General features: G+C 41.2%; 1 protein-coding gene across 3 annotated transcripts; it reads right to left on the bottom strand.

The window, feature by feature from the left end:
- Positions 1 to 20701: 20701 nt before the first annotated feature.
- sema6a (sema domain, transmembrane domain (TM), and cytoplasmic domain, (semaphorin) 6A) lies at positions 20702 to 125801 on the bottom strand. Of its 3 annotated transcripts, none has more exons than XM_080893896.1 (19): positions 125781 to 125801; positions 79405 to 79555; positions 78429 to 78546; positions 67114 to 67174; positions 65756 to 65818; positions 65062 to 65163; positions 58725 to 58815; positions 57432 to 57551; positions 56846 to 56934; positions 54942 to 55159; positions 53144 to 53275; positions 50891 to 51046; positions 48231 to 48404; positions 46073 to 46213; positions 45872 to 45949; positions 40510 to 40568; positions 39570 to 39590; positions 35906 to 36085; positions 20703 to 25044 (listed from the first exon to the last, which is right to left on the bottom strand). In XM_080893896.1, the coding sequence occupies exons 2-19, from the start codon at positions 79502 to 79504 to the stop codon at positions 23882 to 23884; spliced, it is 3066 nt and encodes a 1021-aa protein (XP_080750022.1). In that variant the 5' UTR covers positions 79505 to 79555; positions 125781 to 125801; the 3' UTR covers positions 20703 to 23881. The 3 variants fall into 3 exon arrangements, with proteins under 3 accessions (XP_080750023.1, XP_080750022.1, XP_080750021.1); XM_080893895.1 differs by lacking the exon at positions 125781 to 125801 and adding an exon at positions 123496 to 123884; XM_080893897.1 differs by lacking the exons at positions 35906 to 36085; positions 125781 to 125801 and adding an exon at positions 123496 to 123884 and having other exon boundaries at positions 20702 to 25044.
- Between the last annotated feature and the right edge of the window lie 14636 nt (positions 125802 to 140437).

Genomic DNA, 140437 nt, shown 5'->3' with positions numbered 1-140437 from the left:
ACAGACCGATCCTTCACCTTTTAACCGCCAACTTTGAAATGATTCATCAGTTTGAGGATGATTAGTCTGCATGTGTGTTTATGTGCGCGTCTGTGTGTGAGAGAGAGCAAGAAAGAGAGGTTGAGGTGGGGCTGTGGAGTCCAATCTGGCATACAGTACGAATTTCCATCTGGAGTGACAGGAAATCAATGTGGAAGTTCAGACATTTGTGCTCCAGACCTGGATGTAGCTGAAGCATAATCACCTCACCGCTGACCTTCAGGGATCAGGAGAACTTACACAGGCACTGACATGTGTGCATTCATGCACGTATAATATGGATAGGCAGACAAACACACAGTAGCTTGCACATATACACACACACACACACACGATTAATGAATTTCTTCAAAAGCTGCCTCTCAGATATGCATCCTGTTTTAAATCTCCTTCTATGAGAACTACACTGACACGTTGACCTAACTACTCCATAAAATGCATAATAATAATGCAGGAATGGAATAAAAAAGGTCACTTTCTTCCCCAGAATATGAAACATTCATTGGATGAGTGGCCTTTTTGAAAAAAATCATTATTATTAGTTGTTAATAATCATGGTTGACAAAACTTTGCAGTTCAGTATTTCAGCATCTTTCAACTTATTGTTTTGTTTTGTTTTTCACTGTAAGCATTTACTGCTTGTGTTTAAATTGTGATTCATATTTTACTCGTTTGTTTTTAACTTTGAATTACAGGATTTCTGATCACATGTGAATGGAAATCTTCATATATAACCAGCTCAGTGAACAGCAGAAAACCTCCCCCACAAAATAATCATCAATCAGGCTGAGTTTGGCTGATGGAGTTATGAGATATGGTGAATTTATTAAGTGCCACAGAGTTTCATGAGTCAGCAGGTCAGTCTGATGTGGAGCCAAACAAACATCACTGCACATTGTTTTAAAAGGTTTTCAGAATGAAATGCTCAGATAATCCAAATTGTTTTAGTTAATATTGAATGCAGCTGCAGTAAAAAGTATTTGGGGACACCAGTTTTTCGCTAATTAGACAGGGCAATTAATTTAAACCCTAAATTTGTCCTCAAGTGTTTGAAAATTGTAGTACATACACAAACACACATATACTGTCATTCCCCAGGAGGGGAAACTGATCTCTGCAGTCCTCAGAGAAGAGATGGTCATACCTGCAGCTGAGACACCACTGATTACAGCCCAGAGTGGCAGAAGGGGACAATCACATGCGTGTGCATGTGTATTGAGGTTACAAATACCCAGCAGCTGTGTCCTATTGCTCTGAGGAATAAGTGGCAGGTTGGTGACTGAGCTGATAAGAGGGAGGAGGAACAGGAGTGAGTTGTAGGGATGTGATAATAGGGTGGAGCAAGAAAGATGATGCAATAGTGGTGAGGGGAGGTGAGGAGATAGGTAGAAACAATAGATAGAAATACAGCTGAGTGTGGAGGGCTTAAAAAGTGATGCAAGGACAGATACAGTCTGCGGATGCATATGAATAATACAAATATGTTACTGCATGCCTGTGATTTTCTAATATAATTGCTTGTTTTGGTATATTTGAGAGTTTTGACTTCTGATAGTTGTAGGCTAAAGTCTCTGATAATCAACATACAGTATGCAACATACATAAAGGTACATTTTGTCACATATCAAGCTCTCTTAATGGAAAATAAAATCTCTTTAAGAGTTGCTTCCTTGCTGTGGTACAATAATTGAAGAGACAAGTACAAAAATGGAGAAAAAAAATTAAAACAATCAATTTAAATGTATGCTGATGAAACATGCTTTGTTGAGATAGCGTAAAATTGACCTACTTTTTATATGCTATAGTAAAGTCGATTCTTGGATACATTTTGTTGAAAAAATGAAGAAGGAAAGAAGAATACATACTTTCTTCATATGTTTGGACATATATTGAGTTCAAACCTTGGTATAATTCATTACTGGAATAACTGGAGATTTTCCTACATGCATTGCCTCCACATACACACAGTATGTGTGTGTGTGTGTGTGTGTGTGTGTGTGTGTGTGTGTGTGTGTGTGTGTGTGTGTGTGTGTGTGTGTGTGTGCTTTATCTCAGCCACACCCAGGCAGACCAGATGGCCTGAATTTTACCTTCCCATCGTCACGCATCATGTGATTATGGCTTCAGGTAATCCATGCAATTATCACCAACATTGAATTGAATTAAACATAGACATGCACCCCCTTCGCCCCACCCCCATCGTCAAGGACCATACAGCATCAACATAGGTGGTGACAAAGGTAAACCCGGACACGGTGGAACATCTCATATTACTCGTGTCTGGGCTTTGCTGGAAACAAAATGAGCTAATATTGTTATTACCAGCTTCTGTAAAACTGAAAATTATAACAATTTGGAATTATCAAACTCAATTAAATCACTTGTACCTTGTAAAGATGATGACAATTAACTCTGCACTTCTAACATTTAAATGTTTTAAATTGAAATGTCCAGACCTCACTTTCACACAGGCTAAATTGGTGCTTGTAGCTTCAATAAAGAGATGGTGGTTCGTCTATACCGTGTACCTGTTGGGTTTTATTTTGTGTTTCACTAACTGCGTCACTGCTTGAACAGACTGTGCAGATGGCCCGTTCTTCTCTGGTTCTGTGTTTGTGATGACTTTGACTGAGGTGGCAGCAATTAGCCAAGATCTGCACAAAGCCTCAGCTGCAAAAGGTAAATTAATTGGACAGACATTATGACAAGGACAAATTTGTTCAGACTGTGGTAATCTTCAGACTGAGCTCAGCCATTTTAAGAGGCGGGGCTGTGGGCTCTGATTGGCTGATGGACAGTCACAGTTTAATTACATACTGAGGAAACATTCAGAAAAAGACATTAAATTAAACATGCTCCAAACCTCAAAAAGAAAATGCTTTATAAACATAAGGTAGAGAAAAAAAACACATAGAATTTTAAAAGCTCAAAGTATGTTTCCCAAAGTTTGGACTCACTGAGGTGCAGTTATAACACAGATATGATCTATATATATATATATATCATGAACATCAATATGCAAGGACAGTCTGTGTATGTGTGTTTGTAGCAGAGACGCGACCTTGACCAACCAACAGGCAGTCACAGCTGTGAGCTGATGGATTGTACGGAGCGTTGACAGTGGCAGACATGACACACACTCACCGCACACAGCCACTCAGCAGCTAGCCAAAAATACAAGACACCATGATGCTACCTTAATCCTTCAGTGGCACATAAGTACCATCTTTCAAAAGTGTTTTATCAGCAGGGGACATTTGGTGTTTTTATCATTAATTTAAATACCACAGAAATGGCTATGTTGTGTCAACTGTCCCCACTTTCAAGTGTGCAAAAGTTAATTAAGTACTGACTTATTTGCTATTAACCACATCTCTTTTCCTTCACACATAAAAGGCCAGTTGGTGTCCAGACTTTACTTTAGTCATCTCTTCATTTGTTGTGATTGAAGGCAAAAAAACCAAAAAAAACAACACACACATTAAAATGGAGACTGTAGATCTGAAAGAAAAACAGTTCATTGAGAAAAAGAGGAAGCAGAAAAGAACCTTAGTGCAGAAAATCTATATCAAGGAGCGCGACGTGGAAGGTTTGAAGGAAAAAAGACACAGCTGGCTGAGTTCAGAATAAACACAGGGCAGATCGCCCACATAAAGCAACTGCAGCTGATGACAGAAAAAATTTCTTTGAGCTGTGAAGAAGAAACCCCAAACCAACAAACAATACTCAGTGACATCACCACCAGAGAGTGCAGATGTGAAAGCATCACAATCAAATAACAGCTATCAAATACTGGGTGTGCCAGCTGGTTCCTTAGCATCATGCTTACCATTAAAGGATTAATCCCTGAAGTGCTTTCGAAATAAGATTTAAAGGACACACATACAAACCACCATAAGTCAGATGTTCATATGAGGTTTTATCTGTAAAACAAAATGTATTTCATCTGCAGTTCCACTCTTTTTGAAGACATTTCTCACTGTTCGTCATGCCGGGTCGTGTAGTTGAGGAAAGGAAGCACTCAGCTGCTACCCTTAAAGGCTTCAGATCTTTCCATGTATGTTTACACACAAGGGCTGTGGGTCTCATCCTTCATGTGTTAGATTCAAACTGATTTGGGATCATGTCTGAAAATCTGAATTAGAAACGGACCTTTGATGGCCAGCATGGCAAGAAGGAAAGAACTCAGCAAGCCAGACTTATTGCAGTATTCAAGAGCATTCGTGCAACTAGGGCATCAGCTGGGACTCTGATATCTGTGGTCTCTCTGTTCCGATGATGGTTTTCAAATGAACCAATAGCTGGAACATAAAATAGAAATCTGTTCTATATCACTTGAAATGTAAAATGTTGTTGCCCCTTTGCATGCGAGGCTATATCTGAAACACTTGGGACTGCATCTCTAGAAGAAGAGTAAGATTAAAAATGTTATTTATCGTGTGATGGAAAGTTTGTTTTGAAATGTTTTGCCCACACCTGCTTTAAATTGCTTCGCCTACTTCTTCTCACATTTCTTAGAGCTGCAGTACTTATGTTGGATTTTGCTTATTGAAAAAGCCTCCCTCTTGGGAGCAGAGCGACTGCTTTAAGTGGCCACATCTGTGGTTAGTAAAATATCCCTTTTCTGATATCAGAACTGCAGTTTGGGATGACTGCCACCACTACACACGGCTGCATCTGCATTCGCACATGCTGAGCTGATATCACGGCAAGGCTGTAATGTGTGAAGATATGGGAGGTGGATCATCTGGAAGAGGGGATCTGCTTACGCAGGTCTGTATTTTAAGAAAACTGTTTTTTTGTATATTTCTCCCAGGAACACATTTTGGAAAATGGGGAGCCTCCTTATGATGGAAAAAAACATCTGATTTGCACACATATGCTTAAAAAGATATGTAATGATATAATTATGTGTATAATCGTTTAAAACCAACCATAAATCTTTATGTGGAAACAATCATTTTGCTTTCAAACACGTGATTCTCTCCTTCATTTGCACGATAAATCTGAGCCATAAATGTTCCTTTTATTTGCACATCTACAGCTATCCCTGCAATATCTTTCTGCATTACCTGCTTCTGTACTTGAATTCATCTCCTTTTTACATCATATCTTGGAGAAAATAACTTCCGATGACCTTTCCACTCCTCTCTGTACACTAAAGTAATTGCAGTCTTGTGGGCGTGTTTCAGCATAACCCATTCCTCAGTCCGAGGCTGACTCCTCTCGACTGTGTCAGAGCCAAAGATGTTACACAAGCACACAAGCATCCTTCCCACGTACTGTAATATTTTTCTCACTCATGCTGCTGTTTCAATACTCAGAGCCGTTGAACTCCTCGTCTCTTCCTAACACAGTTTCAGTGCAGTTCACAAAATGGTCACGAAGGCTCCTCTGCCTCTAATTCCATCCAAATATGATCTACTGAGGACATATTTGCACTAATATCAACTTAAAAGAATTTAGCCTTCAACATAATAATGATCAATTCTTCATCCAAGCCAAAGATGGTATTGCTGGCATGTCACATATTTTATTTTGACTCTATTACAAACAAGCTCAATTATATCCAAAATAACCTTTCTGTGCCAAAGATATTTAGATAGTTTGTGCCTGTCCGTCTCAACATCAAGACTGTTCTTTTCAAGTTGTAACTCTCAGCGAGACAGAGACCGAGTGAAATGATTATCATGACAAGCCTTTCACTTTTTCAGTTTTATAAAGCTTAATGTGGATGTCTGAGTCAGACAAACCAGACAATCTCCTTAGACAACAGTTGCCAGGTGTCACGAGTTCAGACAGTTTTCTTTTCAAACATGTAAGGCGGCTGAAATGCTATTAAGGCACTCTTGATCTTTGCTGAAGCCATAGAATAACTTGAATCATGAAACTACTTTTTTCTTAACAAGATGTTCTGACCCAGTGGGGATGACTGGTGGCTCAAAGCCTGCTTACAAATCCCTTTGTGATCTCAGCAGGATGTTCTTGTTTTTTAGGGTATGGCTGCTAAAAGAGAAGAGTAATCACACTCGCGAAACAACATGTTTCTTTTTACTCTTGTGACTGACAAGCCCAAGCAATCTCATCCAACAGCAGCTATCAACAGCCATATATTTCCTGGATGAATGACCACTGTGTAAGATGAATGAATGACTGCAGTCTTCGACAGGAGGTCTTTCCAAATGTGCATCATGGCTGTACAATGGCATGAGCTGATCTGTAAGTCCACCAGAGATTTGCAACAACAGCATCTCCAGAATATATATGTTTGTTTTTTCTGTCTAACAGCACCTGGAGCCAATTTCCCACCTATCCAGCATTACTAAGTTTGACTCATATGTTTATGGTGTCAGTATGATGAAATATTTTGACTTTGGTGACTTCCTTTCCATCTTTCATTGCCACTGATCTATAAAAATCACTTGCCAATGTTTCCCACAGGAGTTATTATCACTTCAGTCCTCATGTGTAGAGCAATAGTCCTTTTTAACGTAGCCAACAGTTTGATGTTTGATTGAGTACTTGAACTAATGGCATACACATCAGTCTCAGTTAGGGCTATTTGTCATCACTGGCAGACTGCTGATATTGTGACGACACGGCATACTGACGCTGCAGTGACCTCGCCCGTGCACGAAGCCCAGGTACAGCGGTGGAAATAATTATTTGATCCCCTGCTGAATGTTGACGTTTTCTCACTTACAAAGAAATGAGCACAAATTCATGGTAGTGAACTAACGATTTGATTCCCAAGCAAAACATGACATAGTGCTTGGTGGATATGGAGGACAAGCTCACCCATGTGGTGTGTACTCTGTCTCCAAAGTCGCTGAAATGGTCTATTGGAAAGATGAAATCCAATACACTTTCCAGCAACATTGCAGGAGTTACCAGATCATTGAAGTGTGGGGCCTGAAGCAGCGTTTGGGACTCCTACTCTAGATTTTTTTCTGTTGTGATGGACTCTTGAGGCCTTTCCCACATATGATTATTGCCACAATGTATCAGAGGTTTGAAAGTAGCATTTTCCTTCATTTTTAGATGAGCTAACCACCAAGGTTAACAAGCCTTGTCTACCCAATCCCAGTTGGCTGGGCTGCCGCCAGATGGGATGCTGACAGGCTGACTATTTCAACCATAGGTGAAGCCCTCATTCTGGGCCAGAGCAAAACTGGGAACAGTGGCAATTAAGGGACTACTCGATTTTCTCCAGAGCTCTGAACTTACCAAACCAGAGCCGAAGCCTCTGGCTACAGTTTAATATTGTGCCCAGGACAATTTGTCCTGGTAGGTTGAGTTCGGAGTCCTTTATTCTTTGTTATTCTAATAGTGAATCTGATTCCTAGAGATATTTTTATTTCTTTGATTTCAGTCTTTACTACATAATTGTTAGCATGCTGTCTAGCCTTATTGCACTGTTGATTTGCAGCTGCTGTGGAGTTATGTATTTTTGGAGATCTGTTTATGATTTGCTGTGCTGGTATTTTTGAATACCTGCGTTCATCTGTCTCTGTGTTCATATTAATGTGAGTCTCTTGTCTGATAATTTGTCTTTTTACTTATTTCTTCCACTTCCTGTCTGTTGTCTCATGATTTTCCTGATTATCATCACTTGTGTATGATTGCTTGCACCCATGTCTCACCACAATCTTGTTTGCCCTTCTGTGTATAAAAAGCCCCAGCTTCCCCTTAGTCTTTGTCATGGCATCTGTTATATTTCTCCATGTCTCTTTTCTGTAAATAGTCTTGTGTTTTCCTTATATAATACTGGGTTGAAGTTTTTTTGTTTTTTCCTTGGACTTTATTCATTCATACTCCTGTTTCCAGCCTTATTACAGTAAAAAAGGCCAATCTTTGGTTATTTAGACAAATATTTCACTCCTATACTTAACAGGTCACATTATCACTGGAATGTGGTGCTATCATCCTGATATTAGCCTAGATCAGAACTGCACTGTGGAACCTCACAGACCCATATATACTGAAATTCATGAATCAAATTTCAAGCTGGGTGCAGATTTGCTATATATTTTATCTGCACATAACTATTTGTATCGTTATCTGAAGAAAGCTTTTCTCCATTTAAAAAGGAATCTGTCTCTAAATGTTCACCAACCGCTTTTTTCATCTTTTTTTCACACTCCTTCTCTCCTCAGTTGAATGACTGGCGCTTGAAGAGGGGAGTAAAAAGTAAACAGCCATGAATCCCTTTGATACTTAATCATTGATGACAGCTTCATCAATTTTCTATGTTGATGTTATCCTGGAAATTTGGTCAAGCAACAGCGAGAGCAACGCCGGGGCAAGGCCTCTGCAAAATAAATACACAGTGAAAGATGATATAAAATAAACCCAGACAAAGGATTAAAAAAGATAGAACTTAACTAAAGAAAGATGTTATTGTACGTTTTCACAGGGACGGGAAAGACCGGATCACAACCCCTTCAGTGTAGATGGATGAAAAACCTGTCAGCAAATTAACAAATACGTGACAGCTTTCACACATGCGTGTTTTCACTTCTGTCCCCTGTGGCAGATGCCTGAGAGGGAGGGAGGAAGGAGAGACTTTCAGCAAACTACTCTTATGACCTCTTCCTCTCACATTTTTGTTGACTGCAAAGACATAAAACAGGTTTTGGGGAGAGGACTACAATGACAGTTCAAACAAAAAGAAACCAAGTCCCTCTATTTAAGCTGCTCTTGTTTTATTGCTTCTCGGTCTGAAGGATCAAACAGCTTCTCTGCCTGCATTGACTTGTTTGGCATAGACTGTGTGATGGCAATTTTACACACGTTGACAAAATGATAGACATTTTTTAAAGTGTTCATGTTGATGTGAAACTGTGGCACTATAAGGCAACCACAGGTGTCACTAATCACAATAATTAAGGCTCACTTCCTAAACAGAACAGAAGCTCCATTGATGTCAGCAGTAAATAGTGGTTACAAGGTCTAATTTTCTATTTAAGCAGTGATTAGGGAGGAAATTGTTTTGTGACAATGAAATGAAAATATTTTAAAAATTCATTAGATGATATATAAGAATAAGTAGTGTATTACTCACATCTGATAACTGCATTCCAGGGGGTTATGAGGTTAGCAAAAGAAAAATAAACTCTACTGTAATAGGAAATAGCATTAATGATGATAATCAATCAAATAGTAAACACATCTGACCAATGTTTGATTGTAGGAATATACAGAGCTGCATGAGATAACTGTGAAAAAGTAGAGAAACCTTGGTTGTTTTCTAACCTCTGCACGCCCGGCTAATTACTTCATGAAGTGAACGTTGGATTGGTTTCAGAAACGAATGATTGCTGGATTCATTTCCCCCAGTTCTGATACCAAAAGGCACAGAGGAAGGAGGTTTCAGATGCCGTTCCAACATCTGATGAGCAGTCAGACGAGTCGAAGCATAATGATGTTATGAATATTTGCAATACTGAAGGTTTTGTCACCCCAGTTGCGGCTCTTGGTTCCTCCTGTGATGACGCCATTAAGAGGAGCTCTTTTCCCATAAATTATGAATTTTACCCTTGAAATGATCACGATTTCTTTCTGCTGCTGATTGTACCAACAGTGCTGAAGTCAAGCCATATAACAGAAAGTCAGAGCTAAAGCTTTAAACTTTTCTAGACATTACCCAGTGGAGGTGAATATTAGATTAATCCAATACAGTCGACTTGGACATTTGCGGCCTTGCCTCTGCCAGCTCCCGAACAAAGTCTGTCTGATGTCTGATAGAGTGCTTGTGAGGACTGCAGCCAGCTAGTGTCTCGCCTCCTCCGTCCTGTGTCCATCCCAGCATTATCCTCGCTTAAAACAAATGAAATATTTCCACTGGCAAGAACTTGTGGTGGTGTTTGTGTGTAAAGAAGATCAGTTTCAGACAATGTCCTGATCTGGAGTTTATGTGTGAAATCAGCTTTACGTCTGAACACAAATACAAACCGTCTTCTGTGTTATCTCACTGAGACTTGCAAAACAGATCCTCAGACGTCAAGCTGATAGTTTTGTTAATTTTGTTAAAACTGTCATTCCCGCAAAGATCTGTTTCACATTCCCTCAACAGTCCCTCTACGCCAGTTTACAGCTTTGGGAGTGAGTTGTTTATGTGCAAACGCAGTGATGAGTCTGTCCTGTGCAAAATTAACAACATATGTGAATTCATAAATCAAATGGCATTTCCCATTTCTATCTTTGTCACCTCAGTTGTGGTTCTTGCAGGGTGACACAATTTATAGAGGTTGCACTCCCATAAATTCTGTCTTTTTGGTTCTCTGTACATTTTTGGCCACATTTCCCTGCTGCAGAGTGCATCTACTCTGGTGGCAGTCTTTATTGCACTAAGGGCTTGTGCAAATACAACTCACACTATTTGTTCCACGCTATATATACATATGGTGTTCAGATCAGGCCAATCGTAGCTCTGAGCTGTGACTATGAAAACACCAGACATGTTTGTAGAAAATGTTGAAATGCCATGGAACAAAAATAATTGGATGGAGCTGTTTTGCTGTTATTTTTCACCCCTCAAAGAGGCCGACAACACTGAGAAACCAGGTCACAGATTATGACTGTGGTATGAAGTTGATTGGCATCTTCACTCAACATTTGGAGGGTGTTTTCTCCTGGCCACTGAAAGCAAGTTTCTCCCCACAAACACAGTTTCACAGGATTATCCTTGGAACTCCTGGCAATATCAGCCAGTTAAAGCCTTGTGCTGGTGGTGCATGTGGGTTTCAGCTTTCTCTCCTGCTGGTGTGCCTTTTTGGGTTATCTCCCTTTTTCTTATGGTCATTATGCTCTTAGTGAATATATGTGTGAGTGTGTGCACATGCCACTGTGGATAAGACCAGAAGATGAGGAGCAGACTTCCATCCCAATTCTCAGAGCTCCCCTCCAACATCACCCATGGGCTTTGTTTTGATCTCCTCACCAGCCATTCTCCACAGCCACCTCTTAAGCCCCATGCATACTGTACTGAATGTGTGTGTGCAGGGCCACAGGGATGAATGCACAGTGTCCCCTTAAGCCTTTTGTGCTCCAAATTTACACTGTGTTGCCCTTATTCCCACTCCCAATTTCTCCCCTGCTTGTACGTCAGCGCATGCAGTTCAGGGCTTATAACAGCAGAGCAAGGCTTGGCTCTTTCCCCTGTTCACTTTGCCATCAGAACTCTCAGAGGTATACTTCTCTTGCTGCTTCTTTACAGCCTAAGGCTTTTTTCAAAAGCGTGAGAGACAGTTGCTCTCGCCCTGGTTCCTGCAAATCCTTGCTGAGACTCTTCGGCTGGATACTTTTTGGGTTCAGAGAAGTTTGAGCTGAATGATGCATGATTCAGTGCACTGGAAATCATACAAGAATAGGCTGTTATCGCCATGACAGTGTTCGGCATGCTATGCTGCATCTTTCTGCTTTCTCACTGAACCATCATATCATAACACCCTTTAAAGGAAATTTTAATGGATTCCTGGTTAAAGTAAATGGACCGGGTGCAGGCCGGGAATTCTAGAACTTAACATTGTATAAATATGGACAAAAAATGAGAGTGGCTACTGGTCATACAATGATTCACTGTATTGTAGTTTAATACAGTGACTCTCATTTTCACAGTTTTGTGTCTGGATAAGGTCATAATCTATTTTCTTCCATCTATTTTTATGTTTTTGTATTTCCACATTCGACTCTGTTTTCTGTGGCTGCCAGACTTCATGATTCAATTGCACGAGCTGCTTGGAGGCCTATTTCATTGTTTAAACCTTTCCAGGTTTCTCCCACTTCACAACAAGGCCACCTAAATGCCTTAAAGGTACATTTAGTGATGTTTAAGTGCTTGAGATGTGTTAATGTGCTTCCTACAAGGGTAAAATGTCTCTAGTGTACTTTTATGTATTCTACAAGGCAATAATGTCTGCTCTGCACTGAATTTTGGCCAGCATCCAGATTATTGCAAGACTTATTTCAGCTTAATATGAATTACTGTAGACAGTGTTTAGTGCACAAGGCACCAGGTGCCATGTGAAATATTGCTGCTGCAAGAGATCCTCCACTTAGTATGGATTACTGCTGTGGTCCTTACAGCCACTCTTTTTTTATAATAATTATTCCATTTGCTTTCGAATTGATAACATATGTATTGTTTGGCATTATATGTCATCAAGAACTTAATGAAGGTACAGAAAAAGTAACACCATCAAAAATTAATCCAGTATTTGATTAATATTTTTGTTTAATTGTAGGGGTATCTTGTGGGGCTGTTTACAGCACAACAGCAAAAACAGGGCAAGGTCACAGGAAAATAATTTTTGTTTTCAAGGAGTCCCAGATTCTAGAATTCATAAAGACAGAATTACTGGGCACATGCAGCCATATGCACAGACAGCGTAATAAACAGAAAGGAAAAATGTTCTTTGAGATAAATATGGAGACGCAAGGTTAGGCTCTAATTTACTTCATACATCTACATTTATTTGACAGAGTGGTGAAATTATGTTAAGCAGGTAAACAAAAGCCCCCTTGCATTCTGACTTTTTTGTTCTGGCTAACTGGTTCTGGCAGGTTTTAACAGCTCTGGCTAGCTAGCTAATTAAGCTGACACTGCTGCTTTGAAGTGTTTGCCTCCAGACTACTTTTTGGTGTTTCAGGCTGGCTTTTTAACAGAAAGTGTTGATGCTGCAGTGTAGAGTGTCTCTGTTATTTAACTTTCACATAATCTTTTTTAGCTTCCGCCTCCCTTTTTTATCCAAATGTGTTTGATATATCTGGTCGTCACATTGAACAAGATAAGGCGTTATAATGAGGATTAAGAAATATGCATATAATATAATGCTATCTAAAGGGTAAAACTGGGTAAAGCAAACTTCCCCAAATGCAGAAAAAGAAAGAGATCCAGGAGCATATTTCCCAACCTAACCTGGGATTTACTTATTTTAAACATGAGCCTTCATGTTTTTTTGCATCATCCCAGAAATTTGAAGTAGCCTGTACATGCATCAACATGCATCTAAAGCACACCTAAGTCAGCTGGGAGCATGGTGATTTCATCCATCCTTTATGTACAGTCTATCCCTGCAGTATTTATTCCATAATATTATATCCATGTAACTTTATCACTCCTTGTATTTACTGCTTGGAAACATGGTAGCTTATGATCTGTTTCCTTGTCATTTATTTTTCACAATTTTTCAGCAATACAGGAAATACGTAAATAAAAATAACCCCAAAATTAAACAGATCTACTACTCCCGCTGCCACCTGTCATTAAATGACATCTTCTCTCTCATAGTGAGAGAGAAGGCTCTCCTTTTTCTTTTCATTTTCCCCTAATCGCCATACTGGTTGCAAGATTTTAAGATTTTTTTGTGTTAAAAGGGAGTTTTTACTTCCCACCATCACCGAATGCTTGCTCATGGTTAGTCTTATTGTTGGGGTTTTTCTCTATAAGACTAGAAGGTCTTTACCTTGGAGTATAAAGTGCCTTAAGGTGACTGTTGTGATCTGGCTATTCAAATATGCCTAATAAATAAGCTTGGATTGAAATGGGAATTATCTCTCGTTTTTTTAATACACTTTGATTACTATTAACAAACCAGTGAAATCAGTTAAAGTCATGTACTTTCATTTGAGATCATTTGACATAATGTGCATATAATGTGCAAATATTCTCTTTCCTATGCTCTCAAGAATAAACTGACACATTCGAATACTTCTTTATTGTTTTTCTCCCCTCTAGATTTAAACTGGGTTCTTTTCTTTTTGTTTATTTTAAATTAAGCAATTTTTTTTTTTAACTTTGGAATGTAAACTGTGTTTCTCAAAGCCTCAAATTGCCAGAATAATTACAGATGACATGACCTGAGCGTCCTCATCAGTATGATCCCAGACTATAACACGAGCACACACACACGATTGTAAAGCAGACTCCATTATGACACTGACCGTGATACATTAATGACAAACCAGCCAACATGGGAATGGGCATTTAGGGACCTACTGACCCCCATTAATGACTCATAGAGAGCAATATAAATTCACAAGGGACACATAATTTATCGTGTTAATGCGTGTGTGAGAGCGGAAATCTGTTTGTCTGTCTGCTTTGCTGTCTATTTTGACTCTATTTGACTATTTTGACTGGTCCTTTTGGCAGGTAATTATTCCCTCCGCTTGTTTATTTGTCTGTTTTCTTTTGTGTGTGTGTGTGTGTGTGTGTGCGCGCGCGTGCGTGCGTGCGTGCGTGCACGTGTGTCTTTGTGTCTACTCTTTTTTCTTTTTTTCTCTGAGTCATTGTAGGAGAAACCATATTTTGGCAGAAAGATGCATGAAAAAAACATTAGGATGTATGCCATTAAGAGCAGTAACAGGTGTAGACAGTATCAGTGAGAGGATAATGATTTGCTGGATGGAACAAGGCGGATTAGCACGCAGCTAAGCTTGTTGTGACCACAGATTGTGGGGCACTCGAAATGAGCACTTCTAGGCCACGGCTAAGCAAGGTGGATTAGAGCTGTGAGGGTCTGGAGGGGGTGGGGGGCCTGCTGGCTCCATGAATGACTAGGTTAACTTAAAAGCAACTTGTCTGAAGGGTTTTAACGGCTGGTTTGTTGGTTGGTTTACTGGTCTGCTGGTAGGAGGTTGGATTGTTGGCTCATTGAAAGCCCATCAGGCTGCCATCTGTTGGGGAAAATAGCCACCAAGCTCTGGATCAACAAGTCATAATGTCAGGTTATGAGGCAGCTTTGATTGATTCATTTAGATTTAAACCAGAAAGATTTACAGCATGTGGTATTTCCCAAGCAGCTAATCATTGAGCGATTTAAATAGAATCTCTCTGGCATCCACAGTCAAAGTTAAATTAATTAGAAACATGCAGTTTAAACTAAATACAGTCAAATAATTAAGTAAATTGAGTTATGTAGCACATTTTAAACCAAAGTGTTTCCCAATAAGAAAAAGAGAAGGTTTTCCAGATGACTCTCTCAAGCCCCATTCATACTACTTGCACAAATAACACAACAACAAACCATCTCGATCAACCTCGATCAGCAGAGATCAGCAGCATGTCTCAGACCACTTCAGAGATCATTCCAGGGTCTTGGCGCAATGACAGCAAAAACTCGTCCCATTTTTTTGTGTTATACGCTTCAGTTGTGGGATGGTCAAAAGTCATTGGCATGCAAACCTTAATGGTCTAGAGGGTATATACGGATGCACCATGTCAACCACACTATTGGTCAAAAATTTTAGAACACCCCAATTTTTACAGTTTTTTATTGAAAGTTATGCAGTCTAATGCCTCTTTGCACCCTCAAATTAAAACATAGTACAAAAAAGCAATTTGAGAAATCATAAAATCACTTTATAGACCAGATTGTATTCTAAACTTTCGACTCATAAAAGTAGCCACCTTTGGCAGATATAACGGCTGAACACACCTGTAGCATTCTTTCTACAATATAAACCAAATATTTCTTAAAAAGTTCTCCCCATATCTGTCACACACGCTTCCATAAACGTGTGGCACTTGTAGGTTGCTTTGCTTTCACTCTTCTGCCCAGTTCATCCCAAACCAACTCGATGGGGTTTAAGTCTGGAGACTGTGGAAGACTCCATGTTTTCAAGCTTGACTTCTTGTTCTTTTTTCTTGAGGTAGTTCTGGCATAGTTTGGACTAATGTTTTGGGCCATTATCTTGCTGTAGGATGAATCCCTGACCAACTAGCTGCATACCAGAGGGTGTATGGCACTGCAGAATGCTGCAGTAGCTGTTTTGGTTCATGGTGCCTCTCGCTCTGTACAAGTCACCGACCCTGGATCTAGCAAAACAGCCCCAGACCATCACACTTCCTCCTCTGTGTTTGACAGTTCATGCCACACACTGGGGAGGCATCCTTTCACCTACTGGATCCTGATCCTGAGTGATGAACCATAGTTTTCATTTTTTTCATCAGTCCATAATACCTTCTTCCAGTCTTCAGTAGTCCAGTGATGGTGTTTCATGGCCCAGGCAAGCCTCTCTGTCTTATTCTGACGTCTTAACGATGGCTTTCTTGCTCCAACTCAAAGTCTTCGCTTCACAGTTAAAACTAAGACTTGCGTGTTGTCCTGTGAGCCACCTATCACGCAAGCTGTTTACTCTCAGAAACTTGTCCTCTGATTCAGTTGTATCTTTGGGTCTGCCAGACCTCTTCCTCCCAGAGTTTGCCCCAGTTCCTGAGTGCCTTTTGATGGTGAAAGAAACTGTACTCACTGACACCTTGACTTTCTTTGCAATTTCTCTGCAGGAAAGACCTACATTTGTAAGTGTTATGATGGTCTGTCTCTCTACCATTGTTAACTCATTCACTGCCATTGACGTCTATAGCCGTCAATTGCAGTGAATGAGTCAATGGGTTTAACTCATTCACTGCCAATGGCTGGCAGTGAATGAGTTAATAGCTTTTTCTCACCATTTTTGTAGCAACACACTACGAGGGTATGGTATCACAGTGTGCTCCAACACTGTTTTTATGCAGACAGGCGGGTTGTAAGTAGTCCAAAGAAACTGGAACACCTGTAGAAATTAGTAGCACCAGCTTTCAAGGCTTGATCAACCTCCACTGCTGCAGAACAGCTTTAAATTGTTAACCCAGTTTCCGTTCCCTGAAAAGGCCTTTTTGTATAATTCTGAAATGTACATTATTTTTCAGTTTTGAGTAACCTTACAGTTTTTTTTTTTAACTCCGGCAGTTCACCGCTTACCCTTTTACCATTTCAAGCTGTTCATTGGACTTCAAAGTGAATTGCAATAAATAACTGGAAAAAATAGAGTTTTCTAAAACTTTTGACTGGTATATGGAGATGAAAGAGCATTTAAGTAAAAAATAAATTTTGTCACTTTTTTCTGGATTCTATAAGACACAGAGTACAGAGCAAAGCTGCTAACACAGGAGTATTCTGGTCTGCTTTTGTTTTCCCAGTCAGTAACGTGCCTGCAGCATTTGGACTAATTGTAAACAAAGCAAAAGACGATTCATCAGTTCCAGTTTACAGTCGTTTAAAGTAGCACAGTTTAGGTGTAACAAAGCCTTGAAGAACTTTTTCTAGATGTCATGGATTTAGAAAAAAAAATTAGTCTGAAAATTGTTCTGAGGTGGAAGAAATAACTAAATTACGAGAGACCTCCCGATAAGCTGCAGGCTTAAAAAGATGGATGAAGCTGCAGGGTCTTAAACGTAAAGCCAGTACAGAGGTGCCCTACACCATGACTCCTTTAGTAAAAAAATAATAATAATAAGAAGTATAGTAACATAAACGTATAACCAACACGCTCTTTGGTAATATTCATGCTAATTTTCTATTCATGACTTGAATTGCTATTTTCAAAACTTATTATAAAATAAGTTCTATTAAAGAATCTGTTGTCAATAATCACAGATAATAGGCACTTTATTGTCTATTCATCTTGCATCTACAACGGAGATCTACAGGAGTGACAGATAAAACTAGCTGTTGTCTCATCCATGTTGCAGGCTCCATAGAAAAAACTCTGAATGCATTAAAATGATTCTTAATTATTTGAAAGGAAACAACATTTTCTTTCTTTCCTCTGTCCATCCGTCCATTTTCTCCTGCTTATCCAATTAAGGGTTGGGAGGGAGCTGCTGTAGGGTGACAAGACGGGGTAGACCCTGGACAGGTAACCAATATATCGCAGAGCTCCATATTTTTCCATGATTCTATAATATATAAAATATACTGCTTGTATGTCCTGCTGATCACAGTGTTAGAATTCCATTATTATGTATTGCTTGCTGTCTTTATCTCTCACCATCAATCTGCCCCTCAACCATACCCCAGTTTTGACTCCTTGAAAGTTAACCTTTGAAGTACACTCTGACTAGCTCTGTGAAAATACCAGCTCACACTAGTCATCATTAGATACAATTGTGTGCTTGTCATGTTAGAGAAGACTTAGTGGTGAATATCTGAATCTTGATCTCTGAGTAGTGCAACAACACAGGGGTGCCTGAAAGGAAACTTCACAATGCAGCATTGTGAAGGCAGCGACAGGCCTCATTAGCTACACCGCATCCTGGTTATCTGATCTCCATGCAAAGGCTGACTTATACCAATGATTGAGACTCGTGACTCACCTCAAGATCAAAGGCAGAGTGTCAAACTACATGCCAAAGCCACATTTCATGACAAAGCAGTAAGAAAAAAGTGCTAGAGTGCGAAACTGGAGACCCTTATTTGAAATGGGAGCTTTTCTGGTCAGTGTTAGTCAGCAGTGATCATCTGCAGGTAATGAGATTTGTTTTCATGATTTGTGAGTGAGGAATCTAATGAAAGTTATACTGCAGGTATTATAAGGTCAGACTGACTGTCAGTAGGGGAATTTGAGGTGAAGTTTTGAACTGTGGTTTTCTCCTTTGTCTCCTTTTATGTGAAACCTAAGAAGGCTCATCTAATACCTTGATTCATTCTCATGCACCGAAAAACAATAATCTCTTACACAAATCACCCACCTGATACTACTGAGTGATGGCTTGAATTAAGCATGCCCTTAAACATTATTTAACTCAATAAAGAGAACCTTCAGGGAACCAGAGAGACAGTGTGAAAAATCATGACAGCATAAAACATAACACGTGTTAGAATCTTGGGAATCATGTTTGAGTCTTATTCAAAATTGCAAGACAATATAGTTCACAGTGTTCATGTACACTTGATAAATGCAAGTCCATTATTTGACCTCTTTTTATATTGGTTTGAAAAAAAAAAACAGAGTTCTGGGCTAAGAAAATGGAGTTTTTAGTGCTGTTGATAAAACAAGATATGTGCCTGAAAAAAACATAAATTAAAGTCAGTGCATTCAAAAGTACAGCATTACTGAAATCACATTATATTTTTCAGTTACGTGGTAATGTAACTGTACTGAATACTGTAATTACACTGGAGATAGAATTATGTTCTTACTTCAATTATAAAGGTTCTTCAATTATTTGAATGATAGTATGATAGGGAAAAAACCCCAATAAAAACATCAAACATGACTGTTTTTTCCTGCACTACAAACAGCTGATGTTAGTTCATGGTGAAGAAAATGATGATGTCGTCCACAACCTCTGAGGTCTGGAGATGTGGAAATCAAATTTATCGTTATTGTACAAAAGGACAAGAGTGTGATGTAAAATGCAATCGGTGTCCAAAACGGAAACATTCTGCTGACTCGAACTCGACTCTTTGTAAAGATAAACTTTTCCTTGTGTTGTTGACTTTTGTGTTCAACCTTAAGCACTAGAAGCAAAAAATAAAACACTAGAACAAAAATCTTGAATGTTCTTTGTTATGATGAAGATTTGTGTCATTATTTATGTCGTAACTTACGAAGTAGCTAGAAACCCCTGTTAAGCCTGCAACCCTCTTCTACGCCAGTCAGAGTCGTTGCTGCGTTGACCTCACGTTCAGTTACATTTCTCGAGAAGTGCACGTCAGGTTGTGCTGAGGGTTACAGCGTAGGGTTAAGAAGGATTTCTGCATATGTTGTAAGTTACAGATAGACTTCCCACTGAAGCATTAGGCATTAGCTTGATATTATTAACTAATAATTATGTAACAATGCATTATAGGTCATGTTACAGAGCAATATATGAAATTAATGTAACAAGTAGTGTAACAAATTATTTTCTTCATTGAGTCATTAGGTTATATACCACATTGTTTTAAAGAGATGTAATAAGTAATGTGTAATATATTACTTTTATTTTAGTAGTAACTCCAAGACATTGTAGTACTCTGTGGGCTGATGGGATACTGTGAATGGATTTGGGGGATCACTCTCTGTGGGTTAATCTCTAGTGTCCACCTGCCTCCCATAGTCATTTGATAACAATATTGATTACTGTCATTTTGAGAAGTTAACAGGTAATGCTTTTATCTGCGTTTCCAAAGTCGAGCCATCTGACTCTGCCCTCGAGAAGGGATTGAATTGATTTCACTTAAAAGTCCATGTACACAAAACTTGCAAGGTTTTTGAATGGAAGTGAAAGAAATCTCTCTATTTCATTTGCCTTCAGAACATCTGTGAAGAATTCTGTTGATTGCCTGTATGGCATCAAATGGATTACACCAAAAGTATAATGGGCCGAGCTCCTTCTAGGTTAAAAGGTCATTTGGAGTGCTCAGAGTACCAACCTGCATACAGAAATCTGCTTTCAGTCCATTAAGCTGCCTGCTTCATTTAACCAACACGATCAACCATAGAAATGGAGTACAGGCTTCTTCCCTCTGCTCATAACCTTTCTCTTTTTTCACTTATCTATAATGAAGTTGAGAACTACTTAAATTTAAGTTTCCTTTTATCAGCTCACGCTTGCTTTGTAGGAAATGTTTGTCAGATCTCAAGGGGTTGGTGGTGGTATTACAAGCAAAAGTAGAATAGTGTACTTCAGGTCATAAAAGTACAATATTTTCTTAAAAGGGATCTTCTATCAAAAGAACGTTTAAATCCTGGGCAAAACCAAGGCTTGGTTTTGCCCAGACAGTGTTGCACAAAATCCAGCAACTAAAGATGTTCCCAGAATAAAGATAACCTCAGGCTAGGAAACAAGTGGAAAGAGTCAAGGACATATCACAGTCTTCATGACAAGAATTTTATTTTCTTTTTTTTTTTTTTTATTACATTTTGCATTAAATTAAAGAGTTCTTTTTTTTCTTTACAACATACATTAAGCTGTGAATCAGATGTTAAGGAAGTGGAGAGAGTAGGGCAAAAAACTTTGTGACGTCACGATATCTTACAAGCTTACAAAGTTCAAAAGTTTGAGAAGTTGAGAAGAGAGTAGATTTGCATCTAACAGCAGTGTATTATAACAAGGGTGAAAGACAAAAAGGCACACACCAAAGAACCTCACTGTCCACAGCAGCCTTCAGCCTTTAAAACGCTCAACTTTTCTCTAATATCAAAACACTTGATGTTGCTGAATCATAAATGCACCCACAGCCAAAAGCACTTGTCTACACAGGATGTGGACATTTAACCTTCAAACCTAGACAGGTTCTCTTGTTCACATTCAGTGTGGACATGACAATTCATCCAGGTGGGAGACAACGCAACTGAGCATTTCAAAACCAGAAATACTCAGCTGAGGATAAGCCTTACTCCAGGCGTGGGAATGTTGCTGGTTCATGCACTCAGTGCACCGGAGGGTGTAAGTAAGGTGTTCAGACACTAATTTAAAGCAAAGTAGTTTTATGAAAGTCTGGAGTGAACACACGTCTATGCTTATCTGAACTTTGAAGGTCCTCGCTTCAAGTTAATCGATGCTATAACTGTTGCAGCTTTATCCCGGACCATGTTTTAGATGGGACGCGTTCCTCTCGGTTCATATTTTGAACTAATCCATTGCCCATGACCTCGTCATGTGCAACCATTCCCTTCGAGCATCTATGTACACATTAGTCAGGTCCCAGATCCTGCATGTCAGTCTTATTCGAGCTGTGGACTGAGACACTCTTGGCTTTCCTCCAGAAAGAATATTGATATCGAGAAAACTTTAACCTATCTACACATACAACACTAAGGGAGTGCTCCAATGACTTAAGTGTTTCAGTGTGGGGTGATCCATAAAAACCCTCAAGTAAAAAGGAAGTGAAATCATCTGATTAGTTAAACTCTCAGCCATTCATAAGGCTTTGATAATGAGAGTTAGTGAGGCAAAATAAAATAAAAAAATCTCTAAACTTCCCAAACTGTGTTCGCTTACAAAAAGGGGGTTAAATAATGTACAGTTTTTAATAGTGTTGTTTCAAAATGTCATCTTTTTTTTTCTTTTCCACAGGAACCAGCCTGTTTATGCAACCGTCTAACAAGTGAACGTTTCAATGCGCGCAAGAAGCCTCGACTCGTGTTAGTACGCTGGGTGTTCACGTGTATCTCGTACTGTACGCTTGCTATGGTGCTATCGCAGTGCACCAAGGGAAGATACACCTACGTTGGCCTCCTTAAGCAACAAATGTTAATTGTTCCGTTAACCAATTAACCATCACTCCAAACGAACACCAAAAACAAGTAAAAACAAATACCAGGACTTTGTATAAAACAGGAAATGAAAAACACTCACAAAGTCTTTATCGACACTGCCAGCACAACATAAAGGGTCGTTTTAAGCGCATTAATGGCACAATCAGAAATGAATCACAAAGATGAGTGTGTGTATGTGTGCATGTGTTTATGTGTGTGTGCCAGAGAGAGAGAGAGAGCGAGAGTGTGTGAATGAAGAAAGGAATTGCTCCTTCCTCTCTTCCCTCTGGTCTGTAAGTGTGTTTTGTCTAGGGACCAGAATTACAACAATAACACCTACATTCTTTAATTGCATTTTTATCAAACAAGGGAAATATCATGACATAAGAAAAAAAAAGAAAATAAAAAAATACAACAAGGAGACAGAGTTAACAGCTATTAAAGAAAACATTGTCACTACTTCAGGGTGTAAGGCACAAATTTACATGTGGAAAAAGAAGCAGGCAAGACAGATGTTCCTATAATTTCCTTTTTTTCGCCCGCTCTTCCGCGTGACGCCGCTAGAAAAGACGATACGTTCCAAGATGGAGGCACCGCTCGTTTGCTTGCAGCCTCACTTACAGCTTCCTTTTGTATGCAGATCCCCCCGTGCGGTTGCTGCAGCTGCTTCTCTTATATTTGCAACATGCAACAGTGAGCTGTGATGGCACCAGTAAGCCAGCAACCAATCAGGACAAATGTTTGGGACTCACACAAAACCACAGTGCTGATTGCAGGAGTGAAAGGGTGAGGTTCAGGATTTCTTTTCTTTTTTTAAATGATTGGTCTAAAACAAAGGAGATTCTGGTCCGTAAAAGTAAAAGTCCTGGTCTGGCACAGTTTAAATAAATATCTCCTCGTCGTCACAGAGGTCACGTATATTCTCAAGCTGCAGGTCCCACTGAGCACACAGTAAGACCTAGTTGAACTTTAGTCATTAAGAAAGTTCTACTGGCTCCAGTTTAATGACTTTAAATATTTTCTTCCTCACTCTTGATTAATTAATATTAAAAGATCTCTTCTTTGTCCTCTTTCTCTCCAAGCCTAGAAAGTCAGTCTGTTTGTTTTTCAAAAGCACTTAATAAAAATAAATACAACAAGCTATTAGTATTAACAGTCATGTGTTATTCAGTCACCAGTACAGTAGAAGATTCTTCTGGCCCAGGCTTTCAGTCATGCCCAGGCAGGACTTGATTGCTGTAACACTGAGAGGCTTTTCACAGTTTCCGCCAGAACTCAGGCAGCTGTCTGTCCTTTCAGTCCGAACTCGTTCTCTCTGAGTGCTTGTTTGCTCAGATCCTCCTGTCCTCAAGGTATTGTACAACAATTATTCTCCAACCCCCTTGTGACGTCTTCGTATGTGCTTTTACCAGCATGACGAAGTATCGAATCAAGTCTCAGTAAACAAAGACACCACAAACAAGAGAGCCACTGTCTTGAATGCTACAGGGTGCCAATGGATGAAATATTCAGGACAAGCATCATCTTCTTTTTCAGTAGCACATGTTCCCATGTGTGTTTACAGAGGAGCTGTGTGCCAGCCAGAGCATGAGCTCGATGACTGCCACAACCGACAACAACCATGGTATAATATTTACATATTTATATAAAAAGAAAGTGTTTTCTTTAAGAAAAAAAACTGTGTTGCATTTCCACTGTACTGTACACCAAAAAACAAACAAAAACACAAAAAGGAGATGCAAGTTGTACAGTATTCCCTGTTTTTTCTCTCTGCCAGAAAACGCCTTTCACTACTGTCTGTTCACATTGGACCGACAGGCTAACAACCCAACTATGTGCCAGAGTCACTGGACTTGACTTTTGTGGAGAGCGAGACTACAGAGGGTTTGGGGGGGACATCAGGCTTGAGATATTTGACGCCCGTTCGAGGCAGTGATCCGTAGGAGCTCATTCCAGGCTGCCTTGACAGAGATATGCCCTGTGCTGTCATTTGTATGGAGTCCACCCTCTGAGGTGCAGGTGGTGGAGTCTCAACACGGTTGAAGCTGTGATGTCTCGCCAAATGGGAGGAGTTAGAGGAGTTGGTGTTGTGTTTCTTGAGGGCGGAGGATCCACAAGCACCAGATGCCGATCCTTTCCGAAGCCCGTAGACTGACGAGTGGACCTCCAGGCGTTTGCCCATCTGTGGGACAGCAGGTGGGATGGTGAGAGAGGCCTCCCGCTGGGGCACACGAGGTGGCAGCACCACATCTGGATCAGCCATGTTGAGGTTGTGGCACGGGCTCTTGCTTGTCTTGTACTCCAGGGTGGCCCCCTGGTCATCCAGTACACCGTGGCCCATGCTCATATCACTGTGATGGGGCTGCTCCACATACTCATGTTGGTAGGACTGCTGGTGCTGTTGCAGATGAGGCTGAAGCTGGTGCTGATGCTGCTGCAAAGGTAGGACTACAACGCTAGGGATGTGCCCCGGTGAGGCCCTCAGCGGCAGGTCGGTAGAGATAACAGGCGACCCCATTGGTGGCATGTCCTTGGTGCACGCGTTGATGAGGTTCTGGTTTCTCTCCCACTCACGGCTTCCCCGGCTGGGCTTACGACGCGGCTGCATGGGGGTGGATTCAGGCGTTGGCAGAGCCGCAAGGTCCAGGTGGTGTTGGTCTGCTTTTATGAGCATCTTCCCATTTGGCGTCAGTCTTCCATTGTGCATCAAAGGTGTGAGAATTGCCTCGGGGCGACCTTCTTTGGCCTGCGTCTCAAACAGACCCGTCAGCTTGGTTACGCTGTTCATGGATCCCCGGCGGGAGTGGAGGTGGTGGGTGTCCTTTTCTTTACGGCCCGTCAGGTCCATGTCTCGACGACGATGGTCACAGACGCAGTAGACAATGATGCCAGAAAAGATGGCGCCCATGGCAAATGCTAGGATAACGGCGATGGCCAAGAGGGTTACAGGAACCAGCTGGTCACGACCCTTCTGGTAGCTCTCACGGATCACGCCTGCAGAGAGACACAGAGATGACATTCAGACAGGCAGACTAAAAAGAGATGCTTTGAAGCCAATTGTTTCAAAGAAAATAAAAGAGATGCTGGAAAAGATTCTTCTTAAAAGATGAAGCAAAACATAAAAAACAGTTACAATAATTAAGATATCTTCTGGGCAAAAAGATTAACGGTTTAAATAATTTCACGAAAAACATGCAAATGCAGAAGGATTTATTCCATCATAGGAAACATCTATTCAAAATTGTAGCTTCAAGTATCAAGATTCAGTGTTTCCCCCAAAATCCAATCTCAGAGTGAAAATGTGTTTTGGAGGGGTGATTATGATTCACATTTTAAATCCCAGATAAAACCTTCTGCTGAAATGAAAAAAGATATGAGCTCCGATAAAGGAACCTGAAATACCCGAGCCCTTTCTTCTCATAGATGCAAATGGAAGACTTTTCATAAAGCTTGGATCCAATCTCATGAATCACAGCGAATACATTAAAAAGCCTCTGATTAGGCGCTAAATCCAATGAGCTGTGTCATCAGTGTCTTATGAAAGCGCCACTTTCAAAGACTGGCAAAGACACACTGTGATAACGCCAAATAAAAGATAATTCAATAAAGGATGCTATGGAGCATTTTAGCGGTGGGTGAGTGGGAGCGGCAGGTTGTATTTAATAAAACAGGGTCAACAACAGACTGCACGCACGCACACACGAGTGTGGACACATGCACCTCCCACACATGCATGCTCAAAGATGATAGCCTGCAGCCTGTGGATGAACGCAGACATCTAATGCAGCACACTATTCTTTGGGTTAAATACACCGGTCCACAGCCGAGAGATTTATAATGCCTTCACACATGACCTATGGCCCGTACAGGTCAGTTACCACAGATAGAGGATTAGGCAGGTGGGCTCTATCGTGTAAAGGGGCTACAGCAGGGGCATCGCTCGTCTCCGCAACGTGACTCAGTTTCACATGTGTAAGGCATGTATAGATTCCTCAACACTGAGGAATCTTTACCCCAAAATGCTGGAAAAAAAATCCAAAACAAGCTGGAATGTATGTGAAGTAATTTAAGATGATATCTGTGAGTCTTTCCTGTACAGAGGAGGTTTGTTTACAATGAATCGGTGTTCTAAAATAAGCAGTAGGTGGGTGATATGATTTGTACAACAGCTTTTACAAATCAGACATTTTCATTTAGTACTAATCCAGCTACAGGTGGAAAAAAATGTGTTTTTTGTTCCTTTTGTTTCACTTCTTTGAGATTGCTCTTACTGAAGTGCATTAATAAAATATTTCTGCTGCCAACTTCAGACTCTGTCTTGTTAATCTTTTTTTTCTGATATTTTGAAATTCAGTTTTTGCTGACTGCCTCAGGTATTATTGCAGATAATGAAATATACAGTGGCTGCATGAATATAAACATTTGCTCACAGGCAAGCTGAACAACAGTTGTCAACAAGCAACAAGTAATTTCGTCCTTTTACAGTTTGCAGTCTTCACGCGACACTTTCTTCGTCTTCCTTGCAAATTTTTCAATTTGCCCTGTAATTTTTCAAAAGCAGTTTCCACAGAACAAACATTAGTTCCAATAATTCTCCGAAATCCTGAAGGAGCTGGTTAATCATGTTTGGCTTTTCAGCTCAGCGGTGTCACTGAGGATGTACTTGGAGAGTATCTTCTTTCTGCATTTCCTCAGTGAGACATAACACAGACACAGAGAAAGCATGGTAATCTTTTCTCATGGATCTGAAATCCACACTGTCTTAAACTAACATCCATAATCTCACTCGCTGCAGTCATACTTCATTAGCCCAACAACATGAGTTAAAGCCCCTTTTTCCTAGCCGGAGTTAAGCACTCTTTAGTCTCTGTCTGGACTTTGAAGCTCAACCTGGATAAGAAAGGACACTTACATTTACCCAGATCATTCCTCATTTATTGTAAAAACAAAACTTCACTTTTCTCCTTAATAGAGTGCTGACAACATGCAGCACAGCCATAACTCACTAAAAGTTAAACAAAAGGTTTAAAAAAAGCATCTTTCCCGGCCAAAACCTTTCCTTATCGAGGACACGCTCAGCCGTGTGGATAGTGTGAGAAGTGATGAGCGTTATCTGCAGCGCAGCATCCACGTTTGACGAGTGTTACACTGCGAACTTGCGTGATCAAATGGCCGGCCTGTCTGATGAAACATCTGCTTCCCATCTCATCCTGTAACATCTGAGAATGAGAGAGATACTTTTCTGCGCTGCTATCTTTAACTTTGACTTTCCACTGTCCTCACTTAGATCTTTCATTCACACTTTCTGCCACTTCTCTCCTTTGCAGAAACAATGAATCACTTTTTTGACTTTCTTTTTCTTTCACACCGTTCAGCCTCCATATGGTAAGTGTTCAATTCAGTGGAGACCGGGAAGGCTGTAATTACAACCTTGTGATCTTTCTAAGTTATCACCCTTTAGCAGAAACAACAGTGGCGGTGGGGGCTGGCTGCTCTTTGAGAGTTGCTGGGTTAAATATTTCAGCGCACACGGAAGGGATGTAAAAGGAATTCAGTTTCACTTGAGATCAGGAGACCTGGAAATCTCCAAAGAACAGTTATGTAGGAAAATAAAAGTGCAAGCATAAACAAATACATTGGCAAATCTCTCGTTTTTCCATAATCCTTGTTAAAAGTAAATACTTTCATATGTCTCTGTCTGTGGAGCTGACATTGAAGCTGAAAAGAGGAAATCAAAACTGTTATGAATTTTCATGACAGTGAATTTATTACTGCTAAAGGCTAACTTTGATTGAGCGTTTGGACTTCATATTGAATAACAAAGCCGGAGGGCGGCAGAGCCAAGTGGTTGTCCATTCTGGTGAAGGAGGTGAACTGTGGAGCTGGATCTTTGACTTCTCTTGTGGGTGTGTGAGCTAAAGTTAAAACCCTATTTAACCTGCCCTGTAAGGCTCCTTTTTTTTTTCTTTTGAAGCTTTTATTCTTTTTCTCCTCTCCTTCCTCCATCACTCACTTCTCCTGCACACGCAGACATTTCCAGAAGGTACTTAGCCCAAGGCCTCGGGTAAAACACAAAGAAAAAAAAAAAAGCTAAACTTTGAAGACTTCCATCTTTCAAGTGAGGAATTGTTTCTCATCTTAACATCAAAGAGGATGAAAGTTGCCACAGAGGACACCAAGGCCGTCTCAGTTGAATCACGGGACCTCAGGGTTTTGAATCAAGATGGCTATGCCGCTCATTTCTGATCATTTGCGATCTTTGTAAACTTTCTAAAACTTCCACTACTTGACCTTGAAAAGTATCAAAGTGTTGCTAAAACTCACAGATTTTCCGCTTTAGTCTCATCTTGTTGAGGTTCTGACTATACAGTGACTTATAATCTTCTGGTTTCGCTCTTGCCTCGCCCCCAGAATGCATCATTAGGCATCCTGCAGTTCAACACTTCTCTCAGCGGATGAATTGATTTGAATTTCACACCGCCTCGAGCCTCAACATTCAGATATTAAACACATATCTCAGATACTCAGATATGTCTTGCTGTCAAAACAGGCCGGGTCGGCAACACTTACTTATAAATCAGAAACATTGTAATCTATTGTGACTGGAACTTGTGAATGCTCTATCTGTCTGACACACACAGATGCTCTTCCACTCTTTTAATCTTTTGAGACGCACCAACTGACTTAAGCCCACAGAGCTTGTCTTTGTGTTGTTGCAAAGAAAACTTCAAAGGTAGTTAAAAATCACAGAGGGGTTACAGAGAGGGCACTAACCTCTGACTGCGAGCGACTGCATAAAGACATTGTCTGCAAAATGATAAAAATCTTAATTGGACTTAACTGCTACTTACTATGCTTCACTCGCTGAAAGATGAAACAGTGGACCTTACCGACTACAGACAGAAGGAAGGATGAAAAAGCAGATAATGTTAAGTGGTGTGCATTTATTTACTCTGACGCGGGAGCTCGAAAAACGCCCTATTTTTTCATTAGGAACCAGTTTGTTGTCATCTTTTAAAAAGGACACTGGTATTTGAATGGTGACAACAATTCATTAACTTCTATTTAAATTCCCTGTTAGCAAATTATCCCATTAAGTCTTGTGTATGTTTGGGTTAAGAGCCACTTGCATTAATGGTGTTATTCAATATTAAAGCATTCATCAGACAATCCTGAGTCGGAGCAATGCATACTGATGAGCGAGTTAAGATATAATTAAACCCCTAATTATGTTATTCAGCACCTGAGGTATTAACATTGATATACTAACCTATCCAACTCCCTGCATACAAACTGTAATATTTAATAGTCACAAGATATCAGCATAAATTAAACATCCCATTTTTCATCAGCTATTTGATGCCTCGACTTGACAGCGCTCCCGTTCGGATTACTGGGTGATAGATTTTTACATGCTGATATACTGAACGCAAAAAGGTCCCTCACATTAGAGTGCAACTGTTAAAACAGCTTGTCACTATTTAAACAGTGTAGACTTTTAAATTATGTGTGCATTCGTGTCTATAATCTTGAGTTCTTTCAATTAATATTCAATCTCGATGAGTCACCGTAATACAGCCGGTGACCCACCGAAGTGTATTTCACCATGTGGGCTGCAGAAAATGACTTCTGTGTATCACTGGAGTGCTATGTGTGTGCTAATACGCATTGCATTTCATTGAATCCATAAAGGCAGCCATTGGTAATTGTTTAGAAATGTTTTAGTGCTCAACAAGAGAACAAAGCCTCGGCTTGTATCTACTTGATGAGGGCTCACTCATGGACAACGTGAACATAACTGTTTAAATCCAGTTCAAAGTATAATAATGACAGCTGAATGTGGGTTAGACAAGCTTCAAGAGCACAAAGGGATGAGCCGCAGTGATATGAGATTCAGTCTCACATGGGCGAGAGACAAAGCAAAGCTCTTGTACGAACCGTCAACGGTTAGGGGGACTTATTAAAAAGCGTAACCAAAACATAAAAGTGGAAAAGTAAGCAGCGAATGTGTGTTTTAAACAAAAGCAGTTTGAGAGAACAATAAGCTAATCAGTGGAGGAAATTATGGCTTATGGCTTGACGTCAGTCCGGGAAGTGCGTAATGCTGGGAACGCATCCAGTTCGCTGTTTCTATTATGATTCACAATGAGCTGCGAATAATTCATCTGCTTCACAAAGATCCAGCCCAATCTTTGACCAGTAAGAAACACTGAACCGAAATCCACTACTTAATTGCGAAGGTGTTGGAATGACAGGAACATGAGTTGTGGGAACATTTAATTAAATTTTTTTTAGTCTTTGCCACACACAGAGACATTCAGCCTGCCCTAAAGGGCCACTCCATAAACTTTTAACTTAAATCCTATCATCCTACTTTACAGGATTAACCTCAATCCTATCATTCAACTGCAAGGACATATGAAACTACTAACATTAAATTTCCAAATCTGCTAAACCTCATAGGCTCCTTAAAAACTTCAGGAGCCAAGTGCATTATCTGACAGTGAGCAGAGTTTGTGGTAAACTAAGTCTAAGCCTCTGTTACCTCAAAACCTCTTGGCTCACCTACAAAAGAGGGCATTCTGAAACAAGAGCCATACCCATAATAATCACACAACCAAGGAAATAATCTTTCATCTTTTTTTGTTGCTCACAGGTTGCAAAAGAAACGCAGCTACATGGTAAAAGGCAATCATTACTGGTCACATTCGAGATTATGATTATGCCCTCTTCATCTATTTAGCACTAGTTGTTTTTGAATGAATTGTAAAGCTAATATAAAGACAAATCAATGGTTAAAGCCATCCTTATGCATCATTAAAATTAATAAAATGCAGTGAAATACAGTAATGTTTGGAACAATTGTTTGACTGTACACAAACGTGCTATTTTCTCTGCTGCATAATTGAACATTTTTCCTGGTGAAAGTAAAGTTAACATTTAAGATTGACAGGGCATCCCCAGTAACTACGGTGAGATGTTCAGTCAACTGCTTTCCAGCAACTGAGATGAAGTCAAATTCAAGACTTTCTGTCATAGAAAGAATTGTGCTGCAATCCTGTCTGAGCAGGGTCATACTCTCCTTCTATCATAGCAGCCTCACCTTGGCACACAGGTGTCAGAGAGCTGCCTGCAGCTGAATATAACCCTTGCAGAGCAGCTGTCAGATGACAACAGCTATTAATGTGAAAACCTGACACTGAGGGAAAAGCATACGCTAGAAAAGTACAGTTGTTGTTTTGTAACATTAAAAATAAAAAAAATTTAAAAAAATTTTAATGCTGTACAAGAAACACATTAAATCCAAAAAGAAGTTTTCTTCGTCCTGTTTCCTCTTCTGAATCAGTGTGGTAAACCAATACTTAATGGTACTACACGACAGAGCAAAACATTTCTTCAGATAATTGTGGCATCTAATACTTGCATTTAGTCTCTTAACACTTTTTAATACTTAGTTAGTCTATAGTAAGAATTGCACTTGTTGCCTGGATTATGTGTAATACTCAGGCATTAAAGCTTGTGTAGAAATGTCTATATGCTATACTTTACACTCAAGTCGTAGTTTCTTGAAGGGATAACACATAACTTCAAGCTCCACACATTAGTTAATTGGTAATAAGGAAATAATAATTGCCTTATTAAAATATGAAGAACATCATTAGGAAGTTAGACTACATAACATATTCATAAGTAAGCTTCTTTTGGCTGCCCCCTTATTTGTCTTATGGTTTACACACCATATGCATATGCAGCCATCCTCGGGATTTAGTTTCTACTGGTCTAAAATCTGGGATCTTTTATGTGTTACGTCAATGTGTTAACCAGTACACTATGGAGTCACAGGATTAATAGTTAATAAAAAAACAAAACAAACAAAATAAAAAAGACTGTTAAGAAACATGGATAAGATTTGTTATAAAAAAGCATTATTATTTTGAAAACCTTTTATTGTTATTAATTGTAATTAATAAATCTATTCTGTTGATAATCTGGGTGTTTGATTGTTTGTTTGTTTTACAAAAATAATTATGCTGTAAAAAGCATTTGTAGGTTAATTTAACTGAATTCAGTTTTCTGTCTTGAAGTATGACAAGATATCAGTTTGGCTGAAATTCCCATACCCATGTTTGCAGGAATGCTAATGTAATTATTATTTTAATAAAGACCTTCAACATGATTAATCACTACCAGACTCTTGTTGTGGCCCAGCTAGACTTTAACATGAAACCAGTGTTCAAGTCTAAATGCAACCTAACTGAATTAACCATAAAAATATGCAAACTAATGACTGAAAATTAAATATTCAGCAAAAGTGATATTAAACTGTAAAAAGTAATAAGTGCTTGCTGTTCATGTTTTGCTTCTCAAAAGCATCAGCACGTACTGTTCAGAACCTGAGTCACAGAAAATGCTACATTACTGCAGACAACATCCTGTATTTTTAGAGCAATTTGTTTCAGTTTCACCAGATGTTCAGTTTGATTCTTTTTTTCACATTCAGCTCTTTTAGCGTTAGCTAACTAAGCATAAAATATAGACTGAAAGGGATAGAGAGAAACAATATTGTTCACTTTGTTTAACTACAATATATTATTTCCTCTCTGATTCACCTGTCCTGCATCTTTTCTGTTCAGATCTTTCAGCTAGTTCATTCACCTGCTGTCTGTTTACCGCTTTGTTCAATGTTACATTATTGCCCTGTTCTGTCTAATAAATCTTTATCATGTGTACCTCAGTCCCTTCATTTCCCAAGTCTCCGTCCCCTCTTGTCTCGCTTCATCCCCCTTTCCTTCCACCTCTCCACTTTCCTTTTCCCTTGGATAGCTGCTGTAATGAACCCATAAATTGGAGCAACACAGCGGTGGCTACAGGTCGGGTTTAAAGGGGGAGGGGTGGATGTAAGTAGGGAATGAGGTGGGTAGATCTGAGCCTGCCAGAGAAAGGGAGACAGGTAGAAAAAAAAAGGAGAGAGAGCAAAGTGGGGAGCAGAGCAAGGATTCATTCCTGCAGACGGGGGAAGAGATATGACTACAGTTGGAGAAGAGGCAGACTGCAAGGGGAGAAACTGAAGAGGAAGAGATACAGAGATGGTGGAGGAAGAGAGGGTGGGGGGACATTTGAGGAAGGTTTCTCCATAAATTGGTTCAGGAATTAATTTGCGCTAAGGTAAGGTATAGCCTTGGAACATGCCATCCCAGTCAGATGAGAGGTCCTGTGGAAGGGAGACTGATCACAATGGCAGCAGATGGTGGAAAAGGTGGAAACTGGTGGTTTTGGGGTTTGGATGAGCGACGGGAGGACAGACAACGAGTGTATGGTGGAATGACAGAAGTAGAAGAAAATATAACAGATGATGCCCAGACACACAAACAGACCCTGAGCTCAAATGTACTGTGAAACACAAGCAGCCACCTGACTACTGTGATGGCCCCACTGGAATGGCAGATAGTGATGCTGTTGGGTGCTGAATATCATTCGCGTGCAAATACTCATCACTTTGCAGTATTTCTAATTACTCTGGTGGTGCTGGACTAATACATATTGGCAGCACTGTAATATTCATTAGCAGATAAGATTCCACAATGTCTCAACTGCAAATGAAAAAGTTAGGGACGTAATTGTAATTTGTTTTAAATCACAAATAAGCTCGCAAAAGACTTTGGATATGAGCTAATACATTTTCACTCAAGCATAAACTTGAGATTGATCGGTTAAATGTTTATCCCCGATTTCTTCTGCAAAATAGGCTGCGTGGATGTGTTTCTTTGCAATTAAAATGCCGATAAAATGACTTCTTTGCTTTCTTTTTCTAATATAGCTTATTCATGTTTGGGTTTTCACTCTCATACATGCAGTTTGCTAAGTTTTCACAGTACAGTTGACACCTGAAGCCAATCATACTGAGGGAGACAGGAAGGAACAGGAGGAAGGATGGGTGGAGCGGGAAATGAGTACTCTTGATTGTGGTGCTCAATTTGCCATGCTGAAAGCATTAAGCTGTATGGAGGCAAAACTGTGCTTAATACCATCAAAGCAATCAACACAGGAAGAAAGGCAAATATATAAATAGCAAAAAAAGACGTAGTGTGAGATCAAGCCATGCAAAATATCAAGAACTGCTCGCAAGAAACCACGCAAATCAGTAAAATAAGAAAGAAAATATCATCAGAGCCGACTTTCATAACGAAGGGAAAAGAAAAGACTGTAGAGCTAAAATTGCACAGATAAATAGTGACACAAGCTGCAAAAGTGTCTCATAAAATGATAATAATAAGAATAATAATAAAAATGACCATACAGAAAGAAAAAAACAACAACAGCAGGAAGCATTGTATTGAAATATGAAGTCGTCTTGCAGTTACCTGAGCACGGAGTTACCCACAAATCTCCCGAAATCAGAATGTTATTCTTGGAAAAAGCTATTACCGTAAGACAGCTTTGGCTCTCGTTACGTTTGATTCTCAGCATTTCTTGCCATTCCTCGTCGGGTTACACCTGCTCAGGCAAAGGCAACAAGGGGAGCGACAGCATGTTGTGATGCTGGTTGTAGGCATGCTGTCTGAAGTCTCTGCCACCATTGTGCTTGGATCTACCAAGTGGTGCTTAACTGCTTCCAGCTGACGTGCTTCAATCACTGCTGTGCCTCCTCACTTTATTCCATAGACAAGAGACATTTAAAATGTGCACTAGTGACTTTAGCTAGCCCCAGTTTATGGTTCTCTTGTGAAGACACTGCATTTGAGTCATACCGTCATGTATTTTTAAACTCTTTTGAAATGTATTTATTCAGCGCAGGTAAAATCAACCTGTCAATCTCACTTGTCAACACTTCAGCATCTTCAAAGTCTCTTCCAAGCCTGTGAATGAGAAAGTATTCTGTATGTTCTTTCTTAGGTTGAAACTGCATTTATGCCCTGGGTAACTGAAAGAGGCATGCATGTTTTTTTTAAACACTGACTTCAGTAAGGAGACATTTTAGACTCAGCTCGTTAGCTGATCTTTCTGTCTTTCTTTACATTTAGTATGTTTGTAGAGAGTATGCTACTGCATCTTTCAGGCCACAGTCAGAATGAAAATATTAATGTCATTTCAATTAATGTTTCGGGGTAATGCCTGTGTTAGCATGGACCGCACAAACTAGCAGAAACATGTTGCATGTTGCTGTAATGGCTTCTAAGCTTTGTCTGTGACAGTAAAGAGCAGGCTGGATTGGCAGCACCGCAGTGACCTTTTTTTCTTTCCATCTACGATGTGGGTTGTCCCTCTCGTCTCCTCCCCTTCCTCCCTTTTCACTCTGACTCATTTATCCAGTGAGCCGTCCTTGAGGCGGTACAGCATTAGGCAGGTTGTTAACACAGGAGAAAAGGGCGTTCAATGTCATGTCACCGTGTCGCAAAGCATGACAGAGCTGGGGACTGGGCCATCTTCCCGAGGAAATAAATACATCGCCATCTTCCTTTTCAGAGTGTAATGGTCTGGATATTACATCTCCTGTGGGGCATTACAATCCACGGACAATAAATCCATCCTACAGAGTGGTGTGTGCATGAAGGTTGGTGTGTACATAGCCTATATGCTACCTTATGACCACCGAATGTCTATGTGCATGTACCTACAAATGTAAATGTGTGCGCATATGTTTCAGTGGGGGGTTTATGTGCACAGTGTGAAGCGATTTGTCCCCTAGAGAGAAAGCGATCCGCCATCTCTACACTTCGTCAGCTGGAAGCAGCTAGGCGGCCGTAAATCTCAATTACGCAAACCCTTCCCTTCCCCTTTATCCCTCCCTTCCCTCTCCCTTGCCACAGGTGACAATGGACCAAACTGACTGCTATTGTGACGTTCCAAGGCTTACCATTGGCTTCTGGCTGAGTCTGAGAGGGTACGGCCATGTAGGGGTCCTCCCCTTTGTCTGAACTCATGGGGGGGTCCTTCCGCTCCACCATGCGGCCCCGGCCCAGGGGGCCATCCGCAGCCTCAGGCAGGGCCGAGGTGGGAAGGGAGAGGGTGTGGTGGTGACGGTGGTGATGGTGGCCTGCCGGACACAACACAGGTTAACTGACTCTCGTGGCAGTCAGGGAACAGATTCAGTGCATGAAAGCACAGCAGGGGTGCTTACACACACACACACACACACACACACACTAACACACACTTGCTGGGCTGTGTAAGGCAACAAAGTGTGACCCTAGGCAACTCATTAGTGAATGTGTGTGTGTTTCTATTCGTCTGTCATTCTCAGAGTCTCTATATCTTTATCATTCTCCCACCTCCTGTTCTGACTGACACTGTTGGGCCCGTCACAGTTGAAAAGAGTACAATTGTATTTCTCTACAATCACCGTAGGGTGCCTGCCTTTGATATGAAGGACAAGAGACAAAATTTCTTTTCCATCGCTCCTGTCAAGAAGTCTGCCTGTAACTTTTCTCCAGCTAAAGTCGTTCTAACTCTGCTCATGTTCATCCTGCTCCTTTTCTCAAGCTAACTTTAAATCTGGCTTTCCAATCATTTCTGCAGCAATGTTTAATTCATTTCGATGTGCACCGATGTCTTCTCCAACTCAAAATTGCAGTCTGTATTAAACAGAAGCCGAAAGAAAATTAATATTCATTCTGCAACCATTTTTTAAATCATTTTCAAGCCAAAATCCTAAATATTTTGCAGCTCTAGTTCCAGACCGTTAAGATTCACTGCTTTTAGTTACTGAATGTAATAGTGTGCAAAAGAAAAACATGCAATTTAATAATTAGGGTTTTTTCAGACAATACGTTAAGTAACTGCACAGAATGCAAATTATTTTCATCTTGTCTTCACTGCTTAGATAGGATATAATATCGTTATGACATAGTGTTTACATACACTTAACTGAAAAAGTGTGGCATGCATAAAAATGTCAAACTCTTTGGCAGGTGTTTTATCAGTTTCTGAAACAAACACATGTCTATCCTCTGCGCGGTGGAGAAGCTGCTGTTTTTGCATTGCTCTTAATTCTTTAATTATCTTTGAGTTTGTATTAAAACCAAACCATCTGCAGACGAGAAGTTTGGCTTGGAAAGCTGCCATCTTTGGAAACCAATGTTGCGTATGTCCCCGTGCATCTGAGTCAACACAGAGGGCACGCTCAGAATAAAATGCAGCCTGAAAGTATCTGATAAACTGTTTACCTGGTACAGTTTTCCTACTGATCAGATGCTTCTTATACCCCTCGGAAACTCATTGAATCCCACCGTTTATTTTAACTGAGGTGATTTTTGTGGAGCACTTTTATTCTATTTGGGCTTTTAAACTGATTATAAGCAGAATATCAGGCTCCATGTAAATGTACCCATTAACACTGAACAAAATACACCAGCTGTATCTCAGAGGAAATAAATGCAGTGCTACTGCAACACAGTACTCTTTCGTTTGTGGAGGATGGATCATACCCCCCTCTTCTGTGTCCAGCTTTGCATATAACTCATACAGTCTGTGCTTGCCTGTCTCTGTCAGTCTTAAGTTTTCTCATTTTGTTTCATAGGCAAAATCTGTACATAAGCTTTGCTGAAGAGTTTATTTTTGAACCATGCTAATCACATTATCATCCCACATGCTTACAGTTAAGCTACCCTACACAATTCTGAAGAAGCTATACATTGTGTTTAATGTAATGAGCCGCGCGTTTTTTGTTTTTTGATCATCCCTAGATGCAGAGTGACAACACTTTTATCAACAGCCTCTTGTGGAGCTCAGCCCCCAGTTACCATTTTGACACGCTATCTGCGTGAAGGAGGTGACAGCAATGTGCGTGTGTGTGTGCATGCGCATGTGTGTTCCTTTTCAATATGTGTTTAGGCGTGTGTTTGAAGGTGGGGAGGCATTTCAAAAGGCTAAGGTTGATGCTGCTGGTAGAGTACGCACAACAGGCACCTACACAACACCACCCAGAGCCTCCTCCTCTTCTGTGTGGCGTGGCAATCATTAAAATGATTTATTTAACTATTGGCCCAAGGCTGAGAGATTAGTGTGACAGGCCTATTTTATAATTCATTCCCCCACCGCCAGGGGAAGTGCAATTTAGGCAGATGACACACATAGAGAGAGCTCGGAGCCTCAGAGCTCCTCCACGGATCAGGGGAGAAAAAAAGGGGCCTAAACTGCCGACGGATGCACATCTCTCTCTCTACAGATTAAAAGAGAGGCAAGGAAGTCTAGTCTGGAGTAGGAGAGAGGAGAATAGAGAAAGGGCATTTATTTATCTTCAAATCCATATCAACCACTGACAGATAGATGGAAGGGCTGGGACTTTGTTTGGGGGGAGGGTGTTGTAAACTAGGTGTGTTTAAGTGTGTGCCTGAAAACACACAGCCCAGCCTGTGGGAGCATATTCAGCGCTACAGGGGTGTACACCAACACAGATGCTTTTTCCATGACCCTGGATTTCCAAAAGGAGGGAGATTCACAGTGGGGGTACAGCCACAGGAGGGTTAGCGAGAGAAAGTGCTGGGCTTTCTGGTACGGCTTCAAAATATCTATTCTTGTCATTCTGTATGGATCTGGCTGTTTTGATCTGGCAGCTGCGAGGTATGTGTGTGAGAGAGAAAGAGATTCACTAAAAACAAAACTAATGCCTCCTCCGATTAGATAAAAATAAGGTGGATGTGCGCGTAGGTGTGGGTGATATGGATAAAAGGGACTTTACTGCAGGCTAATCACATCTGTTTATCATTCCTTAAAAGAGACTTCGGTGAGGAAAATGGTATCAATCGGCGGCAGTGAAGTGTAATCGTAATATTGTGTTGTGGGATTAAGAGAGTAAACATATCTGCTAGGAAAGGAAGCCAGCCGTAGAACAGTGTGCATGTATGTCTGTGCATGTTTACATTAGCCCTTTTGAATTAAGCATCTCAAACTGTGCAAAGAGTCTGTGCAGTTAGCGGGAACATATTTCCAGACTCGAAACAGGCTGGTTTTATTTCTCGCTCTCTCTCTCTCTGTCAGCACATATCCTGTTTAATGTGCATGCTGAAGTATTTCTTTACCACCAAGGCCTTTAACCACTAACAACTAGATCTATCCAATTAGCAAAGCAAAGGTCAGGGATAATCGATGCTGTTGCACATGGGGATAAGGCGATTGGGCACTGGGAACAAGGAGGGGGAAAAGAGAACTAATAGAATCACAATCAGCATTAAAGACCTTTAATTCTGATTTCTATCACTGCGACCTTTATTCTAAACACTGCGAGGAGCACGGGGAGAAATAATATGAGCAATGAAAGTGACCGAGTGTACTTTAATGTTTCATTACCTTCGTAACTGGAAGGGACGTCTATCAAAAAGAAGGAGTGAAATCAATTCAGTTAAAACCTTGAGTCATTAATAACCCTTCTTTATACATGTGGGAGGAGTTTTCATTTCCTTGAGAGGGGATGATTGACTGACTAGACGAAAAGGTGTGGCTGAAGTTAAAGACTAAAAGGAGATGAAATGCAGCTCCTGTCTTTTATTGGATTGCCTGTGCAGGACATGTTGGGTACTTACCATTCAGGGCCACAAATGTATCTGGAAGAAAAAGAAAAGAAACGAGGGAGAAACCTGTTATTGCTTGCAGTAAAGGGAGCTTATGCTTTAACATGATCAAAAGCCATGACTTTTAAAGTAATTTAAAATCGACTGGCTGCTCGATATTCTCCCAGCCTTAATCAGTGGTGATCTATATAGCTTCTAAAGCTAATGAAAGTCCAACACTATGGGTTCCCTTGACTAAACATACTAATGAAACCAGAGGGAAAATGCATAGCCTTTATTTACTCTCAGTAAACAGTTGAAATTGAGATGAGATGAACCAAAATGAATGATTTAATATCAAATTGTTTTGAAGTTTCTTTCACAAACTGAGCTGCTCACTAGAATATCAACAAGGTTTCCCGTTGGAGAAACCAAGCTGTTATTTTGGACATGAAAAGATAAGAAATACTGTCTCTGTATATGCGCCATTCACTGTTGTAGAGTAAAAGAGGCCTTTTCGAGACTTTTTGGCCTGACTCGGTTGAGAGCCCCTTCTTGTTTTGTGTTTCAAAATGAACCCTGTGACTGCTCACAAGCGAAATCCCTTCCCTGTGTTTCTCTGAATGTTTGTGTTGTGTTTTCGAAGTGATTTGCAAGAAGGAACCTCAGTCTTTCGGCAATAGGACACAGCGCTCTATTGACCGGGGGGACCAAAAAGCAGCGGGAAAACAACAGAGGAGGCTGAGGGCCGAAAGGACAGATGGATGGAAGTGGGTGAAAGAGAGGATTGTGAGGGTGGAACAGGCGGATGGGAAAAAGGTAACGGCAGCAAAGAAGCACACGGAGAGCCGAGAGAAGAGGGAGATGGAGTTAACAAAGAAGAGAGGAATGGTGGTGGGGGTGGTTGTGTTGGTGGTGCTGGTGGGGGTACAGAGTGAAGGAGGAAAGATAAGAGTGAAGAGGGCCTGCTTACTTTGGCAGTCACCCAGGCCATCTGTGTTGCCATGCTCCACGTCCTGCTCAAAGGCTGATCTGCAGGGAACAGAGACATCATGGTCAGCAGTGGAAAACAGGCCAGGCCATGCAGGCTCGCCACACCTAACAAAGTAACAAAGCTATAGGAAAGCAACTACAAAAAACACCACCAATCGCAGCATATTCTATGCTAACACACAGTGTGAGCTGCAGAAAGCCCTTTGCTGGATCAGAATCAAAGAACACCTAGCAGGTGCCCCGGAGACCTAAAATCAGTGGCTATGAAGAATGCAAGCAGGTTAGTAAATCCATAGCTGGCACAAGACGTATTGCCAGTAGTGTTGATAAAAACAGATTTTCTTTTATGCGATTGCAATGAAAACTATTATCTCATGCTCTAAAGCTTAAAAAAAACTGTTCAACAATTTGTATCCCTAATTGCTTCCTTGCTGGGAGCTAGATGTGACTGATTTCTTCATCTAGAAGGTGAATGTGAAGCTAGCTAACCCAACTTAGTGCAATAACATATGTGGAAAAACATGGAGAAATAGCCTATTGCTCAGTCATTACCAGCATATATGTTGTTTGATGAAAGACTTAATATCAATTGATATGGAATATATTTGAAATATAAAGTGAGCTTTATTATTAACGTGAAAGCATGCTATTTTGGAAACAGCACTTCCGGTTAAGATAAGCTTGCTCCAGCTTCATAATCAGAATCAGAATCAGAATACTTTATTGATCCCTGGGGGAAATTATTTTTTGTTACAGTGCTCCATTTTAAACCAACATTAAGACAAGACAGACAATACGCTAACTAAGAATAGTACAATATATACATATATATACATACATACATACATAATCATCATATAGCTGCGACAGAAGTTTTAATCTCACCGTACTCTTAGAAAGAAAGCATAAGGGTGTATTTCCCAATTTACTGCTTTCACCAGAACTTCACTTTGCACAGTCTTGTCTTCTATTACAGAATGCAGTGTGTGACTCAACTCGCTTTAGAGGAGATGAGTGTGTAGTTACAATCACATGGGCCAAGACCAGAGCAGTGAGGGGTAACCGTGCTTGAGGGCCATCATATGACACAGAGGGAGAGAGTTTAGAGATGTGATTTTCTGATGCAATCTGCACCAAGACCTGTTTTCTCCCCGAAAGACCACCGAGCAGACAGTAAGAAGATCTGTGAAACAGAGCGGACCAACCGTCAAGCAGGATCACGATCACGCATGACAGCTCTTCACAGTCCTCCTTAGCCTACCCCCACTCCCCACCCATCCTCTGCTGCTGCTCCACCTCCTCCTGCTTGTCCACCCGCCTCCCACCTTCTTCACCCTCCGCTGGTCGCAATTACAGAATAAAGAATTATTTTCTAAAACAGCATCAGCCAACCTTTGTGGCCTGATCCGAGTCGAAAATATGTGAAAAAAGCAGCACATTTAGGAAGAACGGACAGTTGGAGCCCTGTTATTTGATACTCAGATCATATGTTTTGAAATATAGTCACAAATTAATTTACTATTCTTTTTTTTTTCCCCCCAGTTTAACAGACCCTTAATTTGAAAGGAGAGGGTTAATTTTACAGATTTGATTGCTAATTTCCCCCTTCAGTTTCAAGCAGAACAACAACAACAACCACTACACAATAGCAGTATCCTCTCTTCATATCTGGGGGTACAGTTAATCAGCTTATCAGATTTGCTTATCATCCACAGTCATAATCACAAAGCGGATGCAGAGTTGCACATTTGAACCTGTCTAAGCACAAATACAGTCCAGGCACTCTAGGAATCTGCTGGATTTTCCTCAACAACATCATTACCTCGTCCCACCCTATCACAAAATATTATTTGGCCTGCAAAACACAGGTGCATCATGGTTTCCAATTCAGACTTATAATAGCACCAAGGAGGGCGAATTAGTAATGAGCAGACATGCAATACAGATGCAGTGTCTGGGCTTTTCTTGGCACATATAAAAGTGAATGAACCAAAGTGCGAACCTTTAGTTAACGGGTTCACGTCCCATGGCGGCTGCATTATAGCAACAGAAGTGCAGTCTGTTCAAGTGTGACATTACAGATGGTTCAGCTTGGGGTTAAGATCCCACCGAAACTACATAATGCATATTTAAATCAGATTCAAGCAACATTGTACATAACTGGAGGCAGCCAAGCCCTCCGTTTTATATTACCTTGCATCGGGCGTGATTATTATGTGAGATATGTGGTTGCACAGAGAACTGCTTGCCGAAAATGCAGGTCAGGCATAATAGCATTAATTATTCATATCAGAAGTGAATGGGCGGCCAGGGATTTCATATACTGGGTGTACAGTGTAAAGAGAGTAAGCATAATGTTCCCTCAAAGTCACCCATTCATTTTGATTCATGGCTTTGATTTACAAAGGATCAGGGGGCTCACAAGAGCACATTCACTCAGTTTAATCCAGAGAAAACTCACTGCAGTGTTTTAGACAATGGTCGATGCTCATAACAACATAACTGGGTTTTTTGTTTACAAAATTAGTACCATCCAGGATCATATGCAATTAAATGTATGAACACTGGGCAACTAGGGGCCATATTGCAGGAAACCAGAGTGCAAGCTGTTTATAGGCAGCGGGTATAAGAGGCATAACTTCACATGGGAAAGCTGGCACACTAGCATCAGGGCCAGATGGAAGAAGAAAGGAGGGGAGGGTTACAAGAGAGAAAGAATATGTCAGAGGAAAGATAGAAAAAGAAAGACGGGTAAAAATAGAAACACAGACATGGATGGATATACGCAAGTAACGCGTAGCTGATTAGGTAGGCAGTCAAGAAAGCAGGGTTTTGTTTTTTAATTTTAATGAGGAGAACGGAAAGTAAGAAAAGCAGAATGAAATTGTCTTCTCTGCAGGGATCCATTTGTGTAAGCAAACAACAAAATGTCACCGACTCTCCCCTCCCTTATTTTATCCATCCTTCTGTCCAGCCTGGCAAATGTTTTGAATGGCTCACCACAGACCTGCAGTTCCTATCAGATCTAATCCCGTCCCTCTCTCACTTAAAAATATTGTACAGTAAAGGAGCGAGGTCATCTGCCCTCCTAACTCAATCAGAACAGTCCACTGCTTTGGCTTTGCAGAGTAATAATAGGATGGGCAGTGTGCTTGCGTGTGTGAGTGTGTGGGGGTTTTTCCCCTAAGTTTTGTGTGTGCAAGCGGGAACGTGTGCCTTTGGTGTATTGGCATGCCAGACCAATCATTTTGCAGCAGGGGGATCAAATTCATTCATCGTCAAATAGCCAGTGGAGCACCGCGCCTTTTGTTATGACTTCATCTGCAAAATGTTTTTTCCCACCACAAAACTCCATATGCTGTTTGTTCAGAAAGCATAAAGTGGTTCTGTGTCATGACTACAGCCACAAATTATAGTTACTGCGACCATCCAGCTTTCCCGAGGGCTGCGTACCAAACCCCGAGCCCGCTGCAAACAACACTTTCCTTCCATTCATCCTTCCAATAGCCCCTTCAGCTGAAGGAAATTGCAGTTACAAACCATAAAATTAGAAAGATCACAGATATGACAAGCAGGGAGAGGGACTGGCACCAGGTATGACAAAAAGGCGAAATGCTGTTTTACTAGTTCGATTCAGCCAATTCCAAAGCAGTCCACAGTAACAGTTTAAATGAAAAAATACACTGTTAGAGATAAATGTATTATGAGATGATGTTGTGGGCATAGTACGTGCATCTAAATACTACAATACCCATGAGCCTCAACTCCAGTTGGAGGTAAAGGAAGAGCAGCAGAAAGCTAACAAAAAAGTGCTAAATTTCCACAGAGCATATTAACCAGCTTACTAACGTATACAACTAAGTTATTGAATGCAATTTAATACATTTTCATGGAGCCAAAATTAGAGCTGGGCGATATGAGATTTTTTCATATCACGATATGTTTTTTTCATTTCAGGCGATAACGATATCTATCACGATATAAGCCAAATAACTATATTTGTAAGATTTAAATGTGCCGTTGCTCACAAGTAAAATGTGAAATAATCAGCAGCTTGTTTTGATTTAAATATTTATTTCCCATAATAAGTTCAACAGGGTAGATGTACTTAAGGAACATGAGACTTTTTCAGATAAATAAAGGCAAATATTGCAAACTACACAAAAGGCAGCCGCTAAAGCGTTTAAGTTTCAAAAGAGAACAAATGAAACAGACTAAATTGTCAATTCCACTTAGAAACAAAGTATTAATTCTAAAAATAAATCTTAGTTTGTTTTACAGAAGAACAGACAAAACTGACTAACTTTTGTCAATATCAAATAAACTGAGAACTAAAAGGAAATTCTCAATCTCTCCTTGTTGTATAGCTTAGCTTTTCAAACAGTTTTAACAGTTACTTTAGTCTGACAAAAGCCGAATGACGAATTAGCGCTTCCAGTCAGAGACTGAGGCTACGTCCACACGGGTATTTTTGAAAACGGAGATTTTCCGTTTACGTTTTAAAAAATAATCCCGTCCACACATAAAAGCAGAAATGAAGGAAAACGCTGCTATGAACATGCCAAAGCAGCAGGTGGCGCTAGATTCCTAACCGTGCAGAAATGTTGGCCAATCAGAAGTCTAGAAGCCTCGGTGGGAAAAAGTAAACAAAGCTGGGGCATAGAAGCAGAACAGAGTCGTATGTGTGGAGGGACAGTAACTGTGTGTATATGTAAGCATTTAAACACTGCAGAGAGTAGAATTAACAGTATTGTAGAAATTCATTTCACCGAAACAATAACGTGGCGCACAGTGTGACGCATGCACCAGTTTATTGTATTTCCAGACTTGCTTTCGGCACAATTTACAGTGCACGCTACTCTGTTTTTGTCAGACTTGAAATAGCCGAAATACCTTCACACTACGGAACTTCTATGGCTCTTCCGTTCGAAAATCTCTCCGGCGTTGGAACCATCATCTGTTTTCTCTTCGGTCACGCTCGGTTGATTTTTCTAGTCGGCACACTCATTTCCTCCATTATGCGCTAGCTCCATTACCCGCTGGCTGCTTCCCAAACAAACACACGTGCGGCTTGGCACTTGTGCTGTACGTAACAAGTCACGCGACGTGACGCTGCGGCTGTGATTGGTTCGGCTCTGCGCTACTGAATTTGGATCGGCTGACTTTTTTTTTTTTTTTTTTTTTTAAGAGGACAAGAGCTGCGAGGTCTATCGCGATAGCTTAATTTCTCTATCGAGTAAAAGTTATATCGCGATACATATCGTTATCGTTCTATCGCCCAGCTCTAAGCCAAATACCCAAAGCATGCAGCTCCTTTGACTTCGATTGTCTTTATTACTTACTTAGTGTTGCCAACCACCTGTCTGCAGGCTCCTTCTGGGACCCAACCACAATATGGGTCTCTGGAGGCTATACAGGACCTGGAGAAGAATTGCACACACCATTAGGCCCATTCTGCACATACTGTTTTCTTCTTTCAGAAGGAATGCACATAGCTCAACCACTTGAGTAGGAATGATGATTTAATAGAGTAGCAAACTTACTTCTTGCACCGCCCGTGCCTTTCACACCGAGAGAGCGGCACTTTAACCACACAGGAGGTGAAGGCGACCCACAGAGCGTGACTCTTGCTGTCTATCTGTATACCTACGATGCGCTTATCTTCTACTCCATCTATGCTGCACCTAGAGGAGGAAAAGAAGACAAAAACTGATTACTTTGTATTTTCTTTTTCAGCTGATTTATTGTGCTTTTCAGTAGATGCTGTTAAAATGGTGCTCAAATGCTCAAAAAATACAGGCACAATTTCAAATAAATTTCACAGTTTCATTGGGTCTTGGATCCACATGGTGCCAAAGAGAGTGGATATCTGTAATCAGGTCTTATCAAGCACAGTTCTGACTGTGATCGCAAGAAATTACCTGCTCTTTAACTCTCCTGTTTGCAAGGGGTAGGCAAGCAGAAAAAGTTGGTTTAAGGAGCAGACTCAGAGCAGCTAAAACTCTTTGTTTCATTTCATGGAATGAACTAAAGGGCCAGCATAAGATAAATGAGGAACATTAGCAAAGCTGATCTAGGGTATATCGCCCTTAACTATATGGTAGTTTAAAGACAGAGTAGAGAAAAGTTGGGCATCGTAAAATGAGATTTAGCTTATTTAATGAAAGAAAGGGGAAGATTAGGATGTGGCAGAGAGACAAACTGTGAGGTCAGGGAGGACAGAGATAATGCTGGACTTGGGAACATGAGGTCACAAACAGAGCGGGAGATAAAGAGAGATAAAGAAAAGGGTGATACAGATACAACAGATAAACAGACAGATGGGCACTGTGAGCAGTCAGCAATAACACTGCACTTAACTGGAGAATCCTCTAACACTAACTCAAAGCCCCCCAACTCCAACATTCCTCTATCTCAGCTAGTCTTCTTTGTCTCAACAGCCCCATAGGAGTGCACTGTAATCCCTCTGGGGCGTGTCAAGCATCACTCTATCCCTTCTCTCTCGCTCCCTCTGTTCCTCTGTCTATTCTACCATCCAACTCCTGGGATTTAATCTTTCCTTCGCAGAGCTTTGGTCCTGTATTAACGCTCTAAATTGGGGCTTACAGTTCATCTACACCGGGTAATGCACAGCAATCAGGCCTACACTGATCCGGCCGGCCAGGCAGGGAAGCAGGCAGGCAAAGTCACACGCCGTATGCGGCTAAAGCCAGATGGCCATCAGCCCACGAATGCTCGGTCCCAGCCAGAGAGACACAGAACAGGAGAGAAGGGAAACAAAGGGACGCGATACTGGGAGAAGGCAAAAGGAGACACAGCAAGTAGAAGTGAAGAAGTAGAAGCAAGGGCCTGCCCTGCATCCCGGACATATGGCCCATCACATGGTCGCAGCATGTTGGATAATCAACAGTAGGAGCCTTGAAAGCCCTCCCATCAAGCCTTCCGTCTCCTTCCCGTATTCTTCTCTGCTTCCTAACACAAGCCTCTAGTCTTCCCATCTCTTCCCTCTGGTCTTTACCACTCTTCTCTCTCCCTCCTGTGTTTATGCTTCCATCCATTACCTCTCAACCAAATATTTGTTTTGGCAGAGTGAAACTGTGGCTGATTTTTCCTTATTAACTTTTACTTCAGATGTACAACAATACCCAGCTCGACCCTCTGTACCAAGTTCATGAACACACACACTCAGACACACACACAAACAGACTTACATCCATACATGCACCAACAGATGTGTAATGTATTAGCGAGAGATCCCAGGCTGGCTCTGAGACACACACAGACCTCAGTGTGAGTTTCTATGCGTGTGCTTCCTTTAATCAGCCAAGGTTTTAGCTCTGCTGTGGTTGCGAACCACAGTGCTACGTTATCCAGAGCCTTAGGGTCTATGTCTTTAATTTAGTAGCTGTGGCTGGGCAGAGTGTAACCTGATAAAACTCTTTTAAATGATAGAGTAGCCATCTGGTTGGCTGGCTTCGCAACATAGCTTGGGTCAGGGGAACAGACTGGTAGTGATGGAGCTGGTGGGTTGGTGGGTTGGCTGAGCCGATAGATGGTGGAAACAAGCAAAATTAAACACATTCACTCTCTACAGAGCACACACGCATGCAATAACTGTACTTTCTGTGTTTATAGCAACTGTATCCATGTGTTTCTCTATTTCTGTCCATTGCATATACACGTATGCTCGGTTTTACATACTTGTCAGGGTTGTAGACACTGAGCTCCTCAAGAAACAGGCTCTCGTTGAGGAAGCCGTTGTTCATCTTGGCCAAGAATTTGAGGATGATGCCTTTCTCAGACCCCAGAAATACTACTGTGTGGTTTTTATACGGCCCTGCCTCATTGTCCACCACAATGCGCGTCAGACGATACCTGAAAAAGGAGCAGCAGGTAAAAATAACCAATCAGTCAATTAATTAGTCTGTTAGCCTGCAAGCAGAGGAAAATGTTTGCTCACTAGAAAAGCAACACCAACAGCAGGGACCTAATGCAACTGTTTTCAACTTTTTCTTCCACATCTGGGCCACTGGAAAAAGTTAGCCAAAGAACAAAATAGAATAAAAAAAACAGGAGGATGTCATTTTCCAGATAATAATTACCTAATCAGCCAATCAATTAACGTACCTTCCACCACGCATGTCAGAGGTCTAAAATAGACTAAAGAACAGCAGGGGGCGCGCATTAATCTCACTAACTGATTGTCATTTGATTACAAGCTCACAATCAGATTGCCATAGGGCCTGTCAGGTGGTTCCTCAAGTAAAAACACTGCAAAGAAGTTGCTCAAGCAAAAGATAACAAGCTCTACTTTCAATTTCTAATTGACAGCTGCTGATCGCACAGTTTGGCTTAGCACCAGTTGGATGTGCATAAAACTCAGAAGCATACCAAACACTTTAAGGTTGGAAAATTAGACACCTGCCAGTCAGTGAGATCTGGACCGGCGCCCTGTTATCCTTGTGGGTGAACGGGTTTTAGAAATACCTCCTGAGGCTGCTTACTCTTACCGACTGATGCAAATATCTAACTAAGATACTGTTTAAGTAATCACAAAGGCATGCTGCCTATGTGAACACCAATAATCACCAATTATTTTTAATTGAAGTATATGTGATCTAAAGATGAGAGTGTATTCAGAAATCTTGGAAGTTTGTTTTGTCCTCGTTAATGTTTACTAGATACTGTCTAGGTGAAAAAGTTTGTCATCAGATCATATTTATTTGGGGGTAATGAGACTAAACTTAACCCTACTCGAGTACAGTTTTACACCATGAGCCCATTAAAAAAATAATAAACAAAGCCACATCCTCTTATCCCATTCACTGTTTTTGTTTTCTTTATACAGTATATCCTTTGAAATGCTCTGTGCCTCCAGCTTTATCTAGTCAACATTACTACCGGTCTGAAGATTTAATTTGATTTTGATCTATTCATTCATAACAGATGCTCCAATAACCATTTCAATTAGGCTGATCCCAGTTAAATAATACAATCTCAAAGAATAAGACGTTCACTGTCTTTCCTACTCATGATAATAAAAATCACAAGAAGGGGATTCTTCACTGTCTCACCCGTCTTGGTGATTCATTGTGCCCAGACAGCTGAGGTCTGTGCCACTGCACAGCAAGTCTCAAGCGGTCTCAAGATGGAAAAGATTTTTCAAATTTGAACTTCTTTCTGTGTATTGAGGTGTCCCCTCTGGGGTGTAACAAGGATCAAATCCTATTACCGATTTCATTTCCAATTGACTTCAGCTGAAGAACAGTATTCCACATTGAAACCCTGACAGATATCATAAGAAGCCTCACTCCTCTTCCACCGCATATGCTTTCATGCTGCTTTTTGGGCCTACATAATACTTTCAAGAACCGCCTCTGACTTCCCTACAAGCTCGCTGTGCTCGCTGTGATGACATTTCAAATCAAATCAAATCGTCTGATTGCTGATTATGTAAAGATAAAGAAAAAAAAGCGTGTCACTCATAATGTATTCTTGTGATAAAGCACACTAATGAACACAGAGTTGTAGGGATAACCTTGATGAAAGCTGTTCATATTCTGACTAAGCCACTGCAGTATGTAGGTCAGACCTCGGCAAAGGAGCAGCAAGATGTGATATGATGCAAATAACTTGTAAAACGTATGAAGAATTCTTTATGTAGCTATCTTTAAAGTGATACTACCACCACTGAGGCCTGTCAAGGATCTGGCAAGCCCAACTTTAAATCTTGAGCAGCTGTAATCCATATCCAAGTCCAAATGAAAAACTAGATCTTTTACTTTTTACCAAATGCTCTGTCAGCTACTTTTGCCCTGCCGATGGGATGGCGGTGTGCTGTCGCATTCCCCCCAGAGGCTGAAATGTCTGTGTGTAGTGCAAGTAAAAGCCAGACAGACCTTTATGATCAAACGGCATCAGCCACAGTGCACTGGCTTTTGAGAAATGGGCTCAACTACAGAAACTCAAAGGAAAAGTCACCACTGAACAAAAAAAAAAAAATCTGGTTTCTTTTGTTTTTTCCCTGTGAAATCTCCCAAGAGGATTTTAAACAACTGACAAAGAGCTGAACTCATTGTTCTCGTGTAAATGACACGTTTCAGCATGAAGATAAGCATCACTAAGGATTCAAACTGTTTGCGTTGTCTTCATGACATCACCACGCTGTCACTCAGAGAGAAAGCTAGTATAGATAGGTGTTTCCTCTACTACAATGAAAATAGGTCAGTGGCTGGAGTACCTTCAGGCTTTCTTTTAATGAGCCTGATTCTCACAGCAGCACTTCATGTAATTATTGTCCTGGGCTGAAGAGGCTTGTAGCCTTGATGATGATGATGGCCTCTGGAGTGTGCGATACTTACCGAACCATGGTCTTGAGAAACCAGGGCCTGTTAGCAATGGAGGGTACGGCCTCGTCCATCAGAGGATGCATCTTGATGAAGTTGAGTGTGTCATCGGGGAACTCATTGGATACCTTATACCTCTCCATCGGTGGAGTACCAGCACAGTTGCCAGGCCTACAAATGGAGTGGCGGAAGAGCAAGGTAATGAATAGGAGCGATAATGGCAGAGGGAAAAAAATAGTGAATAGAATATGGAAAAAAGCACAAATGAAAAACCACCACTTTGACCGCAGTAGGAATGAGCCATTTTTCATGGTAAGAGCTTCAACGGAGGAAAGAAAGTTCTACTTTCTTAAAATCAATGAAAGTGCTGCTTTAAATGACTAAACTCTCATTCCAAGAGGCTTTTGGTCACATAGGAGGGCGCAAGATGTCTCCTTTTCTGTGGCTTCAGGCTAAAGCACTGAAGCATTGTATCTATCTGATCCTTTTACGGGGAGTTGGTGAGCTTCTTGTAAAAGAGAAGCTTCTTTTGATAGCATATCCCCTTTGCAGCCATCTCACCTCTGAGAGCCTTTAAAACCCTTTACTGCTTGGTCTTTGATACCCTGCCATAGCATATAATCCACAACAGATCCCAGAAATATTAGCCATCTGGCCACTAAATGTGTGACATGAAAAGACCAAACCCTATAGTCTGTTATAAAAATATACAAACCTTACTATGTATATATGCACATGTTATTTTTAATTTATTTAATTAGAATTTTATTGACAGAATGATGCAGTGAAACCTTTGCTGATTTGTATGAAATAGAAATTCATTCGTGCTAATGAAATCCCCACGTTTACATGCAAAAACTTCACTGTATGGCATTCTGGTGCAAAACAAAAATTTGATTAGACAAGTTATCTCCATTATATGGCAGCTGTGTGCATCTAAAGCCATTAGACACGCATGTGAATTTACAACAAATTACCTTGTGGGCTGAACATGATTAGCAGAATTTTCTGTATTATATGGCGGCTGTGTGCATCTGAAGTCGTTTATAGCAAATTATCTCGGGTGCGCAAGATAATAACTTGAACACACCAGATATAAACATCAACTTACAGGACTTTAGGGAACACCATAGAAAACATGTCAGCTGATTCTAATGTTAAGCTATTCTCACAAGTATTACTGCTTCACTGTAAAAGAAGAGAATAATAGTTTGTGCTAGAATTCTAACATTTCTGTTACTGCATTTACGTCCGGGCGCATATGGGCAGCAGAACGAAAGCAGAAATCTCTTAAATACGAAAATCTGTAAATGATTCAGTATGAGTGTCTAACACATGGAGTAACAGTCTGCTGCGGAGCCAGACCTAGGTGGCTTTGTTACAACTCTCCGTCTGTTTGCTCAGTGATAAAAGGTCTGAAAGAACCAAGGGATGGAAATGAAATCAATCACATCAGTTACTACAAAAACAATGGTGGCTGTACCTGCTCTTTGAAGCGTCTGACCTTGTTGAACATAAACAAGTAATTACATGCTAATTGAGGTAAGTGCGTGAACTCACACAGATACGCACATTCACACAATGCATGGAGACTAATGCACAAAATACAGTACGGGCTCTCTGATGGTGAGGAACTGTGTCCTCAGCCATATGGGACACACACACACACACACACACACACACACACACACACACATTTATCACGGCCCAGATCTTTGTTGCAAATCTCTCTCTCTCTCTTTTCTGGAGGAAAGGACAGCATCCTGTTAGTGCACTAATTAGTTTGCAATAGATGGGAGATTGATCAGGTTGGTACATTTGTGGAATTAGCCAGCCATCTGTAAAATGATGTCATGCTTCGTTTATTGAAGCTAAATTAGCTGCGTGTGAGGCGTGGGTGGCAGCGGTAAGGTGAGGTAATGGGATATGAGTGCAACTGTGAAAAAAGGTGGTCTCTACATGAGTAGGTGCGTGCTGCGTGTGACACAATTTGACACATGAGCGTTTTCTGACGAAATTAGCGATGCACTAAATATGAGGCAACATGAGTTAAGAATAAGTGATTATTATCCCATTGTGGTATAACAAGTGTTAGGAATTGACTGCATAGTTACATATCTTGTCTGTGCGTGCACGTGTGAGACAGCCAGGAATGAGGAGAAACACAGGAAGAAAAACACTCTGTGACTGGTGTGTGTGCTGCCTTAAATCCTGTGCGTGCCTGCGTGTATGCAAGTGTGCTCGCTGGTTAATTAACTGCTGCTGTACCTTGGCTTGGGAACCTTCTCTTCAGGAAAAGGTGTCCAGGTGGAGTCTGGTGATTTCTGTTCTTTGAAACGCCCTGTGAACGTGTTGGCCACCTCCGCCATGTCATAGGCACACACTGCCGAACCTGGAATACTGCGACGGCACACACAAGCACACACAACTAAATAAACAATCCTCTTGACTGAGCATATCAAAGAAACACCTTGCTATCACCAGGAGACAGAAAAATGGATTTACAATCCCTTCTCAGAAGGGTTAAATCCCTTGAGGATGGCTTATTTTAGCTGTTGCCTGTTTACACTGGGTGATACAGTCAAGTTTTGAGTGTTGTGAAGGTTCTGCCAGATTAAAAAAAAAAAAAAGAGGTGCGTTGTTTATCCTCACTTCCCTTAGGTATACAAGAAGACACTTTACACTTTCCTCTATTTTTTAACATAATTTGATCAATTTTTTTCATTAATAAAAGCATTTATTTCTTTTGTTCTCTACTGATCACCATGTCAGAGCTTTCGTGCATTCACTTATGTGTTATTGAATGTAGTGATTTACGGGTTCACACATTCCCGTACAGTAACCTCTAACACTGACTTTCCCCGAAAGCCTCCAGGCATCAAAGTTCATCACCAGTCCACGCTTGGGGCCAAATATGGGCAACAGATTATCTTATTATCACTTTTCATTTTAAGGGGAAAAATACCCATCTTATGATTGCAGTGGAGCCACTGATTTCTTTGTGTCTGTGTGAAATCAATGCATAGCAGATTACTGAGTCACTTTTCTATTTTTTATGCTTTTTTTGTGTCCAGAAATAAAAACTAAGGGCTGTTTACAGAAAGAAACCTCTCTTTCTCTCTCAGCTTGCTGGATTTCCATGCTGTTACATCATGGGTTAAACTCATCATGTAGACATTTGGAAGACAGCAGACACAAGGGTAGCATTATTGAGAGCAAGGTCAGAAAGCTGTTAATTCTTGGCTTAGCTACTAAATTACAGTAATTACCCTCTGCATTGAATATGTACAAAAAGTTAGACAGTCGTATGTCTGTTTATATCGGGCTGCTAACGAGACAGAATTAGCTGGCCGGTTAGCAAAAGTCTGGGCCGTGAAGCAACTCAGCAAGACAATCGAATGACACAAAACCCTGAGTGCTGCCTACTGTCTGAATGTGCTCCCTTCACCCCCTATGAAATGGAAAATTAATGCTAGGATCAAAACTCCCGCTTATAGAAATTTTCAGAGGCACTGCTTCATTGGGTTTTAATGTCCATTAACCATGCTCAATTGCGTTGTCACAAGCAATTGTCTTATCTGCTAAAAAGCAGCCATAAAATGGAAAATTACAATATGTGTGAGCTATCAGCCAAGCTGTATGGCTTTGTGGTAATTTTCAATTTAGATAAAAACTCCCACTGACTGCGAACATGAAAGCCGTGCAGAATATGAATTATAAGAGGGAAAATAAGATTAAGCACCTGCATGTCAAAAGGGCAACAACACTGTTTTGACAGAAGATGTGAATGTTGACCCACTGGGTTTAGAAATTACACGCCGCCAAGAGGCACGGCAGGGACACACGCTACCAACGTTAACAAAGGTCAGACTGTCAAAGTGTTGATGAATTTCAAAATGTCTTTCAAACTGAGAAAGATAATCGGTTTAATAAAGGGAAAGTTCATGTGCTGGTGCATGTGAATTTATCTGAGATGCTGGGAAACGCTGGAAAAAATACCCTCAGCAAAACCAGTTTATTGCTCACTTTTCACTGCTTGTTTACTTTTACCTTCTGTCGTCATTACCTGTTGTAAGGCGTGGAGAAAGTTGCCATCACTACATCCCTCCCATTGATGTGAATGACATCGGTCACAGCCTGCAGGATGTTGAAGTAGAAATGGGAGTCGCCAGGGATGGAGCAGTTCAGGCGAGACTTTAAAAACGAGGTCCACTGCTTCTCCAGAACACGCGGCGATCCGCCTCGGTCGTTCTTACAAACCCTCGCCACCCGTGGAAACACCACCTGAAGAAGTCAAACGTGGGTTATATTTAAGAAGCTTAAGATTTCACCTTGAGATTTCTACAGTCACACATTTCACATCGATAATCTTATTGCTATAAGGCCTTTTTGAATGGGAGAAATTGTAGGTACACCACAATGTGTTAATCTAGGGTTTCGTCACGTTATAGCAAATTAAAGACAGAAGAAAAGTGGTGCATTTGATATGCTGTTAAACAGTCAGCACCTGGCAACAGAAAGTTTAAAGTATACGGCTTCAAATAGGCCCGAGCTCTGTAATTACAACTCTGTCGTAAGTTCACGTAGCCAGAATTGTAATTAGTTGTTGTGACACTATACTTAACAGCTATAAATCTTGCCCTGAACTGAAATTGATGGTGTGAATGGGAACAACCATGCATTTAAAACAGATCCCTACTCACACACCCACAGACAACCACACACACACCCTCACTCTTGCAAACACACCACGACCCTCCGCTTTCCCATTGAACCATGCACAAATATGAATTAAGCAATGCAGCAATTCCAGCTAAGACTCTAGAACCTGCACAGGCCCGTTCAGTGTGAAATTTTAGATTACTGAGATTACACAGTGTATCAGTGGGTCACATTTCTGCACTCGCTAATCTGTGAGCGACTTGGACGCAACTCAATACACGCATATACATAAATGGTCCAAATATACACATCGCTTCGCCAAACAAACGCCTTAGTGGAGGCTTTTTAATTCACTTGTGCACTGAAAGGTTTATCCTTTTGTATTTTCTAGATAACAATGTAACAACCCGACATTAAACCTAAAGCAAACAACTTGCCACAGCGGATTTATCAGTTTGCCATAAAGCACAGACGACTGTTTACATTGTCAGGGTAGGCCAGTCTTTTTCGTAATAATAAAGAGATATCAATTCACTAAATGTTAAATTGCTCTCTGCGCCATCAGTTCTACCACCACATACATAATTATACTGACACTGCTTTCAAAACACCCGGGAGATTGAGAGGCCTGATCTGTATTCATGCTCTGCAGTAACACATGGCTGTCACTTCTGGCAGTGAATCCATTATTTCTATGTTACCTCCGCTCTGTTCTCATCTCGTCCCCTCGGTCTTTCTCACTCTCTCTTATGTGTTTTCTTTCATTTATTCTGCACAATATAAAAAGAATGATTCATTTGCATAACGTATTTTCTTCTACCCGGTGTCCAATTAAACTTTTGCAGGACAGGGCCCAAACCTGGAATGAAGAGATTAATAGAAACGTTTCTGTCCCTATGGTGTAATACCTGAGAAAAGCTTGGGTTTTTTTCCCGTCTTCTTCTGATACTTTGTCTCACTTCTAAGAGACACTTGGGCGGTTTTTCTCATGGGAAACACTGAGAGGGTAGGCCAAATGGGAGCAATGCAGGATGGATGCGGACGTGCAATTCAAGTAATATATTTAGACTTCAAAATGGGATCTCAAGACATCCATATATTTTCTTTTTGAACCTATTTTAGGTGCCGTTTCCTGCCTAGTGTTTATCTGTTGCTGGAAAAGGGTTTGTCCACTTTACTGCTCCTAAAAGCCTCCTTCCCGTTATGCGTTACCCATATCCTGTTAGTTTCCTCGGGCGCTTCCTGATTCTCCCTGTAAATAGGAAGTCACCTCTGATTAGAGTTTAAAACAATAGTGTATGTGCTTACCTTTCCCATTGTATTGTACTCCATAGCAATTTCCCTAAAGAAGAAATAAATGAAGTCTCCATAATTGACTGCCTGGACGAAGTAGGGCTCTGCGAAGGGAAAAAGAAAAACTATTATGAGTCAAAGAAGCATTTTTGCTGTGACAAAACAGTTCTGACACCATATTTCACAGTAAACCGCCAGAATATCTGTCATATTATGCAGAAAGGTAGCGACTGCGAGCCTTGAGAGCCTCAAACTATCATCCATCATATTAGCAAAACAATTCACATGCGAGAAAAGGCGGATTTCTCTATTGAGTTTTGACAGACTGGACTTGTGCTTGTTTCTCCCCAGGGCAGAGTAATTTCAACACTACTTGTGCAGGCTGGCAACATGACTGCATCAAACAGAGCATGTAGCATAAATGCTCCAGCTCTTCATACCGTCATTCATACACAGAGGGACAAACACATGTTTGCACATGAATCATAAAATACAAACACGTGGTCAAGCATGCATGTCCGAACCTTAGGTTTTTTTTCTAACTTGTCAATCAGCCTGGCACTTTCCGACCACAGGGACTGTGTTTGTGTCCCCCACTCACCTTTCAGCCATTTGGAGTCATGTTTGACAGTGCGCAGAGTCGGGCTGTCTCCAAGGCTACGATAGATGACCGCATCGATCGCTAGAAAGTCTGTAACGGTGGCCGAGTACAGCTTGCCATCTGGTGAGCGAACACAGAGGGAGAAAGAGCAATAAGGAGGAAAGATGTAGACGAAGAGGGAGGAGGATGGACAAAAAGCGAAAGACACAGAGAGACATAAAGGAAAAGAAAAAAAGGTGAAGAGAGTAAAGTTAATCAAGACAGAAACATTTGTAATTGGCCAATCTTGCAAACACTCTCCAAAAGCACAAACACTGTAGCCCTGCACTCGCATACAGTCTTCGAGCACCACAGAAAGCCAAAGTCGCACGCTTACATGCACATACATACACACACATTCTTCACAAACACAATCCACCGCTAGCATGACCTCAGCCTGCCTCAGCTATAACCACAGTGGAAACTCAAACTACATAATTGAAAGGATAGCAGTCAGAGGAACCCTGTTGATTACTCAGTGCTTCCAGCTTCTTCCAAGCAGCTCTGCTACACATTAACTGGTCAAGCTAGGCATTTACTCTTGTCCTCTACTTTAAACCGGCAGGGACAGATCATCAATACTGCCATAAATCGCTTCACAGCAAATGTGTATAGGGACTGGATGTCTTTAGCAGCCCGTGGGTTCATTGCACCAGAAGAATCTCACCACGCCGACGGAAAGATGACTCATTCTGGTCACATCCATGTGTGACTTATGTTAATCTTGAGCATTTTGAATGGAAGTGAATGAGAGACAAAGAGAATCACAGAAAATAGAAGGCGTAGACAGATGAATCTGTTACCACAGTACTATTAAAGTGTTTCCAAAAGGCTCCAATAAGAAGAGCAATGTAGCGCCAAATCGAATGACTTGCTCTAGTGCATGTAACATAGATTGGCTTTCTTTTTTGACATGTCAGAGTATTGCCATTAGAGTAAACCGCAGGGTATTAAGAAGAATATTAAATACAACCGCAACTAATCCCTCACTCAAATACACTCAACTTTCCCATCTAGCTCAAACTGTTCCCAGTGTTAAGTAACTGCAGATAGGAGAAAATTGGGATTAATGTTTTTGCCTCATGGCATTGAATGAAGAGTAGAAATATCACATAAACTATTTTAACCTTATGGAAATTTGGGTTTCTTTCATTTTAACCCAAAGGACAGTGACTGAAGTTTAAAAATCACAGTGATGTTAAATGCATTACAGATCGCTTTCAGTTTAGCATGCGCAGAAATGTTTAATCTTACCAGCAAAGAGGGCAACGTTGGCGTGCTTGGCATCATACGGACAGCGCGCCATTCCACTGATCTCCTCTCCCTGAGCCTCCAAGGTGTCAATCTAAGGTCAGGAATGAGATGAAAGGTCAAGAGGGGGTCAAAGCAAAGTGGTGTGCGGTGTCAAACAAAACAATGTACTTGAAAAAAAACTTAGGAAGTCTTGGTTCCCAGTTGGAGGTAAAACTCTAGCAGAGGAAATGTGTCAAAATGTCAAGACAATCAAAAACTATAGGGAGCACTTAAAAAGTGTTGAAGTGTGAGTCATAATAAAATAGCCCTCAAAAAGCAGCCCGAGAGTGTATCAATCTAACTAATATCACTTGTATGCCATTCTGGTGTCCTGCTGAGGGCTGCCAAAGCAACTGGGAAAATCTCAAAACTGTCATGGAGGGTGGAAAAAAAGACATTTCCGCAGCAACACGTTTCACAGTAGTGGTTTGCTTCCCCCGTCATCCTTTATCCTTCAGCTGTACTCATTTTAAAGAAGCGTTATAATGACCCTCAAGACCGATCTTCAGCCCATTTACAGCACCGCTTTCCCCTGTCCTGATTTCTAAAGCTTGCGCTTTTGTTCTGAAGAGAGGAAAAATAAATTAGCACACAGCCCTGAGCTGGGAATGTGAGAATTTTTCACAAAACCAGAGTACGGCTGCCGTTTTTTAAGTCGTATTTTGCAGCACAAACTTTTTCATGTGCTAAGAGCTCTTCCTTGGGCAATGCTTACCTCCTGATTTTGTATATTTCATAAGACATACTAATTTTAATTCTGCCCCTAGACAATCTGAAAGTTGTCTTTTCTCAGCATTGTGAGTTAAGTAATTCAATTTTGTTATTCAGTCACTCAGCAGTCTCGTTTCTTAGAACTATTTTGAGCCATTGTTCATTGTTTAAAAAGTGCTAGTTTGGGCCTCCTTAGCGCGTTGATCACTGTGAACTGGAGTCCAGTCCAGTTTGGTTACAGTGCAATTGGCAGAGCATGGCAGAAAATCAGATGTGGGTGAGAGGTCACTATCATCCCACCGTGGGTAGGCTTGTCTTCCCCAGCATGCCTCAGGACACTCTCTATGGCTTAAGCTCAGAGAAACACACACATGCACACAGAGGACAGGCTGCGCTGCGCTGACCAGAAGCTGAGGTCAAAGAAGATTACAATACACACACTTACCCAACAGTTCACAAATACATAGTCATTTTTCTTCTCTATCGCTGCTTCTATCTATCCCATACTCTTCTTCCTTGCTTCCCTTGCTCTCGACAAAGAGGTCCGTAGCTTGCCAAGGCTGCAAACTGCTTACGCCGCCCTTTCTGGTTTCTAAACAGGTCATTTTGTTTTCTATTCCTGTCTCGGCGGAAACGGTTATCATCTGCCCACTAAAAAGGTCACACACACACACACACACTCCGGCGCAACGCTAAAAAAGCTTGCCAGAGAAATTGTTGAGGCTGATTTGGCAGAGAATATTACAAGTGACCTTTTACAACAAACACAGAGCCACCAGCGGCAGTGTATTTCTCGATTTCTCATTCCTTCTGTTTCTCCAGAAATTGTGGAAAGACAATATATGGAAGCAAGCTGGACATATATTGTTATTAGATTGGGGGGAGGGGGCTGTAATTATAGATTAGACTGAGTTAACCATAAGAGACGTGAGTAGCTGAAGGTCATGTGTGTCTACTGAATCACAGCGTCTGTGTGTACAGAGTGACATGGGAACTTAGTTAAGCTTGAAACGTCAGCAGCTTCTGTGTCAGCTACCTAACACAAACGCTCCCTCCTTCTCTGACACATCACAAATGCACACTCACATACTCTCATACCAAAGGAGCAACCCCCAGCACTCCATCTCCTCCGCTGGATTTCACCAAGGTAGTGACCTTTGTCTACTGGGTTTGGCCGGCTGTCATTAATCTATTCCTGCCGTTTGAACAGGGGAAGACACTCCCAACCCAGTCGCAGATAGCGCATGGCTTCAGTCTCCTGTCAAGTTTGCATGTGAAGAGAAACAACAGCCGACTTCCATGCCGTTGTCTAAAGCAATAACCAGTGGGGTTTTTTTGAAAGGGCAAAAGAAATCTATAAAGCAGCCACACTAAACCACAATGTTTTTTTAAACGCTACCATGAAGAAATTTGATGTCTAAGCGGCAAGATGGATTCTTATTCCTTTACCTTGTTTACCCGGAAAATGTTATTATACTGTCAACTCCACTTGCTGCAAAAAAGAAAGAAGTGCTTCAACTTAGTGGGAGCACAATTCAAAGTAATTTGAACAGTGGCGCTGTCACACTTTGTCAGGCCTGCCTTAAAAGCGCACTGATCTATAGGGATCTACTGTAGCTTAGCAGAAGAATGTACAGCAACCTTGGCTGGGAGCACAGTGCATCTAGATGAATTAATTACTACAACAGCGCATTGGTGTTTTCCATAGGCTATATGCTAATTAATTAGACAAATACAATGTAGATCCAAAACATGCCCATCAGGAGTGTTTTAATTGGTTCAGCATCAGCACCAGTATTCGGGGGGTGAGGGACATGTTCTGATTCCATGTCTCTGTTGTTTTTATGAGGACGCTTTTATGGGCTTTATTTATCATTGCTGAGGGATTTGTGAAATCTTACTGAGGACAAACATGGGGTAAACTGAACCGGCGTCCCACTTATGAAGTGTTTGCTCGGAACAGCTTCCTTGAAATATCCCAGACTTGTTTATTTAATAGAATAAGCACAGTAAAGGGCATATTTACTGAGACATATCCATTTGCAAAACTGCGCTTCCAAAATAATGCATGACTTAGGCACCTCATGAAAGGCCAGCCACTGTCAGACTATACTGGCACTGGCATACTGATACATTTTTACATGGTGACCTAAAGTCAGTAGTAGCACGCTTTTAGACCCAGAAAATTTATTTGTATGCCATCCATACACCTGCAACAACCTTCCACATCTATAAAGGTCAAGTGTACAAGTTCACACCTGGACCAGGAGCAGTTGTATAAACCAAACAAGGACATATCTCCTGGGGAGATTAATAGTCATGGCCCATTTCTCTTCAACCTGTTTCTGAGCAGTGGGAGGGTGAAAACTTTCCCCAACCACCTTTTACACCAGAGCAGGAAATTTAAGGAATTTAAGCAGCTGCTGAAAGAGATACGTGTTTAGTTTGTTTTATGGGGGAAATAAAAAAAAAATATATATATATAAACTAAAATTACTGATCTTTTTGAATACACTTTGCTGAAGAATCCCTACACAAATATAACAATTGCTTTTGTTAATTATGTGTGGTTACTATTGAAGAGTTATTCATTAATTAATGAATGCTTTTGCAGTGTATTAAATTTGTATTGTCTTTTATTACGTGTCAGTCAGACAGCCTCTGGAAAAGCTGCAGCAAAAAATGGCATGCATGGAAGCATTTTCACCTCGTCGTTTCAAATGCAAAGAAGAAGAGATGAAATTTCCCAGTACACCTCAGTTAGCCAGTATCAGGTCTAAGACGCATCACCTGGGAGTCACTGCCTCCAAGACTCCCCACTGATTTCCCCTGCTTCACCCGGCAACAGGCGATGAAACTGACTCCAGTCATATATCAGCCCAGCTGGACGGAGTGTTTATTATTACAACACAGCAAGGGAGTGACAGAGGGAGAAAGCAACAGAGGGAAAGATGGCGGAGTGGTGGGAGAAGTGGAGGGGGGGGATTAAGGCTGGCGGGAGAAGAGGAGAGGTAGGAGGGAGGATGAATAGAAGAAAAAAGGGAGTTGGGTGCTGTGTGGTGCTAAGGGAGAGGGCTGTGCCATGCTGCCGAGGTGTCTGCCTGTGTTTTTTCTATATGAATGCATCTGTGACAGTGCATGTTTTTTTTTTTAATGTTGACACCACCAATTGAAGAAGCAGCTAATAAAGAGAGAAAATTGGTAGGTTTGTTTAAAAAAACATAAATGTCAGAAACTCAAAGTCAGGTAAAATCAGAGGTAACCAGGCAGGGGGTTGATGGAAAAAACAACACAAAAACCAACATGAGGTGTTGCTGGTTTGGGCGGTTGCCCTCCCTGCCCCCTCTGTCTCCCTCCTCTGTCTTCTGCCACCTTTTCTCCCCTTCCATGCCTCCCTTTCCCTCCCGCTTGCCCTCGCAGCGCTGTTGATTAATGTGGGATGAGGCTGGCCCCGAAACAGAAGCTCTTTTCAGTGCTGTCACACTGGGGAGATGGAGAGGCAAACTGTGGCCAAGGTGGATTTAACCACAAGCACATATACGCACACACAAACACACACAAATACACTTCTGACCAAGCGAAGTGGATGAGCCCAGCACGCCATCAAAGGTCTGGTATCTGCCCAGAGAGTTTGCCAGCCTGCCAGCAGTACAGTGTGTGTGTGTGTGTGTGTGTGTGTGTGTGTGTGTGTGTGTGTGTGTGTGTGTGTGTGTGTGTGTGTGTGTGTGAGTGAGAGAGAGAGAGAGAGATGCCTATTTTAAAATGTACACAGTTCACAGTCAGTGTTTGCATGGGTGCACATTTTCTTGTATATGTGTTTCGTGTGGATTTGTATCTTTGCGCCCATAATCAGTCATATTTCTTGCATTTTAAAAGGTGTCAAGACTTTCTTGTAATGATTTTGGTAATAACTCAGTTGTTTCCTGGCTAAAACAGCTATTTTATTCAACTAAACATGAGTGTTTTAGTAGGTGTGGAAGGGCAGTTGCAAACACATAAATTCACTTGGGTAAGGTAGGGCAGGGACTGAGCAAATACGAAACATGAATTTTAATGATCGGTGTTCTTTAAAGAACAATAGTTGCCTTTTTTATCATACCGTTATTGACTGAAGTTTGACTTTTAACATAAGTGATCAATAAAAAGCATCATTTTTATACCACAGGCTGTGTGTAAATGTGGAGTTCTTTTACCAAACCTCACACTGATGTACAACACTTCCCCTCCCTTCCCATTAACTTCAGCCGACTAGCAGCGACGTCAGTGCAGCAACAGCTAAAACACAAACCTTGAAACCATAACCGGAGGCGCTATAAAAGCTAACCATGCCTGATAAATGCAGAGACATAAATTCCACTTTCCCTATTGGAGGAGTCAGTGAATTGAAAGACGTCCACTTTGTGTGCTTAGCATGCTGAACCACAAAGGCAGTGGAGCGAAGAGGTCTTGCTTTTCTGGTAAGCAGATCTGCTGAACCAAAGCAGGGGCGTTTTCCCCACAGGCCACCTAGATAACATCTCTGTGTGCTTTGACCATCACAACACATCCTTATAAACCACAGAACAACACCCTTCAGGACAGGACTGCTACTAAGTCTCCCTGTCCTTTTGTCTCTATTACTGTCTGCATGTCTATCCGACTGTCCCACTGTCCCACATTCTTCCTTTTCTGTAAGGTGTCCTTCATACTGGGTCTGTCCGGACAGCAGTGCATAGTATTTGTACAGTATTACTATGATTAAACCTCTGATACTGATCTTTGGTTGGTTTCCAGAAGATTTGTCATAGAGTATGCTAAAAAAAAATTAGACAAATACCAATTAAAACTTTAATATTTTCCAATATTTTCAACTATTGCTTAGCAAACTTAGTAGGTCAGTCAAGCTGAACGAACTAAGACTATAATGGCAATTATGTTCACTTTTTCACACTGGAGCATCAGAAACATCAGATTTATGTCGACAGCAAATAAAAAAGGTTCAATTTGAACACAGCCCATCTGCTTTTAACGTTTGTTCATCTGCTTCCACGTATGCCAAACTTTAATCATCTCTCTGCATCTGCTTTTTTATTGGCATCTCTATTTTGGTGCACAAAGTCAATCTTAATGTGTACCTGTGCTCTCCTTAGTGACTCATAGGAAATAAAATGCACCATTTCTTTTCGTGGTTTTACTTTTCCTGAAGGAATCTTGATGCTATTCCATAAATTGAATATGGCCGGAAATGTGTTTTCAGGAAAAGGTTAAAACAGATCTGGCAATGTGCGAGCATGCATGAAAGCAGGTGAGATTGAGTAGTTTTCTCTGCTTCTGAACTGAGTTTGTCAAAGTACACCTGGAGGTAAAGGCACAGGAGGACGGCCTGCTGAGTTGTGAAAGTCATCCATCTATGTCCGTGGCTCCATAGCCCACCCCCTCTAAACTCTCACATGGCTGGGGTCAAAAATCCTATAAGTGTGTGTTATGTGCGTGTGTGTGTGAAAGAGCAAAATGATAGATGTGAAAAATGTCACTGAGATAAAACAAAAGTGGGCAAGAGCACAAAATAGTCATTCGTGTGTGTGTGTGTGTGCGCGTGTTTTCCTACCTTGTAGGTCCGACAGGAGGGGTTGAAAGCATTTGTTCCACAAACAAATAAGGTGTCTTCATTTTGCTGCAGAAGGACTTTGATGAAATTGTGACACTCATCCTTCGGGGAGAGCAGGGCAGGAAAAAAAGAAAGAGAAAAAGAAGAAAGGAAGTCCATGGTGACATCTGTATCTGTAGCCACATGTGGGCTGTTATTTTTTTGCTTTTCTGTCTTTTGAAGTGCAGCATGTGGCACGCGGTGAGCAGGGAGAGGCATATGTAACAAACACAGTATCGTGACATGCATTTGATCACGGCACATAAAGGCAAATCCGCAGGAGATTTTAATGTGCCATTTAACGTCCTCTCAAACAATAATGAAAGTGTTATTAAGTTCAGGAAAAAAATAAAGTTATACAACCACGAGATATGAAGATTCCCACTGATATGCTCTATAAATTCTGACAGCAGAAGGTTATATGAACTGCAAGAAGTGTGTTATTGCACCTTCAGGATCTTGTGTCTTTAAAATGTGTGTTAAGAGTGTCTGTGTGTGTGAGGGAGAGAGAGAGAGCAAGACAATGAAACAGAGACTGTGCGCAATTACATCAGTTACAGGTTGTCTGCCATGCAGTGTGTGACTGACAAAAAAAATTGGAAAAACTCGAGTGACGTTTGCTCTACAAATGATGTTGTAGTGTGTGTTTCCTTACCTTATGCTTCCCTTTCATTCTGCAAGTGTCCACATCTCCCTGTCTGGACTTCCATGTCATTTTCTGTAGAAAAAGATGGAAGTTTAACTGAAGCTAAAGAGAAAAATAGCGAGTCACAAAGAAAGCAGGCTAAACAGTGAGGTGGGAGGAGGAAAAAACAGACAGCACTATGGAGCTCAATAACCCATCTATATTAAGATCAATAATCATCATTTGAGATTCTACATCATTGATTTCTCTCATGAGGCACCTGCTCTGAGGCAAACTTTATTCTAAGTTTGTTTGGAGATCATTTTACCTCCTTGAACATCGAATTTTCTGCCAGAGGGAAGGAAATACAATACTGACCCCGGATCAGAACAGACTGTCCAAGGACAGATCCGTGGACAAATCTGTGGATTAATAGGCTTGCCATCCTTGCGTGTGCACATACACACACACACGCACTGCCTTGACCTGTGGATCAGCCCTCTTTTACTTGTCACTGGACTACAAACAGACATACAGGTAATTATACTTAAGTTATAGCCATGCACACAAATGTACACACACATACACACCACGTGTGTCCCTGGCTTGTGTCACCTGAGGGTCAGCTCCCAGCCGCAGGTTCAGACCACTATGTACCTGCCGCTGTTGTACAACATGTTTGGAGCTCAGCCACTGATTAAAGACCCTCAGTCATCAATCAATCTGCGCGTCTCCCACCAGCCTTTCATCTGCAGCCTGCTCTCATTAAGACCCACTTGCCAGGCTCTGACATTGAAGTGGATGAGGTGGAGGGATTGCTGGTTGTTGCATACACGAGAATGGCCTTGTCTGAATTCTGTTTGCATGCATTATGTTTAGGGCATGCGATGCCAGCAAAGAGTGGTTGAAATGGAATAAAGAGTGGGTTATTACAGTCGAGGCCCTATGTAAATATGAGGCCCCTTTTTGGAATAATTTGAAACTATACAATGGGATCTTCTTCACCTCTGCATCCATATTGTCTTTCTTCTGCTACTCATCTAACCTTTGCTTTCGCTCTCCATTTCCTGCTCCTCCCCCTTCTCCTTCCTCCCTCTCGCTCTTCTTCCGCTGTCCCCTCAGCTTCCGTTACGCACCCATCAGACCTCTGGCTGTCCCACTGATGAGCGTGGATGACGCAAGCTAGCTGATTGATTAAATAATCTTCTTAACAGGGTCACCATTGCGAACGCGCCAGGTCCAATCGGTGAGCGGGTGAGTAAGACTGCTGGCAGGCACACAAATGCACCCACATGCACATACGTACACACTGTTGCAGTCAGAGTGAGGTTACGCTGTCAATCACGCAGAGAACAACACATCCTCAAAGAGGCAGACGTCTCACTCACCTTACTGAAAAATATCTCTTCACTGTTGGCAGTGTCTGTGTCCACTGTGTATATATGATCCCTGCAAGTGATTGAGGGAAAGCGAGTGAGGAAGGGAGAAAGAGATTGGGAGAAAGAAGAGGGAGAGATGAGAAGAGGTCAGACAGCAGCAGACAGTCAAAATTCAACAAACAATAAACCCATTTCTTTTCTTCCCTCTCTGTTTTCCCCCTGCAGGCAGCAAACAGCGTCAGAAAATGGGGCTTTGTATAAACTTTGTTCAAACTTCAAAAAATGACAATAAACAAAAGGAGGCCAGATCTATTTGCTCTGTCAGACAGAAACAGTCAACAAAGGTTCGGAGCGCCGTGGCGCAGGCCTGGGGACAAAAGCCTCTTTGTCCCAGAGAAAGGTCTTGGTGGGGGGTGAGGGAGGAGGGAAGGCTTGAGACGGGAGGTGCCAAGTCACTCAGAGCTGTTCAGGTCAATTAAGCCTAGTGTTTGAGCCACAGGAAATCTATACTAACACTCATTATAGCTCAGACAAGAAGACTTATGTGTGTTGGCCTGGAAATATACAAGCTTCTCCTGCGTTACACAGTCCAGGCATAAAGGCCCCAGCAGGGCATATGGAAGACATAAAAATCACAAGGGTTAACTACATCTCAGACAGACAGACAAGGCTAGTTGACCAGCCATGCCGCTACACCTTCTTACCGTGGAGAATTGGGGTGCGGACATGGAGAGGGAGGATACAATGGTGTAGAGGTGGGAGGTAGAAGGTGTAGAGGTGGCATGAACGGAAGAGTCAGAAAGAAAAGCTTTCTTTTGAGGAGAGAACCAAAGGTGACCGTGCCAAACGATGTAACCGCTTTAATTTGTTGAAGATTAGCTGTTGAACGTGTTTTTAATCAAAGTGTGTAACAGTGGCATCATCTGACTCACGGCTTAATTATATTCCAGCTCCCCAACCTGCGCTTAGCCAGCCTGCCTGCCTTGCTCTCTCATTAACTAAATCTAATAAAGTCTTTGGAGGAACAGGCATCTTGAAATGAATCCACTTATATCGCTTTCCTGGGGGCCACCTCAGTCTCATTGAGGATAAAACCCAGTCTACTGTACATTATCAGCCACAATTCTTAAATTGAATAATTAATCTTTAAGAGTGGTTGAAATTAGGAAAACATTTCAGCTTTCATCACATTTCCAGAGAGGCCGGGGGCTAAATACCTGTTTTTTCTGTCGGTTTAACTTCTGAAATTTCTCAAAGAAACTGTAAAATACATCATATGAATCTTTTTTTCATTTCTCCACACTGAGGCTGTTTATGGTTTCTATAGTAACTGTCCACTGATCAGACCTATCAGTATAAAAAAAATATACATAATCAATATCATCACTGTCATGTAAAGCACAAAAATTCCTTTAGCAAATTGCCATTTACCATTTAAAAACAAAAAATGTCACCCGTTTTTCATCCCTTCTCAAACTAATTTTCCACAACAGCGCACTCAAAAGTCCATTTTTATGGACAATACTGACTAATTTCAAAGTTGGCCTGTGGATTACCTCTTATAACTAAATGTTTGTGATTATTGCTTTCAGCTGAAATAAAAAGAAAACCCTTTTCATGAAAAAAGCCAAGAGCAAAGTCAGCTTTAGGTCACTCAGATTCATCCCGTGGCCTTCCTTCCAAGTTCCTTTGCTCATGAAATGCCAGATGCTGACTGTCGCTGCGCAGTCTGCCATGATTAAAAACTGAGCAACAACAAGTTACAGGTTGTTGCGGCTCAGGCCAAAACCACAATCTCCCCTCCAAAATGTTTTTCATTAGGCCTAACTGGTTCCACTGCCATTGAACTGCTCTGTGCTAATTGTTCTGGACTGATTTTCCCGGGTCAGTCGGTCTTGCCTTTTTCAGTATCCCTTTCACTGCAGTCAGAATTACATGTTCTAGAGTAAATGTGAATATTTAAAAAGCTGGCTTATAAAAATCAGCACCACTACATTTAAAATAGTGGAAAAACAGAGACACATTTAAATGGAGATGAAACACACGAGGTGATAAAAACGGTGGACGATGATCACTAAAATGTTCTGATTTGTCTCCTTAAGTTCAGCAAGTTAACTTGTTTTATCTTTATATTAAAATTCAAACTTCATAAAGCTATTAAATCAAAGGATTACTTAGCGGATTTATTGCAACCCCCTGGGTTATTTTACTGTCTGCAAATTTAAAGCAGCTCACGAGCAATCTGTAATTGACTTCTCCATAATTTTCAGTAGTAACCATCCCAGCGATTCTCCCTGACTTGTGCCTCTCTTATCCCGGTGCTGACAAAGTCCTCTGGGCTGAGGCCTTCCCGCCGCAGGTTTCTGGTTCCAGCAGAGATTAGAGCGAGCCAAGCGATGAGGCGTTCCTCAAACATACTGACTGGAGATGGGGGAGTACAATGGAGCGGCTGTGTCTGTGTCAACACCAGCTTTCCAAACACACACACACACGTGCACGGAACAACCCCCCCACCCCCGAGTCTTTACCCCAACAAAATTTCACATGCACCCTTTCCCCTATTCAGCCCTGCACCTGAACTCATATTACAACACAGTCACTTCCTTGTGGTCTCTGAGTCACATCAATGAAACACTCAGAAGAAAGAAAAGAAGCAGAGGCAGAGTACAACATGTATCTGTGCAACATTAAACTGGATGTTGTAAACATCAGTACTATATTTTTTAATTTGAAGTTTTAAAATCAATTATCTACGTTCCAGGCATTCAGTATTCCAAGTTATATTTATCTTTTATTATATGAAAGTCAACTTCCAGAGATGAAACCTGCATAAAACACATGATCCATCACAGTCACATTGTTGCTAATTTGTTATTAGTTATTGTCATGACGTATGATCTGACCTTCAGCTTATGTTATGACAAAAAATGGTTGTTTCCAATACGGACCCCCTAAAATGTAAATTTTTCTTATCATGTAAACTCACCCACAAAATATCCAATGCATATTTTCTTAACAGGATAAGTTCTGAGAAAAACAGCACACACTTCACACAGCCAGAGAATCTTTTGACATATTTTCTTGAAAACATACCTGAAATGAATAATGGATTTTTCTTTTCTTTTCTTTTTTTTAAATAATTGCTGAAAAAATTTATTCTTGTATTATAAAGGCTTCATATAAACTTTTCACTCTAAAGTCTTCGAGAACGGCACATAAATTGATTTTCTTTTTCAGATTGTGGTGGGTTGAAGGGAAGTCATTAATTTGAAAAACCCTCAGGAAAATAACCAGGAAACGTTTTACTACTATTTTTATGTTACTACAAAATAGGACGCCTTCATCGTAGATGTCACTTTGAATATATTTTAGCATTTCATCTGATGGTTTGCAAATATTTTAGCCCCCCAAAATAACCCCGCAACATATTCTGATTTCAGAGACGCTCTTGCCTGCTGAGCACAGTACAGACTAAACAACCTGTTGTGAGTAAAAGCTTTTGTTCTGCTGGGGCAAAAGTATGGCAAAGACCAATTTTATTATGCAACAGCCCATTTCCATATGTGCTGAGCAGTTCACTGAGAATACAAAAATAGGTGTCCCATTGTCTATTGTTTTCAAGCTTGGAATCCATTTGCCGTACTGATGTACAAATTTTACTTGTAAAATTATTTATGAGAATGAAAAATGTGATACTCTGTTTAATTTGCATGCAGTATGCAGCTTAATCCAGGTGCTTTAGATCAGATAAGTGTCTTAGAATCAAGTTTTGTAAAGAATTAGAGAGCATGGCATTAGTAATAATGACTCTTAGCTCACATAGTTTATCCACAGAATTTCTTCTTTGCTCTGCTCCCTTTAGGAGTTACCACACTGGATCATCTGCCTCCATCTCATCCTATTACCAGCATCTTCTTCTGTCACACCAGCCTTCGTCTTTCACTACATCCATGAACCTTCTCTGTATTCCTCCTCTCTTCCTCCTGCCTGGCAGCTCCCTGTTACACATCCTTTGCCCATTATATCCACTATCCCTCCTCCGTACATCCAAACCACTTCACCCTTCTTTCTCTAACTTCAGGAATATAAAAAGTCATGGTATTGGTATAGTCTACGCTTTATTGCTTTTCTGAACCTCAATACTTTAAAAATTACTACAACTACAACTTGAGCCGTGTTGTGTTAGCCTACATTTGTTTGGCAAATTGGCAACATTAAAAGAATGAAATATCTGCACTTGGCGGCTCTGCAGTGTAACTGTAGATACAAAACTATCACTGGATTACTTTGGTAGTGAAGAAACTGAGAAAAGCCTAATCATTCCCATGCAAGTCGTGGAGTTGGCAGGAGTTTTGTTTTTCTCTTATTTCTCATGAGATTCATAGATGTTTATTCATGCTGAATGTGGGAGATAAATAATTACATCTCCAGATCCTGTAAGATGCTCTATTTGTGTGAGTGTGTTTAAAGTTACAGTTTTGACACAACTTGCAACAATCAGCTACGAATTCAAAAGTGTTTACAAGGAGAATCTGCTGCAGTAACTGTGAGAGGTAACCCTGAGCAAACCTCTCATTGTTTTTAAAAGACCTGTATGCACCTGTATCTTTTAGTTTAGGCAGTATATTTGTCTCGTGCCCTCTGCCGACTCTTTCTCCTCCTCCTCCCAATAACCTCCTCAAGAGGTACTCGTCACATCTTGAAATCTTTGCCATGCTCTTTACAAGTTCTGCTTGTTCTGATGTTAAAATTTACAGTCCAGTGAGATTTTTTTAAAGCGAATGCGTTTGACACGGTCTTTACTTGGTTAAGACTTTAGTAACTTTTTAACTAAAATCCACAGGGTGCTTTGCTGCAACTCATTCACTTTCCCATAATTTTCCCGCTTTCAGCTGTAAATCAAACAGCCTGAGGATGGCACAGTACTTTAACACAAAGGAAGCGGTTCTATAGCGCTGTGGTGCAGATGATGAAATTAGAAACACCGTGAGATTGTGAGGAACGAGAAATAACAGGCGTCTTTGACAGTGGATGAACGCGACACATTGGGTATCAATGTGAATCACTTGGCGTGGGCTTCTCATTTCCCGAAATCCTGGGACAAAAAATGCGTGAGTAGGATGGAAGGTATGCAAATATCCTCTTAGGGACAAAGATGGAGACACTGTAAAAAGATGGGTACACAGTGAGGAAGAGCTGAATGATCCAGTCAGAACAGTAGACTAACTGAGCGTGGGCAAGAGTGTGAGATTGAGTGCAACAGAATGACAGAAAGGGTCTGCGTCGGACATGTAGCCATGCGTGGCCACGAGAACACAGGCTCTTTGTGTGGAGGAATGTCGTTTTCATAACAGCGCATTTCTTCTGGGGTAACCACAGGCCAGCGCGGTCCATCTGCTGGGCCTTTGTGAAACTATCTCCCACTCCAGTGGCAGAAAATAGGGGAACACAATTAGCATGCGCCCCGCACCTTATTCCACCATTCCACTTTCCGCAAACCTAATTCCTGCAATCCACCCTCCCACACTTTCTCTCTCGTCACCCTCTTCACCTATATTCCCCTTTCTTCATAACTGGATCATGGGTGGTGGAGGATGGCCCGTTCTGCATTGTTTTGGCTTTCACTGGTTCAAATCCTCTTCACAAAGTAGGCGGGAGGGAACTGGGGAAGCCAGCAGGCACCTTCAGGCTGTGAAGGGAGCTGTTGAAGTTCTGAATGGGTTGAGGGCATCGAGAGGCCCTCGGTGATGTGGTGGCATGAAATCCAACAAGCCAGGGTTCACTCACCCCCAGGCTGAGGCAGGTTGTTCTTTTCGAAGGTTGAATATCTCATTATGGTTTTCAGCATTCCCTCCACCTTTCCTTTTGTGTGTATTTGTATGTGAATGTATGTGTGTTTTTTGTGCGTGGCTGCTTCAGTATGGTAAGGGGCATGTGTTGACGGTGCACTCTTGGAACAATTAAGCAGATATGCATAATCACAGTATAAGATGTGATTTCTTTACTGAACCTTACCCAGTAATCTTACATCTAACTTCCAAGGAGATCAGTATGGGAAATATTTTGTTTGTCATTCCTAATTTTTAATTAATTGTTTTTTTTATTCCCTTGTAATTAAATTGTGAATTGCCTGTGCACCCCAATTCCAAGAACATGCAATTAAGCAAATTGTTAACATACAGTAAAATAATGCTGAAGATGTTCTGTTGTCTAACACATTTCAACATGATAGTTTTAACTTTTAAACTACATTAATTTAAATTCATATTCTATACGTGCATTTATCAGGATACCATACATTTTCATATACTCTCACATAAAGTTTTTGTAGCATCTCAGTGCCTTTTGCTATTACCCAGGATACTCCTCACTAGCTAACCAGACAAGCTATGAGAACAATGTGGCACTAATTCTAGTGCAGGAGTATACTCCAGCCAGGCTGTGTAAATATTTTTCTCATATGATCAGCAGCAAATGTCCAAAGAATGGGTGAAAGGACATTTCTTTCTACATGCTTGCAGAGTTATTTTATGAAATTAAACTTGTTCCAATTTTCATTTCAGGTGATTATGATTACCGAAGCTGCAAAAGTTGGTTCAGAGGGTGGACATAGCTGGATGTCGTCGGTGCTGCGAGGAGAGGGAGAGGAGGCAACCGTGTAATCCCCATCATTAGTGGGTTTTAACAGGATTTGGTGGAGCTACAATAATAGAGACTCTAGTGGCCTCCACTGCGAGACCCAAAGAGACCCAACAGGGAAGAACAGCAGCCACAGAGGCATGGCTGTTCTAGAGGATTCAACGGAGACAAGGTAATCAGGATTTTTGAGTGCGCGTCTGTGAGCGTGTCTCGCTGTAATCACAAGTTTTGGTCTTTCACTCACGGCGATCACTCTCTCTTTCCCTCTCTCTCTGTCCGTCCCACACATACACATTCTGTCTCTCTGATTCCCATGCTTCGCAGCCTCATAGAGGGGTGTAAACAGAGTGTGGTTGGTGTTACCATGGTGAAGGGCGACTGTGGCCTAGGAATGGCGACTATGCCCTGCATGTGGAGAGGTCTAGGGTATGCTCGCAAGGCAGGGTATATAGCAACGCGTTCACACATACCCACAAGCACAAGCATGTATGGACTGTCTTTATCATTCTCTCCATGTCTTTTCTCCAGCTGGCGTGAACCTTTGAGACACCTATTCATAGTTTCAGCCATCACGTCCTTTGGCAACACTAGGCAAACGACATATTGGAAACAGGCCGTGACATGATCGTACAGACTTTAAACAAATATCCATGTCAGTTTAACTTATGTGCCAAATAAAATATATATATATATAAACCATACGTCTATCTTCTGTAAGCAATTCTGAAATTTCTAGACTGACTTCTTCATCCAAAGTTGAAGTATTGCACCTGCCTTTGATGTCCACAAACACACACACACACACACACACGGTTTTGCTGAGCAGTGGGTGATTATGACCACTATTTTGCCCTTATCCTTTCTATTTACCTCCAAATAAAGGTGGTTAGACATTGTGAGGGGATAAAAGCAGAGTGTTAATAAGACTGTCTCCTTATGAATATAGAGAATCTGTAGGCAGTCGATGAGACGTCTGGTACTGGAAACTGCTTATAGTCTGAGTTCTGTTGATCAAATAGGTTTGGGCAGTCTTTGGTTGCATGCAGGCAAACAGCTGTGGAGAGCAATTGGCAAAAACAGTGGTTACCTTGAACAACAGCTTTTTTTAAAGCATCCAAACAGAAAGTCTTGGTGATCCCATTTCTTTCATATATTCGCATGTGAAGAGCCGGTCTATCTGTTTCACCTAATCAAACATTCTCCAGAGTCCAGCAATTTCACTGGGGAGCACAGGATTAACAAAATTTGCCAAGATGTCACTGAAAACTACAAAAAATATATCCCAAAAGAACTTGATCTAAACAAAAAGTAATAAAACAATAAAATAAATGTTTAAGTAACCGAGTCTCTTTAAGGTTAGACTTAGTTTGCAAAGTTTCCAAACTAAAAAGCAGTTCTCATGAAAGTGGAGGTTTGTGACGAGCTATTTTGTTTACAGCTGAAGACACACACAAAACCATATTACTCTGACACACACACACACGTGCAAAGATCACAATGATGAATCTCCCACTGCACCATGATGAATTCCCTCTGAATGGAGTACACAGTGTACCCTGACCATGAAATATGGACCTCTGGGATGCGAGTCCTCCCGCGTCCGTCTCTCACTGAACAAATTATTGCTTTTACCAAACGTGACTCTGCTGCTAAACATCTAAAATACACATGACAGCAGACACGCATAAACCACCAAGCTTGCACATTAAGACGTTTTCATGTTCATTACCTGCACTTTAGTATACACCATGTCTCAGTTTATCATGGACAATGTATTGTTGATTGCTTCAAAGCAATTAGTTTGCTGCAAGGCTGAATCTAATGGTCATTAGTATGACTTTACAAACACCTCTTGGCATAACTTCCATGTTGTATTTCTATTCTACTTTATTTCTATTTAAGATCTTATTAGCAGAAGATCTGCTATGCATCCCTTTTGATAAGAGAAAATATTTAAGTTAAAGTGAAAGAAATCAATACTATACTCAATCCAGTGCCAGTCTTATTAAATCCTAACAAACAAGCGGGCTTTTAAAAGGCTGCATATGAAAAGACTGCAGTCAGATATGTTATCAAGCTGTAGGATCCCTCTGGATAATGCGCTTGATAGAAACTTGGCCATGGAATCATATTCATAATATTAAAAACCTACAGCAGTCATGAACTGAATACATAATTAACACCCAATATATAAGAGTCTAATAAGGCTAATGGTGTTTTACAAATATTAGAAGAGATATATGACCTCATTAGCAGAGGCTATTTTCTTTACACTTGTACAGACACACTGGCTAAAACAGGTCTCGATCGCCTGATTTCACCATATCAATACACTTCATTCAAGACTTAAAACTAAGGATAAATTATCAATCGCTGCATCTGTTGCTCAGTTCACACATTGCCAAAGACTTGACTCTTTCTCTCTATGGATTAAGGCACTTTTGTCTATTTACAATTTCATTAGTTGCTATGTTTGTATGCATCTCACAGCTTAAAAATCTTGTGATTTTTTTGCCAGCACCAAAACAGGAGCCAAAGGGATTTAATACACTGAGCAGTCATTCAAAAAACAGCCTGAAACAGTGTTGGGCTTTGGACTGCATTCACAGTGGCCATCTGCAAGCTGCTGCACACCAAGAACTGAGGCTCACTGGTCTAGAGGCATGATGGCAGAGCTGTGTGACGCTGGCTCCAGAATAAACAAGCCATTTGACTGGACAACCGTCATAAAAGCAACTATTGATGTTGCCTAGTTTTTTTTGTGGGGGGGGCTCGTTTCCACCATTGTGCGTTGTTTCGTGGCATGAGTCTTGCTGGGTGAACTGCTGGCTCACTTTCACATTGATTTCTGAAGTGGTAATTGTCTGTGCTGTTTGCCTTAAACTGTTTGTCATTTAACTTTCACGTGTCTTTATCGACATTCTGTTAGAGCCGATGGATGTTTGAGGAAGGGCCGTCGTTTGTGTGTCCATTTTATCGACTCCCAGCATTCTTCTCTGTGTCCGGATCAATGGCGGTCATCCGACTCAGTCTAATCTGAGGCAGCCATTCCAGTCATTCGGGGGTCACATACCTCGGCCATGTGTCTGCTTTTAGCAAGTGTAGGACTGTTGCACCGGTTCACCTCACACATGCAAGCCACTGCAGACACGATCACAGACTAGCTTCCACACCCACCAGCACACATGTTCACTACCCTTGAATGTATATATTTATTTACACACATGTGGCCATCAGACAACTGGTCAGCATACTAAACTTGACACATATACGCACCCTTCTTTCACTCACTCTCTTACACACAAACACACAGTCAAGCCCCTCCAATAAACCCCATGTGTCTCATTTCCCTCCCTTATCCCTAAGGCCCTGCCACCCCATGTGGAGCAGGTGGGCGACAGGCAGACCAAAGTCTCTGGAAAAACCACCACACACACACACACACACACACACACACACACACACACACACACACACACACACACACACACACACACAGTCTCTCTCTTTTTTTAGTCTGGTTTTTCTCGCTCTCCATACACCTCCTCTTAATGACCAGAGATATGTTAAAAAAACAGCTCTCTTAAAGCAGCAGCCTCCCTCAGCCACTTAATTTGACATGCTTCGGAGGGAAACAAAGAAAGACCCCTATTGTGGCTTTCAACAGGATCCAATCAAGCCTGCCACTCAATTAGCTATGGAGGGCAGAGAACAAGCACATAAGGATCAGTTTTATTAAGGCCTTTTTAATGCTACTGTAATGTTATATGCTGAAGGTAAACCTGCCTGTTAATGGAGCTGACTGGTTGTCAAACCACTCACTTTGCAATCAGGCGAAGCAACATCGCCATTTTTAAAAAATACTGATGACAAGAGGAAAGACAAAAATCAATATTGATTTTCTCCATGGCTCCAGATGCTGTAAGTGAGTTATATTATCTCAGGAAAAATGAGTCACACCCAAATAAAGATGCACAGGTGAAAAACCCATTGATGGATGGACAAAAAGCAATAAAGGTAGGTGACAGACTGGGGAGTGGGGGTCAGCCAGACAAAGCGACAAAGAGTTTAAAAAAAAAAATCGATTTTTGAGAGCAACTAGGCCGCCATAAAATGAAGGAATACCTTTTGTATGTCCTGTATTGCTGTTTATTGACAACACAAAAAGCAGAAAAAAAATGGTTTTCTTTGACATTAGTTTTTAACTTATCTGCAGTTTATCTCTGTGTTTGTGTGCTTGGATGGGTTTTTTTTTTAAAAAGCAGGGCACAAGTCTATAGGGACATCGTACAAGGTAAAGAGGGATTTGGCAGACGGTGAGCTGAAAATAGAAAACAACAAAGAGGTAATGAAGGGAAAAAGTCCAGACTGCTAAGTGATTTCAGGTCTCAGCATTTTGCTCTGAATTATTCCCTCCTGATTAACCAAAACTTTAAAAGAAACCAGCGCAGCAGGCCCCCGAAGTTCAGCTTGATGGTTCAAAATGTGAGGGTTTTACATTTATTGAGCTAAAACAGGAGTTCACAAAGCAACTGTAATTAGTATTAGGTCATAAAGAATAAAATAATCCTGAAGATGCTTAACTTACAATGGCCTGAATTTATTCCTTGTAATTATTCCATAAATGAAAGCAGAATTAATGCCTGTCTCTCTAAAACTGCACAAATTGAGGTACAATCACCCACCTGGCAGCGATGTATAATGTCCTGTTCATAATCATGATGAGCTGAATGTCCAGTTTGTGCCGCTGCGTGTTGTTCCTTCCAGGTTTGTGGCCTACAAATGCTGGATACTGCTTTGTGTCTGCAAGAAGGAGGACAAAAATTAATCCCTGTGTGTGCCCACTTATTGTAGCTCGTGTGAGGGATTTTGTAATTTGGCTTTCAAAGCTTTTGTCATACGTCCCAGGAGTTTGGGGTCAAATGTCAACCTATGTGTCTTTGCTGGATAAGAAAACGCCACCGCAATTGTCAGCTGAGGCTCTCGTGTAACCATAAATTGTAGGCTAAAAATATGCTGCACTGTACCATGCAATCGTTCTATTGTTAGTGGCTTTGGATGAAAGCGCTTAGTTTGAATAAACACTGTGATAGAGGAGCGCAGGTCTATGTGAGGCTTTCTGGCCTGCGTTTCAGTTCCCTCGGACAGCGTTAAGCCCAAAGTGAGCACAGCAGGACAGGACAGGGAGAGACACATAGAGAATCAGCAGAAACAATGACCATATCTTTATAGCCTGCCACAGCATTTACACTATCACACACAGCATTAGGAGCCCAACAGAAAAATAGCGGATTATCCTTTGATGTAGGGTGGGCTCCATTTCAAATTCTGCCTTAAGTCTTTCGTTTTTGTGTGTGTAGAGGGGCTATCCTTGGGCGCCAAATTACACTCCATGCCTTCAGAATGCGTTGAGTGTAGGGGATGGTGGGGGTTGCTGAGGAAAGAAGTGTTGAGAGGGATGTGGACGAGTGAAAAAGGATAGAACAAGTGACACAGATATCGAGAAGGGGATTTGCGAAGTACAAAACAAAGAGGAAAGGGAAAAGAGTGCACGCAGAGAGCGAGGGAGGACTTGTAATGAGAGAAGGGATGGTGCTCAAGCAGAGAACGAAAGAAAGACATAAAGAAAGTGAAGAGAAGCAAGAAAAAGGATATACTTACAGTTGCCGTGTGAGATGCTAATAGGCTCACTGTCTTCGGGGAAGCCCGCCCCGGCTATTTGCAGTAGTGTGAAGTAGAGTAACAAGGCCTCTGACCTCATGGTCGCACCAACACTGCTGCTGCTGGTCCTCTACTAGAGATTTGCCTCAGCCTGTACAAAGAGAGGCAGAAGTGGTGGACAAGGAGGAGGTGGAGAGGGATGACAGAAGGGGAAGAAAGGAGGGAAAAAAGGAGTTTGTCAAACAGTGTTTTCAATTAACTCTTTCATAAATTCAGGCTTCTTGGGTTCTGCATGAAACAAAGTAATGAGGAAGGCTGGAGACTCGATCACAGGCAGAAACAGAAAGGAATTACCCAAAGAATTTTCACTCTACCAGATTTAGCTGTTTGTGCATTTTGTATGGCCCAATGCAGTGTGCCAGAGATGTATTTGTGTATGCAATTTTGATGACTCAAGTAAGCCACGATGGAAGCAAAACAAAATTAATTGGATTAGGGGTGGTGATATGCGTCACAGATCGATGTCAAGCAGAGAAGATCTCTGTGCCTCTCTCTCTCTCTCACTGACTCTGTCTGTGACAGGGTCTTAGTGAAGTGTAAGAGCTCTCGGTGAGATTAGCCTGCTGAGAAGTATCAGCAGCACCTGATAATGGAAAGGAATGGCAGGCACCTAATTTGCCACTTGTCTCTTACAAAGGTAGCAATCCCATGTCCTAACTCCTACAGGTTGATGACTTCTACGGACTCAATTACAAGTCTGGCTATTAAATATTTCATTTTCAGCACTGCTCTGGTTGGAGAACTGTTTCCATTATTTCCTATTCATCTTTTTTATTTTTGCATTTGGTCTCCACACGTGGTATCTGTTCACAGGATTCATCATTTCCATGCTTCACCATTCATCTCTTCTATTCCAGCCGAGCAATGCATGCTGATAGGGTTGTGCTGGGTTTCAAACGATGGGCTGTCGAGTCATTTGTTCCTCCTTTATGCAAGTTAGGGATGTATAGTATGACTCTGGAAACTCCCCCCAAACTTTTTATCCATCCATTGTCGATGTAAAATGAAAGTTGATTCTCAACTCTCCTCATTTCTTTCCAGTGTTTTCAAAAACAATTTTGCCAGACTCAAAATTTTGTCAAAGATCCACCATGTTGGTTACATTTTATAATCCATGAGAAGACAGCCACCATGAGGCTTTCAACCAATCAGGTTCAGCTTAGTGTTTGCATGATGTAGGAGGCTGTAGGAGAGGGAGAGTCAATTTTAATCATCTATTGTGGCACTGTCTAATACAGGAGTGAGCAATTCAATTCACCATGGGGCCACATGAGAAACTGGGACTGTTGTGGAGGGCCACAACCCTAAAAGGAACACAGTTCAGCTCATTATTAATTTTATCTCTTTATAAGCTTCTTGCTGAGGCCCTCCACAATAACCCCAGTTTTTCTTGTGGCCCCTTGGGAAAATTAATTAACCACTCCAGGTCTCGTAGCTTGGCCATTGATCTTCCAAAGCTGAGGTGAAGGGAGATCCCTCATGTGCAAAAACCAAAGACACTATACAAAAAGTGAACATAACCATAGTTACATCACCCACTGGTTAGCGAGGCCTTTTTTGCAGCAATCATTTCTGGCGCTATGACAGATAAGGGACTGGGACTAGGCTAACAACTTGTCAAGCACAAGTCAGTAGCTAATTAACATATCCTGGATAATTCTCTTTCCTGACTCTTAGACTTACCATAATTTATAGAAAAGCCTTCATGTTCTATTCAGTATGACCTGAAATTAGTCATTTAGCCCATAAAGCATTTACTGAGGTCATAAAGCACAGGAGCCGTAGCCCTTTTCCCATAGACGTCTATACAACCAAAAGTCTTTTTGCAACCAGAGAAGTGGCCCCTGCTGGTCATTAAACACATGGAAATTTAAGAAACTTTCATTTTCAGACCTTTAAACCTTGTCCATCTTTTATATGGTCTGTGGTGGGGGAAAAGTGCAACTGTGGACATCATCATTTAACTTAAGTAATAAAAAACCTAGAAAACTCCACATGCTCAGCAAGTTAATTTTTCTAATGTAACTTATATGTGCCTGCAGAAGTGGATTTTATAGGAGATACCCTAAAATCTGTTGATGTAATGTCTTCATAGCACAAACCATGGCAACTGAGCTTTTGTTGCAGCAGTTTGTGGCAACCAATTACAACCATAAATCATCCAAGACAATTATTGCGTCTGTAATCTAATCAAGAATAAAGCATTTGATTTGCATAAAGCACCTTCTTTTTTTTTTCTCTGATGAAACTGCAGGGGTGAGGTTGCTGGGTAAATGGAGTAAGGGATGCTTCAGGGATGAAGAATTGAATAAAATAGTCGATTTCATTTGCTCCAGTCTGATAAAAGTTGTTTATCCCACGCTGTATTTTCATTTGCTATTGTATGTCCAAGGGGAGCACAAACTGTAGGGAGGAAGGGGAAAGAAAAAGAGGGAGAGGGAAGGGGTAGCTTTCTCTTTTCTTTGTCATGTCTCTCTCTCTCGCTCTCTCTCCATCTCCTGTTCCCCCTTTCTCTCTCCATGCTCCTGTGAATCTCATTCAGGAGAGGAATGAAAACACTATTCACTGGTAGAATCATTTTAACACTGAGGAGAATACCAATACTAAAGCCTGGATACGACCTTGATCTCACAAGCCGCTCCATTCCCCTCCCTCCTTTCTCACTCCCTGGTCTAGTCCTCTTATCCTTACACTCGTTTTTTTATGTACTACTATATTTTATGAAGGGAAAAAAATACAAAAACTGATTTTTCCTGCAGCTTTCCTTCATCATACAGTACAGGCTGACTGAGCTGAGCTTGCACTGCACACTGCGACTTTATACAAATTGTAAATAAAAATGGGCTTTTTCTACACAGTACAATGAACTACTTTAGAGGGCTTAAATGTATGTGTGGCCTGAGTTTTGACCCTGAACTCCTCCAGTAATTGACTGATTGATGAGCAGAAAGTGGCATAAGACAGAGGGGTTACCCTATAGGGACCTAACTCAATGGATGATGGATGGAGGCTGCACTGACCATGAAATCAAGATGTGAGCGCTGTACAGTAAGGAGGAATAACTATAATTGTATTTTTAGATAGGACCTAATTATGTCGGAAATACCTGTTTCTTCCACGTAGATCCTGTACTTGTATTTTTTTTTAAACATCAAGAGATTAATCATATGGTAGACATTTCTTTTAATCAGTGGACGCCTAAGGAGAGGCGCATCGTCCATCTATATCAGTGGGTTGTAAAAAACTGTTAGACAAACCATCTCACACTGCCTACTCTGATACACAAAATAAATTGAGCACAAAATGGCTTAAGTGAAACCCCTAAGACTTCCAGTGGCCCTTTCATTACCAGCTGCCACACATGAGTAACAGGAGGCAGCGGGACACAGTCTGTCTTTACCAAATTACACTCGTTCTATGGAAGAGCAAATTGCTTCCTTGTGTGAGAGTGTTACCGTGTGTGCCTTAGACTCTTATTTAAAATGTTACCTTTATAAAGTACTGTAGACATCTGTAAAGACGCGCGCAAACCGAGAACATCCCGCAATTCAAGCTTTGGTAATAAATTACCTGCTAGCAAACATCTGAATCGCACAGGTGGGAGCGTGTGGATTTCCTCTTTTGTAAAAGCTCTCGTTGACAAAGTGTCGTAAGAAATAAAGTGGAACAGTGGATCCCTTTGTCTCCTACTCAGGCTTTTAATAGCTAATAACATTTTGAGAACCTTAGCTGCTGCTCCTTTACAACTCCTGCAGACTTGTAGTGATAAAGTAGCACTTTGTGTGTGCGCGCGAGAGAGGGGGTGGAGTTAATCAAGCTGGATGTTGGCAGGAGGCCGCCAGCAGGTAATAAAAACACAAGGACCCCCCAGAATCCCTCGCCGTACCACATCATCTTATGAATAACACACATGTGCATGCGGGCACATTCACGCTCAGTTGCCTTGTGGTGCGCAAAACTAGAAGCAGAGAGCCTGAAAAAACACACATAAATCCCAGTGATAAAGCAATAAGCAAACGCATACATCTCGAAGAAGACAAACAATCACAGATGCAGGCAGCTACCCGTGGGGGCAGCTGACCCAAGCTGCATTACCTTTAACAATAAACAAATTAGCTGCCTAATTATGTTATTGCTGCTGTTGCATCAACATGTTAACTATGGTTGCTTGGAGCTTAAACATGAACACAATAACACACATTTATTATAAAGACAAGGTCAGCCAGAGTGCGCTTTAGGTGATGAACGGGAAGGAAATGTTGGGCAACATTTAGCTATAGGTTTGTTTGTCGGTCTCGTTAAATCTACAAACAAACGTAAAGCACACAATCACACACCTACACACCTAGTTAGCCTTGACAAGGTCCCAAATGTTCATCTTCTGAAGTCCCCACTTTGCTAATTGCAGTGGAGTGAGAGACTGCCATTCAATTACATGTGGAGGAGACCGGCTGATGAAAGACTGATGCTTCTGAATTTGCTGGTAGCCCAAGAGAAACAGCAGCGACAGTCTGTTAGCTAAAAAACAACAATTTTGTTGAGAGACAAAGCCATATAGGAGGATTGTCTATCAGAAGAGTGTGATGTGAAATTGGTACAAAGCCATACAGCCTGAAGAGGGAAGCTGTCTGGGTGGGTGGACGGGTCCACAAAAAGCAGAATTTAACACAAAAGGCAGCTTTTTATTTTTGTTTCCTACATTTTGACCCAAACTGTGTGTTAGCGTTAACCAAGTGTAACTGTAGCGCTGTATGATCAGATAGGAGTTTATTTATGACAGCTTTGCTGCAATTGCTGCACACTCCTGTGGATACTCATGTATTTGTGTTTGATCGTTCGCACTTAACTTCACTTCACGGCCATCAGTCTGTACTTGAGACCTTGCCTTTGGATTGCTGCTACGTATAGGTGGATTTACAAGGCACAGCTTTACAGAACAGACCTCTTGTGTGGGTGTGCCTAATGTTCTCTCATCAGACAAATTGCACAGCAGAGATGATGATATTTTCAAACATCTCATTGTCATTACAGAGTATAAGAGACATTTGTTTTTGCAATTGGCTTTTTGATCATCTCAAGGAATGGAGGACGTGTTCCATATAAAGGTTTTAAAGTAACAGCTTCTGGTAAATGCTGTCTGACAGCTTTGATACGAGCGCAGTCTGCTTGTGTTTATATTTGGCAATCTGGGTAATGTCCACAGATTGGTTTTGAAGGTTTTACAGATGACAGGAATGCCAAAGAGAAGGGTAGCTTACTGGCAATGTGCTGGTACGTGTCTGTAATTATGGTCAGTCACCACATTTACAGCAGTTGCAGCCATTTGTATCTGTAATTGGAATTTCACAATATACATAATGGAGGCCACATTAGTATTCGTTTTATCTCTTTTGTGAATTTTCAGTAGTAATGAAAGTGTTGGCCTAATTACGTGTAGTCCTTTTGGAACTACTCCTGAAGAAATAGTTCCAAAGAAAATTGTTGACACATGTTCTGTGAAGAAGAGAAACTATTATGTGTGTGTGTGTTTTTTTTAAAAGTCATTTTGTGTTTCTGTGATTTGAGTCACCTGCAGTGTGCTTGGGTAGAGGCAGAAAAGTAAAAAGAGAGGGATCAAAACCTGGACAAATGGAATCAGAACTGACAAAATACCTCCAAACAAGAGATAAAGCAAGGGTTCAAACATTAGTAAAACCAGTAAAAAAAAAAAAAAAAAAAAAAAGTATGTCTGAGAGTAAGTAGTACCTTGTATGGTTGTTGCTTTTCAGAGTTGCTGGAACCCAATGAAAGCTAAAGTGATTTTAAAGGCGAATGAGTGACAGCAGGGTAATTCCAAAAACTTCAGAAGTTTCTGTTGTGTGACAATCTCCCAGCGTTAAAGAGAAGAAACAGGCTTTACACACGCGTGTTAACACAGCACAAATCACATCACCAGACCGCACTAAAACCAGACGCTTTTACAACACAGCCACAAAAATATCATATTGCTAAACCCCAACCGAGATGCCACTACTATCCACTATGTCACCTGTTCACAGGCCTGCTGGAAGAAATGCTGTTTGGAGGTGAAGTATGAAAGCAGATGAGAATCGGACCAGGTAGAGAAGGTTGAAAAGACAGACAGGTGAGAGCAATGCATTGATCCACCATATGGGAATAAAAAAAAATGGAACACATCCAACCACCTAGGGCTCCCAAATGGGGAGGATACCTTGCCAGGTGTTTACCTTGTCAGTCCTGGCCTGATAATCAGAGAGAAAAGACAGGAGGAGCTGTCTGCCTGAACCCAAGAGGCCATGATAAGAAGAGCGAATGGAAAGAGAGTGAGAAGGAGGAACTTGTCTGTCTTTCTGAGACCAAGAGCCAAACTAGCATCCAATATAAACACACACAGACAGACACACACTAGCATGCATACTCCTACAACAATCCTTGAGCTATCAAAAAGCATACTGGTGTTTTCCTGTTCCTCCTTCGTTTTTCATCCCTCAGATGCTGCTTTGAAACGAATATCTGTATGGTGGTAATCCATCATGGTTTGATTATTAAAAGACAATGAAGTGGACATGAATGAAGCACCCTGTCGCTTTAGGCTCTTTATGGAAACAGAAGCCAAAATCCGAGAACGTCTCCCTTTAAAGAGGTGACGGATTGATTCTGGAGGACAGCCAAAGACGACTCAAAAAGACGAAGAGAGGGGGAAAAAAGGGGGAAAAGAGAGACAGGAGAACAGCATGGGAATAGAGAGGCAAAGTGCCAACTTGAAACAAAGATATTCAGAGACTGGTGATAAGTGCCTATCTTTATAACACTGCCTCTGTGATCTAACAGCTATTAGGCCTCGACATGCCTCTGTGATTCTTAATCATTAAAAACAATTATCTGTTGTGAAGCAATGGATATCCTTTTCCAGGACGTTTTCAGGACACTCTTCGTAGCAAATTACCATAGATATAGAAATGAGGATTAAAAGAAAAAAGTTAAACCTAAAAGAGACACGAGGAAAGGAAAAGAAAAGATAGCAAAGCAGGGAGGGGAAAAGGAGGGAAGGTTAATGCGTGTTCACTGTCTGAGAATGATCCAAAGTAAACTGACATCACACCAACCTCGCCACCAGCACAAATCAGCAGAGGAGAAAGATGAGAAGAGATAACTACCACTCTACAGTGTTTGTGAAAGTAGGTCAGGAACTTGTTGGGCTGCTGGGCCAGAGATGAGCTTCCAAATTTACCCTGGAAAACCTCTAACAGATAAATGTTTAACCCTCAAGACAAATATATTAGACAGAGGTAGAGTTAGTTTAAATGCTAGAAACAAATGATAAAGGGAAATAGCGTGCATTTTACTGCTGACATGTTACTGTGCTGCTAAGAGGGCATGGCTCTAGCAATGGCAGAACTGGTCAGGCAGTTAGTGAATCCACCATAATACTGAGCAGTTGCAATGCAAACTTATTTTGCCATTTAAAAAACTATATGTATTGTGTTTGAAATAATGCTAAATTCTTTTGTTTTTAGTGGAATCAACAGGTTTTGGGTGGGAAAAAAATCTGTTTTCTTTTCTTAGTTCATTTTTTGGCAGCATGGTGCTGCAGTAGTTAGCACTGTCACCTCACAGCAACAAGGTACCTGGTTCAAACCCAGCTGGCGTCTTTCTGTGTGGAGCAGGCATGTTCTCCCTGTGCCTGCGCGGGTTTCCAGGTATTCCTCCCACAGTCTGAAGACGTGAATGATTCCAAGGCCGATAGAGTGTGCAGAATAAAGCGCCGAATGAATGTAGCTTGTAGTCTTTGAGTGATCAGCAAGACTAGAAAAGTGCAAGTACACTGCAGTCCATGCCCTACTGATCAGTCAAGTCACAGCAGGCTTTGATTGCATGCAAGTTAACAGTCCATGCTCAGTGCAAATGAGGGCTGGCTTTTGCCAAAATGCACTGGATAATGACTAGCTATAATCTGGTGACCATTTAGTTTTTTATTACAAATTTTTACATTTTTCTGCGTTAGCAATTTCTGAAAACAGCCTATAATTTGCTTTGTATGCACAATAGCAAATGTTAGGATGCTTATAATATATATAATATTAATTAATATATCTGGTAGATGCCAGATAAACTTTTCCACCTTAGCATGTGAACATGTTCAGCATTTAGCACCTAACCTGCAGCGTCTTAACCCAGTGTCAGAAAGACTCTTGTTCTAAGTCTTGATTTATTGCTCTTTGTCAGGCCCACATAACAAGTTGCCCAAAATGTTGCCTCACTACCTCTCTCAGGCATAATGAAAACATTTTTTCCCTTATTAAAATCATTCCTCCTTTTCTCGAATCTCTCTTTCTACTAATTATATTTCCAAATCTCCCTGAGAACAGCAGCAGAGAAGAAAAAGGTGAATGTGGGATGTAGGTTGCTCCTTTCCTTTGCTTCGTCTGAAAAAGGCATTTATGAATCAAAACAAGACCCACTCAGTGACACACATTCAACCACACACACCCCAACACAAAGCCCAACGCACATCACACAAACAACGGCTGCTTAAGAGATCCCCCCCCCCCCCCCTCTCAAAAAACAGGAGGTTACACGTTTAAATATCAGAGCTTTTTCCAGCCCTGTCAATCATTGGTTGTGACGATATTAGCAGGGCACCCTAATCACTCTGCAAGCAGCTGATACAGAGCTGTGTGGGCAAAGCAGACAAAATTGCTGCTGATAAGGACATGCTTGGTAGCACATGGCCTTCTCTGTCTCTTTTGATCCAATTATCTCTTTGGTCTGAAACTCTTCTATCTCAGTTTCTTAATATTGCCTGTCCCTTTACTCTTAATATGTCTTGTAACATCAGGTCATTTTTTTGTCAATACACATAGTTGGTCATTTTGAGTAAAGATCAGCTGTCTGTGCTGTTAAGTTAAAACCTTGTCAAAAGAGCAAAAGCAGCCAAGCGATACCAACTGAGACTGAGGGAAGATATGTATGTTTTTAAAAAAAAAAAAAGAGTCAGAATGCCACTGAGCTAAATGCCGCATTAACTCTATGGAGACAGATGCTGGAATGAGTGAAGTGGTGCCCTGTGGAGCAGCGATTGGGGTGTTGAAACTGTCACACGGCATAATGCGCATTTTACTTAGAAACTCACTTCATGAAGGCCAACTGCAGGGTGCCTTCAGGCACTGCTGCACCCTTTCATGCTATGCTTAGTCATAAAACAGACCTGGGACCTCAAGTCTGTAAGGTTAGTGAGTCAAGTAATGCTTTAAATTAGGGTGCCTGGGGTTGGAAACATATGACAACATATTTAGAAATGTGTGCCCAATACAGGAAGAACTAAATGAAACTCAGACTCTTGTCTTTAGTAAACATCAGCTGAGCCATCAGCAGGGAGAAGCATAACAGAAAAATCCATTTCTGTGGTACTTCCAAATCCAAAATGCATGAGCCCTAAAATGATTTTTTATGTAATTTCTACAAGCAGAAAAAAAGTTCACTAGGAGGAAGAGGGGAAAGCAGGATAAACTTGCAGCAATCCATGCATAAGTTTTCTGAGTCACAGCAGAAATTAGTGTGGGCATTTAGAGAAGCATAGGAGAAGAAGCTGAGGGACATTGTGTCCCCGGAGTATTTTTTCCCCCACAAATAAAAGAGGATGAGCAATCAATAAAACAATAGCTGTATTCTGGCCCAAGAGCTGGATAGTTGCAAACCCTTTTCCTCGACAGGCCTGGGCTGTAAATGAGAAAAGTCTCAGAGTCAATATTCAACGACGGCTCGCTAAATGGTTTTTACTATGGTTATAAAAGGCTCAAGGAGATGTGGAGGAAAGAAATTCCATTTCTTTTCTCCTTTCTGGACCTTGACTAAATAAACAAAGTTGTAATCAATATGACATGTATGTAAAAAATCTAAAAATCCTGCATCACACATATCTGTGACTAACCAGAAAAAGACAAAGAATATACCACATATAAATTCATAATTCTTGTGGCCTTTTGTGTCGTTGTTTTAGATTGGCACATGCTTTAACGGTCAACCTATGCAGCTGTTTTTGTTGCATTCTTTCCCTCTGCTTGCAACTAAATGAGAAAAGCAGACACAGGATATAAGAGGGTGGCCTGCAGGGACTGAATAAGAGGTGTTATGATTTTCTGTTGTTCTATCCATCTGGTGCAGTTTTCACATCTCGCAGCCTCCTGCTTCTTCATAATAGGTGTGCTTCAGAGTTTTACGAGGTGTGATACAGTCTCTGTCAGTGCCTCATTGTGTACCTAATGCAGTCATCACTATATATTTCCATTCAGCACACTTTACAGCATGTTCAAGTGTTTTTTTGACAATCAATCCGAAGTTGTTTTTAGGCTATTGCAAGAATTCACAACCCTGTGCTGCTAACACTGGAACATCAACGTACACATATCATAAGTAATGGGTCCAAAGAAAGAAGCACATGCTGTATAAATGCCATGTAACCTTGTAAATGAGGCTGCTGGATAACACGTTATGTGCATCTGTTTCTGTCATAAAGCCTGCAAATGCACCTTGATTTAATTTGCTGATTTTACCATCACACAAAATCATTTCAGCTCTGTTAATGACATTTTTCTCGTTGAGCTTCCAGTTCATTTGATGCAGGTTCCATTATGCTAAGTGACTGAGTCTGTGTCCTCGCTGATAACTGACTGGCTGGCCTTCCGTTCCACAGCAACAGGCCTATCAGATCTGACTGAGCATGATCCTAATCTCTATTAAGGTGGCCACGGATCGGGAAGAGAAAAGCACACCGCGAGTACACATTCTCAGTCCTTTTCTAATTATCTGTCTCAGACATTTTCAGTCAGTGTCTGTATACCTTACGTTTTCTCTATCACTTCCCTGCACACCCCGCAACCAAACCCCAAATCCATCTTCAAAATAGAATAAAAACTCCTCCCACAGATGCTCGCTCTTTTATGACAGGAAACATATATTTATAATGGAGAATGGAATAAACTAAACACAATTATGGTCTGTGTTAGCCCGTGATATTGTGATACTGATAACAGAGTATCTTGTTTTGTGTTAGTGCATCATATCCAATAGCAATATGAATCATCTGTGATAAACCAGGACATTCAATCCTGCCGCAGCACGAGGCCGCAGTCACTTACTGACAACGCATTGTACCACAGTAGCTGTTGTATTGCCAATGTACAGAATGAATCTGTCTGAATTGTTATCTCCGCAGACCATATTGTAGGAGTGATGCAGCTCACATCCAGCTCTGTACTAATGAACGAAATGACAATGCTCCAGCAGGCAGATCACTGAGACATCCCACCAGTGTCCAAAACAAAATGTATGGAAATTAAATCTGTTACACAACACAGAACACCTGCAAATAGTTCTGAATGTTGTCAGTCTGCAGCGGAGATTGTTATTACTGTTTGTCAAAGGATGAGCTAACACAATATAACAAGTACAGTTACCAACTCTGACAAAGGGAAGACTTTTGAATGCTATTTTGGCTTAACTGCCAATAATGTACCCTGCAGGAGAACAGGATATGGATAAATGAGTACATTTATGCAAAGGAAGACAAAATGCCTTAAATGAAACACAAGGGAAGTGATATAACCTAGTAATCCTTTACAAACCACTGTCTATGCCTGTAAACCTGATGAGAGCCAGGCCGATCAGTGTAATTAGTGTGTCACTATGCCCACGCTGCACATGCTACTGTAGCTAGACATAAGACACGCTTCATAACAAGATAAACGCAAGCTTGTCCAAAGGCAAGCCATGACTCAGTGGTAGCCCGTGGTAATGTAACATTTTTAATGTAAAATATAAAATGTGAACAAATATGTTTGTTTTTTATTTCTAGTCTTATAAAGTAAAGCATAAATAACATTTATTTTTATTCATAAAGCCACGCCCAAACTAGTAATGAGTTGCAAGTCTGCAAAAAACTTTTTAAAAAGCATCTTTAAGTTTGTGCATGCATTAAGGTTCCTACAATACTAGAATTTCAAACTCAATATAAATACACAGGAAAATACTCAATATAATTTTCTGGGTGAAAAAAAAATTTGTGTTGTCTGAGGTGTTGGTGTGCTTCTGGTGACTCACTGCTGACACTGTGTCTCAAATAGAGTTGGTTAGGCAGGTTATCGCTATCTCTGTCTACTTGCTGGTAGACAGAACTCAGCTGAAATCTGGGGCTTTAAGAAAGACCTTTGAGACACAAATTCTCCTGATATCTCATTTAATTAACACCATCCAATACATTTACAGATGGGAACCTCTCACCTTAATGTTACATTATTAGCCATTTTAGCTATCAGGTAATTGCTAATAGTTAAAACATTAAGGTGCCAGGTTAACATTTATAATAATTTCAGAGTTGTTAAATGGGGGGCTTTACTGACCTCTCAAATTTCCTCATACAGTTCATGTGTTCAGCTGCTAGAGTGAGGGGAGGGAGAGGAGTTGACACTGTTGCTAACGAATATTTAAGTCAGTTCAAGCACCAAATCACAAAAGTGGCCTCTAGGTGCTTTATATTGTAAGATAAACACCCTACAATAATACATTATTGTAATATCCACCAATTTTCTTTTTTTTCAGTATGACAGCCCTAGCATCCATGAGGGTGGATTATTACAAAACCACAGTAAACTCGAGGTATGTTTTAGGTTTCGGTGCATGTAGTATATTTGGGGTCTCAAATAACAGGTAAGAATTAACCTCTTACCACATGATCTGTGGATCCGTTTTTTTACTGGCAAACACATCCTAAAACTGAGAGCATTCGCATGGCAGGCGCTGAAGCAAAAGTTAATAAACACTGAATGCCAGCATTATGTAATGAGCTGTATGGATACTGGTGCCACAAGAGAGGTGCATTCTTTATAATGAGACCACAAAATCAATGCCGAGGAGACGCCGCGCAGCTCTGCAAGTTCATTTAGGCAGCAGGATATAAGGAAAGCCCTAGGATGAGAGTGAATCTAGTTAAAAATGTTATGTGATCAGCTCAGGGAGAAGAAATACAATCCTCCCAATGTTCCGATTGTTGCATAATCGTAATGAAAGTTTGTGTGGCGCTCTAAATGCCTGACTGGTTTAGAAGTGAAAAAGTACATATTGTAATGGAAGTAAGAATACATGCTGCTTTCTTTTGTGAGGTAATTTCGAAACAGATGAACACACGCAGTACAGCCACCTTTGGGTTCCATACTTGACAATGAAGAGGTTTTAAAAGAAAAGCTGCAATTCAGACGCACAGAGCTAAGACGTACTGTACAATGGTGTTTTTATAAAGCTGCTGGAACCAAGACTCACATCACGAGATTTCATATGCACAGTAATCATGCAATAATTACAGTGTACCATTACACTGAGCACTGGTTGTCTGGTTGTACTTCAGACTTCAAAATCATATCTAATTCGTATTTAAAAAGTGTCAAATTAAATCTGAATCACCTCCTTTCTGTTTTTGTAAGCATCAGAACACAATTTACATTTGCGCCGAAGTGTAATTTTAAGTATTGCATGAGCGATTAGGAGATGCAGCCCGTGCACAGGATCACATATATTGCATTCCCTGTCTCTGCCTTCCATCACAAATTTCAGCAAAGTGCAGATGACGGTTCTCCAATAAGTAATTTTCCATGCTATGTCAGAGCCTCTTTGTGATCACTAACTTCTTATATCGGCCGTGTCAAGCAATTTTTCTAATGGAAATGTTGCATTAATTCAGTGGCTCGGGCCATACATCATGCCTGTATATTTCCCTTGTGGGAGCTGAGGTGAACCAGGCCAGACAACGCTAGAGACTTTCTATGAAACCATACCACGCTATGTTTGGAGTGTCTAATGCATTTGTTCTTGGATCCAAAAAAAGGCCACCGTATCTGGGTGTTAGGATCACAATCACTAGATACTTTTGTCTATTCCCTAACAATACAGAAAAAATATGTGTGATCAAGAATAAAAGATAGATTTATTTAAGAGTCACACAAAGAAAAGCTAAGTATAATTTGCAGAAAACAAGTGCACATTAAACTAGAAGAAAGCCTGTTTACGCATAATTACGTGGAAGGTGGAAGATACAATTACTCTTTCTCTCCATTCTAGCTATTTTCTCCTTTTCACACCATAATTCACCAAGTGTTGTTCCTCTCAAGTGATAAAAGCTTCAACAGCCTACCATTTCACGCCTACAAATCCTGATTACTTTTTTTATTTTTTTTGGATGGGAAGTAGGAGGGGTTAAAACTTGCTTTTAAATCCGCCACCAAAGAGTTTAGAAGGAAACCTCAAACACGTGAACCTTCTGCTAAAACCCTCGACCGAATCTTTTGCCTTTCATCTGCAACCTTCGAACCTCTTGCGTTACCCCACTCAGGCAACTTCTAAAGATGTGCATTTACGACACCCTGCCAGCATAAAGGGCAGTACGGGAGAAAATAAAAGTGAGGAGAGCCAGAGTAAACCTCAGCCCTGAACTATTGTGCTCAATCTGAGTGATGATGAAGGATGGAGTGTGAAGACACCGCAGAGAGAGGCTGCAGTGATGGAGGGTTGTGAGTGTTTTTGAGACGTGGTTATGTGCTTGCCCTTGCAGGTGTTGTGTTACAGTCAGTTGGTCGGATGGTGGGCGTGCGCCTACCTGCAGTTCCCAGGTTTTTACACCGTGGGACACACAGAGGGAAACCTGAGCCAGTCGAGCCCACTCACCGTGATGCTAAGCTAATGCCAAGATTACTGCTTCCTTTCAATCAAAACCTTGAAAATAAACCTAGTTATTTCCCTCACTGCCTGATATCTTTGTCTACAGCTCTGTCTGCCTGACTGACTGCCAGACAACAAACTCTCAGCACAATCAGGTAAACCAGTTCCTCTTAATTATATGGTTTCAAACGTTCAGGAGAGTTTAAGAAGAAGTTTGGGGATCGGTTGCCGAGGCGTGCTAAAGAAGGGATGAAAAAAAGGTTCTTTTAATGTCTGGTTAAGCAGACATATCTATCATAGCTGTTTATCCAGAGGATGATGGGAGTTTGATGAATCATACGGAGGGGGGCTCCTTCTTTGTCTCAAACACTTTGAAGTTTGAAAGAGACAAAAGAGCAGCAATGCTTTATCAAAGATGAATGATTGAGAGCGAGAAGACATTGATTTACGCCCGCAGTGCCATACCTGTACACCTTCATTTGTGCAGTATATGCTATTGCAGCTGACTGATGTTTTGACTCTCTTTAGGGGGAAAAAGTGTAAAGGTTTGGCAGTTAGGGCCATCATAGTAACGCCAAGATTTGCTAATTAGCACAAGGGAAAGTTCAGAGTGATAGAAGTGGAATTAGTTCAGTAACTTCTCATTAAACAGTGGATTGCACTTTTTTTTTTTAAATGATAGTAGCAACAAAGGAAAATTTGGGAAATTACCAATTATGTTATTATGTTCAACTGGAAACTGATCATGATGAACAACCAGATGATTAATAGTGTAATGGGGTTATTCCTCGGAAGTCCAGGAATGCCCTTTCATAGCAGTGCAATAGTTAGTGGGATCTGTTCAGACTCATTCATAGATCCAGGCCTTTTTTGCATGATTTTTTTTTTAAATCTGAAAAAGGAAAGTATTTTGACAATGAGCTGCTGAGAATCAGCCGTCACTGTAAAGTAAGCAAGTGAGCGGAAACAGAGAGCGCAGGATGTGTTCACGCTTTAAAGTTTTCTGTTGTTTTGTGACAGCACACCCTGCGGCCCACACAGCCTCTGTTACACTGTATAAAAATCTCTCCTTGGTTCCTGAAGTAAACATTAACCAGACATATGCACACCTACTTGTATACAGAGGTCAGGAGAGCGGTGGCATTTCATACATTTCATTGCTTACTCTAGCACATCGCCAGTACATACACAAACTAGCGGCCAGCAAATATAACTGCCATTTCTCCAGAGGTTTGTTCTATTATTGTATGTATCTCTGGGCGCATGTGTGTGCATTTCAGTATGTCTGCCTGTGTTTGTGTGTTTGTGCTGTAACCAACCATCTCATTTCCCCATAGGAGGACTTAGTCTGGCTGAGACTGCATCCTCCAGCACACTCGCATTAACATTTCATCCTGATTGTCTCTGTCAAAGTAATTCATCATCATCGACTGGGACTGGAGCCTCCCTCGACTTCACATGTCTCTCCCCTCCATCTCCCTCCCTCTGTCTCCAGGTTTCCTCTTCGTTCCCATTTCTGCCCCCATTTTTGGCTTTGCCTCTCTGGCTTTACCTCTCATGTCCTCTCTTGATGTTTCTCTATCTTACTCTGGTCCATCTGGCTCTTGAGATAAACGCAAGCCTGGCTCTCCTCACCCAGACAAAATATATATAAAGATGAACGTAATCACAGTTTGGTTATTTAGTCCAAGTGACCCTCCTGTGGAACATTATCCATCTGTCAACCTCGTCTTTGCTTACCTCAGTCACTCCTCCTTTTTTGGGGTTTACTCCCCTCTTACTCGCCAGGGTTCAGATTGACAAACAGATTATATCCAGGGGAAAACGTGATTAATGAGTTTGTCTGAATAACGTAAATCAACCTAATGGAACTGGAGACACCAAATGAAGGAGCAAGAGGGAAAAAGAGATAGAGGAGGAGAGGGACAGGGGTTGCTCAGGGTTCAGATTTCCACTCAACTGAAATGCAAAAGCAGTAAGCAGGCCTCAGCTGCTGTCACACCGGCCTTTGAGGGAAACAAAGAGGAGGATAGACCAACTTTTTCTCCTCATCTTTCCTTTCTTTTGTCTTCTTACTATGAGTCCCTGGAGTACCCTGCCCCTCCCTCACATCCATCCCTCCACCCAATCCTCTCATCCAACCAGATATGATCCCGTCCAAACCATTACCACCAGCAGCACCACCACCATCACTAATCCAAGGACAGCGGCTGTAGCACCACGCACATGCACACACATGCTCACACACCTTCACATGCACACAATCACACAGAAAACCTAAGAGACAGCACTTTACAGTCTGCTAGCTGCAACAATGAAATCTGTGCTTTACTGACAGAGTCAGGACCCCTAAAGACATAAGAGGATCAAGTTGCTCATCCGGTAACTTAAACCATTTAACCATTTGTGCACTTAACTCCATTGACATGCAATTTTTAAACAGAAAACAATGCAAAGGAGATGTCTTGTCAAACAATGAGGCTTAAGACTCTTAACCGAAATGAATTTGGAGGACTTCTCGTTTGAAGAGACTTTAACAACCTTAACAGTTGAAAAGCTGCACTTTGTGTATTTCTTTCTAATATTTTAGGAAAAAAAAGGTGCAGGGACTTTTAAAATTGGCTTCTTTTTTTTTTGTCTTTGAAACAATAATAAACAAAAAAAAAAAAAACAAAAAAAAAAAACACCATGGTGTGCTTGTGTAAATGCAAACTTTGTCTTTGTGTAATTAACTTAAAAGCTTAAGTGCTGCAGTCCGGATCCTCCACAACATTTAGTCTCATTGTTAAAGGAGGATCTACGGATTACTATTGTTACTTTAAAACTAAATCTGCAAAACAAGGCTAGTACAATGACAATGAGATAATTAGCATTAGACTTTTGGACTTAACCCGATAAAACACAATGATATACCTGTCTTGGACTAATTTTTCAGGCTTGTTTTTCTGTGTACATTTGAGTTCCTTCTTTTTCTAAGCCATTTTTAAGTGCTAAAACTATGTAAAATAAGTCCTTTAGTGTCAATCCATTCTCTTAATCTACTTTTTTGTAAAAGTTTTAGAATTTTTTTGATAAAAGATAAATAAATAAATCCCACAATCAGCCAATCCCATATCTTATGTAGTAAGTAACTGCAGGTTATAAATTCAAAAATGTAATCACACAATGCTGACTACAGGCAGGACTGCCCATTGTTTCTGATCTAAGTCCGATTTTACAGGAAAACTTTGACCAGAATAAATAATAGTCATTAGCATGTGCAAATAACATTTAACACTGCATGTCAAATCGTTTATTGTCTTTGTTTCTCTCTTTCGGGTTGTTAATTGGTAGTCCCTTTAGTTTGTGACGAACCAATTCAGTGCGACAGTCCAGAAGACTTCATTTTCATTTTCATTTTTCTCCTGCAAAGATAAGCCATCTGTGAAATGATACTGTAGAGGTTCATTCTCTCGTGGCATATTAATGTGATGAATTAAAATCCCACACTGACAGGTAAGGATGGAATTACAATGGATGCTTATGAGGTGTTTTAGTGGTTGTATGATGGTAGATTTAACAAGAAGGTCCAGATTCATATCGCCACTTTTAACTATATTTAATCGGAAGGACACACGTATTATTGGAATTAAGTAAGCAAACAGGAAAGCGGGATTTGTGTCGAATGTTATCTGCAGCTGAAGCAAGTGAGAATATTGTGTGACCAGCAGCTGCCTTTAATTAAAGCTTGTTCAAACGAGTTCCTCTCCTGGGGGGGGTTAGAGCAACAAGCAAGTAAAAAGAGACTCAAAGTCTGTATCCTTCTGTCATGTTGAATCCAAGCCATTACTGTAAAATCAATCACAAGCACACAGAGGTGTGCCTGCTTCTGACATGTCTGCAAAAGAACACAGACACGTGCCCTTTGACACCATTTCTACATCTGTCAAAAGACCGAAACTGACAAGTGAAGTGTTGTCAAACTGCGGCTGGGGAGCAAAATAGCCCTTCTGAATTGCTAAGGGCACTGTTGCTACCTTGGTGACCAATGGTAGCGGCGGCAGCTAATCCCCTCGTGCTGCAGCAGCAGAGCAGACCGCAAGCATGCACAGAAGACTCAGACGAGGTCGGCTGAATGAGGTGAAGGAGGACAGAGGTCTAAGGTGATAGGTTTCTTTATCCGGAAGTGATAAAGCCCTTCAACCTAAATTCAAAAGGAAGTAATTACACTTAATTTTTTACTCCAACACAGAAAGCCTGCGTCACTCGCATCCTTATGGCTTATGTTCAGTACAAAAAGGTAATAGTTCCTAGAACAAAAAAGAAAAACATTGGCAGGTAACATAATCCAGGCCACAATTACCTTGCCTAACAAACCATAATTGGAAAAACAAATTAGTAGTACATAAATGTAATTTCTAGGGGACAGGGGTTGGATGAGGGCCACAGGACTCACAGAGCTGCATTCTCTCTAATTACATTTGACTTTATAAGTGTACATTAAAATGAATTTAGTACACAGTATTAATCCAAATGGAATAGATAATCTAGAGGGCATACAGATATAATCTCGAGACATGTCATTTCATTATGCTCAGTGATGTTACAGTTTATCAGCTACAGTAATGGTAGTATTGTTCTGTGGTAAGAATCAGAATTCAACCAACCCCATCTGCCTTTCATTTTTCAGAAAGGCTCAAGGTAAAATTACCCCTCAAACCAGAGGCTGAAGCAGTTTCAATAAATTGGCATACAAATTACAACCAGAGCACATCACTGGGCAAGAACCCAAATACTTTTATTTGCAAAACTAAGTGCCCTGGTGGCTGTGTTCACAAATATGAGATAGATCCACATTTCAACAGAGCAGTTTTCTTGTTGCTTTCCATTCAAGTGCAACAACAAGACAAGTAGTGAGGGCAAGTCGGAAGTATTGATGTTGTGTAAAAGCAATGCAACATTACGTATTAAGAAAAAAGCCAGTTCATGTCTTTTTTTACTCTGTGTATTAACACCCGATACGCCTTCAGATTACAAAATTGCCAGCCCCTTCTATCCACAATTATAAACTCCTGTGTGTGGATTTGCCAGTTTAAAAAGTTTAACTGCTGTATTTGCATCTATAGCTGGTGCTATAGACTAGAGCTAAAGAGATGCAACAACAACACAAGCTAATCCGTGCAATGTGCCACCGAGGGGTTTAGCCCTGGGGAGGGACTTAGAAAAGAGAGAGGGAGAAGGGAGGGGGACTTAAAGCAGTCATTGTCCCTCTGGGAGCAGATTAACTATTTTAAAAGCAAAGGTGACGTCTACTGCTGGCTCGCCCACGTTCTGAAACTCTGTGTAAGATTATGGTCCCCCTTCTCTTTGTTTACCTCTCCTTTCCCTACTTTAGCCCTGTAGCATCTTTTGCTCACTTTCTGTCTTCATCTTTCTCACCTCACACTCCTTTATCATGTGCACAGGCTTTCTTTTAATCAAGTAGGAGACAGGCATATGCTCACTCAGAGCGACAATCAGAAATGCCTGTTTCAGGAGTGGAGCCAAGGCCATCATGAAAGCACCGGGTGCACAGGGAAGACTGTGCCGATTAAAAGTTATTATGCCACTGCAATGCCACCAATGTGTGAATTGGGTTGGGTGAAGGGCCATGGGGAGGGCTCTGTCCATGGGGAGCAGCACAAATGTGCAATGAGAAAAAGGGGAGTACACAGGGGATGACGCGACTTGAGAGAAGAGGGAGGAGAAAGTAGGGCACGCAGGAGCAGACTTGGGTGTAAATATAAGGGTTTCTTATGAATGTGTGGAGAATGATCAGGGGTAAGGAGATGAGGCACTACAAATAATCTACACAAGGGAGTAAAGAGATAAGTGCTAGGCTATAGAAGGCGGAGGCGAGGGGGGATTTTGAAAGTAGAAGTGAGAAAAGAGAGGGCACTGCTCATGGGATATACTCCTGTTTACTTAAAGGAAAACAAAGACTGGCACTGAAAAGCCTGGCATGGAAATACAAATAAATCCCCTCTTGCCACCAAAGTCTTTTTATTGTATAAAAAACTGCATTTGGCAAGGGAGAAGTAAAAAGAACTTCACTCCAATTATTACATTTCTCATGCCTTTTCTTTCTTGAAATATAAGTGTTGTTGAGTGTATGTATTGTAATAATTCGCAATGGAGTTGTGTTTTTCTTTCTCCCCTTTCACAGCAAACCAGTCCCCCTGTGTGATCTGCATAATGCATGAATCCTCTGCGTAGACTGTCAAGGGAAACACAAGGCACAGGAGCAACAATAGAAAGCAAACTTGATGTATCATATGTAGTTTAATGAATTATTACATAAGCCCCTCAGTGCTTTCCTTGAAACTGTAGGAGTCCTGTTCTTTCACTATATAAAGACATCCTACCAAAAGTATTCACCGAGAAGAAACATCCTGTTGATACACTCCAGCACTCTAGTAAATGTGAATACCCCCTGAGCACACACACACACACACAGATGCACACACTGAATGAACATGCTGCACATGAACGCACATCAAGGCCTTTGTGTCACTGGATCTGTCAATCTTCTTCTCATTTTTCTCCTCCTTTTTTCACTTTACTCAAAAACACACATGTACGCACACATCCAAGCCAACACAATTCAGGTCCGTCATAATGAGGCCATCATGATGAGGGAAACACAGAGTCAACAGAGAGCCATTCATAGCACAAAGCCGCGGAGTCTCCTCAAGTCTCTGTGTGGAGCTAGCTCCAGTGTGTGTGTGTGGCTGCCAGGCAGGGTGGGCCCCAGAGGAGAGGCTTACATGGCATGACCTCAGCAAGAGACTTCCCTCCTCCAGGCCCTGGCACTCAAATGTACACCCATGAACACACACACACACATAGATATATAGAGTGTTCCCAGCATTCCTGGCAGCACCAGTCCAACCAGAGTCTGCCATATCTTTTAGTAACTTCTTCTGATGATTTCCTCTAAGTCTCCCTGTACAGCCGTGATCATTCTTATATCTGGTTTTATTCCACTGGTAGCTTTAGTGGAAAAAAAAACTCTTAAAGTTCAATAAAGATGCACCATCTAGTCCTCTCAAAAACATTTTCTAAAAAGGTCTTGATTTTTTTCTTCTTCTTTTTCAGTGCCTTGAAACTGTGAAATTAGCACAAACACAGGGTATGCCAGTTTCACTCAGTGTTCATATCAGTCAGATCTTGCTAGCCCAGTGGTAGCAAGAGCATTGGGTTTGTAAGGACGCCAAATGTTGGTCAGTCGCCTAGACCATCAGGCAGGCGGTTAGCGAAAACAAATTTTTCAGCTTTTCGACAACATCAAAATTACAGTTTCTGTTGGTTCCCACTGGTAAACCCTCAGATCTTCTTGTTGTAGAGATATTTAATCAAAATGGACTCGTAAGAAGTAAACAGCCATCATTCCATCTTCTTCCACTTATCAAGTTCAGGGTTAGGAATGGGCTGGGGCCCATCCCAGCTGTCACAGGGCGAGAGGCAGGGTACTCTAACTCTGATGCATAGACAACCATTCACATTCAAATTTACACCTAGAGCCAATTTCCTAACAGGCCATACAAAATAAAATATTCTTTGGATTTCTTTACGTTTTAGTCAGTGCAAGGAAACTGTACGGAAGCTATGTTATTTATAACAAGTGAGTTACATGCTCAGCTTTAACAAACAAAACAAGAGATTTTTTTGTTATTTCATTCTATCCAATGTGGACATTTTTTTATTTTGTCCACATCCAGTTTGTCATGACTAAGTCCACTTTGTTTATTATCTTTCCAACATCCACCTTACATATAATGCAAATCATTTCCTCTGAGCTTGCGCTAAGGGCAGAATCCCAGATTTGCATAACTATAGCAAGAGATGTACTATACTGCACATTGCTGCTGCATAATTCATCTACATTGCAAGACATAATTCCAAGAAAACCAAATATTAGAACTCTGAAAAGCAAACGAACGGATAGTAAGAATGAGTTGCCTCCATATGCAATGGCATGGAGACACTTGCGAAGTTTTAAGGGGGAAATACAGACCTCGGTTTAAGGACAGCCAAACTTTCTCGTGTATATTTAATGTGAAAAACCATATTCTCCTCTCCCCCGTCCACAGTGTCATCACAAAGTTAGACCCGAATCGAGTTTGAATGCGGTGATTTTTCATGCTTTAAAATGAAGACCCGCTGCCAAGAGCGCACAATTAAAATTAAGTTTGTGTTCAGATGACAGACGTTGAGTCGTCATGCTAACAAACTGAATGAATTATAGATCGCCTGCATCACCCCACCCAGAGTCTATCTCTGCCTCTATCTTTCTCTTTGTCTGTCAAAATGTGATGAGCTAAGAAACTTAAGAAGCAGCTTTGGGTGTGAAACTGTATCCCTCTCTGGGGGTTTGAGCCATTTTGTTGAATTTGCATCTTAACAACCTTTCTGAGTAATTGAAAAAGTGGTGTCAGAGCCCAGAGTCTTGATCTCTGATATGGTAATTACCTTCCATTTATGCCAGAGACTTTCAGGGAGTCCTGAGATCCAGAGGCAGCAGCTGTCTTTGAGGAAAAAGCGTAATGACCTGCATATGTCTCCTTCTTTTTGGGAGCTATCAAAATGCATTCGGTTGGGTATTTTAATCTGTGGTTGACATCTCTGATTATAAGATCCAGTAAAGTTGTCTAATCTTCTAACAGCAATGGAAGGAAGGAGGTAGGGATTTAAAAAATGGAGGGATGGGGATAAGGGTCTGAGGATAGGGGCAGACCTTTCATGTGGTTTTACCCCACTCTAAAATGGGTTCCAGAAGCGAGCATGCTGCGTACACACAGCACTTAAGTCTAAGCTTTTGATCATGAGCTACTGGTTTGGTTTGGTGTGCGTGTATGTGTGCTGAAAGATCCATATGAAGATCATTAATCAGTGACACCGCTCACACGTGCAAGCACACACACGCACACAGTGAGAAAAACCATCAATTCCTTTGTTTTTATTTAGGTTATGTGGTAAACTGAGGAGAAGCTGGAATATGAGCTGAGGATAAGAACTCAAATGAGGCAACGCAGAAGTGCGACTGACTGAAGCACACGAAAAGCCTTGAAATCAGTACTTTGTCGTACATTCTTTAATGCTACAAGCAATTAACTGCAACAAAGCCTTTGATGCCAAACTCTTTGCAAAGATGCAGACTAAAATGTCCACAGACTCTTTACTGTCCCACACGAACAAGTGTTTAATCTTCCCAGATGCACCTAAAACATGACAGGTGACATACATCAGCTGCCTGTTGTACTGCTGTAGGAACCAGCAGCTTTTATCATCCTATTCAGCACCATCTTTCAACTGTACCTATGGATGCCAATGCTGCAAAATGTCAAAACAAATAGCTCAGAGGAACTACTTCAAGAAAGAGACGTCTCACAGATGAATCTGCTTGTCTCGGGTAATATAAACATCATACTCAGCAAGGGTGCGTGGATGTGTGTGTCTGTGTTGACAAGCAGACACATATATGTGTATATATGCTACACATAACATAGACGACTCCCACACATTGTATGATATTTGAAAAGAAAAAGAATTTCATCCTAGTGGAAGAAGCAACAGTGTAATATCAGGCGAGCACACGTGAAAAAAACAGCAACAGAATCAGTAAATATACACTTTTTAATTGTGTGTGCTTGACCTGCTGCGCTGCATATGAGTCAACACTTTCTCTCAGTCACCTCAATCACTGGATTAGCTTCAAAGTCATTTGTCAATTAAATTGCCCTCTTTTGAGAGCCGAGTCCAGCCACAAATCATGTTCAATTGGAGAGGGAGAAATTATGGTGGTGAGAAGGGAATAGGAACAAATTAAATGATCCTTGAAACCTTTGTAGCTCCAGTTCTCTGATTTATCCTTTTTATGCCTTTAAGATAAACTATTGGCATTAGCTTCATCGGCTGCTTTTAGCAGCATAAATGCATGAATATAGATTGACTATTGGTGAAGGTGAAAAGGCTAAAAGCCTCATAAAATTGCTAAATGAGAAATGATCAAAAGAAGAGTTTACTTTTTTTCTTTTTTTTTTTTTAAAGTGCATTTTTCTTCTTGCAACTGAAGGTTTCCCTCTTTACGTCCTGTGCAATGTCACCGTCACAGCCTTGGTGCTAATTACATACAGGACATTATCCCTTGGTATACATGTAAGTCTTCCTCTAAGTCCCAATCAATACAGAGTTTGTTAAAGAGCCACTAATGTCCGTGGCTCCATGCTTCGCAGACACTAACGACCTCGCTCTGGATCAGCCACGACAGCTGAAGACACCCAGCACACGCTGCAATCAATACTTTCTCATACTGGCTCAGTCTTTAGCTCGCTGTCAATCTCACCATCTGTCTTACTGCCTTCGTATCTCTTCTTCTTCTGTTACCAAAGGTGTAATCTCTCCCCCCAATCATTTTCTATACCTCCTATCTTTCCATTTGAGCCACTCATCCACTCTTTCTCTTTCCAGCTATTGGCTGTCCATCGCAATCTATTTCACTCTGTCTCCTTTCTTTTTCCCTTCTACCCATCTTTTTCCCCTCCCTTTCTCTCTCTCTCTCTCAGCCCAGCCAACAGCTTCATTGTCCTTGGGTCGGGGTGAACAATGTCGTCCCACATGGGGCCCCTGTGCAGTCCCAGCTGAGAAGGCAGGGAGCACCAGAAAACACCCATAACTCAGTGTTTCAACTGGGCTTCGGGATAAAGGGAAGCCTCACACATGGCTGACTATGTGGGTCAGCCTAGGATCATTTGTAGACTAGAAGGCCAGCAACTGGCACCAGAATCCCCCACTGAGGGTGTATATGTGTGAGCGTGTGAATGAGTGAGTGGGTGAGTGAACGAGTGTGTCATGTCCCCTTGCAAACCCAGTGGTGTGAGGCCCCCCCTCCCCAGCTCAAGTTCATCTCAGCCAACTATTCTATGGGAAACCTGCTCTTCTCTCCATCGCCATTGCTGCATCCCTCCACCCCCATCCTCTACGGGACCGCACCCAGATGCCTTTGTGAGCAGCGGGGACAAAACAGGGGGTTCTTTGGGGCCACCAATTAGTCCTTCCCCATGGGGCGACAAGGGCGATGAATAGAAAGACCCCCAAACCGTCCACGCATATAATCTCAGCCTTCGCTTTGGAAGTTACACTGTCACAGCCACACAGATTCCACCTTGTTTTCAGAAGAGCCTTCTTGATTTAAAGACACGGCTCGCTGGTCCAAAAAGCGAGCATCCGGATGCCAGCGAGTCACTTTGTCAGAAGAATGCGATGGAACTTACTGTGTGTTCACCCCGCAAGGCACACAAGGATGGCTTTTGGGAGGTGAAGGGGGGGTTAAGAGAAGGTGAATTTTTCCCATCAATCACCAAGTGACATAAGCAACAATACCAACTTGGAATCCATTACCAAAACAAACAAAGACATAGCAGGAGAGTCTGCAACAGGAACCCAACACGGCTGGACAAGCTATGTAAACTAAAGTGGTGACTGAGTAGGAGCAGGGTGAGCCTTTGAATGAACACAGTGATTGCTGGTGAACCGTAACACAAGTCACAGTGACGAGATGTCTCAATAGTTGCATTATCACTGTTACGAGCCCCTCCCTCAAGTGCTTATCGGAGATGGATTAGCTTTTAAGGGGGGGCCTTAATTTGCAGGAAAATGCTAATTTCTTCCTGCTTATAGATGAAATAAAGGTTTTCATGAGTCAAAATTGTAAGTCAAAATTATCTCGATACAAAAATTATTCAGACACAGACTCAAGAGATTTTTGTCTGAATTTAAAACTCCACACCTCTTAACTACGCTAACATTCATCTCCTCATCCTTTTGAAAAACAGTTTGAATGCATTGACTTTTTCTCTAAGAGATAAGGCGCCCAAGAAGCAAGCAGACAGTCTAATTAACGAACGCACACACATACATACACACACAGATTTAAACGTGCCATTTTCTGTTCTCACCTTTTTTAGACTGGCCATTGGCAGAGAGCTAAGAGAACATAACACAAAAGAAGGGAGAAACAGAGAGAGACCGGAGGAAAAGAGGATGAATGTGAGATATTTATGGACATGAGTTTTCTCCAGCAATCCTTTCTCCTGCTGCTCATCCTCCTGTCCAATGAACTGAGTACTGACAAGCCAAGACAGGTTAAGCTTTTACGGCGACCTCCCATCTGATCAAAGTAAGGCAAAAAAAGTCCCGACTCTCAGGCATTATTGTGATAGGCTGCGGTCATGCATTTACATGCATCTTAGCTCAGCTGTTTGCAAGAAGAGAGCCTTGTGCACAAGACTTCAAGTAGCTGTTTGTTACACAAGCTCTCTTTTTCAGCTAATATCTGTCTATACATACTATATAGCCACACTTGGGAAATGCCTGTTACCTGAAATTATCATTTAGACTTGCTCCAGTCAGTTGGAATAAGACCCACAATCCACTGTAACAAAATATACAGACACATAGGTTCACTTACTTTACTTAACTGCAACATAAAATCGATATGTTCTGTTATTTGATATAGGGTTATTGAGGCATAAAAGGATGTGTTGTCAACATTCCCAGTTAAAAATGAAAGACCAGCTTGCTCAGACCAGATCCAGGACACCTTCCACCTGGTCTGAGCAATCGGATTTCATTGCATCCTCAATACATCCTGCATGCATTTGTGCATTTTAGCTTACTTAGAGCTATCCACTGGTGACTGAATCCTCCAAGACCCATAATAACGCTAGGTATGAACAGAACCATAATAATGATATTTTTCTGAAATTCTCTTAAGTGACACTTTAGCAGTCTTTCCTAAAACATCATGAAATTGCATCATAAATTTTCCATAGAAAGAAGTTTAAATCTTATGTGCTGTAGAGGTTTATTGAATAAAAACATGTACAAGGTCATGCTTCAGTTAAATGATCCTCTCCAAAAAGTCATTTAATAAAAAATACATAAATAAATAAAAAACTAGGCTCTGCTCTGAACAGCAAAACAGAAACAGAGAATGCTCTCCAAGTGAGGCGCATGGGCTCTTTGTTCATCATCATCAGCAATAGTGCTCCGCCAGGCTATTTAATGCTTGGCTGGAGAGTCAGGCAGCATTTTATCTTTGTTTCAGTTCCCATACCTGAGGAATACTTTTATATTCTCAAATGTTACACAGGGCAAGTGTCACAGAGACTGTAATTTATGAATTACAATTCACAGTTGCGGTGTACCAAACACAAAACAGAAACCTCTGCTGAGGCTCAGGTCTTTGTCATGTAAAGGTGACAGTGTCACTTAAAGCATTTTCACCTGGTCTTCTTCCACAATGGTATTTCATTACCTTACAGTATAGCCGGTATGCCATCTGAAGGTGAAAGCTGCTTTGTGGGTTCTCACTGAGAGGTGGGGAAGTGCAGGAGGGCTGCTAGGCAATAGATCAATGACTCCGTGTTTCCACAGAGAGCGCGATAGGAAGTACAGGGCGAGCAGCAGCCGATGCCTTAAAATAGTTCTACCGATTGGAGCTCAGCTTTAACCCAAATAATGGAGAGGCTGACCAAGGTCTGCCGAGGTCTGTACATTTTTGATTAGCTCATGACCTCCGGAGAGTAGAAACAGAAGACAGATTTCATACGGACGAGATAGAAAAGTGGGACAGGAGCTTTTTTCTGACTTTTTCTGTCTCTGTCTGGAGCCTTGGCCAATATTTTTTATTTTATTTTTCTAATTAGAGTTTTGAGTATAAAACCAGAGAGAAAGGTGACAATGTAGCTCATGCACAACAGGTTCGTGTGTGTACTGTTAGAGCATGTGTGCTGTGTCTGAGTAATCATCCATCATATCTGTCAGATTAGACCTACCTAGTAATGGCTTCAGGCAAATGTCAAACAGTCAAACACACACGCACGCGTGCATGCACGCACACACACACACCCACACACACACACAGTTTAAGACTTTTTCTTGTATTATTAAAGACTCCTCTTCTGAAGGGACAACAGTTCTACAGCAGACATTAGAATAAGATTAACACATATGGTATGGACTTTTTTTTTTTAAAGAACTTTAATGACTCCAGATTTAAAAAAAATAAAATAAAATAAAATCTGAAGCAATCTGATACGGGCCATTACTACTTTGAGAAGTATCCGGTGGCACAGGCACACATACGTACATCCAGCACAGATGTTCACCCTCTCTTGTTCTTAGCTCTGCTTTAAAGCTACAATGTTTTGTTCATTAATGGTTTCCTCAGCTGAAGAAGATAAACTGAGGAGACCGTTTGTGGTGAGAATGTTTTTACCTGGTAACTTGATGGCAGTTTGCAGCATATCTTCACTCTTGTTTGAACCACAATGTCTCTAACAGCGCTTTACTCATGCAGCACTGTACTTCTCACTCTCTGTCTCTGTCTCTGTCTCTCTCTCTCTCTCTCTCTCTCTCTATATATATATATATATATATATATATATATATATATATATATATATATATACATATATATCTTTCTCCTCCCTCTTCCTCTGTTCCTTTCTGCACTCAGTCTTCTCCCAGCCTCCTCCACCCTCCCCCTCCGCCTTCACTCGCCTTTCTCAGGGTCAATTAAGCTACAGTAACTAAACAGCAGTGCACCCTGTCACATTCCATCCAGTCCCACTCAGTGAGTGACTACAACTTTCAGTAAAACAAACGGGCTTTGAAGGGACCCGCTTCAGCAGCTATTACCATATGAACAACTCACTTCCTACCACACAATGAACTACCTTGACAGACCTTCTGTGGCCTCAGGCTGTCCTTCGTAGAATTGTGTTATTAATGGGGTATAAAGAAGGGTCTGTGTGCAGGCTGTCTGCCCTGTTTCGCCTCTGGTGCTCTAGCCTGGTCTGCCTGGCTCTGCCTTCCCAGCATTGCAATATTCAGCTCATGGGGGGTCAGCAGCAAAGACGCTCACACACACACACACACACACACACACACACACACACACACACACACACACACACACACACACACACACGCACACGCACACGTAAAGTACACACGAGCTCACAGCAGGGTATGGGCATAAGTACAGAGAACACGGAACATGAAATGAAAACTTTGATGTACACACACTTGCACACATGTTCACACAAAAACATGCACACGCTTTCAACTATGAGAGTGCCATACTGTGCACTTGAGAAGCCAACCTCCAGCAAAGACAGATCTATTTCTCTTCCCCTCGTCCACCTCCTCACACAAAGAGTACAGCATGTCAACAGCTGACATCTTTAAGAAGGATGAAAACGTTCTCCTCCTTTTTCGATATTTTCAAACTAAAATAGAAAAGTTCACACTACAACACAGATCTAATTTAAACTGCAGTTTACCGCAGCTCAGTGGAAGTCTGACTTTTTCTTGGAGAAAATTCCTTATGCACAACAGTTTGCGTTGTACTGACAACAGGTTTGTAGAGACTAAATAGCAAGAACGGAGCCGCTTCTGTGAGCCAACGACAGTAGCTTAAGAGACACAAACAAGGCAGACAGCAACGGGAACAAAAACGAATGAAACCGATACGTTTTCATTGTCCGATTGCACTGCAATGCAACTCCGGGACGGCACTTGCTATGAAAGGTGTCATTAAATTGTCCTGGCTTGTTTTACCTGGCCAAAATATCTGTATGTGTACAAGGACAAACTGTACTTGCGAGTAATATTTCTCAATCTACCTGCAGGCAGGTAGATCCGCTTTTCTCGTGACCTGATACTTTCCTGTGCATCTCTACACCTTAAAGGCTAACACAACAAACCTGCTACATTCAAGAGCAGCCATACTGACTGAAACGGAGACGGGGGGAAATATCAGATGAATTGGCTGGGCACCCGACACGAGTTTGTTTGTCTTATCTATATATTTGATCTGGTTAGGGGAGGAAGTTTTGTTCAATGGCTCTTTGTGATCCACCACTGCAGCTTATAGCTTACATCCTCAGGCTGCAGGGTGGGTGGGCAGGAGCACAATCAGATGGGTTCAAGTGAACACTTAATGTTCTTCTCTGCTTGAACGTAGCAAACCAGATCTATAATATGCGTCAACAGGAAACGCAGAGCACACCCTGCAATCAGATCTACTTACATCACAGTGACATGTCTTTTCTCCACATCACAAAGAGGGGGAAAAATGCTAAATTCGCCACACTGCCAAAAATTGTAATTGCAGAAATACTCACGCTGTTACAAACCGTGACTCTGTGTTCTTAGTTTGGCCTCACTCTGATGTTCGTATTCGTGAACATATTGTAATTCAAAGAAATTGGAAACAGCAGATGGCGTGACAAAGTGTTATATTATGCAGCAATATTGTACCATACCTTGTTTTAGTGCTCCCAGTTGAGTTGTAGGAAATGATGCTGCCAAAAACAATCAAGCCAGAGAGATCTAGCATTTGTGTTAAGTGTGAGAGATTCGCTATTATCTCTCTCTCTCTCTCTCTGACTAAAACATTGGATTGATTATATTTTATATAACACCACTGTACTATGAGTGGCCAGTACATATTTTTAAAAAGTATCTCAATCAATGTAATGATTAATGTAATTCTATGATGAAAACAATTTGATACACCATATTGTTTCTGTTAATAATAGATTATTTTATTGTCATCAGAAGAAGTTAAAAAAAGGAACACATATTTATTTTCTTAACCGTTTATCCACTTCAGGGTCTCGGGGTGGGAGGTCTGGACTCTCCACATGTCACCAGTAAAAAACACACAACTTCTTCCAGAACTCACAGTGTTCTAATTGAATAGTTTGATTTATAACAAATACTCAGCAGTGCATGACAAAAAAACCCACCTACTCATAAGTGAGATCCTGGAAGCAGCAATGGTTGCACTAAATGGCTCAAATGATTAATTGACTATCACTGTAGTTGTTAATTAATTTTTAGTGGATTGCCTAATAGATTAACCCTTTAATTCTTTCAGTTTAAGCTCATACATCCCAGCTGACTCCTTCCTTCATCATTAAATTGTGGTCTCCAGCAGGCACCTGACACTAGGAAAACAAAGAAAACCCGAGTCAGAGAATCCACCTTCTCATGGATCAGATCTTCGTCTGACCACAAAGTCATCTGACTCCCAGTGCATATCTGACCCACCGTCACTTGATACACAGAATCCAGCCCAAAACCTGGATAGCAGATACCGGACAGGTAACCCAGCCCATCGAATCGCATGCCTTTAACTTGAGGCAAAGTGTGTTTCTTTGGATACCTCTGTGCACGTACCTGCGTGCTTGAGCCTGACCGTGTATATTATTTTATAGAGGTCTTCTAGAATTTCCAGATAAGGGTCATAATCCCATAAAAGCTTGTCAAAAGCTTGTTATCGCTCACACATGTTTGTTCATCAAACTCCACCTTAAAACCCCTCAGAGGCGGATAAAGTTCCATCATCTGCCAGGTAATAAAATACACTATTTGTTCTCTTATACAAATGTCTGCAGTACAGGTGCGCTCGTCTCTCTGTCCATTTGAGAGATAGTTATCAGTTAAAAGGGTAACCAAAGCCTCAACACTTGTCAGGTCCCCCGTTTTTTCTACATTCAGCTCCTCATTAGGTCCCACTGTGAATAATATCTCCTTTTAGCTCTGTTTACTTGAGGCATATGGCAGGCCTACAGTAGTCAGCAAGCTGTTTCCTATGACTAACCTTTCCACTACGGTTTTATTGGTGCACTCTTATGAGCACATCATATGGTGACTGCAGCATATTTGACCCATGAGCTGAACTCATGATAGCAGTGGTTTCACCGAAAAGAGGAAGACAGCGGTCATCCGTGTGAGGAGGAAAGGCACACAGGGCAAACAGTATTAATGCTTCTATTGATTACAATCTTGCCATCCGCTTCTACACTCTCGTTAGATGTAACACAATGCATCCCAGGGAACGAATAACCATTGCTAATGGCTATAAAAAGCTCTTGAGAATCGGCTAACATTCTAGCCACTAAAATCAATATTTCCCCCAACCACAATCTTTATTTAATCTCAGTATAGTGGCACGAGGAATTAAGGATGAAAAGCAGATGAGAAATTGCTAAGTCAGAACAGAGTAAGAGACACTTGGTTAGCCTAAATTGACTGAAGCTTAGCCACTAAATCTTAGCACCTAACTAAAGTTTACACAGTACCTCTGTGTGGCTGCAACTGATTCAGACATGTTCAAAAATCCACTCTGTTGCTATCCAGTAAGGTACTTTGGATAAAAATAGCGCCTCTCTTCCTGTGTTGTGTCAAACTGACTCCAATCATTCACAGAGGATTCCAAATAACAATTAATTAATGAAAAGTACCTCCCCTGTGCTCACCGCTCCAGTTGACGCTGTAGTCACAACCCAGGCAGTATTTACTATAAGTAATTAGCCCAGAGTTACAGGCATGGAAATCACCGTGATGATGGAATAACTATCTGAATGCCTCAAGGGCGGGACAGGAAACGAGAGCACTCAAACAGACAGTCATGCCTTATTATGCAAGTGGTGGAGGTAAGAAATACAGCCTCCCCAGGTAATTAAGGTCGTGTAGGCAGCTTCTTACAGACAATTGCCCTGAACAAGCCTGGTGTGAAGTGAAAGATGCTGATGTAAAGTGGAAGTGAAAATAAGTGAAACTCTGCAGTGGTCTGACCTCTGTAATCAGAACCAGAATAAAATATTAACTATTCAAGCATTAAAAGACAAACAGTTTGAGCAGGTTACACTATGGATGGATGAGTTGTGAGTGGTATTATTTTAAATATCACAAATGTAAGTGTTGCTAAAATGGCAAGGGAAACTGCATCGCATATGTATAATGTTACTCTAAACGTGCAGCTTGAAGCACACTTCGCAGTAGCCATAAATACTGAATTCTCCTATTGGATGTATTTAAGGCTGTCATTTAATTGCTCAGCTGTCACGGGGTCCTGAGCTCACATGATTATATTTGTGCATACTTATGTGCATGGTGTCATGTGTGCGTAAGAAGCACATGAACCACTGTGCATATAAAGCATATGGCAATATACTTAAGCTACGGCAATTACTGGTAACCACATCCTCATTCTTCACAGGGTTTGTGCTATCTGTGACTGTTAAATTACCACAGTGTGGGTCAGCCAGGGTTACATAGCTTGACTAACGCAAAGTACACACTCACATACACCATCATAGTTGTAAGCACACACTAAGTCCTTCACCTGTTAATGTGTGAAACAAATGACGCTTGCAGCGGCGCCAGAGCGAACACACCACCATGTCCCATCTTATCAGCTGGCTGCATAAAACGCTGTTTGTTCTAGATAGAGTCTGCAACAATCAACCAGTCTGCTAGAGGGGATTCAACTGGCCCTGGATGACTGCACCTCACAGGACTGAACAGAGAAGCAAATCCAGTGTGGCACGGGGGAAGGATGGAGATCAAAGTCAGGTACAGACTGAATGACAACAATAGGCCTACACCACGGGATCAGCTCAATGCTCCAAACTCCCAATCTTATCTAGGTCAGAGCCACACCTCCACAGACTCATCACACTGCCTTTTCTTGCTGTTTGATTTCTTTGTTGTCATGGGTGGTGATGTAATCTAATGTAATTTTGCAGTGTAAACTCTCAAGATGAAGACCAGGTAGCAAAGCCATGGATTTCCTTTGTGAAAACACTCAGACAAGAGCAAAACTAGTTTTTGGAATAAGTCAGCCAAAGAGGAACCAAAACAATAATCTTCTAAAATGTTTTAAACCCTTCAATACACATTTAAAAGGTGGGAACCAGCTAAAAAGAAATAACTTTCTGTTATAAATTTGATTTTTTTTTTAAAACACAAAAATAATTTACTTAAGGAAGAAGAAGGGAAAAAAAACTTCCTTCATCAGTAAAACCCTCCGAAACCTTGTAAATGATTAACTGATAGTGCGTCTACACAGCATCACCTTCCTCCCAGTGTTCCTATCTAGTTACCGGGCTAGCATTACTAGACCAGGTAAAATTAGGATATCTTGTCCATCCAGGCTTAGCTCACATGTACCATGACAAAAACCTGCAGAAGGAAAAAAGACACGAGGGAGAGAGAAACTGAAGTGGTTGACTAATGAATTAGCTGTCTTCTGTTTTTCCTACCTGTCAACCAGCTGAGAACAGTTAAAAGCCTTTATGCAAACAAGATTTGATATTGAGAAAATGCACAGATTGTAATAATCTACCCGAAACAGAAATAATTCTCTGTGATAAAGCCTGACCAGCGTTGACTCATCAAATTCTCTTCAGAGGAGCTCGGCACGTAGCCATCACTCCTCACTCTGATTCCAAACCCAATTAAATAATCAAGGGTTCAACTGCTGTATAATACCATAATCAATAGACAGAAAATGTCTTGGTTATTGGGATGAAGTTAAACAGATCCCACAGAAAGTACAGAAAACCATCAGAGAAACAGATGAGAAGGTCCAAGATTAGCTGAGGATGGGAGCACATCAAAAGATACAGCGTTTCTGTATGCAGCTGCTGCACTGCCCAATCAAACCAAACTCAGAGACCAAAATAAGCCTCGCTGCACATTTCTCAGTCTCAACACACACCAATTTATGCAAGAGTGCATACCTACACAAACAAGACACTAGTTCCAATACATGCACTATAGCCTTACCCACCTTCACAAGCCCAGAAGCATTCACCTCCAGAATAATCCAGTCAGCAAACCTTAACAGGTTTAGAAAAGCAAAGCTTTTTAACAAATAACGTAAAAAGGCCCCCAGTAGGCTGTGATGAATGAATCAACCCAAGCATGCTGTGAACATTATCAGAGTGGGGGATGAATGAATATATTATCATGCAAGGCACAAATTCTCTTCTCCTGCCTCACAGCTTGTCTGTCTTCCTGCCTATCAACCTGCTTGCCTGATTACCTGCCCACATACAGAGCACCTTTTGTCCAGATTAAAGGGGGATGGATGGGGCAGGATGAAATATTATTTCTTTTCACGAGAATTCATTTTGAAAAGGAGATGCATTGGTTTCTTTGCTGTGCCTCAAAGCTTCACTGCCTCCCTTCCTAACTGTCCAGACTCTTTCTATTACCCTCTTTGACAGGCTGTCTTCCTCTGTACCTGTCTTTTTAAATGTCCCAGTTATCTCTAAGTCTGCATTCCTGCATGCCCCTAGCATAACTGTCTATCTGACAGTCTTGTTTATTTTCCCAGCTCAAGTTTGCTGTCTATACATTACGTTTATGTCACTAATTAGCACTAACAAATACATTTTGTGAGCAACTTACAATGATTGAGTTACATTGGGAAACTGCTACAAAACTATGTGTAATTTCTCTATTTTATTTTAAGTTTCACTGTAATTGAAACATGCCTACTGGTTTTCCCTGTTTGTCGTATTTTTGCTAAGCTTGGCTATCTGCTGCCATTTGGGGGCAGAGTCAAAAATATGTTTAACAACTGGAAATGCAGAATTCTCTATTTTTATGCGTGCACTGTTTTTTGTTCTTTGCTGCTAGAAACACCAAAGTCAAAGGTTATAAAGAACTTTGTTTTAGGTGGGTGAAACTGAGTGTAAAAATAATTAAAATGATCCCCTGCAGCTACTGTCTGTGCTTCTCCTATGTACTTCTTCGTGCTCCATTGTTTCTCCCGCTTCTCCTTCTTGCGGTGTACTGTGTTAATTCGCTTTCCTGGTTAAGCCAACCTTTCAACCAATCATCATTTGACCTACATGTAGCGTCATCGCCCAGGGGCGACACGGTGTTTGCTCGTTGAAGGACTGTACGCGAGCCTCCACGTTGTGTGAATTCCCATAATCCATCTCCCTGCGTAGGTGGGAAGCTACAAAAACAGACACCAACGCGGGACCATAAATTGGCCTTCAGCTGGCTTCGAGTATAAATGGATAAAGCTTCGGATTTTTAACTAAACCAAAACAACAATTTTTCTTTTGACCAAGTGTTTCAGGAACCTAACAACACGTGGGATTAGGAATCGGTTTACTGGTGTTTATGTCGAAGTCCTGCATTCTGCACCATTTACCCCGGCCTCCTTCCTGTGACTTTTCTGCTGTATAAGGATTTACGTTTCCTGGATTGTAAAAACATTACCTGTAAACACTATTATGGCAGCTATTTAAATATATTCAACTGGAGATACAGTTGCCTTTCTAGCTGCCTACCTGCCTGCTAGTCACCCTGTTTGCCTATCTGTTTAGTTTCCTAAGCTCAGGCTGCTATCACACCATACATTTAATCATTACAGGAGCCCTGACTATACCAAGCAGTTTCCCTGAGCTGACTGAACTGCATGCATGAATGTGTGTGTGTGTGTGTGTGTGTGTGTGTGTGTGTGTGTGTGTGTGTGTGTGTGTGTGTGTGTGTGTGTGTGTGTGTGTGTGTGTGTGTGTGTGTGTGTGTGTGTGTACGCCTTTGTAAGGCCTCCACTCAGCATAGTGATGATAAGTACTCCCAGCCCAGCGCTCTGCATGAGCTGATGGACAGACAGGCCAAGAACATTGGGAGCCTTGTGGTGAGTCGTGTGTGTGTGTGTGTGTGTGTGCGTGCGTGCACGTGCTTTCGGTGTTGCTTTTTTTTTGTTAGCCAGCCACGCCACCAGAGCTTGCCACATGGCTGCAATTTGTTCATTAACTATGTAATAAATGTACACACACACACAGAGGTAATATTGTTCGGAGTTCTGCCTGATTGGATTCTGAAATAGAGGACCCTCAGGGGAATCACTTGTAGTCTACCAGCCACTGTGACCAGGGGAAGACAGATTTTTTAACAAGGGTTGAGACAAATGCTGAAGAAGCACACAGAGTCTGGATTTTTCTACCTCTAATAAGAAACACTGTGAATATAAACTAAGATAATACTGGTTGGGTAAGGTTTTTCATGTTAGCAACTAAATCTACTCCTTGATTCTGATTGCTCGCATATGACCAGATGTAAAACTCCTTTCTTAATACCGTTCATGTTTATGTGCCTAGAACTCTAGAGACCACTGTAAATAATTAATATGAACCCGGGACCAATTACAAGAACTCTATGATCATCATCAGTGAATCAGATGAGTTTGGGATGGTTGTTACAAATCACATGCTGACTCGGATATCAATTAAAGGTTGCTTAAGTATAAGCTTGCCCAGCTCAGAGCAAGCTAATGCTTGCTTGTATCACAGCAAGCAACATTAGATTATCGAACGGCAGATAATTTAAACAGAAATATTGCTGTGGAGGGAAAAAAAAAATCCAGAAACGTGGATCATAAACGAAATCCGTCAAGTCCTGTTTGGCTCGCGTATCTAAACCAGCAGTTCGGCTTTCAGAGACAACTGCTCCTCCCACATTCAGCGAGGCTTATAGCCTCTGGAAGAGTGACTGCTGCTCTGCCTTGAGCATACCGATCACCTTACACACTGGCTTTCCTCTACTTTGACAAGTGATACACATACATGTATATCAACACGTGCACAACCGTGCATGTCTGTTTGCACAGCTACTCACAGAGCTATAAAATCTGCACACACACACACTCAACCTTTAACCCCTCCCCCACCTGGATTAATTCACCTGCTGCACCTGAGAATGCGAGCACTATGATGTCACCTGCAATCCCATTACTTCAAAAGCACAAAAGCACCCCACTGCCATCAGTACAAAGAGCAAACACACCCTCTCACTTCTTCCTTTGTCCCTATGTCCCCTAATAGTAATTCCCCAGCAGAAAGTCCATACACAGTGAAGGGAGAATTACAGAGTGTGCTGTACAATCAGGTATTCTTGAGTTTCTGCCCACTAGCACCCATTACGTGCACCACTGTAACAATGACAAGCTTTCTTTATCCCTCTTCAATCTTACTGACATGAAAGAAACTGCCCTGACGCATGAATTTGTGTGCACTAAAAATGCGCCTTGTGTGCGTATGAGTGAATTTGTGTGTAATTGTGTACACGCATTTGAGTGAAAGGTGGTTGTGCAGTGAGAATCCCATGATTACAGTGCTGCCAGTGGACTGCACTCCCAGAAGCCCCCACTGGAAATACTCACAAGCAGGGAATGATGTGATGAGACAAGGCGATAATACAACCACCACATTAGTGCATGGTTAGCCATTAAAAGACCCAGATGAGATTATGAGGTCATATGGGAGGTACAAAGCCTACAGCCAAAACAAGAAGTCCTTCTGTGAAAGTACCGGCACATGTTCATGTTTTCCTTCTGCGTGAAAGGAAGCAAATATAAATCTGGAGAGAAGGAGAACAGGGCTGAAAAAAAAAGAAAAAAAAGCAACGAGATAGGCAGATGATAAAATGCTAAGAGACTGAGAAACAAGAGCTGATAGCATGAGGTATTCCCTGCCTTGGAAATTTCCATAGTGGTCGATTTATGGACTTATCTATCATGGAATAACACATGAATTCAGCATGATTTGCCATCAAAACAACCAACTGAGCATGAAACAGGCGATCCTTGCCCATCTTCCATTTCAGCTTAGTGGAAGGATTTTTCCATTGTAAAGCAAGGTGAAATAGCAGCAGTTCAATGTACTGTAACACACTGGAGATGCACCAGCCCCATGAGCCTGCTATTCACAAGATGATGCCTACTGTGAAAATATTCTTCTGCTCTCTTTAGGAAGGAGAAAGCAGAGAGATGGAAAGAGTTTATGTACGTATGTGTGTGAAAGAGAGAGGAGATAGAGGATTTACTGCTGAGATAAAAATGGAATCCATTTTGGTTCTTGAAGCACTCTCACCCACAGCGTGAGGACCTGCTCGGTGCGTTATCCTGGCATTGCTCTTTCAGTCACTTCCCCTCTTCCCTCCTCTGCTCTCTTTCAATTGTTCAGTCTTCCCCACACTACACTCTTTATATAATTTCCTCTTTTCCTCCTTAGTCACACCTCCTTCCTTTCCTTTCCTCCTCTCTCCTCCCCTTCTTTCTCTCACTTTTCCTCTCTCTAGGCAGTAACGCACCCCAACACTGTCTCAGGTCCTGAAACTATGGCAACGGAATGAGAGAGCAAGCGCTCTCTATGATTAATAGATGAGAGATGCAGTGCCAATCGCTGGGGCCTGGGGAGGAGGGACAGATGCACTCGAACAACGCCACGCAAACACGCACACACAGACGCAGAGAGTACACACAATGAGAGCACACTCAAACCCCCCCTCGCCATTAGCCACCCTCTGTGCTTTGTGGTACTATACGCACGGAAAAGGGTCTGACTTAGGCACTACACAGAGACACAGACACATAAGCAAATTAAGAGGCAGTAAGCAGGGGTTTTTCTGATGCTTAACATCCACATGACACACAACCTTTCTTATTGGCTCCCAACAAGCAAACTAACCACAGAAATAACCACAACCACAGTAGCGGATGCAGCCCTAATGAGTCTTAAAAGACTGTGGATGTGTCCATGACTCACAGCTGGCTTCTCTTACCTGCAGAAGCACAACAGCAGGACGGGAACTAGGACATCATATTTTAACACTGTGTGCCGTGATTTACATCATCTGGTCTGTAGCGCAAGACTTGGTTGTTTTCAAGGCCACTCATTCATCCATCTCCCAGGCAATCACACAAAGCCCTGCTGTTTTTGGATTATCCCTGCAAATGTATTTCCTTTCCATTCCATCTGAGTAATGACAGGCAACCAAACCCAGCTGTGACAAAGGTATTACCACATGTTAATGTAGCATACACTAAGTGCTTAAAATAATAATATGAAGAGAAAGTGCACAATTTAAGCTGATTTGAAATGTTTCAGTGGATGGGTTTTCATCTAGCACGCACGGCAAAGTTTGGCTTCTCTCAGTCTTCTCCTAGATGAGCTGGCTATCACTTTCTAATTCACTTAATTTCCAACAACAAAGCATTGCCAAGGACCAACAGCCAAAACACCAACAGGCACTGCTTGCCTGGTCCTTCATGCCTCTGGCTTTTTTGGCATGCAGTTTACAACACGGTCAATCAATTATGCTAATGTAATGAGTATGAAGAGTGTTTAACACATGGATGGTTAATTCTGTGGACGCACTGTAGAGTCATTTTTTATGGAGCCACAAGGGTTAAGGCTAAGTGGGAGAAAGCAGCCAGTTAGAACAACACATTGAATCCGTGTGTGTGTGTGTGTGTGTGTGTGTGTGTGTGTGTGTGTGTGTGTGTGTGTGTGTGTGTGTGTGTGTGTGTGTGTGTGTGTGTGAAAGACAGCGAGAACAAGAACAACGCGCAGAAGCTAGTGATTAGTGATTACATTCTCAATGAGCCATGCTGTGAATGGAGCATACAGGACTCTACAGCACTGATATATATCAAGTGCCTGTAGTACAGTGAATACCATTTATCATCTCATATAAACAATGAGCAACATGTTCCAGTAAAAGAAGGCTGTATGGTGTATAATGAGTAAATAAACTTTTTTTTATTAAGGAATCACAAATATAAGTTAAACAAAAGGGTGGATGCAAATCTCAGCATAGGTCTAATATCTTTTATATCTCTGTCAACATTTTTTTTTTTCAGATAAAATGATGTAGTTATCAAATAATCACAGAACTCATTGCCAACAAAAAAAGTGAGACGGAGCAGCAGAAGGTTAAGTACAAAATAATGTTTATATAGAGCAGTTGTATAATTTGTTGTAGCAGGTTAGGATATCTTCCTGCTTGTTTTTCTTTTACCTTCTGAATCACAGCAGACTCCCACTGAATCTGAAAAGAGAGCCAGCCAAAAACAGACACTGTGCCATAACATCTGTGATGCAAAAGTTCAAACCCAAGCTTCTTTGATTGAGCTGACCCGCGTTTCTAAAACAAAATGTGTTAAAAGCACATCCACAAAGCCGGGATTACGCTCTTTCTCCGGCTTTGTTCTGTTACTAGAGGTTTGTTATTTAGTGTTACGGTAGTGCAACTGAGGCGGCGGCAATTTAGAAAGACGTGGAAGCTGAAAATGGGGTAAGCATCAATAAATCACATTCAGATGACTAAGATGCGTTTGATGCTTTCTTGTAGTCTAATTGTTTCTAAAAAAAAAAAAAAAAAAAAAAAAAAGCCCACACACCAAGGATGTGCATCAATAAAACATGGCTTTTATTAAATATGCATAAATACACACACTATTGAATGCAGACTATTGACACTGACTGAATGAGGACCAGCAGTTAACAGTGGCTGACTGTTGTGGCTGTTTATAATAGAGGGCCAATTCATTTGAACAGGAGCAAAGCTCTTTATCAATTATTCAGACCCACTGTATTAAAGCAACATCTGCATCTGTCCTTAACTGGCAAAGGTAAATACAAACTCTGTCTCGCTCTTTCTATTTCTGCTTCTCTCTTCCTCTCTCTGTCTCACACACTCACGCGCGCACACATACAGTGTGACAAATGCACATCAGTCACACACAATGCCATCCCCGTTGCTATTGTTAGGGGATCGGCGGATCAAACGCTCCACAGAGCATTGCTCCAAATACAAGCAGCAACTCTGGTCGCCCTGCTTTATTCTGGGTTTTTTTTTTCAGGAGGACAACAGGCAGACTGTTGTCACTAAGGTAATCATGCTGTAATTCATGTGTCAGCACAACCAACATGTCAAAATATAAAGTGCTAATAGTAGGATTAGCACTCTTATTGGTGGTGCTGTATGCTGCGTGAGGCAATATGGTGGGACTTGCGGGCTGTGCAACATCTTAAGAAAAAAAAATGCCTCCAGGATTTTTCAATGCCTCCAGGCTAATGTTGTAGGAGGAGAAGAGGTAACATGTTAAAACATTTTTGCTCTTTCCCCATTTAAGATCTGTGTGTAATACCCAGCACAGTGTGTATGCTGACAGCAAAAAAACATAAGGTCACACGTGAAAAAACACAGAGGAGCCCCAAATATTTCCAGGCATTTCAGGGAAAACATGAACTACAACACCCTTTCCTCTCAGAGCTGGTGTAAAGTTTTTTTTTCTTTTTCCACTTAGAAAAAAAAGGCTGATACACCATGTGGTGCATCTGGAAAACAGTTGACATGATGCATATTTTGCGGTCTGCATTCAAAAGTGCTTGGATTCACCCATTTCTATCAGCTCACTTGCACACTTTCTAATCTATAACCTACATTCAGAGTTTGAAAATTCCTTTTCCAGCTATTCCCAGTGCCTCTGGGGAAATCGAGGAGAGGAGAGGAGAAGGGAAGGGAAGGGAAGAGAGGGGCAATCACAGAGTAACTGGGTGTTGGCACTTGTGTTGGATGTGGTTTGTGAGGCCTCTATCTCTCCTCCAGGCTTGATAAATAAATAGAAATAATGTGCAGAAGCACTTCTTCTACTGGCTAATCCACTTCTCAACCTGCGCCCCTGGTCAATATTAGAAACATTTGACTGATCTTTTGGAAAAGAGTAACAGTGACCACTCCATCACCTGGTGGCTGAACACACCCTAACCAGTGTGCCTGTCCCTCTGTGTGTATGAAACACACGCAGAAAGCGAGAGAGAGGAAGAAAGTCTCAGCCCGCAGAGTAGCTCACTTCGCAATAAAAACATGAATGTAAAATGATTAATTCACATCACATCCCTGTGATTCAATCAAGAGTTTTGTAGAAATACTGTGAAGTAGAAAGATTGTTAACAAAATTAGTCCACCCTATGAATATCTGCTTTAAATACAGATACATTTACTCCACGTAATGTGGAAATAAATTGCAAATGAAAATCCCGTCATGCACTGTAATAATGAAGCGAGGACTCGAGTATTATGCGTTTTCATAACATTAACATTAATATCTTAATAAGTGTGTTTAATGGCTGTAGTTTGAAAGTAAGCACTGTGAAGTCATGGGGCGGGAGGACTACAGTCGGTCCACTCCAGCAAGTTCCTACAAACACGTTTCCCCTCCTTATTTTCATATTTTGAAATTATACACTGGTATTGTTTTTTCTCGTGTTTAGACGCACTAGTTTGATCCAAAATAGGTCCTCCGAGACTTACACTTCTTTCTACTATATGAACAAACAGCATAGGAGGGATTACGCACGAAATTATGATCTGTTTAAATCACCAGATGGTATTTTTCTTGCGGAAAAGGATCACAGTTCTCATATGAATGTAAAATGTACACATTCTGATTCACACATTTAATAAAAATGCTTTTGTAAATACCCGAAAACATACTAAGTTGATACGGTTACCGCGCGAAGCTGGTGCACTTGTCGCCCGGTAGCCTGGCTGCACAGAAAACAAGCCTCCGGGGTTTGAGAAAGGCTGGTACGGGCTATGAGCGCATGAAGTTAGACGTAAACAAAGAAATCTCACCTTCAGCTCATGAATGGATATCCCTCGGAGTGGTTACACAGCTCTGCCTTTTAGTAATCCATGAGATGTGTCCCTCAAAGCAGTTCAGATGGTGCTCGCTTTAGGATAACAATACGAGCGCTACTTTTCTCATGCGCTTCTTTTTGTTACATGCCGCGCTCAAATCACACCACTCAAATCGGAATATCCATCGGAAATCCACACTAGTGACAAAAAAGGACGCTTTGCCTCGTAAACTTCCCTCAGGTAAACTGTACGAACACAAACAACCGGGTGTCCCAGAACTAGCTACGGAGCTGAACGCAGTCCCTTCCACAAAAGCCGACGGTCATCCTATTTGGAGATGAAGCTTCTTACCAGACTGAAGCGGAGCGCAGCAAGCCCAGCTGTCACCCACCCGCTACACACACACTCTCTCTCACACATGCATAGGGAGGAGCTACGTCTATGGAACGGGAGCTATTGTGTCAATGGGTGCCAGTTATGGACAACTGTATTTCTATTTTTACGCAGTGGAATGCGCGTTGGAGAAAGAGAAATCTTGGGGGCTATTAATAGTGTCGACACAGGAAAAAAACACAAAGAGGTTATTGGGAATGTCAATAAGATTAACTGGTATTCTGTATTCTGCTCTGCTCCGGGCCGAGGACGCAAACTGTCACTGGTAATTTTGATGACACAATAAAGATGCAGGTCCTCCTTCGACCCCCCCCGCCGCCGCTTTTGTCAATGCGAATCGGAATATGATCAGGTTCAAAGTCTGCTGCCAGTTGTCTCTGCGCTGATCTCAGGGCGCCTACCGCCTTCCCTCTTAGGTGGTCCCGGGCCTGGCACGCGCGCACGCACACTGCTGTAACTGGGATTTTACAAATGAGCCCTTACTTTCCTTGACCCTCATCTCATCAGAGAGGCCATCAGGTAAAAATCTGAAAACAACAGCGAAGTTCAAAAAGTTGTTGCTTAAATTTATGCTACATGAACTATCTGATGTTAGCGATGCGTGCTCCGCTTAGCCTTTCCCCGACTCTCTTACACACAAACACACACAGACACACTAGTGTGTACACCCAGCATTGAACTAAGCCAAAATCAACATCAATTTGTTACATTTAAAACTGAAAGCCTGCCACAAAGCACAAACATAACTGCTTGTGTGTGTGTGTGTGTGTGTGTGTGTGTGTGTGTGTGTGTGTGTGTGTGTGTGTGTGTGTGTGTGTGTGTGTGTGTGTGTGTGTGTGCTGTCATATACTGTGTTTTGTGTACCTGTCAGCATGTATGTCAGCATGTATGTCGACATCTAGATCATGTCAAAAAACTCATGAGAGGCAAAGCTAACTTGTGTCAGGTCTTGGGCTTATCATTACATTATAACAAGCCACCTGTGAACGCAGCTGTGTGTGTGTGTGTGTGTGTGTGTGTGTGTGTGTGTGTGTGTGTGTGTGTGTGTGTGTGTGTGTGTGTGTGTGTGTGTGTGTAATTGTGCTCCTGAGTATAAGCCTGTCAGGCACTATTGCTATAATGTTACTGTAACAGTTCAGTACAGTGTGTCTCCACCGGCCCAATGCCAAACTCTATACAGTGGTTCCTCAGTGTAAACTAATGCACTCCTGTCTGCCAACCCTTGCCTCATCTGTTATCATTTAATTTGCTTTAAAAGCAAAACCCATTTAACATCATGCAGTTGAGGCATTATAGAGGGCTGTGCAATGTGATGGAGGAAACATAATCACTTTGCTGCTTTTATCTTTTTTTCACTGCAGATATCCATGTAGTTGTCAGAAAAATCTTATATTGAACCGGCTGGAATTAAAACGTGAGGTGGATGCAAACAAAAGCACCTCTTTGGCAATTTTTTGGCTGGAATGAATCTTATCTTATAGTATAATTATAAGCAACAACTTTGTGTGAAATCATTAAAATTCTGCGTTTGATATCAATGTACTGCATGCTGTTGACAAACGCAGGTGAATCATTATAGATACACACAAACCCAGATGAGAAAAGCATCTAAATCTCCTAACATCAATAGTCAGGCAAATGCTCCAAGTTTCAAACCAAATCAAACTACATACAACTCCTGAGTATTTCACATACTCCGTCTTTACAATCTTTAATCTCTCTCCCTCTATCTCAGTCGGTCTCTCTCACACTCTCACATACACTTTGAAGTGGAAGTGTTGCAAAGTGTGGGAGGCGGGCAGGATATAATTCGAGCTCAATAATGTCAAGATATACGCCAGTTAGTTTGAACTCTGGAAATATGCTCATGTCAGAGCTTATCTTACTTATCTTGGTGAAGTTGTCCCAGGCGCATTAGGACTCTGTGTGGAAGAACTGTGGTTGAAATAGAGCAACCATCAGAGCCCAGGCTGGGACAGACAGCAGGCACACAACAGCGATTCTTCAGGGACTCAGCTTGGCTCACACTCAGGCCTTTTTACATCTCCTGACTAAAAGAGTACAGCTCTTATATTCGCCAGTCTTCTCTCCAGCCTGTAGAACAGAATCCATGACATTAACTTCCTGGAGTGTCACAGATATCCTCTGCTCATTTTATTGGCTTCCAGTAATGTCTTACAACTAATTCACATCCTTGTGCTAGCCTTTAAGGATCACAGGCACCTTCTGCCACTGTGTGGCTTTAAAAGTTTAGTAGCAACGTGCAGCAATTTCCTGTTCCTTTGGCACTTCAGCCTCCTTTGCTGCCTTTTCTTCTGTTAGCAAAAAGTCTTACCACTGCAAAAATACTTAAGCTATGGTAGCTGGAGCCTTTCCCAGCTACCATAGGTTGAGAGGCAGGGTACGCCCAATCTGTCACAGGGCGAACGCATCATCACAAATAAATTTTCATAACAGGCGAGTGTGTATTTATTTACATTTACATAAGCAACCGCTGTCACACTGATATGTACTATGACTGCAACATACAGTTCATGTGGAATGGATCTCATAACCTGCTTGAATTAAAATGGAAACAACATCCTAATAAATTAAATAATGTGTTGTGCATCCAAGAGTGAGTCTACCTTTAAATGTACAGTGCCAGCAAGAAATAAAGACATACAATCAAGATTGTCAAAAGTTGCACAGCTTATCCCAGAATTCAGCCCATCTGGGAATCAAGTAATTACAGCATCAACACGAAGATAAGAATGTTAAACAGTGATGTTAAAATCACTTCTGCTATATGGTTCAGAATGCCGCTGAATAACACAAACTGACGTCCAGAGACCAGAATCATTCCAAAACAGCTAGCTATAAAATAAAAATCCTTAAAATCTATTGGTGAAACAAGAACACCAGCAAAAACATGCTGAAAAACACTAAATGCTTTAGCATTGCTGATGAAATGAAACAGCGATCTTTTACATGGCTAGGCTATGAATGCCAAAATTCCTAAAGTAGCACTTAAATGGATACTCCCAGGAAAGTGAAAGCAAGACAGACTCCCAATACAGAACGACTGTGTTAAATGTTGTAGCTAGTCAAGTTTGAACAGATACAAAATGCACCATATTTTCTACATAGAAACTTAAAAAACGTTTATAAAAAAACATACATAAAAGCAGAAACAGAATCTAAGTTATATTTAAATACTGTATTTGAGTAATATGTAATTTTACATTCATGTGAAGATATTTAAGCACGTCATGTCTGTACTTGGACTCACCAGTTTACACACAAGTCATTCCAGTGTTTATCTGAAAGACTCGTGTAGGTTTTGTAACTAAGCCTGCAGGAGACACTGGAGTTTTGTTGTGCTTTATATCACAAAACGGTATAGGTGATTGGGTGTCTATTTGAGGCCTGCTGAGCTGTGTGTTTTACAGCTGGACTGCTGGAGGAGCATCGTTTGTTAAAACTGCCATTGCTGCTGTTGCCTGAGTCCTAATGGCTGCAGCTCACCTGTGGATCATACAGACAGCTGAGAAAGAAACAGAGCCCATTTACAGAGGTAACTGCTATTGTGCTGTTGTCAGCCAATCACTGAATCGGCATGCTACCTGCCGTCTTTGTACTCTAATGGGTGCTGCAGCCTGTTTATTTTCCGAGTATAAACAGAAAAAACAGCAGATATGTATTTTCATCTAAAACTTGAGGCGAACATACTGCTGATCACTAATCTTTCTATATGCAACGTTTGGTGCATCCTGTGTTCAGCTGTTCCTGTCATCTTATAATTGATATCCCAATGTGGATGCTGTAAACAAACAGGAAAGTGAGGCTTACAAGGTTCTAATCTCACACTGGCAAACACCTGCATGCCTGAAAATGATGCTGTTGGTTTTTGGAAACACTGTCAGAGTTCACTAAACCGTCTGCACAACTTTCAGGGCCATAATATTCTGTTAATGCGTATAATTTTATATGCAAACATAAGCTTTAATTGAACTTTAATTTAAAATGTATTCACATTGCAAGTTACTGCCCTTTCTACAGAAAACGAACTCCTTATTCTGCAAAACTTGTGTGCATTTCTACTAAAATAAGCTACATGGTGACACTAGGCCAATTTATCATCAGGATAGCTTATTCAACCTACTGGGATTTAATATGTCGCAAAGTGCACGCATATTCTCACTGGTTTTCACAAAAAGGATAATACTTGTGTTAAAATATGATCTGAAAAAAAATCAGTGTAGCATCAGTGTTAAATTAACCAACACCAAATTATTCTCTGCACTAAACGGAAGCTATTATAATACCTGATACCCAATAAAGCAAGTTAGCTGCAGATTGTTTTTACATAGTTCATACTGGTGACTAAAAACAATGCCTACAAGCAAACAAAAACACAGGAATTAAGAAGGACATATTCTGCTTTTCCTTACAGAGTGCACATGTGTGTCTTTGTGTTTATGTGTATCACACATCTGTTATTATATTTCCTCCTTGTGAAGTAACTGTCAAATACCCGAAGTGAAGGCTCTACAGATCCTGGATGATGTCAATTTATGCAGAAATACAGGAATATATTATATAAATGAAAACGATGTGGAACCGTTGCCTGTAAGCAGCGGAATAACGATCATCAGATGCCTGAAAGTTCTCACAGGGAGACGTCACTCACAGGTGGATGTATATGTGCACAAATGCACATGAACCTAGATTAAACACAGAGACAGAGAGACAGAGAGACAGTGAGACAATGAAGTTCGGGGGTGATATTATGATAATTGGGAGACAATATTAAGTATTACAGGATATACAGATCTCCCATTGTCACCACATTTTTAGCACCGAGTGTTACTGGTAAGTGACACTTTCACACAAGTTTAATTGGTCTCCTGGAAAATTCTAGTTATTATTTTTACCCTAACAGTGCTACTCAATCAAGTAGAATGGCTGTTAGCTAAATAAAAGAAAATGCTTTGTATTCAGGAATGACTAGCTGCTGCTGCAGCAGCAACATAAGCACGAACTTTATTCTGCTTTATAACGGATATGAACAACGGTAACTCTGAATGTTTAACACAGCAGCAGTTTAACATTTTTCACAATGTTTCATCATTTTTTTATCAGGGGCTTGTGTGTGTCCTGTAATTTTATGATACTGCAAACTGGCCACAAATGCTCCCACTAAGAGGTGATACAGTAATATGAATATGTGACACTGCAGAGCACAGTATTTCTATTCTAGTAAGGATATGAAGTCAACAGTTTCAAAAAATATTAAAAGCCATAAGTCAGAGGCAAGTACATCAGGATTTATGTCCCAAATGAGTGCATCTCTGTTTTTGAGTGCACTCATCTCTGATTAATTAACCTATAACCGTAAATCGATGTAAAACACGGCCAAGTAAAGCATCCGGGGGAAAAGATTGCTGTGAGAATGATTATCCGTGCACAAACACACATGCATATATGCAGACACACAGCAGCCTGTGCCTTGCCCTAGCCAGCTTCAGTTTCCTCTCTGCATCCAGGTTGGCATGAAAGCCATGAATAAGTTAGCATTTCTGCATGATAGGTCTGTAACTAGGAGTGATGGTTAGAGAGCAGTCTTTAGGATCTCAGATGGGATTCAGAGTGCATGTGTGCATGAATAAATGTGTATCTACGTGCTCCAGGTATTACTCCTATTGTGGGGACATACAGCTGTTTACATAGTGATGTGATGGCGAGTTCCCTTTGGTACTGCCTATTCTCTGTGATATCAATTATTAAAGTTTTCAAAATTTAAGGTGGAGACATTCTTTAAGTTTAGGGTTGGGCAAGCAGCTCTTATGTTTGTCTAAGTATCCAGGAAATTAATATGCAAGTCAATCTAACGTCCTTTCAAGCCCTGGATACAAAGACTCGTGTTGGTGTGTGTGCGTGTATGGGTGGGGTGGCTGAGTGCTTGTCCATGTGCGCCTGTGTACTCCCTACTCCCTTATCCCTCACAAATGGACGTCATGCTGCTGATGAGGTCTGAAAGGGAGAGGGGAGAGGTTGTTGACGTCAGCAGCAAATGGAAAGAGAGTTCAAGCAAACCAGATGGTTCCTCATAACCAAACCTCAGTATTGCTGGAATAAATTTTCTATTTCTGGGATAAAATATTCTGAGGTCCACATATGTTTTTCTGAAATTGAGATCCAGTGTTTGAGCCCTCTCACCTAAGCTTTGTAGGTGTCATCATGTCACCTAAGGAACTTTATCAGATCAATAACAAATTGTCTTATACTTAGTGGGTAGACTACAGGAGTCTTCTATTCAAATAGTTAATCTCTGAATGAATCTCTGTGCTCAAATATGAATATTCCCTTTCCTTAAATTGTCTATGAAGGTACTTACACTTAGAGCAATACGCTTCATTTTAGCTTCCCCCCACATTTTTATGTTTTTCATTTTGTTCCCCAATCTGTTTATTGACATTTTTTTCATTTTAGAACAGATGGGTAATTCTGTAACATCTGGTAACTGCAAGAATGATAAGACAAAGGTAGAAGTAGTAAACAAAATAGAAACATTAGGGAGGGGAAAGAGCAAATGCTACTTTTACTATAGAGTATTCTACAAGTGCGTAGAAACTGGGATACAGTACGTTCATTTCTGTTTCTGTAGGTGCAAACACGGTAAAATCTAAATGTGGATTTACTGTTTATTTAAATGAATAGTGTTTAATACACTCTGTCCTGCATATTGGCAGCAAGGGGGTTTCTCTCTGGAGTGTATATGTCGTTCTGTGTTAGACCTGTGATGGACAGGCAACCTCCAGGGTGTCTCACACTAGGAGAGGCTGTCACCTAAGATAGGCTGCAGCTCTTCTTTATTTAGGTTTTAACCAGTGTCTCAAACTTTAGCAATGAGGCTTAAAGCTTCAGAAATGTCTTGCAATTCCAGCTTTTTGGTGATGTAGGGGTTACTTTTCTTGCTAAATTTCCTCAAGAAGTCCTTGATAATGTACCTGAAATGCAAAATGAGGTATTGGAGGCTTAATCTCCTGCAATATCATTTGTCTGACTATTAGGGTGACAAAGTAGATGATGCATTTTGGGAAAAGAGTGGGTATTTTGTTTGACTTGCCCTCTTAGTTGCTGTGTTGGGGGATCCAATAGAAAGTGCAAAGTTTTTGCAAATGAATTGTGTTTCTCCGAACCACTATGAATGCAGTAACTTGTAAAATATTTTCCATTCCAGTATAGTTTAAAAGGGATTTTATGGCATTGCATTTTATGCTGAGAATTCTCTTTTCACAACATGAGGAGATACTGCTTTGAAAATTTGACTAAAAGCAGACGTTTCTCTAATTTATCATTAAAGGCACCTGATTTTGAATGACTGTCAGTTTATTATGTAAACAAAGCAAAGCCAAAACATTACGACAACTCCTGTTTAATGAGCAGTTGTTCCTTTGTGTGCTGCCAACTCCGAACCTCTCAAGCCTAGGACCCGAGACCTAACCAGCAGATCCCTTAAGGCCTGTAAGATGTGACATGAAGCCGCCACGGATCACATTGGTCATGCACTTCCCCCACCACCTTGTCGCCACTTCATGATTTATTCCTCTATTGCTGTTTGAAGATACTCTAACCCATTCGTCTAAGTCACCAACAATTTGACCATCATAAAAGTCCCTCATGTCTTTACAACTGCTCCCTTCTTCCACATGCAGCATGTTGAGTGCAAAACCAGGACTTGACATCCAGCAATTGTTATGGAATAATCGACTGAGTTCCCTTCATCTCCATGACCTGATGCAACAGAAAGGTTAATTGTGGTTATTTGAAAGGTTTAAAAAGTTTTCCCAGGTTTATATCCTATGACTTTTTTTGCCAGAAGCAGCTGACCTTTGTCTCCTTGCTCTGTCTACATGAGCAAGCAAGATAATTGTGTACAGTACAGTGTACCTTGTTGCACCCACGAATGCATATCAGGTGTTGAGTGAAATTGATTTTATGAGGAAATGATGCTGCAGAGCGCAGCGTCACTACAACGAACTACAACGGCATACAAAGTGGAAGCAGATGTTCCCCTGACACTGTATATTATAATTCCCATCTTCATGCCAGACTGTTGATCCAGATCCAATTCCAAATCTAGATTTGAACTCCAGCATCTCAATTTTGTGCCCGAACTCCACCTTTAAACTTCACCTTGTGTATGGTAGCTGATTTAATAACAGGTACACACAGACCCCACTGAATAAGTCATCTAGCCTCTACTGACACACCCATAAGGTTCATCTATTTTTCAGTCCTGGGAATTTCTTTTTCCATCTCATTGCCATTCTGCCTGTCTGCCCATGTCTCTCTGCCTGTCTGTTTGTTTCTGTGTAAATAATATGTCCTGTACTCAACGACATATTCTGGTATGATTCCTGTTAGAGTCAATCCTGCTTTCTGGGAAGTCCTAATGGGTTGCTTCTATTGAATTGCTGATGTTTGTTTCTGGTTGGGGCTGAGTGGTTGTGATCCATGTAACAGTAGGTGGTAAAAGAACCAGTCGAAATTGGACTTTGCAATGAAAAACCATGGGAACTGTATTTACTGCTGCCCTTAATAACAGTTGGATAATTCTGTGTGTTGAAGATGATTATCAAAACAGTGTGTTTTTATTATAGCTTGTATTGCAGTTTGTATCCCTTCCTGTCCCCAGCTTCACAGCAAAAGCAAGTTTAGATCCAGAAATACTGGGAATTTTTTTTCACAGTTTCATCCGAGAGTTAATGTCATTATGATCAAGCCCTATGTGTTCCTCCCCAGACAGACCTTAGCTTTGAACTTCTAAATGATTGATGGGTGAGATGAAAGGGAATGTAGGTCACTGTGGGTGAGGGTCGATGGAAGCAGCATAAATCAGACAGGGATAATAACCAGATATCATGGAGGATAATGGCCCAACCAGAGCCATTACAGGTATATTCAACAGCTATAACTCAACAATCTGCCGCAGCCACTAACTGCTGGATTGAACATTTTACTACTAACAGATAATTTGATGTTGCAGAAAAACACGGCGAGCCGAGTGGTTTAAACGTGAGGTGATTCCTGATTCGAGCTCGATTGGAGTGAACTCTGTTTATCAAATAGCACTTGCAGGTGCGATGTCCACCTTAATAACAAACCATTTTAGTGAAGGTGGCAGAAATCGTCAAAAATAGCTTTGCAGCTTTGAACATTTTGTAAATGCTCTGAATGTGAGACAGGCAGGAAAGAAAATTCCTGTGGTAAATGTTTTTCATCTACAAAGTTTCAACAGTGGTTCTGATTTGTTATCAGGCGCATGTTGTTTGAGAGAGATGTGTTCTGGATGTCTGTTCTGTGATCTTTGTTCAAATCTGCTCATTAAGCAAGTTCACTCCATATTTCCGTAGACAGGAGGAAGCAGCCAGACAAAGAATGATGCCAAAGAGATTTGAGTTCAAAGAAAGTCAAAACACATCTGGGAAAATACTGCTTAAATACTCTGTGAACCACTGAGCACCAACTTCCCTCTAAAAACCAGAAGACATCTACGAGATAAAGAATGCATCTGAACTTCAAATCTAATGAGTAAGATGCAAATCAGCAGCTTCTAGCTTTGACTGGTCCACTCACAGATAGAGCTTTTCCTAAAATATTGAACTCCTTGCTAAAGAATTGAAGTGCTGTTTAAAGATTGAGTTATATCAATAAAGGTTTGGCCCATTTTTAGGCAACTGGCGTGTTTTGCGACAATCCTGAAAGATCTGACTTTAAATTTGCATGACAGAGAATATAAAGACGTCAAATTATCACCTCTGTTGCTCATTCCAGTCGATGCCCATACATTATTCTATTACAGTACATTGTTGTGTATCTTCAAATATTTATGATGACATAACATCTATATTGCATTACCACTTGCCCCAGATTTCAGCTTGATTTTTGACACACATTTGGCTGTGTTAGGCTCTCAGCACACACTTAGTCCTCGCCTCTCTTCCTCACTAGAGATTCTCCTCTGAAAGAATTTTGTTCAATTTCCAGTCTGTCTGTGAAAGCAGTACTGGGTGTATAGTATCTCAGTCACGATCTAGAGATAAACTGCAAGAATATAAAAAAAAAACCAAAAAAAATCTCACAGCAAGAGGGACCCTATAAATTCTCCGTATCCACAAGAGAAAATGACATCAGGAAATTAAGGGTGATGCCGGGCTATCAAAAGAGGAAAAAGACACAAATAAAAGGCTAGGAAAGGGGAAAACTGGAGACCAGATGGAGGGGAGAAATGATGCGAAAATCATAAAGGCAGTGTCACACAGAGAGAATAAGAGGGTGAGGGCCATAAAGACCAGAAGCATACGTCAGGAGAAAAGAGACAGAAGAGAAAGTTTTGTTGTCAGCACAGAGAGGACGGCAGGTGATGGAAGGATAATGACAGAGGGAGGAGCTTGCCTGACCCCTCTTGACCTCTTCCTGGATCCAGCTGCTGGGAAGAGTTAAGGGAAGTGGGCGCAGCAGCAACACTCCGAATGTGATGGGATATCCTGCTGCCTGCCCGTTAACCCCTCTTCCTCCATCGGTTATGCCTGTTCCCATCGTTTCACAGTCACCTCTGCGGGATGACTGTGCTCAAGAGCAACACAAACACACAGAAAACACTCACGGACTTCTAATGCAATGACGCACACGTGTTCACACACACGCGCACGCACAGATGGATACATGCCCTGATGTACTCAGGCCCTCTCACATGCTGACAGCCAAAAACACACATAACCACACCTCCAGTTGACTCAACAGTCACAGCCAAGGACGCTTTCACTCCGGTCACTGTATTACGCAGAAGTGAAGGACGGTGTTGAAATTATAGAACTGAGGACGAGGAGCTGGTGGATTACAAATACAGAAAGCCTGCCAGAGATGGCACCAGTGAAAACAATATTATCATGTAGTGCAGTGCAGCTGGTTTGGTTTACTGTGTGCAAACAAAGCCCATTATCCCTCTCAGTGCAGTTTTATACATACACATCCAAATGAAAGCTTATCGTTTAAAGAGTGTTTAAAGGATACACTTAATTACACTGCGACGAGACTCTTTAGCATTCTGTGATTACTGAAGCCAAATGTTAAATGGCTATTCTCTGTGAAAGAACAGTTGTTTTATTCGCCGCTATGCTCCATTAGGGTTAGTTACTTATGTCCCTGTCTGTCAGACAAAGTTCAGCACCTTGTGGGAATTTTCTGCTGTGAAAAAGCAGCTTTGCTCCACTTCCCCCAACCCATGAAACATCAAAGCATGGCCACACTGAAACTTCAAGCCCCATTTTGGCATTGCCCTCCTACCTCCAGATCCAGTAATTACAGTTCATACAAGACATCAACATTATTACTCGTCAAACCACTGTATAATAACACCACAAAGCACTTCAAAGAGGCAACTCAGATTTCAAGGGAAAAATAAAAACTCATGGATTATGCATTAGGAAGGACTGATTCAACCTTCTGTGGCTCAGTTCACGGTATCTGGAACGCGATCCAAACTTCATAATGAAGATTTATGTTGGCTTTAATTTGAAACTAAATTTTACGTGTTTGTAAAAACCGATCAGGCCAGTGGTTTGAGGTGTTTTCACCTTCATTCATAATGCAGTGCCTTTTTCATTGGAACAATAGGATTATGCAGCAGCCGCATATGAATTTAGACTGTGAGGTTAAACTGCAGTGCCTTGTCAGTTTAGAGTCTTGCCAAGAGAGAATTTATTTACGTTTCAATACTGCCCTCTTGTGTCTTTGTTCAATATGGAAAAATAAAATACAAGTTTTGTATCTTTTTAAAAAACATATTCTTCCCTAATTAGACGAGAACCTTCTGCAGTCTAGTTTTACACCAAGATGTTCTCACTAATCCTTTCCACGTCTGAAATTCTCAATTCAACCTGACATGGAAAAAGAACAGAAAACATAACAAAGAGATTAAAAAAATAAAATACTATATTATGAGCAACTACAAAATACTAAAAGAAACATAACCTGCGTGTTACTGTACATAAATACAAAACTAACCGCAAGATCCAAACACGAGGTGAAAAAAAATACAAAATGTACACTTTAGGAAATTAAATGGTGCTAATATATTGCAGGAATCACAAACTTAATATATACTAACAGCTAATAATTTTTTATACAAATGCACAATAGTTCTTTTTATTGCTATTAAAGGAATTCAAACAATACTACTACTACTACTAATAATAATAATAATATAGTAACAATTTTAGCAATGCAATGAAAACATTTGATTGTGTTCTTGTTAAAAATAAGCCAAATTAGAGTAACAAAGAGCTTGACTGATTTGTCAATAGGTCACGTATCACCTTTTTGCCAATATATATGAATGTTGGCATTGATAATGGCCAATAAATGCAAATTATGAAATATGTGAGAAGTAAAAAAGAGACCCGGGGAGACACCCTTCAACCATGTTGTGTCTTGAAATTGCATCTGCATCTTTGGCAGAGTGTATAGTATTTTCCAAAAAGTACAAAGTAGTTATATATGAACAAATCATTCACACATACTTAATTTGTTACAATTTGCTATTGATTAATGTAAACTAGTTTCTAAAAGTACAATAATGCATAACATGTAGAGCATGTATTCCATCCTACCCAGTATTTTAAAACCTAAATTTTCTTCCCATTTTCCATAGATGTACTATCTTGTAGGTTTTGAGGGATGCTAACAAATACATCTTGCACAGAGACATTTGATCTCTTCTAACTTTTAGCTTGGCACGTCTATTACTGAAATAGACTAGAGGGGTGCAGGAAGCTCAATACAACACACTCTTTTTTTTGGTCAGTAATTCAGTATCTTCTGTCATTAAGGTCTTGTTTTGGCTTAAATGTGTAACTAAGCTGTACTATTTCCAGTTTCAAATAAAAACTCAAACATTTATTTTTTTTTAAAGGCACACTATGGCACACATCTACTGTATCTCTGCAGCAAAAAGTTGTTGTTTTTTTTAAAAAAAAAGAAAGATGTTGCCAAAGAACTAATCCCCCTTAGTCAAACTCACAGCATTCAATAGCAGCAATATCCTTTCTACACTGCAGGCTAGAGTTTGTCTATGAAAAATTTCTCTTTTATTTTCTCTGTGAATGGTGTTCAAAGTCAAACCCACTGCTAGAAAACTGAGATGGTAAAAGGAGACAGGGTGACAATATACAGCAAGATGGATTGTGTGTGGGTGCAGAGATACGTGGGCGTGCACAAGCCTGTGTGCAAAAATGACTCCCATGTCAGTTTTCTACATGTATAGTAGACATAGGTTACATTTAACTGGCAGCAGTACGCTGATCAACCATGAATGTTAAGAATATTTTAAAAAAACAGTATGAAATAGCTTATAGTATCATCTTTAATAATGCTGTGACCTACTTCCTGACTGGAAAGTCAACAATTTCATCATCGCTAAACGCCGTCAACCTTCCCTAATGTCACTAACATGTCAGCCATTTTAATTAGTAATGGAGAGTGTCTGTCCCATTTATCTCAACATGACTTAATTGAGTTTGAAGCCTGCACTCCCCACCATCCTCATTTTCATCCCCGTTCAACACTGCTTTGTTCATTACAGTGGAGCTCAAGCAGAATTTGTGAAAATATAGTGCACATTAAGAAGTTATCTGTGGGATAAATTATCACAGAGCATGGGCCTCTATGAGATTACAGTTATACTGTGCTCATTCACTAAAATTCAATGCATTTCCATCCAATTATATTGCTTTAGACAAAAAGGCGATAGCACAAAGTATTTATAGAGGTGCGACATGAGGAAATGAAAAGCATCACATCATTAGGCCTAATAGCCTAATGGTTCAATCATTCCGACTGGTGAAAATAAACTGGAATGCAGTGTGCTGAACAACAATGACACCCTGTGGTTATTTGTAATTAATACAAGAAATTCAGTCGCCTCACTTATACACTTTGGAGTCTTGGTCAAGCAAGGACCAATATTTATTTACCTTTAACAAAAACAATAATTGGGCATTACTTACAGCTGCTGAGATCATGCCTTCTCTTTAAAAATTAGTATCAGTTCTCCAAGAGTTGCATGGTTTTTCCATTTACTTTGGGAGTTAGGCTGTTACACCATCTTGGAAAACTTCCCCACATTACTTCATGTATTTAGGCTGTTTCACTATCCTTATGCTGACTCCAGAATGTTGAAATCAGGGCTCTGTGGGACTTCTTTCAATTGATGATGCAGCTTTTTAATTCTTTTGGATCATTGTTATGCTTCCAAATTCATTTGGGGCTCATCAGATGCTTCCCTGGTGGATTTGTACTTCTCAACACTGAAGAGACAGATAATTTTGACCAAATTGTCAAACTTGCCAAAAATTACACCCCAAGCCTTGAGGGATCCTTAGACTACACTCCTTGCATAAATCGTCTGCCCTTTGGAGAACAAACTGGCTTCTGTTAGTGGTAAGGATTCAACATTTTGACTCATCAGTCCACTGAACCTGCTGCTATTTTCTGCACACATTTTCAGGGCTGAAGTGAGGCGTCATCTTGATTCCACATCTGAACAGTGGCTTTTTAGCTACAAGTCTCACATAGAACTCAGACTTCTCTAGATTCCAAATCTCAGCTGATGGTGATCAAGCATTTGTGATACATCACATCACCGTAAAGGAATTTTGGCCTACTATTTTTTGCACAGTTGTTTAATTCAGCCACACTGGAAGGTTTTTGAGCATACATAGTCAGGGTACAAACTGATGGCTGGATATTCTCCTCCTGGTAGAGAGCAAAACTCATGGTTCCATCAACTGCAGCAAGTCATCGAGGTCCTGACGCAACCCCAGACAATCACACTACCACCACATTTGACTGTGAGTATGATGTTATTTTTTTTATAAAACACCGTGTTTATTTTAGGCCAGATGTAATGGGTCACAAACCCATATGTTCCCAGAATTCATGGGGATCATCATCAAGATTTTTATTGGCAAATGTGAGACAAGCCTTTGTGCTGTTTTTGGTCAGGAGCAGTTTTCTCCTTGGAACTCTCCCATGGATGCAATTTTTTTTGGCCTCAATCTTATTGTTCAGTCCTTTATGGGTTCTTTTGTGACCTCCTGGATGAGTAGTCAAAATGCTTTTGAAGTAATTTTGGTAGTGGGGAGGTTCGCCACTGTTCCAAGTTTTCTCCATTTGTGGATAATGGCTCTTACTGTGGTTTACTGTAAGCCTTGCCACACTCATAAACGTCAGTGACTTTGTATCTAACCTGTCATGGTCCTGGGCCATGTGGGCCCAGTATTCTTAGTTTTCATGTATTTTTGTATTTTGTTCTTTATTTAGGCCATGCTTCCTGGGTTGATCTGTTACGTTGTTCCTTATGTGTTTTCCCTTCGTGACTCTTACCCCCTGTGTGCCCCTCTGTGTATTTATGAGCCCTCGTCTCTCTTTGTGTTTTATTCTATGTTTTCCCCAGCCCGTTATGTCTGCGTTCTCCCCGTGCTCTCTCTCCTCCTGTTTGAACCTCTGTGTACTTCCTGTTTTACTTTGCCCATCTCCCATCAGTGTTACGTTCACTCCTGCCGTGTCTTGTTATGATTATCAGTGTCACCTGTGTTCCCCGTGTGCATCCACTTCCCCTGATCATCCCTCATGTGTATTTAGTCTCTGTGTTTCATACAGTCTGTGTCGCGTCGTCTGTGTTCCCACCCCCTGTGTTCCGTATTTCCAGCCATAGCCTTTCCTTAGTTTGTCCAGTTTAGGTTTCTGTTGAGCTACTACTCATATGCTGCCTTCACTCTGTTTTGTTCCTTTCATCAGCCATAATAAAAGGCTCGCTTTTGTTTAAATCCACTCCTGCATCCTCGCTTGTGTTCGCACCTGGGTCCACCATACACATTCCCGCACGGTCTGCCTCCGCAGACCGTGACATAACCTGTTTTTGAGTTTCTTTAGATTACTCTTAGATGTTATTATCCTTTGCCTTTTTTTTAGCTAATTAATGATTTAATGAGTGGGTGGGGGTAGTTTTTCACACAGGGCCAGGTAGGTTTGGATAACTTTTTTACTTAATAAATTAAATCATCATTTGAAACTGCATTTTGGTTTGGTTTGGTTTCTTTCACTGGATTCAGGCCAACCAACAGCAGGGGAACTGAGGGAGGTGAGAATAGAGCCAATGAGTTGAATCTGTTTTTCAATAGATTCGACACCACAGTGTCTGCTCCTACCCCCACAACCTCACCTGTAGTCAGCCTGGAATCCAGAACCACACCACTGTGCCAGCCTCTCTCGTCACATGGCGCTGTTGCCTCCTGTGAGATTCCTGACACCCCTCCCCCACCCATCACCTTCACTCAATACCAGGTTGAGATGCAAATGAGGAGACTTCACTCAGGCAAGTCTGCTGGACCAGACGGAGTGAGTCCCCTTGTCCTCAAGACCTGTGCCCCCCAGCTGTGTGGAGTCTTTCATAAACTGTTTATGCTGAGTCTGAGTCTGCAGAGGGTCCCGGTGA

This window comes from Rhamphochromis sp. 'chilingali' (assembly GCF_963969265.1).
Source record: "Rhamphochromis sp. 'chilingali' genome assembly, chromosome: 10".
Lineage (NCBI taxonomy): Eukaryota > Metazoa > Chordata > Actinopteri > Cichliformes > Cichlidae > Rhamphochromis > Rhamphochromis sp. 'chilingali'.
This window is presented reverse-complemented; position numbering and strand designations above follow the sequence as displayed.

What these genes read in the sequence shown, in the direction of transcription:
- sema6a (XM_080893896.1), bottom strand. Translation starts at nt 79,504, where the DNA reads ATGAGGTCAGAGGCCTTGTTACTCTACTTCACACTACTGCAAATAGCC. An exon ending in ACATTATACATCGCTGCCAG is followed by an intron (nt 67,175 to 78,428) that starts GTGGGTGATTGT and finishes AATCACTTGCAG; the next exon opens with GGATCATATATACACAGTGG. An exon ending in TTTCTCAAGACCATGGTTCG is followed by an intron (nt 48,405 to 50,890) that starts GTAAGTATCGCA and finishes CTCCTTTTTCAG; the next exon opens with GTATCGTCTGACGCGCATTG.